This window comes from Ornithodoros turicata, chromosome 3 (assembly GCF_037126465.1).
Source record: "Ornithodoros turicata isolate Travis chromosome 3, ASM3712646v1, whole genome shotgun sequence".
NCBI classification, from domain to species: Eukaryota; Metazoa; Arthropoda; class Arachnida; order Ixodida; family Argasidae; genus Ornithodoros; species Ornithodoros turicata.
Window position 1 is genome coordinate 13967605 of NC_088203.1, and position 127016 is coordinate 14094620.

General features: G+C 45.8%; 1 long non-coding RNA gene across 1 annotated transcript; it reads right to left on the bottom strand.

The window, feature by feature from the left end:
- Window positions 1-30750: 30750 nt before the first annotated feature.
- Window positions 30751-88385, bottom strand: LOC135389934 (uncharacterized). The gene is made up of 5 exons (XR_010421622.1): window positions 88296-88385; window positions 50540-50653; window positions 50101-50377; window positions 32570-32752; window positions 30751-31957 (listed from the first exon to the last, which is right to left on the bottom strand). It is a non-coding gene; the product is annotated as an uncharacterized LOC135389934 (long non-coding RNA).
- Window positions 88386-127016: the final 38631 nt, after the last annotated feature.

Genomic DNA, 127016 nt, shown 5'->3' on the forward strand with positions numbered 1-127016 from the left:
TTTTGGAAGGAACCCAGATGCCGAGCTGTGGGATAATCACAGTGTTATATAGCGTTCCTCACTAGTTTTCTCTTCCGGACACCAAGATATTGGTAGAGGTGGAAGCGACTTCCCTTCCTCAAGAAACTTAGAACTCTGAACCCGCTGACATTCTTTCTCCAACGACCACGGTCCTGCTGCTGGCAGTGGGGGGGGGGGGGGGGGGGGGTGGGGGGTCCCTCCGCTGGCATCGGCGACGCCATCAGCTGCATGCCCCCGCACTTCCACCAGCACGGAGACCTGGGTTCGCCTGCGCGAATGTCGAAGTTCCTCAGTACCGGCATCATGAGCCTTGGCAGTGCTCTGCGCGGAAGGAACGTTGAGGACTGTTCCCGACGCACTGTCGAAGCTACTGAGGTCACCACTAAGGAATCTCATCTACGTTCGCGTAAGCGGGCCATGTAGTACATGCAGCAGCTGCCGATGGGGTGGTTAGTTACACTAGTAGCCGCTAGGAGCGCTAGTTCGGATTACTGTGGGGAGCAGAAATGGCATGTACATTATCATCATCATTGCTACTTTTGTCGGTCTGCCGTTTTCAACAAATCAGAGCAGATAACGATATCATTCGAGATGATGGTTGGCTAGGAGTGTGTTATGCGGTGCAGTTCATTTTTAAGAGTGTGGACTCCGATGCTGGGAGCTTTGCGTGGCCCCGCTCGTGTTAAGTTTTTCCAACGATGCCTGATGCCGTGCCACTGACGCCATCCAAAGCGAAATTAAACCGCTCTATTCCACTAATGAAGATGCCTCCGCTCATCCCTCCCGTCCTCATTACCCGCGTCCGTGCGTTGCGTGCCTGGTCAAAAGGAAGCCCTTGTCAGGCAGAGCACTTGTTTGGCCATCGGTATGATCACGCGAGTATGAAAGGGAGATAGCGTTTTTGTTGCTGGTTGCTTTCGCCTTTTATGCGCTGCAGGTACTTGTTGACGGCGGTCGACATGGCAGCGCGATGCTGGGAAGATGATAAGGGCTCTCGCGCGCATGCATGTTCCTCTTCGGTTGCGCTTGTTGCCAGACGGGACTAAACTGGAACAGACGGCAGCCGTTATTATGAGCGACAACGGCACTGAAATTATTGGAGAGCAGTTTACATCTAATAGAGCTGGATTTCTAATTTCTAATTACGCGCCATTTGACGTGACTGCTATCAGTTCTTGCAGCATTTGGTATTATCAATTACGCGTTTATTTGGCAATGCTGTCGATAGTACACCATCTACACAACAACAACAACAACTTTATTAGACGGATGTCGGCACAGTTCCCCCTCAACTCGGCCCAGTGCGCATACTAACCCCCATGTCCTCCACTCCTTCCTGCTGTCCTCTCTCCATCTGTCCGCGTCTGTGCGGCGCTCATAGCCACAGTTGCTTCGCGGCGCTAACACAGAATTAAACGCGACAACTTTATTTTATGATGATGAATGGGGATACAGTGAATCCTCGTTAATATGACCCCCGATAATCCGACATATGCGCTTTACGACCATACTCCCTGGGAACAATGCAGTGAAACCTCTGCAAATCCCCCCCCCCCGTTAATATGACAATTCCGCATTATGACCAAATTTTTCGGGAACGACCATGGTCATAATAACGAGGGTTCACTGTATACTATCTATGGTTTTCTGTGCCACCAGTTTTGCTCTCGCTGATACTACTGATACTTTTCTGGGCTACAGGCCTGCCGTCAGTACGGACCTAAAATCCACCACTTGCCAGTTTTCTAATAAATAAAGACTTAACTTTTATTTATTAGAAATTTTATTTCTTGGCCGCGCACTTATGGATTTGGGGGTCCATACTCAATAGAATACCGTTGCCGAGACAACAAAATCAGACAGAAAAATAGAGACAGCGTAGAAAAGCACGAATATAGTAAGACCATCGACAGCATTGCCAAATAAACACAAATTGAAAGTACCTTTCGCTGAAGAAACTGACAGCTATATCGTGGATTGTTGTGCGAGGTAAAACTCTTACAAACAGGCCACCAACTGAACTAGTGATTTTTTTCTCTCTCCCTTTTTTTCACTTATTTTATGCTCGTAGCAACAACGACCAGCTGAAACACACACACATATATATATATATAAGGGATGTTGCTCAATTTGCCCGTGTCAGAGCAACCAATATCTCTCGCATCAAGATGAATAGTATTTCACTTTTCGCTTCAGCGAAGCCCGCGCAGTGTTTCCGTGCGTAAACAACACGGGTCTATAGATTGTTTCGGAAAGCTGCGCCTGATACCCTCACAGCAACTATGTCTTGCGTCAATGCAGCGTTTAATTCTGCCTCTCTCTGGAATCGCCTAACAAAGCGACGCGGGCGAATTAGCCGGTGTAGATTTTTAAAAAAAGTGTTTGCCGCGTGATTGTCGATTAGCCCTGAGTTCATGGGGAAGAAACAAGAAAGAACATCCTTATTATCTCCTCGTTCCATCAGTCCCACTAAAGAAGTTCATTCGGTAAACGTGGTATCGCGCACCGTTGGAGAAGCAATTAATTTTAGACGGTATAATTAACCCGTATCGCCGTCTATAGAAGAACGTCTCAAGACGGCTTATATCGATTACATTACAGCAAACGGCACTTCTCATTTATTCTTTGCGTGATGAGCTCGGAGGTGGAACTACGAGGGGTGTTCAAGTCAAACCGGGACTTTTCATTTTTCGCGAAAGTAAAATGAACTTACAGGCGAGAAATTAGTTTTATTCTTCAACGTAATCCCCAGCTGCACGAATGCACTTGTCCCAGCGTTTCACGAGGGCTTGGATGCCAGCAGCGTAGAAATCCTTACCGGCGCGCAGCAGCCATGATCGGACCGCATTCTTGACCTCGTCGTCGCAGCTGAAGTTGTGGCCCCCAAGGAACGCCTTCAGTGGCCCGAAGAGATGGAAATCGCTGGGGGCGAGGTCTGGAGTGTAAGGGGGATGTGGCAGCAACTCCCAGCCAAGTTCCTGTAAGGTGCGTGTCGTGAGATGCGCGGTATGCCCTCGTGCATTGTCCTGTAGGAGGAGGACTCCCTTGGTGATGAGGCCCGGCAGCTTTTGCTTCAGCGCCTTATGCACATCCCTGAGAACCTGGCAGTAATATGCACCATTGATGGTGGTACCACTGGGCAGAAAATCAACACGAACAACGCCAGCCTTGTCCTAGAAAACCGTGGCCATGACCTTACCCGCAGACGGGGCGCTTCGGAACTTCTTGGGAGCTGGCGAGCCCGGATGCTTCCACTGTTTTGATGCGCGTTTAGACTCAGGCGTAAAATGCTATGCCACTCAAACGCTTTGCTGCGGCTAAGTGTATCGTGGCCATACTGAGCCTGAAGTCATCTGTGAATTTCAGATGACTTTACGCCTTCATTCACGAGAAACTTCATGACGATTCGCTGTTCGATGTGCGCGCTCACCTCGTTGTCGGCCATCTTGTCCAGCATGTGTCTTCTGTTTTGCACAAACTCTGGACCACCACGTGGTGAATGCGGAGGTCTGTCGCGTGTGAAAATGACGAAAAAGAAGTATAGCCCGAGCCATTTGTACACTCAGGAGACAGAAAGTCCCGGTTTGACTTGAACGCCCCTCGTAGTATATTGGATTATAGCCTGGTGACTTGAGTGTGCTGTCGACTGTGGGTTGGGGAAAGGAGTGCTTCCATTCCTTAAGTGACTCCAGTCTGCGGTGGTTTAGTGACTTATTGGACTATACGCGGGACTGGATGCCCACGTGAAGTATACCCGAGGGCTGAGCGCAGAGCTTCGCGTCAACGTCCCCTGTGCAAACTTTTTAATTTTACTTCGCAAAAAAAAAACAAAAAAAAAACACTAACAGGGGTTTCTGCGCTCCTAGGGAAATATGAAAAGCAATACATAATATAGCCACTAAAGGTACCAAATCGCGACAAAATAATGTTGCATGCATATTCGACAGTGTTGCCTGCTGCACGGGGGTTGTTTGACACCAGACGTCGCACTGCTACACCACGCCGAGTTTTTCGCAAAATATTTACAGCGCGTTGTCGGTCGCACGATTCCGCATATACGGTGTCTATAAGCAACGAAGTCTCAAGTCACGCCGCCAGCATATCTTGCTTGTCTACTGCTTTAAAGTGACAGCTTTTTAGGCCTAATTGTCGTGTTGGTCCGTCAAATTGTACAGCGGAGACAGTCGTGTGACTCACTCACTCACTCATCATCACTTTCTCATTCCTTCCACAAGCGCAATGGGGCAGTGTACCGCCATAATGGCGGGGAATGACCCACCACATCATCATCCCATTTGTGTGTGTGTGACTGGAGCAATAAGAGAAGGGACGTTGGCAAAGTGTCCCGAGCTTGGAGGAAGAACAAAAGACAAAAACGAACAGCGCAAGACAAGGCTCAAACCATACCTTGTCTTGCGCTGTTCGTTTGTGTCTTTTGTCATTCCCCTAAGCTCAGGGCACGGCCCCTCGATTGCTCTCCCCGGAGCAGAGAGGAGCGATCGAGGGGCCGTGCTCAGGGACACCTTGCCAACTTCAAGCATACACCAGCTCACTTGCATTATACTTCTACGTCCATGAGAAGGGACCTTGTAGCGCACTACGTACTATATAGGATCGCGTATATACTACAAGATCTCGGGATCCCCGAGCCCGGAGCGATTGTTTGGCACAACGCCAAAAGATGCTGCCATCGTTTGTTCGTGATTCTCCGTAATAACACCGAATGTTCCTGCAACGAAGCAACACCATCTGAACTCATGTTTCATATGGTTTCCCTGACACATTGTGAGGCTTCCTCGCCAGCAATCGATCCCTTTACTTGCAAAGGCTTTGACGATTGTTAAATACTTGGCCGGTAACATAGCTGCCTCCGCGACGCGTCCTATGTGTATTGATCACGTTGGGGGGAAACGCTAATATATAACAACAGACATCACCGTGGTGACCCTTTCCAGGAAACAGCCCAGGCCGTCGATAAGAAAGGGTCGTGAAATACGAGCCGGAGGACAGGCTGGATCACTTTCCCTCGGAGTTACGATCACATTAGTCATTGGTTATGTGATACCCGCTGATGAAGAGCAGGGAAGGGCCGGTAAAAGACTCAACCGGCCTTCTGTCTCCGATGTCCTGTGCGCTGGCTGGAGGAGGAGGATATGTCAGTCCCTATTCTGCGTAGGGGAGTGCGTCTTCCTGTTTGATATGTAGGTATGGATTGGGGTGCACGTGGGAATCATCATGCACGACCGAGTATTGAGGTCGCTGCCCATGCTGGGAGGATTGCGGTCCGTGTGAAAGGAGCTTCAATGCAGCATAGGGGTTCCAGCCGGGTTCTCTCACCTCTCTCTCTCTTTTTTTTTTTTTTTTGTTCAATGTGCAGCTCAGTTCGGCTTTGAGTGTCATGCGGGCAGTTCGACGAGCAATGTGAAAAGTATTTTGGCGTGAGCATCCATGAAGACAGTTATTATTATTATTTTTCGTTCTTCTTTTCTCTCTTCTTTTTTTTTTTTGTTTTGTTATTTAGACAGCGCGAGATTCTCAAGTGGACATAACTTTTGGGTACTGCTTTGGGTACATTTGAGTACCGCTTTTCACGACAGAATGCCCCATCGGATAACCCCTGCACGTGACGTCGCAGTTACAGTAAACTAGAAGAGCGCAATGGAAGATCGAAGTGGAGCTCACAGAGAATGACTTGAGGCTGTGCTTGATAAGCTTGATTCCCGACCTTTCAGCTTCTGCAAATTATACGGTTACTGGCGCTGCAAACAGCGACAAGTGAAAGTAATGAAAGCCTTCTGCGCATCTTAAAAAAACAGCGGTATCATCAACTGTTATCAAGCCGTTCTCACGCTGATGTGAAAATGAGAGAATGAAGGAAGCAGTGACGCTCATGTCAGAGCGTCGCAAGTTCAAGACACATCTTCACACTTACGCTGAAGCTTAAAAGAAATGGAGCTGCAGGTGCCCACCAGGGGGACTACACAGCTCCAGAAACCTTCCAGTTATACGAAGAAGAAGTGGAAGACCGAGCTCTCCGCTTGACTAAAGCTTGACTGTCGCTTCGTCGACAGTCACTGGCGGCGTTGCAATCGACGGCTAATGGAGACACCACAGAGTTAGTAAATGCAATTATTATTGCAATTACTATTGATTACAATTGTAATTAATTGTTCTCAACATAACAGAAGAGAACGAGAATCTGAGTTCGTAAAATTGTTCAGACGCAGACGACCCGCTTTGCAAAGCATGCCCGCACACTGTAACGATAACAGCGCCGCCACAATATTTTCGCCACTTGCTCTGACAGCCGTCCCAAGGCCAGAACCCTCCGTTCGTTCCACTGCTCTCTTCTAGTCCACTGTATCACAGTAGTGATCTATCCAGACCCCTTCTACAACCCCCAATGCCACCATAAATACCCCACACTCTTAGAAATGAACTTCACCGCATACCACACTCCTAGCCAATTATCATCTCGAATGATATATACCCCCTCCGCCTTCCTACCTGTGCATGTCTTCCATGCTCTCTCCCCCCCCCCCCCCCCCTGTGACAGGTACATATACAAGAAAGAAATAGAAGAAACAAATGAGCAATGACACATAAAAATGTTACGACTTGGATCGTAATTTCAACAATGAGACCCTTCGACTCCCCCGCCCGGCAGTCTTTTGCAACACTCCAACCCAGCCCTGCGCTTGGATAAACATTCGCATGACGGGTGTGCAGCACGTGTGCTGTGTTCCCAGGTGGCAGAAAACGCTAAATCCATTTTGAAATTTTAATCAGTCTCTCTGCTTATATAGAATTAGCACTTAGCTGTGCGCCTGAAGACTCAGCTTTCGTGAGTACTCAAATGATTTTTTGCTTTTTAACCTTCTTGTCGAATGACCGTTACAGCAGCACTGTGGTGAGCCCCAGTAATTCTTTTATATTTTGTTGCGGCAGTTCTGCAACGAATAAAATGAGCTCCTGCAAAAGAACGAGCCTAGCTTACGTGCAGAGCGCGCGAGAGGCCTCAACAGTTCAACAGTTCAAAAGTTTATTGAAAACATCAAAAACGTACATATAAGCAAATAAAGGACCGAGAGGGCAGGCCCTGTAAATCGGTCCTTATAAATAATGAGTGATGCATAAAATGAACGTGTGGGGAAACATTATTACACGTAAAAATTACATTCATCGCCTCTGTTCCGCGCATCACTTTTCAAAAGTCGTCCACTCTTTGAATGAGCGTGAAAGAGAACGACGGAAGGAGGAGGGTATGTTGTGACGTAACGTATCCCCCTGACAGGGCCCATCACGAATGGTCGTGACGTAAAGCGGCGCAGCTCGAGCTGGTATAAGCAGCGCGTGAGCGGAGAAGAGACAAAGACGGCAGGGGGCCTGCCGACGTCACGCAAAGATGGTGTCGGCCGTCCGCGACCACTTTCTCCTACTTTTTTTTGATTGCGCAGTGACACTACATCGCACAGGGAAATTATTTTGCACGGTGACTCCAGAACGGACAGCTTGATGAATGGAACAAAGTTTCGAGCCACGTTAAATGTCACCTCACTGCTCCTTTAAAACTTCAAGGAAGGCGTGCAAAGGATAGGGAGATAGGGCACGCCGTAGCTAGTTTTCAGTGGGACTTGTCCATGTGTGGAAGTTTCACTAGCGTACCTTGAGCCCGTGGAATACACCCAACGGCCCCAAATTCCGTACGTACGTACATGGGGCAATGACGGCACCGCCGTGACGAAGCAAAAGTTCAGAGACGGTTAGAAAGTCAACATAGCGTCTGATAAAGGGTGTAAAACGGTGGTAAAAGCAATTCTTATACTATACATGACATTCTCGGGTAAACATAAACAAGCCCCCACCACAACTTCCGGTGCCACGAGGACTCCCGGTCCCTCCGCGACTAAGAACGGCCGGAACCAGCCGCCATGCAGTATTATATCTTTCATTTCCCTGACTTGTTGAAAACGGGAGGTGTACGCCTTTTTGTGACATTCTGAATTGCCACAAAAAGGCGTATACGACCCTCTCTCTCCCCTCAAATCAGAAGCGATAACTGTATCAACCGACACAGTGGTCGGCGCAGAGCGTGTTAGCTGTGAAACCGGATGTCGTCTTGGCACCAAACCGGAAGCGGTAAAAGCGGCATGTATATCCAAATTTCTACAAAATGACGTACGCCCCCCACCCCCCCCCCCCCCCCCCCCCGTCGCTCGCCGACTCAGAAGCGGTTACCCTATATTATTCGCGGCAGAGAGTGACGTAGCAGGTAGGACTTTGCAACCTTTTAAGCACAGCATATGCGACAACTATTACCTCCTAAAAGGTCTAACTGCTCCACCCTTTTTTGCTAAGAGTGTAGCAGAGGACCGAACCTGTCGGGATCAATCTCTATATGCACGTGAATAACTACGTTGCAGCGGCAGTAACAGATACATCACAAATAGATGATAAGCCTTCGTCATATCCACTGCACCGCTTATAACGAAGGATTTTCCCACAACGAAGCACAAACGCCCGCACCCCATTTCCAAAGCAAAAGTGTACAAACACCTGACAGAACACCAAACACCTGAAAGCAAACACCTGACAGAAAGGACAAGAAAATCCCGAAAAGTCAAAGTACACCCACCACCCCCAGAGACCAAAAAACCTCTGCCTCTAACTATATGTTGGTTACAAGTTTTTGGATATCTCAGAAAAAATCCGAATAACATGCGCCGGTAAAATTTGAAGTATACTACGGATTTATTCGAAAAAATCAGTTTATTTAGTTATTTATTATTATTTTTAGTTCCAGCAGCCGAGAGCTTAGCAAGAGAAGCCATGGCCTCACCACTGCACTCTTAAAATGAACTTCACCGCATAGCACGCTCCTAGCCAATCATAATCCCGAATGATATCGTTATCTGCCCTGATTTGTTGAAAACGGTAGGCGTACGCCTTCTTTGTGACAATTATGAACAGCATAAGTGTCACAAAAAAGGCGTACGCCTCCCGTTTTCAACAAATCAGGGCAGATAACGATACCATTCGAGATTATGGTTGGCTAGGAGCGTGCTATGCGGTGAAGTTCATTTCTAAGAGTGTACTCGATCCATCTCTGCAGCCTCCTATCGTCACGTGTCCTACACTCTTAAAAATGATGGTGGTGGTGGTCTTAAAAATGAACTTCACCGCATAGCACGCTCCTAGCCAACCACCATCTCGAATGATATCCTTATCTGCCCTGATTTGTTGAAAACGGGAGGCGTACGCCTTTTTTATGACAATTATGAACAGCATAAGTGTCAAAAAAAAAAAAAAAAAAAAGGCGCGCGCCTCCCGTTTTCAACAAATCAGGGCAGATAACGATATCATTCGAGATGACTGTTGGCTATGGGCGTGCTATGCGGTGAAGTTCATTTTTAAGAGTGTATACCAACGTTTCTCTCGCGTTTTCAGACACTTGAAGAGGTTGTCAAACTCCTGTTCTGCAAAAAAGGTAGCCAAACTCAGTGAAACCGGAAAGACACTTTTATGGAGCGACAGGGGGATCGATGCCCGAGCCCTCAACCGAGTGTCGTGGGGAGAACCCGAGTCAAGGAGGAAATGGGGTCGTTTCAAATAGCTGGCCTATAGCTCGACCGTTCCATCTCCAGGGCTCTCGAGAAGGAGAGAACCAAGAACGATTACGACATCGGCAATGATGATGATGATGATGATGATGATGATGATATTTCTAACATTACACGAATATCTGGGCGTACATTTATATCGCACGTTCCTGACGAGATGAAAGGTATAAAGAAAGAACACCGAGTGCCTCTATTATCCTCAATCTTTTTGCTGAATATCGACTGCCGAATATTTGTGACGTTGAAAAAATTGGAACCCGAGAAAAGGACAGAGGAGGGACGACACGACATGTTCTCGAAAACGTGTCGAGAACGTGAGAACGAGAGACGACGAGTCGAGAACGAGAAGACGTTCGAGAACGTGTCGTGTCGTCCCTCCTCTGTCCCTTTCTCGGGTTCCAATTTTTTCACCATGTACCAGCTGGCCTGCACCCTTGCCTTTTGTGACGTTGTGCGTTTCCTAAGCGTGCTGGAGTAGTAAGCCCAATGCAGGGTTGGGCTAACACCTCCCTGATTTTGCTTTTTTTCTTTTTTAACCAAACCCCAGCCATATTAGTTTTGTACTGTAGTATGTTCCTGTGAAACACTGCGGAGTCCCCAGGGTGTGCGACCAAGTATAAGAAGGGACTTTTCGCACTGCGTACACGATCGCTTTGCGTACTTGCGCTACACTTGCGCATTGCGTGTGCACAGCATGAACACTCTATTTCCTTGCGTACACGAGGCCATCGCGTACGCTACAACTGGAACTCTCTACTGTTGCGTATACAATATTTTTTCTTTTTTTGTCCATCGCAAAGGGGGTGCCTGAATATATTAAAGACGAGTGTTCGCAACCATCACCGCAATGCAACGTTCGGCTGAATCAGTGACAAACAGAGTCAATGTTCTTTCATCGATGCGCTCGCAAGGCGCACGTCTTGGCTCGCAACCGCAACTTGTGACGTCATGTGACGTCATGGAAACGCAAGTCTTTTGTTTTCGTAACGCTCCAGCGTCTGCGCTTCTACTGCCGTCATCAAGACCGTGTCTTCACTTGATGCAACATTATGATAGACAAAGTAAGACCAGACTGTTGCCGACTCTGCATTTCTCCAGCAAATATGGACCACTTCTTGGCGTCAACGAGGAAAATTTAGAGCCGAGACCTAACGCAAATATTGAAACAAAATACGGGACGAGAGAACGATCCGAGAATATCGCGGAACGTGCTGTAAAAACCGCGTGATGGAAGCCCCGGTGATTTTTAATATACAAAATGTAGCATTTCGATGAGCTCCGCGATGAACGTTTGAGGTTTATCATTTTATGGCTGCGAGCGCCTTTTAATTAATGGAACATCCTGTATACACGTCTTTTCACTTAGCCCACTCGACACGGCTGGTTATCCTTCACGCATTAACGACGCGTTGCCGACCCACCTTTGAGAGCGAATAAAACGTGTTCGAACAGTGGCGTTATAAATGCGAATGAATGTGCATGCTTTTCTCCGTGCGTTGCATCGTATAGGTACGGTTCCGCGTTTTCCGTTTTAATCGAAAAACATACGCCGGGTAAATTTGCCCTCATTCGGTTTTAATCGAAAAACACCGAATACAGAGGGACATTCCAGGACACGACAGAGATAAATTGCTGCACGTGCCCAGCAAGTTGTTGATGCAGATCAGAAAACCATATATACGATGGTTTGCGAAAAATGTAAATTTGTAAATCTACCCCCAATTTGAATTTTTTTTGTGTGTGAAAAATGTTAGTTTACTTTTTCATTATCCCCCTATCCCCCACTCCTTCCTGCTGTCCTCTCTCCATCTGTCCATGTCTGTACGTCGCTCATAGTCATAGTTGCTTCGCGGCGCTAACACGCAAAAAGATAAAAATAAATAAAGATAAATTACTTTTTCGTTAGCCATAAAACGCCGCCGCGGCGAACGGCATGTCGAATGAGCGTCGTGCGGAAATTACATCGTGATTTCTACTCGCCGATATAGCTGTCGGGTAAATCATGTACACGCCAGGAAAAACCGAAAAACGCCGATTTCGTGAAAATCAATAAAGCCCGACGTATAGGTCATGTAGCGCGACATTACTGGGTTTTTTAGTGCATCGTACGCTATCGCCTTTGCGTACGTATGGGACAGCGTGGTCGTTCTGCGCACTGCGCGAAGCTCTGTTTATGGTTTGCCCGTGCGCTGAAGCATCAACGGTATCCATTGCGTACGCAAAGGCGATAGCGTACGGAATACACTATAAAACTCTCTATTCTCTACACTTGAAAAGAGCGACCGATCACGATACAATGATAGGTTTAGTTTAGGTGATTTGTAACACGTCGTGCTGCTTGTTTTCTGTGGGCGTATAAAAGCTAAACGACCCGGGTCTCATCCGCTTCCGACATCAGGGCAGGCCTTGCCCTCCGATGAGACGACCGCGGGAGAGGTCACGTGCATTAAAGAACCAATAGGAATGACCGAGGCTCTGGGTTCTCTTACGTCAGAGATTAAACGTGGAAGTCTGTTTGAAGTTTTGTATTTCGCCAAGTAAGACACGTAGAGGAATAATTCTATTTTCTTTCAATACTCCGGTGTGTACAAGTACAGTGTCTGCATGATGCAATAAGCCACGTCTATCACAATGTCGCAACCCCTTTAATGTTTCTGGTTAACTATTTCCAAAACACGAGGTACAGAAAAGGATAAAAAAAAAGTGTCACGCGGTACTGGTGGCGGCTGAGTATGAAGTCAGAGAGACGCAGCTTATTTCCGATATCAAACATTTTGTGAATTTGTGCTGACGAGTTGGTCACGCGCTGGCTAAACGCGGAGAAGGAAAAAAAGAAACACTTTGGTGTTCATTAACGGTACTCTCAGGAAGCGTTGTCCTCAATCACGTTCATTCGGTCCTGTCTGCAGGAGTGCTGCAGCGCATACGAATTTCCTCGCTCTCCTTTTTATTTATTCACTTTCGTTTTCTTTCCTTCTTCTTCTTTTTTCTGCGACGTGCCGTCGTCCATTTCTACGCCGGTGACGGAATTGGGAGGCGAGAAACGTTTTGGTCTCGACTGTCTGTGTATTGGCATCGAAGCGGAAGACCAACCGCACGACTGGTTGCCTCGAACAAGGCCGACGTGTGTGTATTGTCATCAAGCAAGAGAACCTACCGACAAGGCCGACATCCAATGTGTACAAAATTTAAGAAAAAGTTTTCACACACACACAAATAAGCTATCAGTCGATTTTCAACTCTATTGCCAACATTCAGCTTCACTGCGGTGTCGTTGTGTCACGTGCTGCTGGTGATATAGAGGTCGCTTAGAGTGACGTGGCGGATAGTCGTTCGGACGTGAATAGGAAAACGTTCTCGCCCCTGATTTGCTGAAAACGGGAGGAGGAGCCTATTTTGTGTTCATTATGCACGGCACAAAATAGGCTCCTCCTCCCGTTTTCAACAAATCTAAGGCGAGAACGTTGTCATTCGGGGTGATGGTTGGCTAGGAGCGTGCTATGTGGTGAAGTTCATTTTTAAGAGTGCACTACTACTTGGACTGCTCCTTGGGAGACGACGAGCACGTGCAATACTTCTTGATCTGGTGTGTGTTCCGAACGATGAAAACTATACCAGACACGGAAGTCACGAAAAATATTACGAAAAAATACTACTTTCTCGCCTATACTTCGCCGCGAGCAAAAAAAAAAGAAAAAAGAAAAGACATATAAAAATAACATATAAAAAAAGTCGATACTTTATTATTGTTGCCAACGTAAAAAAAAAAAAAAAATCTGGGATTTCGGGACTTAGGAAAATACTATACACCTACTGTTGATGCAGTCGCGACGTAGAGCATGTGGGACAACAACAACCAGTTGTTTAATTTCTAGCACTCGTTTTGAATGACTATTCTTTGTCCTTAGTATACCTCCGAACGACCTAATACCGTGCTCATATTTCCTTCCTGGCGTGGTGTCGGTGAACGGACTTCGGTTGTGAACGCCTGTGACAATTATGGGCTGCGTATGGTCTGCGCTGTCTCGGGTTTATATCAATGCCGGAATCCCATCCCGGGATTCGCCAGGAAAAATCCCTAAATAAACATGGGCCGGGGTTCCCAAAGCATGACGTGAAACAGCAGATGGCTTGTTGGCGGTAATAGCGACAGGCTGTCCTTATAAAATCTTCAGTACAGTTTACACATTAAGAATATTATTGCTTATTATCATTATTTACTCATTAAAAAATATTTATCTTTAAGAATCTGTGAAATAAGCAGGAGCAAATAAAGTGTAAAGAAAACGGAAGGAATTGAACTCGTCACCTGACGAATCCTGGTACTCCCATAAAGAACACCTAAACAGATGGACCCCACAGAAAGAAAAAAAGAAAGATGAAAAGATAAAAAGATAAAAACATCACCCCTCCAGGTCACCGAACTGTATGTGCAGATGCGCAGCTGCATCTATAGCAGGAACGAGGAACTGGACGACACATGCCTATAACGCGGTCCTATAAAACAGATTCCATATCACTGCTCACTATGAAGTTGACAAGTGGATTATGGGTACTACATTGCTTGATAGCAGAGGGGAAAAAAGTTACGCAAGGAGCGCGTGACTGTGAAAACGCTGGGACGGGTGTCTCAAGTCTTAATACGAACTCCAACCTACAACTGCACAACACAAAGAGGTTCCAACGGGGCCCGGTGACGGAGGGAAAAAAGATCCAAACAAGAAAGAAGATACATCCACCAGTGGATCTTTTCTTTTCTTTTTTTTTTTTGTTACCCTGAAATAAACCTATTTATTGAGCCCATAGCCTGGTCTCTCTTGGTCACGACGAGGCTTTTGACAGAACGCGCCATGAACATACATGTACCAGGCCCGTGCTGATACATATACACGCTGAGGCTTCGACTTCTATCGCAGTCAATAGAGGTACGCACGTCCGGCAAATTGTTAATCAAAGCTGGACAAGACTGCCTCTTATCTCCTGCACCGTACGGCGCCATGGTTATAGTGTTGGATTTCCTTCGAACTTCACTTCGAACGCTGTTCCACGTACCTTTCGCGAAACGTGGATAACCTGCCCTTGATCCTCAAGGATAAGGGCTCGATGAGCAATGCCCTGGCTGTTGTTCATAACCATGGATGGAACAGTGTAAAAAGCTTTCCTTCTTGGGTTGAGAGTAGTCAGCCATAGTGTCAAGGCTTCTTAGATAGCAGTATATATCACGATAGTCAGTCTGTAAGGCGCAGCTTTGGACTGTTCCTCATTTTTTGCAAATACTTGCTACTAATACTACTACCACTACTTGGACTGCTCCTTGGGAGACGACGAGCACGTGCAATACTTCTCGATCTGGTGTGTGTTGCGAACGATGAAAACTATACCAGACACGGAAGTCACGAAAAATGTTACTAGAAAATACTACTTTCTCGCCTATACTTCGCCGCGAGCAAAAAAAAAAAAAAAAAAAAGAATATAATAACATATAAAAAAGGTCGCGACTTTATTATTGTTGCCAAAGTCACGGAAAACTCGAGTGCAGAATCTATAAATGAGGTTACCGAGACAAAACGGTGGTTTGCAAGTTACTGACAGGAAATATATATCATATAAATACCCATACAATTTACGAGGAATATATGCATTGTATCAGAAGGACATTGTGAAACAGATAGCAATACTCTTGACTACACATGAAACATTTGATAACACTCACGTGCTAATCCATCTTCCCCATTATTTCGTAATACTCAAATCAAATCAATTATGACTAAGAAACCATTAACGCAAGACGCCCACAGCTGTTTTCCGCCCAATGATGTTTTTATGCAGTTGAAGAGATCGGCCAAACACGAACATCATCGTGGAAACGTGACCACAAAAAATATTACAGAGAACAAAGGACAAATAGAAAAACAAACAAACAAGAATATCCGCGTACGCTGACACCGGAAAGCAGACGTGTTTTCGTTCTTTTCCTTTTCGTAGAAAGCGGGAGCAAATCACTGGCATGGGAAATAGTGCACCGAGTGAAGGAAAATAATAAAAATGCATAATACCAGTGAAGCGAAGGAAAACTGTTATCAGGTGAGGTTGTGTGCGTTGACTATAAACGATGAAATTTGCTATCTTCCGGGAAACAGCACTCTGTGGTCCTGCTTTACGAAACGTTTGGAGATGCAGTACGGATTACACGTGGGAGTACTAAAAACGGAACAGAGAATTCTACTTCCCAGAGGAAACGATACTCGATGGAGACGACTCTCGAGGAAAAGGAAGGGCGAAATGGTGGTGGTGGTAGTGGTGGTGGTGATGACAATGACAGTAGGAGAGAGAGAGAAAAAAAATGGAGATGTGAGCCAGCTCGCAGAGGGACAAGCTACTCCACAAATGGTGGTGATGTTGTTCGACATGCTGTTTGAATGTGTGTGTGTGTGAGGAAGTGGGGGAGGGTGATATGCGGTCGACTTTACGAGGCGTTGTGTCGATAGTTGTCCAGACCGAGCCGTTGTCGCTACCCGAATTCCAAATCGGCAATCCGTCGAAAGATGAAGATGGATGTTTCGGTTTTCCTGCGTACTTCCAGCAGTATAGACCACGCAGCAACTTCACTTATAGTAGTAAAATAATGTAATGTAAAAAAAAAAAAAAAAAAGAAAGAAAGAACGAGAGAGATTGTGATTGATTCTCCAACAGTAGAGTTATTCACCTCCAAGTTATCTCGTCTCACATATAGCCGAAATGTACCTGGGTATACTTTTTGTTTTATTTGTTTGTTTGTTTTTTAAATCTTATTTTCTTGTCGCCCTCTGTTTCGCGCTCCTTACTTGGGTCGGCAAAGGTGCCCAAATAAGGAAAAAAAAAATAAAAATTTGAAAGACGGAGAAAATTTTGAAGCTAACCAAGGCCTACATTGCATCTTTGAGGTGGAGTTTTCGGGCATCGATGCGTAGAGTGTGGCATGTAAGTGTAAAATTAACGGGGCACGGTCTCAGAACTGCTCTCAGTTGTTGACTTTTGCCGGAGAAATACAAATAAAAGAAATAAAATCGGGATTTGGTCTATGAGTGGTCATATATAAGTAGAGCCTGAAGTTTTAGGGTTTTACCCGATTCTTCCCCAAATTTGCACCCCGAATTGAAGGTTCACTGTTTAGGGTGAAACCCGATTTTTACCCGGCAAATTCCCCTCACTGAGATGTCTGTAGGAATGCACTAACTTACTTGTTTGGCAGCAAATGGAGTTACATCACTGTTTGTACCAAACCACTATAGTTAGTTTGAGTAACTGAGCCCGATTTCTCCCCGAATTTAGCATACTGGAAGTTGTTTCACCTGGATTCGCATGAATTTAGTGCACATGTTTATTTACCCCGATTTTTACCCCCCGAATTTAGAAAAAAACATTTCTCGAAAACTTCAGGCTCTCTATATAAGCATGCAATGAAGATATACCAGCCTGCTACATGGTGTCTCACCAAGCGATGTCAGAAAATGTTGTTTGGAAATCCACGTCAAGACTTATCATATAATACTTCTGCTCAAGTGTTATCCGCGTAAATTATTTTACCCGAGCGCTATATTTCCGGGAGACTGGAATGCAGACACTGGCTGGTTGTTTACCATCTCCATAAATCATACAAAAAAAAAAAAAAAACACTCATAATAGGGGGGATACGAGCCATCACTGTTGGACCAAAGACTTTTCTTTGAATACATCGACTATATGGTACCCTATGCTATTGCACGCAAATTCATTCGCAATGTGAACCTCTTGCATAACAGCGCTCCTATGTTTAGAAGTCAAAGAGCCCGCGTTCCGAAGAAACAACATGCAGCTAAATACTAGTTGCACTTCATGGCACAGATTATGTAATATGTTATGTTCAACTGCAAAGCATGCGTACGCTTGTTTCACGTCGCTTGGCAACGCTGCCTTACGTCAGTGACAGACGACGCTCAAATGACTCACCTGATTCGTGTATCGTCTGCTTCGGAAAACACACAGTTGTGGACTTCCAGAAGACGACGCTGGCTCACCACTACAAATTCACCAAAGTGTCAAAGACGACTGGCGCGGACGGCAAAACCAACACAATCCGTGCAGACAAAACGCAAGGAAATCCCTGTTGCCTGCGTGCAGTTGCTTCTCCGTGTCTCCAAAGAGAGCGCTGCCCTTCCCTTTTTCCTCCTCGTCTGTAAACACGACGTCGACTTCCGATGCGTCAATTCGCCCGACGTCACTTTCGTGCAAGAGCTGTTGGACGTGACGACGGCAGACACACCTCGACTCGTCCGCTTGGATGTGTGTTGAAAATATTTAAAAGCCCGCCGCACGCACTGCCGTTTTTATTAGCCGGTAACCGCTTTGCAAACAGGGGGCTCAAAGCTCCGTCTGGTACAGCTCGGAATGAGAGAAGGAAGGGACTCTCTCTCTCATCGGGGACCGATGGGCGAGTCTATGTTGCTTGTGTGGGGGAGTACGCAACAGTATCAATTCTCCCGATGGAGGCACGAAGGGTCAGAATGTCCAAAGTTTTTACTGTATCTGTTCTGCCGTTCGTTGCAAATAGTGGAGATCCAGAAAGACATTTCGTGTTCGAAAATGAAACTCCAATCCGCCCCAAAGATGAGGGGGAAAATTATTTTGAAGTACACGGATGCAAGCGCAAAACGAAACACACATGGTGGTTTCCATCTCCAAGAGATTCCCACCCCTTTCTGAATGGGCATTTCCAGCACCGCTGTTGATCAAAAAGCGAGGGCAGCACAATGGAATATAGTTTATCGCTCTTTCGTGAGGAAATTCACGACATGTGATTGTGTAGCAATGGTGCATCATCTTCAAAGTTAACAATACAAAGGCGACAAGTGAAGGTAGGAAAGCATCAAGCGGTGCCTCGAGTTTAAATGTCACACACACAACAGTAGGGCCAAGCATTCGTTAAACAATTTCAGTTTCATTTCAATTTCAGTTTCAATTTCAGTTGCTTTTGGCTTCAAAATGAGTGGAAAAGAAGTGACCCGGAAGTCGTCATCTGCTAAGCTCCAGATATTTTTGTCATCTGCTTTCATGTGATGCGTCGTCTGCTCGCGTTGTCCAAACACCCGTTTGCTTTAGAAGCCGCTGGCTCGCTCGAAGCTCGCATGTAGGTCGTTGGGTTCGTTGGCCTCGGCGGCAGCGGTCACTTTCATTGGAAAAGTTAGGTGGACACGGGAAGCACGGTGGTTTACACTGGTGCATCTACGACAAAATGTGTCATCGGTCCGCTGACTCTCTCACCAAGCAAACAGACGACAGACGCATCCGTCACATGTTGCCAGCTGTATGTGACGAGAGTAAGATCTTTGATGATGCAATAAAGAGGGCTTGCAATAACGCCGCTTTGAGCGCGCATTATCGTTCAAGAAGAAAGACTCCGCAAATGCAGTTACGCTGCAGTGCAAGTGCAGTGCATGTTCAGGTTGCTGTGGCTTTTTGTTCTGCAGCAAACCAATTTGCTTTCTCAACGCAGGAATAATTTCCAAAACGAAATACGAGCATATGGTAACAAATCCTTCACCATGAACTGCAGAGGTCGATTTTCGAGGAAAACGTGTGCGTCCTCATGCGACCATGTCATCATCACTTCTTCATTTATTGTTGTTGTTGTTGTCATGCGACCATGAGGAGAAAAACTATTGAATGGGCTTATAAACGCTGAAGACGTCGTGCAAGGGCCGAGTAACACCTGGTTGGCCTTATCTACTCTTCCAGACTTCTTCGGTTTTGTATCAGCCCAATCAATCATTGTCATATTTTCTATCATATTTAGAGCTAATCCAGTATCATCTCTCGTGCAATGCTCTGCAGGCAAATTTCCCGAAATTTGCAAAATTCCTGTCGTGCAACGATTCAACACTTGCACAAATAAAAAGAAAAGAAAGAAGAAGAACAGTAAAACAATTCACCGTCAGCTCCAAAGCAACTATTCAGAAAGGAAGCTTGGAAGGTTAGAGACCAGAGAAGAAGGATTAGTTTAATCTCCCGCTTTCGATTTAGACACACACAACTCCATGAAATAGGAAAAGGTTTATTTTATAAAAGCAACAAATTCCTGGCGCGCAAGTGCGACAAACATTGCAAACGCGGGGCAGATTTAGTGGAAGCCGAGAGTTGCCGCGATTGCGTAACGTATTCATTTCATTTGCTGAGCCGCGTCGACTGGAAACAGCAAATCGCAGTGCCCTTCCGCCGCCATCGTTATATAAGGAGAAAACGCCTTCGCACATTCCTTTTATTGCGATCGTCGGTTTTATTTTTACCCCCCTTTCGACCGATGTCGAATGGCCAACACAGCAAGGGCACTTTTATTTGGGGAAGATTCCAATGGTGAGAGTTATTTCGTGATATACCAGCATCCCATGGTTCGTTGCTGAGCGATGTTGCGCATTCATTGAAAATACGTATTTTCATATCTCACTCAATGACTCTTTCTCTGTATGGGAGAAGCATATATGTTTTAGGTATACATGGTTTTGTTGGCTTTTGGCTTTGTTGGCTGTACTTGACTCGCTGGCTAACGGCTTTGTTGGAAAAATGTTGCGTTGCTTTTGAGCTTCTAGATTATACCTAATATATAGCTTTATATAGTATCTTAAATTAGCTATATATCTTATATAGCTTTGACCTATACGAGCTTTAACCATCCACTATATTGGCAAGACAATATACGATGAGTGATTGTTTTATTTCATTATTGTTTGATTTTGGGTTAGCACCGCGAAACGACTGTTGCTACATATGAGCGGCGCGGCGTACGGACGTGGTCAGTTCGAGAAAGGTCAACACGGTGAAGTCGCTGACATGGGGGTAGTCTGCGTATTGGGCTGACTTCACGAGCACCTGCGATGACATTTGTCCAGAGCGTCCGGCGGAATTTGAACCCACCACCACCACCACCTTCGAAACGGTCGTCGATTATCCTTTTCTGTGCTGTTCCCGGGAAGATTTTTCCTGAAACCTTTGAAGGTACACAACGCTCAGAACGTACTACTCTCCTTTTGTGCTGTAACTGCGTTGATTGCTGCGTAATTCAGTAACTTGACTACGGTAACTTAAATGTTGCGGCCGATGTTTACAGTTTAATACATGAGAGAAGAAAATGTTAAAAAAAAAAACAAAGAAAAAACATGTTTGCATTGTGCAGCGCGCTTCGAAAGGTTGTAGCAGAAATTAAAACAATTAAGTGTTATGTCTCTAACATTTTAGTAATTACAATAATTGCATTTCAACGCATTGAACATTACACATGCATCGCCATAAAGGGAAAGCGATAGTGCAATACGTATGTTAACAGGAGGAAGGAAAAGCCCATATCACTACAATATATATATATATATACACATAGACATTTATAAATATTTATAATGAGATGACCAATGGCCTAAATTCATCCATTAAGAATTATTGTCTAACTCAGTGTTTCTCAAACTGTGGGCCATGACCCCCAAATGGATCGTGAGCCTTTTTCTGGAGGGTCTCATGGAGGGTCCAAGCAGACATGCGATATGCCTTGAGCCACACAGATCAACGTATTGATTTGCCTTGTATCAAGAAAGTACATCCTTCTCATTAAAATACATGATTAAATGAATGATTGTTAAAAGCATTAATATACATTTTTGGTAGCTCTCTCTCTGGTTAATGTCTTTTAAATAAATTACGATGTAAATGTACCTGCGTCATTGAAAAAAGTAAATTTTCAGAAGGCTTATAAAGGTGTGGCATCATGATAGGTTTGGTACTACTCAAAGTGGTCACGTACTGGCAATGTTTGAGAAACACTGGTCTAACTGAAGCGTTAAATCCGAAAGCTGTACATTTCCGGGACATTTTGTAGTTCCTTTAGTAAGCAGTATAATTATGGTACCCGGAGTTTGGCATTATATCGTTCCTTCCTATCGCAATCGCTATGAAACTGTGTTGAAAACAGTGACCAATAAGCGGCACCCTAAAAAAATTAAAGTATACAGTTTCTCGAAAAACGTAACTGACCCCAACTTTTTATTTTTGCTACATGTTTATATATATATCTGTGTGTCTGTGTATTTGTAGTGTGTTTTACTCATTGTATATCGTTACAAAGCTCAGGATGTTGTCAGGCAACTATTGTTTGCCTCTCTGCCTCAGCTTCGTCAGCTGCTCTTGTCTCAGCGTAACAAATACGTGAATACAAATATAAAATCAAATCAGCCACACATAACGCAAGCTACATATACGATGATAGAAATGCAACAAAAAGATTTAAAAGAAATGGATAATCGTAGACAATTAATTGTCTACTCGTGGCACGAGCAGTGAAATAAGTTTAAATTATCCGCTTTGTCTCGACTGCTGGTCAACTGGTCTATAGACACAAAACACGATTATGCTTCAGCAGCTTATGGAAAATTAGGATCCCATTCCAATTATTTAGCTCGCCACGTTTCAAGTGCTGCGCGTTTCTCGGAAACATTATAGCTGCTTTATGGTGTCTTCTTTGTGCATAGCTACGTTATTGTTGTAGCTATACAATTGTTCTACGTCCTTAACACATATGTCGCTATTGTGTGCAAACGGTGTGGAATTTCGAAACGAGCTTTTTCTCTGCAAGAACTTCAAGCGCACTGGGTACTCGTCTCACAGGGCTGTATTTACTAACTTTATAGGAAGAAAGAGTGGTCAGCCAAGCGTATTATTAGCCTGCTACGCTGTACTGCAGTGGTTTATCCACGTAGCAGCCGCTAATGGACCCGTGCGGCTAATGGACCCACTGGCTCGTGCCACGCCACTTTTCCTTCGCTTTAGCCATATCGGTTGATTATACCATTTGAACACTGGGCTGACTACATTCTTTCTTCTGCTTCCACAAACTGGTTATCCGAACGTGGTTCGATTACGTTACCCTCACGGGGGAGGGGGGACCCTTATTGCTGTTACGTTGTTCCATCTCTATGTATCGTGGCCGACGTATGTGTGTCTAATGCTGAATTAGCAAAGGACTCCCCCTGTAGGGGTTGCACAGGAAAGAAAGAGGTGTGTGGGGTGTAGGTGGATATGGATAATAAGTCACTGCTGTACTACGTGAACTCCTCCATGGCGAACATTTGTGACTGTCTCAAATCGCCTAGCTGCAGCATGACTTCATTTCTTTATTTTTATTTTTTACTCGAAGAGTTGTATTTCTTTTTACTTCGCATTGTGAAACAACGACACTCAAACATTCAATACGCAAAACATAAATGTTATCAGTGAGCGTTGTATGATGATAGATTTCTCGGGTGCAAACAAAGGTAACAAAGGCAAATAAAGTCGGCCTCCGCAAGTTTCGGGTTCGCGAACATATGTAGGTGACGTCATCGCCCACACTGAGCGTTCAACACAATTTTTGTATTGTTTCCGCGTCACGTACAGGCAGAACATCTTTCGGGAAATCAATGCAGAAAATGCAGATTTAAATTAGGTGGGTGACTGGGTTTGCGTGTAGATGTACTTAAAAAAAAAGTGCGATTTTTGACAGATCTTCAACCATCGTCAAAGAAAATCCAAAAATTCAGGGCGCCATCAGTTCATCATTGTAGCATTTTTTTCTTTCTTTCCTCACTTCACTTTCGTTATTTGTTTGGACTTGTGCACAAAACCACGAAAGCGACGGAAGTACACGTCTAGCGTCATCTATCGTGAATAAAGCAAAGGTGCGAGGCGGCTCAGTTATCTTTTTAGATATTAGATGGCGTTGAGCGCAGGGCGGTTGATGGGTCCTGCCGTCTATCGGTAGAATATTCAAATATAGCGCATCTGCTTATTCTGCATTGGATACATAGACAGGCCCAGGCTTCGACTTTTTGTGAGGCCAACAACGGCGAGCCCTTTCACCAGCACCACCATCACCGCTTTGACTTTTTTTGACAAATGCAGGTGATCTGGTGACGTTGCCCACCCATGTGAGGCCGAAAATGGCCTCCACCACCACGGCGATCTGGTGGAGGAGCTTCACACTGAAAAATACTGATTCTGGGCGCAGGGAACGACAGTGTCCTGTTGTCATTTTTCCTTGTGCCCAGGTCCACGTTTTTGCAGTGTAGGCTTTTCGTTTTGTGTTCTAGCTGCTCTGAATCCGTCAGGATAACAGTCGTATGCCATGCATAAGAACCATTCAGAGACCTGTGAAACAACAATTATTTGTCAGATTAACCTAACATCAACTGTCATACCTATGCTAAAGCTACAAGGCATCATTTCATTGGTTCGGACACACTGCTCTGCTTTGTTTCTTTGCTTTTTTTAGTTTTTTTTTTCTTTTTTTTTTTTTTTTTTTGCCCGGTTCTCACATTTGGGCAGTGATACAACCGGGGTACTTCCCTGCCTTGAGCGAAACTTTTTCCTGCACACCTACGTTCGAAATCAGATAGAGGGAAAACATCTCTTGTGTTGGGGCTTTTCCGTGTATGGTACCTGATGTTACCGAATCGCCGTGCTTTCCTTCTGTTCGCTTCCTGTTCGTAGCGTGCTGCTTCAGCGTCGGTCACGTCAGGGATTTTTACTCGCACAAGGTGTCATAAAGAGAAACGGCTCTTCTCTACAACTCCTTCGGAAGTCTCAAAACTATATACACGTATGTTGTCATGTGAACTGCTCCAAGGGGGTAAGTGGAAAGAGGGAGGCTGTGAAAACGTTCCCTCTCCTTCGAGATGCTTGTAGGCGCTGCGCTACGAGCGATCGCATGATTCGCATCGCTCGGTCTTCAGGGTGATCCACCTTCCCCTGAGGGGGACACAGGTGCGTGACTCATAAGAGAACCTGCCGTCGCGAAATTGTTATGGATGGGAAAATACCTCCCCTTGAACTGCAGCGGCGTCTTCTCGGAAACATTGCATTTCAATGCCCGAAGTTCCTCCGGCGAACCCTTGCTTCCTTCGTCCACATCGTACGGCAACAGTTGCCGCTGAGATCTCTCTCGAACATGGATTGAAAAAAAAAGAAAAAAGATACAAAAAAAAAGAAAGAAAAAACGTCTGTTAGATATTTTGAGACGTAAAGTTGTTCCCCCAAAGAAACAAGGTCATGTTGTCCGATTCGCGTTTCTATCAAGGCCTGTTCGCAAAGCTAATGTTGTTACCGTGGTACGAGCATTATCAACAACACTGAAGAGAACAATGGAGTCGGCTGCCTGACCGCACGTGCGTATCGTATATTTGCATGAGCCGACAGTCTTTCTCGTTTGCTAAATTTGCACACAATGCCCAAAAATATCCTTCCTTCCCAGGCACACGTAATTTCGTTTGTAGCGCGCAGAACAACAGCGCCACCTGCACTGAGTTCTATGATAATTTTCACGCCATAAGCATAAGCTAGCCTGCCCTGAAGTACTTACTTTGCTACCCTATATAGGGACAACTGCGGAAGAAGTTGTTGTTGATATGTTATCAGGAAAGGTAGTTCAATGAATAGTTGAAGCCCTGCAGCAAACGGAAAATATTAAAAATAACAAAAATAACACACCGTGGGAAAGAAAAAGAATTTCCTTTCGCTTCGTAACAGACGACAATCCTGCGCAGGCGCAAGCGGACATTCGCATTTGATTGCAGACGACACATTTGTGATGGAGCCCGTGGGCATTTGGCAGACGTGACTACGGAACGTTGACCGACGCGACCAAAGTGAAAAAAAGAAAAGAAAAAAAGAAAAGTAAACGAAAAAGAAAATTGTTGAAGAAAGAACGAAACCGCTTAAAAAGTTACAGAAGTGTGTCGCTGAGCTACAAGAATGATGTTTGTTATGGTATTCGGTTGCCGTGGCAACGAACGTCCTCCGCTCTCCAGTGTCAGGATGTGATGGGATGTGATACCCCTCCGTCGTGTCACCCGAGAAGGGATAACCGTGGTAAACACATCTGCCACGGCACAGGGCTCCTCGCTGTCAACGATGCACTTGATGAAATTGGTTGGTTGGTTGGTAAAATAACAGTGGTAACAAGCAACAATAACAATAACAAATAACGATTCTTCCACGTTGTTGTTTCGACTTTGTACCCTGCGCGTTGTGAATGGATCGAAAGGAAGCTACGTATGGCCATGGTTGCCAACCCTTCCCTTCTCGTGTTCTTTTTGGCCTCCGCTTTTATTTCTTCATTCAATTTGAGGAAACACAGAGAACGTGCGGAGCTCTGCCAACAGTATCTATGTGCGCTTGCACAACGATCTCATATTTCTGAATGTTTCCATTCTTCGCCTCCACTACGACGTCAATCATCGTCGTCATCTGCGCAGCATCGCAATTTCGAATTTTCATTAATTTAACTTTACATAGATTTCCTACCACCAATTCAAGCAGGTTTTTACCATCTTGACCTGTTTTTCAACGTCGCTGTTTCGCGTCGGGTGTTTCGACGCCAACATGAGCTCCTTGACCGTTGACCATTCAGCTTGTCCAAAGTACTTGCTTACGGAGCTCTCCTGCGCATCAGTGCCGGGCTCTTCGCTCCCTTTTTGCTTTCATGCGAGCCACTGGACTCCTCGAAGGGCTCTAAACAGAACACCGACCTGTCGTCGCTTCGTGTTCATCATAATTCATCCTCTCATATTAACTGCTGTGAAGTGGGGTAGGGTACTGTGGCTATACCACGGGGAAACATCCCATGTTATCATCACTTCTCCTTCATTTATATTGTTTTTGTTTTTGTTGTTGGTACAGAAGGGTGTTTTGACACATGTTTGGCACACAGCATGTTTCGAAGGACATATCACAACACCATTTCAGGAAGGTGCATTCCACTTAAAACAGATAGGTGCTTTGCAAACGCATTTTTCAACGACTTTCGCATTTTTTACACCTTCCAGTTGGGCCCGAGGAATAAAAAAAAAGGAGTGTTTATTTTCAAAGACATCCCCTTTTACACGCGGAAAGATGTAAGCAGCTTATAGGAAGAGAGATTGAAGTGCAAGGTCTTCAGGGGCCCTTGCCCTATCACTACTATTTTTATTCAGCTTCACAATATCGCGACCATCTCGATATTGCGTCATTTGTTGCCAGGCAACCACAAAGAGGCCCATGACACCCGACGGGATCTTTCAATATTTGAGTCGGCCGCTTACTTATCTTTAGTGCAGGTCAACGAAAGGAAGTCCATCGGCCACTGTGGCAAACAGTATTGATTCGCTGCCGTCGAGGGCGTTGACATTCTCTCATGTTTTGATTGCGGCAGCTGCCATGACAGCTCAGGTCGCCGCAACAGGTGACAGCCTCTTCAAAGCTTCGCGACAGAAGGATCAGAATAGACTTCACCCACACTCAAGCGCACAGCTCGCATCTCACTTCACATATATTGGGGACACGCTTCGTAATGAGCCCCGCGTTGGTTGTCACATCCACTGATTTTTATTTTGTTCGTTTCGATGTAGGCTAAGACGTAATTGACATCGGGATTTAATGGAGTTTATTTATATATTTAGTTGAATAACCTTAATAAGGCATTATAGCAGCGGAATGGGACATCCGAAAAGCTCACAAATATCACAGCGTAGCACAGCAGACACATCAACACATCAAACAACAACAACAGCAAATCAAAATAATTATTAAATAAAAATCAGTAAATAAAGTAAAATAAATATAGTATAATATAATAATAAACTAACAATACAAATAACTAATAAATATATAAATTTAAAATAAATAACAAAATATAATATAATAATAAAATAAAATAAAAATTAAATAAATAAATATTAATCACCTTCCGTCAAAGTCCTGAGCCTGGATAACAAAAACAAAACAAAACAAAAACAGTGGAGCCCGGTGCATTTACAACGGTAGATTGTAGTGTGTTCCAACTTTGCATAGTGTAACAAAAGAAAGACTGCTTGATGACATCACCGCTGTGTTTATTACGGCCTTATTATTATTATTATTATTATTATTATTATTATTATTATTATTATTATTATTATTATTATTATTATTATTATTATTATTATTATTATTATTATTATTATTATTATTATTATTATTATTATTATTATTATTATTATTATTATTATTATTATTATTATTATTTTCCTTCTTTAGGAGGGTAAATATCCCAGTGTGCAACCTCTGGTTGCATTTTCGCGCAACTCGGCGATGGTTTTTCTGTGACCCGCGGGAGAATATCAGTCTGCGAACGAAGGCTGATCTCATGCGTATGCTGCCGCACGTCTGATGCGCCTTAACTTCTCCAAATTTCGTGTTAGCGCCGCGAAGCAACTGTGACTATGAACTAAGTACAGACGTGGACAGATGGAGAGAGAACAGCCGCAAGAAGCAGTGGGGTACAGGGGGATAGTATGCGTACGTCCTGGGCCGGCTTCAGAGGGAACTGCACCGACAGCACTTTAGCTGAACATTGTCGTTGAACTATGCTCGTTACCCTTTAAAAACGCGTACAGCTTCTGTGGCTTCGTGTACTTTGAATGTAAAATACAACCTCCTTGTTCAACACGGCGAATGTGCTTTCGTGTTTGTAGGTGAGTTAGGCACGATAGGAGTGCAGAAAAAAAATATGCATTTTGCTTAAAATGCGATCTTCAGTGGTGGTCAAGCACAAGGTGCAACGAAAAAGGAGAACCGCCTTCTTTCTTCACGTGACACGTATATTACACCTCAGTAGGCGAACTGGGACTGTATGACACATACATTAGGCGAACTCGGGCCCCGTGCGGTTCCGAGGGAGTGAACATGGCGAGGGGCTAGGGGATAATCGGATAAGAAGCATTAGGCGAAATGGGAATAGGCGAAGTGGAAAGACACGCTACCGGTGTCGAAGTAGTTTGCCCGTTGTTGGCTGCACTCAAGTTGGCATCGTCACGACCGACGATACAAAAAAGAACCCCTCCCCCCCTCCCCGCCCCAACATCATCCCCTCATCCGTTCCCAATGGGCGATAGGACAGTGTGCCTCCACCACAGTGGCGACGAATCCCTCACCTCATCGTCATCCAATGTATGTGTGTATGTGTTGCTGAGTTCTAGTCAAACATTGTGTTAATGATTGTATTGACCGAAACATGTAGTATAACGTTTAGTATTCATGTGCTAAACAGATAAAATCTGTATTTAAAATAATACTACGCTACGAGTTATTTTCAAAGGTTTCGCTAATGAAATGTTATACTATAGAATGAAAGTTATACTAGAAACGAAAAATTCGTGTTTTTGTTTAATTTCAATTTTTCTTTAAGGAAACGCGAAGAAAATGTTCTCTCTCTCTCTTTCTTTCTTTTTTTTTTCTCAGTTCGAAAATTTCCTGCATTCCTATGATCGGCAGGAGCAGACTTGTACGTATCTTGAGTATACCGTACCGTACTGAACATACCGTATTTTAAAGACTCTCAGTCTTACTCAGTATTCTTCGCAAAGTCGATTTATACTCTATTTCAAATACTTTTTTCGGTATTTTCTACTCAATTACTTTTTGTTTGTCCGTTTGTCCTTTTGTTTTTGTATCACGTTCACTTTCACATTTTTTTCGTGCGTCCTTTCCATCCACTTTACCTTCCTCATGGAAACCCTCTTCCGGTTTGCTGCGTTGCGTGGCCTCAAACTTGAACTTCCTTCCCGGGAGTTTTGTTCTTTGATCAACAACTCAGCGGTCCAGTGTAAGCTCTGTTTGCTCAGGCAGAGAAGGAGGTTGATTGGCAGGCATGGTGAAATGCAACTCCAGCTACTCGCAATAATGCTTGCGCAAAGAAAGAAAGAAGGAAACCAGGAACATCTTTTGATGACCCAGTACTCAAGTATCTTAAATGTATCTCAAACACTTTTTTGGAATATTTACTATTCTACTCCAATTATACTTTCTTTTCCAAGTATTCCTACCTTACCCTTAACACATCTTAGCCTCAGTAGTTACTATCGCAGTTAAAACACATTTTTATTGTGCCTTGCACAGTAATCGTAACAGTATGGTAAGTTGTACAGTTTTTTTTATATTCCGTGTTAACGCCGCGAAGCAACTGTTGCTATGAGCGGCGTGCAGACGTGAACGGATGGAGGGAGGACAGCAGGAAGGAGTGGGACACAGGGGAGTTACTATGCGTCCTGGGCCGACTTCGCGGGGAACTGCGCCGACATTCGCCGGGAAAGTCTTCGCAAAACCCAGTTGTATAGTATTAGTAATCGTATGATGGGCGTGGACGCGTCTCTCTTGCAAACACCTTTTGAGCTCCTCATATAGAATTTCTTATCTGAAGGACCAGACATCCTGGAGAACTTATTTGGACATATCGAACAATGGGCCAGATAAGGAGTGACTTTCTTACTTTGCGACTGAGTTTGCAGTGCTGTACATACAGTGGGAACTTATCTCAGTCGCACACGTTGATTCACGCCTCGTCTATTGTTCTTATTCTCTGTCTGGCTCATGACCCCGACAAAATATCGTTTCGAAAATTAGTACACGAAGGAAAGTTTCCATAGCGGAATGTAATTCCTCAAAACGACAGACATATATGCTACGGACAGACACATATGCTAGAGTCCTAGAAATAGAGTCCTGGCGCAAAATATCGTACGTGTCCCTATGTGCGGCGGAAGTGTATTAAAATTCATCTCCAGTTTTGTGGTATGACGTCACAGTGTGACGTCACAAAGTGTGCGAGCTGCTGTCCGTCTGGCAACATTGCTCATCGAAGGTCGCTTTCCGTCTCCTTACTACAGGTGCAGGAATGCTTCCAACGTGAGGAGGAGCGCGGAGACGGGGAAGAAAAGGTGCGTGGGATGTTGGTAGGAGACGGATGCCAGAGAACACAATCTCAAAGAAATCACTGTCTGCTTCTGACAATCTTCCTGCGCCGTATATCCGTCAATATGCGGGTACACAAATTTTGCTATACTACATTTCGAGTGTAAATGTCCTGTCCTATGGTGCAGACCTTTGCAGGTCTAAGTTTCACATCACACAGAAGGAAGTTTTCTGAAATACCCTTATAAGCTGTGTATTCCACAAAAAGCGCAATATTAAACGGCACATTCTACAACAAACACCATTTCAGGGATGGTGGATTCCATTGGAAACACAGTTGGAGATCAGTGCTTTGCAGAAAACTATTTACAACATTCTTGTTTCTCCTTTCTGTGTAGCTACAAAATAGAAACGGTCGTTCTTTTTTTTTCCCCCACGAAAACACCCGTTGCCGCGCTGAAATGTAAAAAAAAAAAAGCCCGGCGCAGTAACATGCGACAACTGAACACGTCCTTTTCCTTCGCATTAATGTGTGTCCTGCAAATGGGATATTTCATGAATAAATAAATAAGCAAATAAATAAATAAATTGTGTACACTTTGTTCAAAAGGAGTTGAGATATCTTGATAGATACCGCACCATGTGCGCATTATACTACACGCAAGAGAATACAGAGGAAAAATAATTATTTCTGATTCCTGTCGTAGTTAGAGACACATATACATGAACACGCCTTCGCGTCGACCTCTGACGTCACAGGTGCGAGAGGCTCGGCTCTTCTAAGGACGAGCATACTTGGCATAAGCCTACTGGTTCTCCGAAGCACGTGACATTCCGAGCGGTCGCCTGATTGGCAGGGATGCTCGCCATGTCGTCACAGCCGAATGAGTTTCTGCATTCTCTGTGCCTCCCTTACCCCCACTGTTGTAAAACTTCTCGTGTAACGGTTCACGCAGATTCATGTCAAACTCTTGCACATTCATCCGATATAACTTAGGGCAAGTAGTATCGCAATTATTTTGATCTAAAAAAGAAAAAGAAAAAGAACAGCAGTAAGGGGACGATATCTGAAAGCTAGAAATTTGCTATGTACCAAGACTTATTGGAAGTTTAAATGTCTACCACGTTGAAGTGCATGTATAGTAAGCATGAGTATTGCAGTGCACCAACTGGAGAATCCTTGTTGTAGTGTACTACCTACTGTAACGAGGTCACATTTCTCTGCCATGTGTGTGCACTTTTACTTTTTTTTTCTCTCGGGACAAAAGCGTTTTCCGGGTAGCGAGGAGGGGTTGACCCACATTCTCGGTCCACGTTCTACCGACCAGAGACCGTTGCAGAGACCGCGGACGTGCGCACAGCAGGTCAAGGTTTATGACGGACGGGATGGGCTTCCGCACGCGACCACTTCCGCCACAAAAGAAAAGGGTTGAATCGCGCTTGGTCCTATTTGTCGTTGATAAAAATACAGGTGATACACCGCGACCTTCCACGTGGGAAGTGTAGGGGCGCCAGTCGTTCGCGTGGTAACCAGGTTTAGGCTTCTTGTTGAAGATATCTTTCTCGCTGCTTGCGCCATCCTGCGGGGAAAGACGATCGCCGCTGTAGTCGTTTAGAGGTGCAACAAACAAATAAAAGAGACAAAGAACGAACAGTGCTAAGATATTGATTTACTGACGCAACCAGAGCTCATCGTGTCTGGAACCATATCTCGTGTGCACTAACGGTGCTTTCACACGAAGACATTCCCCAGAATACTCTTGTGGAAGAAGCGCGAAGCGAAACGTCTTTGCTTTCTGCTGCTACGTGAGCGTGAACGTTCAACGTCACGTCTTTTCTCGTTTTTTTAACCCTGGGGAATATCCTGCCAGCTCAGCGACACAAGATATTCCGTAGCAGACGAGACCCTGTCGTCTGCTATATGCGCAGTACGTCACTCCCATGTTCCGGCGCGATGATCGTTGCTCAATGCAAGTCGTTGCAGAACTTCTGCTTCGTGGGCTGTTTTTCCTTTCTTCCACTAGAATATCCCATGGGATGTCGCACGTGTGAATACACAATAGGAGCACTGCACATCATGTACATCTTACAATTGGGCCACATCCTTTAACTCCTGCGCCCAAGGTATACCCAAGGGTAAGCTAAATAATGTATACAGGAGGTAAAGACAAAGCTACCACGTGATACTTCACCTAAATGAAGAATGTTGAGAACTCTCTCGAATAGCAGATCTCGTGACGGGCTCTGCGATCCAAGATTGGATGCAGCCAACGTGATCTCTGTTGACTTTTCCTGGCGGTTCTCGGAATCCACTTGCTGCAGCACGCTCATTAGGGTCAGCGCGAATGGAACGAGGACTCCACCCGTCTCTTTGCCTGGAAGACAATTAGGCGGCTTTCATGCGCGGTGTCTGCATAGCTCAGGTATATATATATATATATATATATATATATATATATATATATATTTCCCCTGTAACGAAATACATGAAGGAATTTCGTCTCCTCTTGTCTTGCCCTCTAGTCTCAGGTGGCGCGAAAGAATAGGTTTGATGTCGTAGTTAAGTGGGTCGGCTTAGGGTTAAGGTAAAGTAAGTTAAAGTTAAGGGGTTAAAATGGGGAGCTACGGCCGTGAGGTGAAAACTGTCCAGAAGCGGATGGAAAGAAATGTGGTTGCAAGAGTGTAGAAGACACGCAGTCTTGAAACGGAGATGGTGGGCGCCATCATCGTAGCCACTACGAACCGTGGTGGGGGTGACAAAAACCGACTTGCCGTTGTTGGCCTCACTTATGTGAGCAACGTCATGACTGTAGCCAGGATGAGATGATGTGGTAACAGTTGAAGGAACGATGACGGCCAAAAGTTAAGATCTAGGGCAGTCTCTGCCAGAAATTGGAGAGAAGTCGGAGCAGTACTCATGTAATAGTCTTTTTGCGAGGCCAGACTCCTGGAGAAAGCAGACGAGGCTGCGAATTTTGGAGATTCTTTGCGTGAAAGAGCCTCTGGGGATGTAGGACATCGTCGCAGCGTTACGCGCTCCTAACCAATCATCATCGCGAATGACTCCGTCTCTCCCCTGATTTGATGAAAACGGGAGGCGTGCGGCTTTTTGTGACACTGACGGAGTTACGTTAATTGTTACAAAAATGCGTACTTCCCACGCTTTTCCACAAGTGTGGCCACGATATAATTCATTGCAATGCTTGGCCACAAGACATATTGGTGGCGCTGCAGTATACTTCGCCGGCAGAGGGCGGAGTAACATTGTTCGGTTTGAGGAACTATACACTTCGTACCTCGCTTGGGTTGAATATTGTCGTTAGGATCCGAAGAATACATATCAACAAGAAAAAAAATACCTGCGTCTTTGGACCTGGTGCAAAACGCGTTTGGGAAACCGCTGGCGTAAATGTTGGTTCATTGTTCCCCTAAATCCACGGAAGGACCTGTTGTCGCAAAAACACTTTTTTGGCGCCTGCGTTCTCGTCAACAAGAGCTCTCTTTCCTGCAATCGACGGAACCGTCGAAAAACATGTTTCATAAGCGGAGGAAGCCAACTAAAAATAGGAAGGTAAAGCCGGAAAGATTCCACTGCGCGCCTCTCAATTGGACTGAAAGTAGTATTTAAATATTTTTCCTCTTCCGAACGTCACTATATCGATCGGTCCCTTCCGTTTCCAACGTTATCCTCTTTTGCAAGGTGACGTCGTCGTTGTGCGCCTCGAGTGGCGAACGGAGTGTTTTCTATTCCCCTAGGGATGAAGGCTAAAAATAGCGACGCATCCTTTCGTCGAAGGTCAAATCAATGAACGCGTCGTTCGTCCGCATCACTGATGGGAACTCCGGGCCGCATCTGTGGAGGGTGCGGTATCTTAGAAAAGTTGGCATTTTTAATGACACGTGCCTAGATATATTGTCTTATTATTCTGATTTATACAACGTAAAAATATGAATTAGCCGATGCAGGCTACATTTACTCTGATGGTTCGAGCAGGACGCTTGGTAGGTTTAAGGGTTTAAGGCACAAATGATTCAATTCAATTTCATTTTTTTTCGGTGCCAAATGAACAACAATAACAAAAAAGAAAAGAAAAGAAGAATTAAGAAGAATATACACTAGGCTGTATATGCGACAGATACGATTGTGAATGTAGTATAGCTTTGCTAGCGTCATGAACACGCAGCGCGCATTTTCTTTGTATATTTTTAACACCACTCTGTGTTTTTATCTGTTTTTGTGCATGCATTACACAACGCTTATCGGCCTGCAGGAGTGGCCGACTGGACAGCTGGATAGCCGTGTATTTACAAAGGCAGTGTTGCCTATTGGGATCGGATGTCTTATCACATATCAGACACACAGTTGTCTTCCCCTGTTCTTGTCCTTGGTCTATAGGCGTGCATGTTCGAGCTTTTTGAATACCGAATAGCGAATAATTCTATATTGGATTCGATTTTCGAACTGAATACGGAATTACTTATTCGAAATCTGAATGAAATCGATGTTTTTTTCCATACCCAATTTATTCGAATAATTCTGGAGCTGCACGCGTAGACCGAAAACGGCGCTACTTGATATTCTGATCTATCCGAATATATCGCATGTACATGCTGTACAGACGTTTCGTGTACGCGGTACATATGCTGCGTATCCGGTCCGGTTATGCAGCTATTCAATTATTCGATTCAATTATATAACTGTTCGATTCGTTCTAAATTAATTATTCGCACGTGCCTGTACTTTCGTCCCATTCAGTCACCGGTTCCTTTCTGATCCTTTATAATTTTTTAAAGGCTGCTTAGCTGCTCACAGCAGGAAAGCAACCTGAAACTGAACCCCACCTTCGTTTTTTTTCTTTTTTCACTAAGCGAGCGGTCTTTTTCTGGCCGACTTTTCCTGCCAAGTAAATAGATTACCCATCCCACCGCGCGCGCTATTGTTCAACAACCTTATTTTATTTATTTTAATTATTCATAACCACGTGGTATGTGCGTAGTACCGTACTGTTGTGCGTGCAACTTTGTTCTTTTCGCCACAGTGCACATCGATAAGATCACTCGTGGCAAGTGCCAGCACCAGTACGATGTCCCTGCACGTAAGGCGAGATGCCGACTGGGGGCTGTCAGTAAAGCTGTTATGCTGTTATGATCACTCAAGGACTCCTCGATGGATGAGACACGGTTCCTCAAGAAAGAGGGAGGGATGTAGGAGGAGGAGGAAACATGGCGTCCCGCTGTCTGGCAACCAAGACGACTCACGTGACGCCGTGACGTCATGTGCCGAGCTTTCTGGTTCATTTTCGCTGAGCAGCAAAAAATGAACCAGAAGGTGGTCCCTCATTAGGGATGCGTGACCATGCTCTTGATTATTCTGGTTCTGGGTGCTCCATCAAAGCACATGCGCTCGCTCTGCAATCACGAATGTCAGGGCTGCGTTCTTTCGGAGTGGCTCAGATTACCGGGGTGTTTCCAGGGCGGCCATGTTTAGCAGAGGCTTTCGGACTTGAGTGGCACAGCGTATTTCAGGATATTGTCGGCGTAGGCGTCAGATACGTGAGAGATTTAAATGGAAATGAAGTAAACCCTCATTACATCGAAGCGAACAAGACCGGGGCACGAAAGTTCAATATAAGCGGAAGTGACACAAAAACTGTACCTTGGAAGCGCGAATAAACACCACGACAGCCTTAAATACAGTATTAATGAAAGGGAGGAAAAACTTTGCTGGCGAGCACTTTGGTTGCCTTTTTTATTTACATTGACAAAGAGAGACAGAGAGAAAAAGGCTTGAGGAAGTGAGGGATGAAGACTTAAGCTGGCCCTCGCTTGCTCGCCCTTCGCTCTAAGCGGGGTCGGCTATGACAGGACGCTTCGAATCGTCAGATTCGAAATACCAGCATTTTTGTCAGGACAGTGTGACTTAACGAAGCAACAATTCGAAAAAAAAGAGATATCGTTATAACGGGGGTCTCCTGAGTGTGATAGCCTTCAACAACTTCACAACACAACGTGTCCTAGCGCAGTCTAGACGCGGGGTCAATATCTTTGTTGGTCTGGTCCCGGTCTGGTCCTCGATCGTGTGTCGTTTATGACACTTTTTTATGTATTTAAATTAGCATAGAACGCCGTAAAGGGAGTCTTCTCAACCAAATGGATTTCAAGCTTGTGGCATTCCCACACCCATTTACAGTGAACCCTCGTTATTATGGCCATGGTCGTTCCCGAAAATTTTGGTCATAATGCGGAATTGTCATATTAACGGTGGGATTCGCAGAGGTTTCACTGCATTGTTTCTCAGGAGTATGGTCGTAAAGCGCGTATGTCAGATTATCGGGGGTCATATTAACGAGGGCTCACTGTACACGAACAGACCACTGTTGTGAAGTATATCTAAGTCAAAAACGAAGGGGGAATCATAAAAACGACTTTTGTAATTTGAAAAAGTCTGGCTTCGACCACCGAGCGTCGATGGAAGTACACTTCTTTCTTCCTGTGGTCGGCCAACGCCACCGCGCATTATATATAATAATTAGGAGTAGATTAACACGTAAGGTGAGCCAGTCTATTTGTGTGGCGACATGTTGCACTTTCTGCAGGGTAGGATTGCGGATAATTAGAACCACCTGGGGATTCTTTTGACGTGCGCCGTAAATCTCCGACACACGGTGCTGGTTAAGCAAGGTTTATTTCCCCCACATTGCTACCGACCTCGACCGGGATCGAACCAGCAGAGCTCAGCGGGCCGACACGAGTTCTTTCTTTCCATGAGTGTCTGAGTATTCTGATCCCAAGTCCTCGCGCATTGTTTTCTTTCGGGAATGTAACACAGCGCCTGCGACCCGCGTAGTACGTATACTACTTGTCCTCTAGAATCAGTGACTCTAGTCCGCTGCATGCAGAGTGACGTCAACGCTGTAGCCTTGGGAGGGAAAAAAAATTCTGCGCCCGCTTCACCACGTGCCTGTTTCGGTTTGATTGCTTTCTAATTTGAGGCAGAATTCGTCACACCAGGAAGAAACAAAGTTGATGGCAGGTATACACAGTGGATGTTGTGCACCAACTATACGATGTGCAGCAATTTTTTCTCCGATCGTTCCGAAGTCTCCCTTTAAGTCAAGCTCATTAAAAGAGATTATATAGGAGTAGCAGGTCTGGGACTGTGAAGACAATTCCCTTTCTCTCCATCTTTTTTTTTTTGTTTGTTTGTTGAAGGACTCTTCTATACGATGGCGTTGTTGCGATACTTCTAAGCATCTGATAAGCAACAAGCGACATCAACGGTCAACACGCCCTTCAAACAGTGACTTCATCTTCTTGTACCATAAAAAACACTAGCGGGGTACTAAAAGTCTCGCAGACGGAAGGAATCCATTCCAGGAAGTCAACCGACGGAAAGCGAAATATCAGCAGAGAGCATCGAACACATAACGTTATCGTGGTTATACGCGCAGAACCAGAAACGGATCAAGTCCACCGTTCGAGGTCTTCCTCGCGGTCTGGGCTCCTCCTTCAACTTCAACGGCCTTTATTCGAGTGGATTCGATAACTGACAAGGAGCGGCTGTCTTTCAACTGCTGTGGGAGCACTTAGGTGTTGATAGGCAGACCTCTCACTTTTCCTCAACGATACTCCACTCCACTTAGGTGTCGCCTAGCTGAGTACATATTCATACCGCAGCTCCTCCACAACGACTCAAGTTGTTGTGTTCCTGGCATGTAGCTTACATCGCTTTTTCCATGGCCACGTCTGTCACTATATGCAAGTGCCAATGCGGAAGTTGTCTGCAAAGAAATCTCTACGTTTTGAACGTTCACGTAAGAGGGGGCTCGGCGCTGATACAAAGGCCTTGTGCATGACCGAGATGCGCGTTCTTAAAACAGAGCTCCGACGCATAACACAATATCTCTTTCATTGACAGGTCTGGAAAAATGACATACATGCATATTTGCACATGCACGCTGGGGCCACACTATGGATGTGTCCCACGCAAAATCCGCCTCTTATTAGACGGTGGCCATCACTTGCTGTATCGTCGGGCTGTACCATACCCGGTGGTCTTACGACGGCGATTCGTCCTTACGGAGTCGTTAAGCTACTTGGGAGACGACGAGTAATTGGCCTGGCTTCACTATTGAGAGAAATACGTGGGAACGTTCGTCGATTGCTACGTCCCAGCTAGATTAAGCGACAGACTTATCTTTCTCCTGTAATTGCTCTCGCAAATGGGACAGTGACGACGTCCCGGTCACGTAGCTCTGTTGCAGAGGGCAGTTGTGAAACTGGACATGCGTCATCCGTATACTAAATGAGACGCTGCTCGAATGATTTCTCTGCGTCGCTCTTATGCTTGTAATATGTAGAAATAGAGAAAAAGTAGTAGTAGAGAAAAATTGTACAAATACTGCGGAAAACACCGAAAAGGTAACAGAAAGAAAATACGTATAGAATACTTTAGGTTGAGCAGTGGAATGCAGGGGCCGTACGCAGAAGGGAAATCTTTTGTTTTCTGTCCTTTGTTGGGACCGCCAGAGGGGGGGGGGGGGGGGGGGCATCAGGCAGAAACAAAACTATAACCTGGACTATATATAGGGGAACCCCTTTCCCTCTCCCTGTACCTGCCGCTGGCACCGCCAGCAATATTTAACCTTTGCCAAGCCACGAGCTTAGCGGAGACATCGATGTAAGCTTCGTTTAAATTTGCTGCTGAACGTATAAATAAGCTGCCCCGTTGAAACATTCTTACAAAAACGAAAACAAGCTACCGAAAAGACAAGCGATATTCCACGTGTTTCCCGCCGAACATCTTCCGCCCTATAGTGCTTCCTCTCCCACAACGACTCTCCAGGGTTTGCCGTTATCGAGTGCGCCGTTCCCAAACACCACACACAAATCGGACGTGTCTGCATTCCCGCAAAAGGTGTATATGCCTTCCTTATCAAGCCGCTATCGAAGTGCACACGCACCCTGGAACTGCGCGACATGTGCTAGAGAGCGTTCTCTGACGCCACGCAGTCTGGTGGAGCAGTCTGTGCACTGCAAGCGTGTCCTCGCTCCAAAACGGCTGCGCTTAATGGCTGTGTCATGCGTGCCAGCCGGACTACGATTAATAGTGCCTGTCAGAGGGGAACGATGTTGAACAAGATAACGCCGGAATGGCGCGAGTATACGGCATTGATATTTTTGTCGGTGATTATTTTCGGCACCTACTCGATTTAACTCGGTATTTCATGCGTCTAAGCTCGCCACAAAACAGATATGTGATGTGCCAGTTTTGCATAATTCCCATGGGGTATGTGACACCCCTGGCGATGAAGTTCCCCATTCATCATCTTGAAATAAAGTTATTGTTGTTGCAGGACGTAGTTGATACATCTGGGCCAGCGTAGAATTCAAGGTATGCATGTAGGGGCATAGCAGCCACTGCAAAGGTGTGCCTTGACATTTTAACGATGTCTTGGGCACCCAAGCAGCATTGCACTTTGGCCCAATATTGGCTGAATATTGGCAATACTTGGTCGATATTGGTCCGATATTGCCGATATCCAGCCAATAATGGGCTAATATATTGTGCTTCTTGGGCAGTGCGTATGAAAGACGAGATCGTGACTCCAGGTAGTACCAAGACCGAATTTTCGGGTGATTGACATCTGGAACCGTTACCTGGTAGTGCGGACCTTAAGGGGCACGCACTAAAGAGCAAAATTCCTGCTCACGGAACGAAAGATGATCCGTTACTCTGATACTAAGATAAAAGGAACGCGATTCATTCACCGAAATTTTTTCGCTTCAGTGCCCATTTAACGTTTTCGTCCCCTCACTCGGACCGATCTATTTCCCCAATAAAAGTGAGCAGCTGCCTCACTGACTCTCCATATGAATGTGACACTGTATATCATGTCCGCACATTCCGCTATAAAAAAGAAAGTCGGATATTCTATATACAGTCATACGCCCGGAAACACGGTCAGTGAAGTTATGACTTGCTGTCTGATGATTCATTTCCAATGTGCGACGTACTCTGTGAACTTTTCGTCTTTTATTGGAACAACACCGACATACGAATACTCATATCCGAGTATGTGTACAGCGATAGACCTTTTTCTGACACCAAAGTCATCCCACATTATCTGGCCACAGTGTGTAAGTGTGTACATAAGCCCAGCACGTGTAAGGTGCGTAAGCCGATACGACATCGAGGTCAGACTCGACCGTTTCAAAAGCACAAAGGACAGGCACGTCGTAAGCTGATACTGCACAGCATTGAAGTAGAAGAGACAGCCTCGGACACGCTGCCCTCACTCACACAAGCCACATAGTAGAGGTCTGATAGAACGGTTTGTTTTTAATCTGAGTAAGAGACAGCGGGGAGAGAGAGAGAGAGAGAGGAAGGAGCCCGTCAGGAGGTCATATTGCTAGGGTTGGTCTCGAGATGTCGCGATTAGGCCAATTAGGATTCGTTTCGTTTAGGATATCTTCGTCACGTGATCCTTGTACGAACAATGGGGTAGAGAGGTTGTATAGACAGAGCCGTTTTTGACTGCGGGACTCAAAGGGATGACGGATGCGTGATGGGTGGAGAGAAGGGATGGGAGAGAGCAAAGACTCAGGGTGTACACGTGGAAGGCTTAGGTGCAACAGAGAAATAGAAAGATCGGGCTAAACACAACCTGAGGGCGGAATGTGACAAAAACAGGACTCCACTTGATGGCAATTGATGTTCTGAAGCTGGAACACATAGAAAGGACAAATACACACAAAGCCTCAAGTCATTCTTTCATCAGTCAGTCTTTCATCATTAAGGACGCCACTTCTTGCGAGACACACACCTTTGTTCATTGCCTCTAAGTAATTTCCAATTGATGACAATTTTAACAACGTTTTGGCGCATTGTAGCCTCCGTCGCTGCTGCGCCATAAAAACACTAAAAACCATCATCATCATCTAAATAAGTGAACCACGTGTACGCTACGACAGTTTGTCTCTGCGCAGGGGAGAGGGGGAGAGATCACGTGACAAAGTCTGTCCAGTCACAAGGCAGCAATAAGGGGGTATTCGTCCGGCGTGGGTCCACGAAAAGGAACTATGCGCGCGCCTCACCTTGCAGTGTTGTCCCCTTATTTGGGGGACAACACTAATGAGGTCGCTGCACGGGGGCAATAGAGGAAAGAGGGAAACTTAGGGACCGCGCAGACAGCTGACCTACTTGCATAGCGTATTTGTCTGAAGAGAATTTGTCCTCCTCTCTCGTTCTTTTTTGTACCTCCTTTTTTTTAGATTGCATTGAATTTGGATTTTTTAAAATGGAATTTGACTGCGCTTTCCTCTGCATCATCGGATACCCAGGCACATGTTTCAGTGTCACATGTGTTGTAGAGGTCTCTACTGTCATCCGTTTTATTATCTTGCCATTTCTGTGCCTTACAATATTGTGTTTTCTTCTGGCCCTCGATCGGTGCTCCGTTTTGCACCGCGTTGCAACCTGCGGGTAGCACTTCACCGCATAACCTGTTAGGCGGTGAAGCCCCGTTTGAAGAGTGCACCTCACTCGTAACTCTATATCACTCATCCAACCTCTCACACGCTCACTCTCATCCAACAGCACTCCAGCGGTGAAACACTCCATAATGTCACCTTCATTATATGTATTTGTCGCTGTTCTTCTTGTTGCATGGAGTGGGAGAAGCTTGTGTGAAGGGATTCTTGTGGCTTCCTCCGGTTTCGTCCTTTGACTGAGATCCATCCCACTCACTTTTTTCCCCGGGCTTCCTTTCCATCCCATGGGTATATTATATTTTGTTACAGAATTCGTGAAACTGTGTTCGTTTCTTTCGACCATTCAGCGCAGACAGGCCTAGATAGCGTTTCTTTGACGCGAAGCCCGTATATACAAGAGAACTGAAACTTCATCGACTCTTTTATGTCCTATAACTAAAGAGACGGTCAACAACGCATTTGGGCGTCACGTCCGACAATTCCTGGAACGGGTCGATATGTGGGACAACGCCCATGCAACGAACTTCTTCATTCACTGGAAGCTCTATACCGAACGGCGTGACTATATAGCACGGGACGCGAAGCCGTTCGTTTGAGGGTTCGAGTTAACAGGAAAACAATTTTGAGTGCGAATCATCAAGGGCTTCGCGATGCGTGGTCTTGAACAGGGCGTTGAGTGGGCGTAGCTTTTCTTCTAGGGTGGTTCTTTTTTTATAAAACAAGTACGCGAGAGGTGAATGGCAGCCGCACTTTACGCACAGAGCAACTGCGATTGCCATTTTCAACTTGGTTTTTCAACACTTTGTCGCGTGTCCCTTAGATGGAGACTTAGGTCACCCTCACTCTTGAATGCAGAAGTCACACATCCTTGTGTAACGTACTGTATTGCATGGGGTAACTTCGCCAATAATGGTTACCGTGGTACAGTTGGTACCACGGCAGGGATTCCACATTGTCCGCGAGGAAGCACGGTATGGTCTTGTGGAGTGCTCTGGCCGTTGGCTGACGTCTACTCATCTTTTCCGTCTCGTTCAGGGTGAGTGGCAAATCATGTTCTAGCCAGTGCCCTCCGCAGCGACCTACCGTGTTTGGATCGTTCGCTTGGTATGGGCCAGCACGAAAAGCAAACTCTCCTAGAGCCATGTTGTTATCTAGCTTGTAGGATTCTAACGTAAAGTTAGTGTCTGTCCAAAGGGGACTACCTCCATAGGTATAGCTATTCTGCTGGATGACAATACACACAGGTGGTACTGTAGTGTTATCTGGCATGTAAGATAGGCTGTACCTCCATGGTGGTCCGTGGTACACAGAGCATCCCAATGAAGACTACTCAGGGATGCTCGCATGTTTTCTGCGGTGGGTATGGCTCTCTTGGACTACCCAAATCGCAGAGCAAGAGGGTTAGCACACACCTCCTCTCCTGCCCCAATATCATCTCTCCCCTCCCCTCCCTCTTTCACCCTCCCCTCTTCCTCCCCTGGGTGCACCGAGTTGTCACTTCGGAGCAGGCTGACCGCAATTCCCCCCTACATCACGCCCCCATAGTGCAAAACACACGGATGATTCTTCACCAGGCCTTTGTCTTGGTATTGTAATCTGTAAAACATAACGTAGTAATGTAACAACGCAGTATTGTAAAGAACCAGTGGTATGGCTGAGTGGATACAAGCATCCACTCTTTGGTGGGTGTGCTATGGTCGATCGTACTGAGAACGTGAGGTGGTGTGTTCGAATCCTTCCGCCTGCTGTGCTGTTTGAGGTTTCCCTGGATTTTCCGGCATACTTTCCAGACGGATATCGGCACAGTTTCCCCTGAAGTCGGCCCAGGACGCATACTAGTTTTCCTGCCCTCCCACTCCCTCCTGCTGCCCTCTCTTCGCCTGTCCACGTCTCAACGACGCTCGCCGCCACAGTTGCACCGCGGCGCTGCCACGCGGAATAGGAAAAAAGAGTGTTTTATAACGACAACCGGCGAGAGCAATAACATTTTTGAAAAGCGATGCCGTCAAGCATGACTCTTTGTCCCATCCATCACACCAGTGATTTATACAGACCGCCACCCCCAAACACCCCGTCCCCAAATGCTTGGGCGACACCCCCCTAACCTTTGTTACTGCGTAACCCCTACAAAAAAAAAAAAAAACGTGGGGTGTTCTGTTGTATAAGGTGACACGTGTCGACAATGACACATTATGTTCTTACGACATAGCTAATGAAATCCGCATGATTCTCAACACCCACTTGCGATTCTGGATAAACCACTGCAGCGGACTTCTATCAAAGACAGTGCATACTAGAAGTATTGTGTACATTTGTAGTTCCTCAGGTACTACACGAAAGCATATAGCGTGGGAACCTCTGGGAAGGAACGAGAGGAAATCCGTCGACATTTCGAGAACGTTCTCGTAACTCGAACCCTTCACACGGAGCGTGCGTCGGGTTTCGAGAGCAGAGGGATGACGTTCCCTTGTCCCGTTACAACGATGTCTCAAGTGCTCGATGTCGCACACGGCGGAAAAGAAGTTTACTTTGCGTTGAATTTGCTTCAATAACACGGAGGAGAAAAAAGTAGGTTGGAGATGTGTATAGAGAGGAATAGTGTGACGCGAGCATTCTCAACGGCCGATCAGCATTTGTGCAAACTCCATCAGTTGCTCGCTGAGAAAAGAAGAAAACAAAAATACGGAAACAATATACGATCGTACAGGGTCGTTTGTTGCAGAAGAGGAAAATGTGCGTGTACTTTGACGGGTCGCCAACGAAGCTGTCAACGGAGCCGGTTGTGCCAGGGCCCGCCACTTGCCTGTTAAAATTCAAACAGCAATGTCAATTGTTGTGCAGGTGACTGGTGTTCCCAAAGGCAGAGAACGAAGCGTCCAAATTCATTGATTGATTTGATTGATTTAATTTATATCCATCATAATTGATGGGGGATGTCGAGGTCAAAAAGCAGAAACTGAAGGAAGGTCTCGGATCTATACCCTGGGGCCGGAGTACTTCTTCAGTGTACCGCCACGCCCTTACGTTCTTATAGAATATACACCTACACTATAATGGGGGACCTTCATCGATTCGAAGCTCGCTTCAGATGCATTATGGCCCCGACAGACTTTCTCCAACTATCTCTAGCAAACGCTCTAGGGTTTAAGACATCGCGACAAAATCATATTCCGAGCCATTGCCAGCAATAATTGACACCCGTACACCGCTTCTGGAGAGTTCGGATATATATTCTCCCAGCGAAAGCGGTTCGTGGGCCTTTGCAGTTGAGCTCGCTATATTTGAGTCTTTGTGCTTCTACCGCAGCCAGTATGTGTCCGTGACAGAAAATGTAGAGATGTGCTTTTTCTTTGCAAAATATAGGACTTGCACTTCGATAGGACTTCGGAAAGGTCTTTGATTTTTATTGTGAAGGGGCTCATTATTTCATTCCCTACATCACTGCCGCACATACCAGTGGCATGGCCGAGTGGGCTAAGGCGTCCGCTTGTTGGTGGTAACCGAGGTCGTGCTGAAGACTGGGAGGTGGGAGGGTTCGAATCCTACCTGTCTGAGGTTTTCCCTAGGTTTTCCGAAGACTTTCCAGACGAATGTCGGCACAGTTCCCCCAAGAAGTCGGCCACCGACGCATACTAATCCCCCACTCCTTCCTGCTGTCCTCTCTCCGTCTGTCCACATCTGTATTCTGTACGCCGCTTATAGCCGCAATTGCTTCGCGGCGCTAACACCCAATCAAAAAAATAACAAAGTCACCGGCGCACCAGCAATGGGGTAGAGAAACTCCACATTCGTCGTATCACAATAAAGTTGTTGTTGTTCGCAAGATAATGAAAAGAAAAACGTCTTTGTGTGTGTGTGTGTGTCATCTTTATCTGTTTGTAGGGGGCATTTTTTCTTGAAGTAACAGTGAAAAAATATATAAATATTTGCATCATTTGTACACCTAGAGAATGTTTGCAATATGCATCCTAGTATAAACAAGCAGTGTCGGTGTGGGTTCTGAAGTATACGGAGTACAACAAGAACAACAATATAAAGATGAAAAAGTGATGATGACATGGGATGTTTCCGCGGTGTACGGCGTTGGCAGTACTCGTCACAAAGCACGTGAATAGCCAAGCTGTATGTAAATACATGACATGCGCAGTTCTGCGCAGTGCACGCCCTCCTTCCAGTGTATCTGATAAGGTTTAATCAGTCCGTTACGCTACAAACACAATGCGGCGCCCACAAAGGAGAACGCTCCGTTGATTTCGAATCTGCGGCCTATCTAATAGACACAACCCTGCCAAATGGAGACAAGGTACGAGAGAGATAAACCCGGCTTTAAATCAGTTGCCAACGGGTATAAAAGCTTATCTTCAAACATCCTGAGTGCATAGGAATATGCCGATGGAATAAACCAAAGCTCTTTCTAACTAAAGGAGTCGATCGCCAAAGCGGTACCTTCTGCCCAGATATATTGATTCATGTCAGGATTTCTCATTTTGTGCGTTAAGTCAATATCCACCGCGTTCGATATAGCTTCGTAAAGTGCCGGTGAGTTTGTCTCTATATCGTAGTAAGCATGCAGCAGCTGAAAAGAGTATATATCCACGTTAATGTAGTTGATATTTTCACGTTATCCTTCTTTACCAATGCCAACTTATAACTTCCACACACGGAGGATGGTGAAAATATGGCAGAATAGGCCGACTTGGCAGGGCCTCAGGTTTCCTGTATTTTGACGGCAACGACGTGCATGCATTTGTAAAATAGGAAAATAACAATATAAAAAATAAAAAGTTGCAAATATCTACAATATCATGTTGTTGAAATAATGCATCTCGTCAACCTTTTGCGCTGCCAAACCGCTTTTAATAATAATAATAATAATCCTTTATTGACCGCGTGCCTGGAAGCAGAAGACAGGCTTCAGTAGCACTGCACAAGCAGTGCTTTTGAACTCTGTCGTCTCCAATTCGAACCCACTAACCCAAAGGAGAGAGAGAGACAAAACTTGCTAAGGATTCAGTAACCGACAGAGGCACCGAAGCGACGTGAACTTGCTTGTGGTTGTCAGTTGTGTTCTCTTCAAAAGCTCCACTTTTTCGGCCGCCCCCACGTTGAGATTCCCAGCTCCAAATAGATATACTCTCGCACGCCGCGAGTCCTCTTTTTCTAATAAAAAGATGCGACGAGAATAACTTTCGCGACGCAGTGCACGCACTAGTAGCACTCTCTTTTTCATTCTTGTCTAAAATTACTATGCTTGAAGAAAGAGTCCTTGCGAACCTCGAACCTCCGGACCGCTCATTCTATTTAATTTCCCGATATGTTTCGGTTATGTCCGTCTACGTCATCCCCACGATGTGAAACTCTCACCAGACGTCCATCCAACTGCCTATCACCGAGCGTGTTTTCTTGCTCTGAGGTTCGGGCTTCTAGAGTATCAGTGGGTGGACCATTCTGAAGGCAGTCCATCAAAAAAAGAGGGGACCGTGATGGACACACACGGCGATTCGTCCACGTAACCACCTTACTCAGTGCGCCGTGTTTTTTTGGCAGCGATGGCCGCATTCTGTAGCGCACACTTCAGTATTCGCCCCGAGACCGAACGGTGTCGGCGCGCTGCGGAGAAACAATGAACTACCGTAGTGTGAGTAGCTTCCTCGTGTCGTCTCCTTTTCCACGTTTTCACGTACCACCGCGGCACAAGTGATCTTCGGTTGAATAAACGCAAGAATTACGGAAAAGAGCCATCATCTCCGAACATCGACCGGATTGTTAGCCACACTCTAAAGGTGACGGTGTCGCCCCCTATAGGTCGATCTCGCAGAGACTTTATACAGAAAAATACACAAACACACACACACGCACAAAAAAAAAATCACATCTGGTGTTCGCCAAGAGTAAACTGAAACACACACATATTACTGCACAAGAATGAATGCAAAAGAAAAGGCTTTGGCCGCGCATTATGCAGAACCTGTTTGGGCTCAGTGACTTTAATAGCCATTGTTGGCGGTAAATTTCTGGCGAAATTGTTTTTTGAAATGGCATTAAATTTTTATTGAAAGCACTTTAATGTATTGTTCAAGGAAGTGTTCAATTGTTCTCGCATTGCTACTGCGGTGGCCACACAATTTCGGCATACCGCAAACACAGCCTGGACAGTACGTATTGATGGCATGCGACAGGTCACGTGTTCCTATAGCCAAGAGAGACACGGTGCCTCAACCAGGCTATTAAGCTATGGCTTTAAAACTGAAAAGTTGACGCATGCCCCAAGAAGCTTGACATGCTAATCAGTCAATCAAGCAATCCAATTTTGGCTAATTATTACGTCAACATGCGTTCTGTTGCGGTGCATCCTTTCAGGACCAAGATCGTGTGAACACAGCTACGTTGACCAGCGTACACACGACCACGTAACTGTGTACGCTTGCTCCTGGAGCGATACCAGCAGACTTTGACCAATGGAAAGTTTCCGTCTCGACCGAAGACGGCGAGAAACTCGACACCGCACGTCGGGACGCAGCAGATAGCGCGCTTCCTCTTTTCTGCTTCTGCTTGCACAGAAGGAAGATTTTATAAACGAGACTGTTCCCCGACCAAACGTCTCCTGCTATGATGCGTGCTTGTCTGTGGTACACTGTTAAAAATGAACTTCACCGCATAGTACGCTCATAGCCAACCATCATCTCGAATGATATCGTTCTTGTTGAAAATAAGAGACGTACGCCTTTTTTGTGACAATTATGAGCAACAAAAGTGTCACAACACCACCAACAACAATAAATGAAGGAGAAGTGATGATGGCGTGGGGTGTATCTTCGTGGTATAGCCACAGGACCCTACCCCGCTTCACAGCGGTGAATATGAGAGGATGAATTACGGATTTATCGATGAACGCGAAGCGACGACAGGTCGGAGTGTCACAAAAAGGTGTACGTCTCCAGTTCGAGACGATATGGTACACTCTTAAAAATGAACTTCACCACATAGCACGCTCCTAGCCAACCATCATCCCGAATGACAACGTTCTCGCCCTAGATTTGTTGAAAACGGGAGAAGGAGCCTATTTTGTGCCATTATGCACGGCACAGAATAGGCTCCGCCTCCCGTTTTCAACAAATCAGGGGCGAGAACGTTGCCATTCGGGATAATGGTTGGCTAGGAGCGTGCTATGTGGTGAAGTTCATTTTTAAGAGTGTAGGGTACCGCACCACCGCGGTGAAACACCCCATCCCATCGTCATCATTTATTGTTGTTGTTGTTGTTGCCGAGATGATGGTTGGCTAGGAGCATGCTATGCGGCGAAGTTCATTTTTAAGAAGTCGGCCCAGCACGCACATTCCCCCCAGGGCGTCAGTCGTGACGTTGCCCATATCTGTGAGGCCGACAACAGCGAGCCCTTTCACTATCACCACACCATTCACCACCACCATTTTTAAGAGTGGTACGCTATCACCCTTGCGCACGCAAAGGGATACTGTTGGTGGTTCTGCGCGCGCGCAAAAGATAAAGAGAGCTTTGCGCATTGCGCAGAGCCACCACGCTATCGCTTATGCACGTAAAGCGTTCGATACTACAGCGTACGATATACTAAAGTGCATCGCACGCTATCGCCTTTGCGAACGTAAGAGCGTTGGTGGTTCGCGCAAGATATAAACAGAGCTTTGCGAATTGCGCAGAACCACCACCCTATCCCTTACGTATATGCAAAGGCGACAGCGTACGATATACTAAAACTCACTGTTATCTCCTACACAACCGTTTACCGTTATTAGACTCCCTTCGTGGTGAAAACACCGGGAGACGCGCGTGAAATGTTCTTTCCCTCAAAATTCTTTTGTCCGTCCGCGTAAACTTGGAGAGACGGAGGGAGTAAAAAGCTAGACAATTTTGTACAGCTTCAAAACAAACAAACAAACAAACAAACAAACAAACAAACAAACAAACAAACAAACAAACAAACAAACAAACAAACAAACAAACAAAAAGGAATTGGGAGAACCTCTACAGCGCCACTTTCTCGCGATAAGCCGCAAAACGTGCTGGGGATAATATCCGAGCCGTCGACCCTTCTGTTTTGTTTGTTCCATCCAGGTGGGACAAACTTTGGTGCCAGATCAACCCCGCCGGACCGTCGTCTGGGGAGACTTAATGACCAGGCGAGGAGACACTTTCCCGTTCTGTTTATTTTGTCCCAAGTTGCTGTCCCTTCCATCAGATTAACCGTTCTCACCTGCGACTGTTGTTCTTGACGTCTGGGACACAGCCCGTTATTGGTGAGCGACCGAGGTCTTTGACGTCGTCGCTGTGCTGCGGCCATCCTCCTCTGTCTCCGGGGAGACATTCTTTCCGTCGTCGCGACATTCCTCCCGCAGGGCAAGGCCAACGGCGCTGCCTTGAGACCTTTCCAGTCTGTTTTGCTGAGATACGCTCCAGGCAGGCGTCTTGTTATTCTTGGATGCCTCTGAGGCCAGCTGTTCACATGAGCAGGCTGCTGCAAGGATGGTCGACTGCATGCAGGAAGCAACACCATGACTGGGTTGCGTATTTACACGGTTATTACGCTGCTACACCGATTTTCTGCGATGTGGTTTTGTGTTGCTTTTTTTTTGCTTTCCCTTGTCTCATGATGGTGATGGTGATGTGATAAAGAAAAAAAAGTATTCCCTTACCATTGAAGTTGCTAATTTTCTGATAAAGGGGGATGACGCTCAATAGCTAAAAAAAAAAAAAAAAAAAAAGAATAGTGACGTCTGCGTGCTCAGTCAAGGTGGCAAATTCCACTCCTGAAACAAAGAAAAAAAGAAAAACAAGTTAAGACATTCCTACGGACGAAACGATATGGAGAAGACTGCCCAACTGACCACTTTCTTTTTTCGTAATCTGTAACCGTTGCTTGCTTATAGCATATGCACTCAAAGGAGAAGAAGCAGAAGAATAAGAATAAGTAGTAGTCAGTTGGGGAGCAGTTACAGCTTCTAGTCCTGTAGATTGCAATTACTCCCCCTTTTTGTCCCCTGGCTCCGAAATTTACTCCCAAACGCTGCAAATAGTCCCTAAACGACCACATAGGCAAACGAGCCGAGGCGGGCCCTCTTGCTTTCTGGCTGACTCTTCCTGCCAAAATAAATAGATCCCCCCCTCCCTCACGAGACGAGCTTCATCTAAGGACAAACACAACCAGATAGAGTCTCCAAGGGCCTATAGAGCACATGAGGACACTCAACACATGGAGCCTCCAAGAGGTAGCGTTGTATTTGTTGGCCTAAACATCCCACTAACTCCCGTGCTTTAGTCCCGAATTGGTGTGAAGGGACTAGTTTTTGCACAGCGTCTAGTTTCTAAGGATTAGAACTACTCTTATTTTACCTTAGAATATACTGTGTCGGACATAAAAGTACAAACTACACTCTTAAAAAATGAACTTCACCGCATAGCACGCTGCTAGCCAACCATAATCTCGAATGATATCGTTATCTGCCCTGATTTGTTGAAAACGGTAGGCGTACGCCTTTTTTGTGACAATTATGAACAGCATAAGTGTCACAAAAAAGACGTACGCCTCCCGTTTTCAACAAATCAGGGCAGATAACGATATCATTCGAGATTATGGTTGGCTAGGAGCGTGCTATGCGGTGAAGTTCATTTTTAAGAGTGTATGATGCAAGCAACCTGGAGCAGATTGAAATAAAGTAACAGTTCCTTGAGGGGTCAGTGAAAAGACAACACAAGACAAACCATGGAGTGCACAAGACAAGGCTTATACATCTCGTGTATATATACTAGCTCCTGTGTGTACTCTGTCTTGTGTTCTTTGGGTCTCACGGAAATGTTACCTTATTCGAGTTTACATCTATGGTGCATGACTTCTTTCTGGTGCTGCTCATTACACGTAATCCCGTAACTTCCACCCCTTCAGAATGTTCCGACTACTTTTCGTACTTTTCAGTTAAATCCCGGGGGGGTGTCGAGGTAGGTAGCTTGCCGTTGTTGGCCGCACTCAAGTGGGCATCGTCACGACTATAGCCAAAAAAAGGAAAAGAAGGTGGGAGAAAGGGGAGTTGAGGACTTCAAAGTGATGTAGAAGCAGGATGACCGGTACTGATGGGACGGAAGCACACTGTAGGTGAGAGGTGCACTAGAGTGGTCTCTCCGCTAGGCCCGTTGCTTGGAGAAAGCGCACGAGGCCGCGAGTTTTTGAAAGTCGTTCCGCACAAGAACCTTCGGGGAAGAGGACGTCCGTCAGTATACCAGGCCTGGCGTGGGGAAGATGGGTTTCCCGCATGGCATGGTATGCACGGCATTCTGTCAGGATATGCGCAATTGTCTCCGGATGATTACAGTGTCCGCAACTGGAGTCCTCCCTGGAGCCGATCTTGCACAGTTGCGAGTTCGTGGACGCAGATCCTGTGCGTAATCGATGGAGCATTGTCTGCATACCACGGGGAAGATCTTTCGTGGGAAGAGAGGGTCGGTGATTCTGCATGATGTCCTGTATGCCAGGGTGACGCACCTCAACTAGCTGTTTGACGACCATGAGCCTGTCAGTGTCGGCCGGGACTGCTAAGGATGGGCTGCAGCTGTTGTGTGCTGAGGAAGCTAGCTGGTCCGCTCGTTCGTTGCCTCTGATGCCGACATGAGATGGGATCCATTGGAGCGTAAGCTCACCTCCGGTTAGCCTATGCTGGGCACACGATCTCCTTATACATCGGGCCAGAATGCTACCACACATGGGGTTTATCACGTTGTTGATGGCACTTCTGGAGTCCGTAAGCATGACGGCCTTAGGTATTCCGGTGACTTGAACCGCAGCAGCTGCGTGTAGCAAGGCCAGGAGTTCGGCCGTCGTAGATGAGATTGGGTAGCGAACTGATTTCCCTTGCCAGGCCTTGTTTATTGACGGGATGTAGTACGCACTGGTAGCACTTTGGGAACGGTGGTCAATGGAGCCATCCGTGAACACCAGAGTATGTGTGTGATAAACGTCGCTGATCAGGTTCTCAGCCGCCATCCTGGCCACTAGGGGGCTGGACTCGCCCTTCTTCCGTAGACCCGGGATGTGAAGCGTTGTTGCGGGCACGAACTCCCGCCACGGCGGCGTAGGTGGGCTAGCTGGGAGCCGAGGAAGAGCGCCCCTGTTGGCTAGAGAGCTGGTGGCACTAGCCCGGGGCTAAATCCCGGGGCTAAATAATTCGTGAACGGGTGCACCAATCGCAGAACTTTCTTTTTTACAAGTATCTGTCCCGTACCACCTACAAGCTGCGCACCGTGCGAATGACTAGGAGGCGCTCATTATTTAAATACAAATTCAAGTAGGTTTTGTAAACACATAACTTCTAAAGCAGGGCGTCGTAGGCATTAAAATTGGTACTACCCCTTTTGGGACCTTTAATGGCACCTTTTAGGGAAAGATCTACCACCGAAGCGAGTCATTTGTTAGAAATAGATAAACCGAAACCAATTAATTACTGCAACAAATGAGGTGACAGATTTTTCTCTAAAAGGTCGCAGTATCTCTCACAGTGTCTTTTCGTCGTCCCTGATCTCTGGGTTTTACCACCATGCATTTTACTCACCAGCTCGCTTCCGACAGTTACTTTGCGACGAAAGAATTGCCGAATAGCCTGCTATTTAGCAATTCTTTCGTCGCAAACTAACTGTTTCTGAGGCTGCTACTCAGAACAGATGGACACAACAGCACTCGACCGACAAACGAGAGGTGCATGGTGCGAGTCCTGCAGCTGTCTGGCTTTTTTCGACGACTTCAATACATCAGTGTCTTGCTTTGACACGCACCCCGAGAGTTCTGGCCGGAGAGCAGCTGGCAGCACCGATGTTGGTCTCTTAAATTTTTTCCCCGTTTCATTTCTCTCTCTCTCTCTCTCTAAGGTATCTCTCTTCGAATTTTTTAACGGTGAGAATATGCTATAAAATATCTATTTTAAATTACCGGACAACCGTGCATTACAATACCTCGATAAATTTTATAAATTTACGATAAATAATGTCGCTTTGACCCAATTCGAGAATAGCGAGTCGGCCGACACAGACAACCTTTTTGGCATGGGTTCAGATAACTTTTTCACATTTCAGGCCGCGTTTTTGTGCCCAGTCCAAGGCGCGAAAAAATAAATAAATTTAAAAAAACGAAAGAAAAGGGGCTTATCTCAAAGTTGTATGACCTGTTCCCTGTTGTGCCGTTACCGGTCTGCACGTCCAGCTATGCGGATAACCATCCCACGAACGTGCAGCGCTTTTGCGGGTTGCTCTTGTGGTCAGCATCCTGAAACCTTTCCAATCGTGGAAGGTCGACCGCGCAGTCCAACGGTCTAAGTATGTGCTGATAGCTTTCGTTCACTCTAAGACAGAAACAGAACCGCATACAGGGTAGCCCAGAAAACGTGTCATTGAATTATAATAAAAAAACTACGCCACCTAGAATCATGCAGTCAACGGCATTTGTTCTTATTAGGTTTTTGCCATCTCCTGATGTGAATGTCATGTACCCCAAGTTTAATTATGTAAATATTTGCGAACTGAACTAGGAAATTTGCCAAGTAAAGGTCACTTTTTTACCCCACCAATATGAAGAGCGTGCCGAATTCACTCAAATTCACGATAATTGACAGTGATATTCACGAGCTATCCCATCGGAAAAAATAGCCGAATATCGTGCTTTTCGGAGCACCGGACCATAACGCGCGATGACTTTTTGAGCGCAATCGCTCTCCGTCCGACGAAAAGAGGTTCCAAAGCCAGCCCACAGAGTGATAGTAGAAAAAGCAACGGTTCCTAAAATTGGGAGAGGAAAAGCGTTATCCCAGCGAAAGTTGGACGTGATAAGCCGTGCCTGTGTTATCTCTTTCTGCGATGCCGGGGTGGGCTGGGTTTCCAACCTCCTTTCGTCGGACTGACAAAGACTGCGCTGAAAAATTCATCGTGCGCTATTCTGTTTGAGCTCCGTAGAGCATGATGTTCGGCTATTTTTTCCGATGGGATAGCTCCTGAATATCCCCGTCAATTATCATTAATTTGAGTAAATTAGACACGCTCTTCACATTGGTGGGGTAAAAAAGTGACCTTTACTAGGCAAATTTCCGACTTAAGCTAGCAAAAATTTGCATAATTAAACTTACGTTACATGACATTCACATCCGGAGGTCGCAAAAACCCAGTAAGAACAAATGCCATTGACCGCATGACTCTAGGTGGTGTAGTTTTTTTTATTATAATTCAATGACACGTTTTCTGGGACACCCTGTATAGCACGCTGTGCATCAAGCATTGCCACGAATGAGAGAGGGGGTGTATGCCTTTTCGTGTCGATTATCATTGACACAAAGCTGACACAAAAAGGCGTACACCCCTCTCTATTCGAATCAGAAGCTATAATCCTATCATCCGTTGTAATGGTTGGCATCTGCGTACAGTCTAAAAAAAACAGAGCTTCACCGCATAGCACGCTTCTATAGCCAACCATCATCCCGAATGACAACGTTCTTTCCCGGAGGTACCCGGGTTCGAATATCGGTGCTGGCTGTTGTGTCTGCGTTTTTTCCTGGATTTTGCTCTGACGCTGTCAGACCTATGTCGGCACAATTCCCTTAGAAGTCGGCCCAGGACGCGCATTCCCCCAGAGCGTTAGTCGTGACGTTGCCCACCTCTGTGAGGCCGACAAGGGCGAGCTCTTTCATTAGCACCACCACTACCTGTTTTTAGAGTGTGGTAGTATATAATTACGAAAATATACCCTGAACCGTTTTCTAATGTGAAGAGTACACACATAGTGGTCCTCGTTAAATCGTATTTGATGAGCATTTTCGTTTAGTTTAAGATGCCATCAACAACAGAGCATCTCTCCTTTTTTTTTTGTCTCCTCCACTTATGAGGCAGTCGCAATTATATCGAAGAGCATACCAGGTTCACGTTGTCTGGTCGTGCATCTTTATAAAAAATGAAATTAATCTTTATTAAAAAATGAAATGCTTTCCTAAAGTAAACGAACAGAAGCGTTGAATAGAAGAGGTTGAATTGACTAAAAATGAGCTGACGTATAATTGGTTGTTATTAAAGCCGAGCACTGCGTGGAAAAGTACTCCGAAATGTCAAAGAATATAGGATTAAAAGGTTTCGCTTTCCATGGACTTCTTGGTGCTTCTTCTATTTTCTTCCTATACTTATACCTTGATCCAGGATATCAGGACACTTACGGCTTCTCGAATGTATAGGTGTTCCCTTCAGTCGTGTGTTTACGTGAAGCGCGCACTTGCGAGTCATGAGTCTTAGGGCTATTAATAATGCAGCGGAGCCCCGAAGGGCATATCGAATATGGCTGTAATGCGAGAGACGCCCTCTTCCCTCATCGATAAGAGGGTTTATCGTTCGATACCCGATGACGCCGATATTCCCTCTCGGATTTTTTTATTCCAACGGCGCAGAAGATGATTGTGGTATACCCATGATGGCAGTTGAAGAATGCTAGTGAAAGGTGTATTTTATATATCTTCCTTTTTTTACTTTTATATTGCTCTCACTCAATGTTTACCATTTTTCATTCGCTCTCATTACCCCTTGTAACAATAACTTAATAGTTATGAGAAAAACACGCAGCGTTTCTTGTTTAACGTCACAGAAGATTCTGATTGTATGTTGTGGCTACGTAGCCTGAAAAAAGGGATTTCCTACACTCTAAAAACAGAACTTCACCGCACAGCACGCTGCGCGCCAACCGTTGTCACCAATGATAGTGTTATCGCTGGTGACTGGAAGACACAGGGGGGGCGTACGCCTTTTTGTGGCAATTTTCATATATCCAGATTGCCACAAAAAGGCGTACACCCCCCCTCCTCCTCCTCTATATCAGAATCAGAAGCGATAACCCTATCATACGTGGCAATGGTCGGCGCACAGCGTGCTATGCGGTGAAGTTCTGTTTTTAGAGTGTAGAGAGTGACTGACAGCGTGTCTTTGTCATTCACTCTTCTTATTGTTGTTAGCCATTTTTGTTTTTTTAAGCGATCTGGAGTAGCCGGCTCTCGTAATGAGTGACTATTTCTCCATTTTCTTCTTATCAACCCAACTCAACTCAGATTTCCTTGACGCGATATACGCGCAGAAAACCAGAAATGTACAGCAATATACACACTCTTAAAAATGAACTTCACCACATAGTAGTACGCCCCTGATCAACCACCCGCCAACCACTGAACCAACGAATGATATCGCTATCTTCCCTGATTTGTTGAAAACTGGAGGCGTACGCCGTTATTCTGACACTTATGCTGTTCATAATTGTCACAAAAAAGGCGTACGCCTCCCGTTTTCATCAAACCAGAGCAGATAACGATATCATTCAAGATGATGGCTGGCTATAGGAGCGTGCTATGCGGTGAAGTTCATTTTTAAGAGTGAGGGGCGTATAGTCAGTTTTAAAGGAAACTGTACATAAGTATGAAACAGATATTCCGTATCGTGGCACCCATACACATGGCAAAAAGGATATAGGATCACAAATGTACGATTATTTTCAATTAATCGTTTGAATAGTCTGTGTCACTTAACGAGCGTTTGTCAATCCAACGATTGTGCTCAGAACATCAGTGTTGTTTGACTTCCTTCAAGGTGCATGATTTGACGATTCTGAAAGCATTACGAACAACCAAGGAGATATTCTTCCAACTTTCACTTTTAAGTGAACCCTTTGACGTTGTCATCGTTCCGGGGCTTTCAGTTATATCATGCTGCCCTGTTCGCTGTTTGGAAACACATCCGGGTGTTACGCTCCAGTTACCAATGAGGAATAAGCAACGCGATAAATAAACAACTGCAAGCTCCTTTTCTTTCTCTCTCTCTCTTCTTTTTTATAAAGGACAATTTAATGATAGGTTACAAAAGACGCGTGAGGAAAAGTCGGAAATTCGCGAAGTACCAGAAACGGAAACACCTCGTGTTATTTTTAGACGCTCCATTTCAGCTGAGGTACTGTCTTCTTTGACGTCATTAACACGTCAACGGGGTGCATGGTGGATGCTTCTGTGCACGTACAGAGAATATAAAAACGCAACTTCATCATGAACGTGACCAGATGCACTGTGGTCATCCGCAACCGAAGTCTCCAAGTGTGAAATGGGATAGGAGGAGTTTTTCTTTCTCTCTTTTTTTTTTTTTCAGGGTGACGAAGGAAATGGTGTGCTCTCCTCTCACGAAGCGAGACTTATGGCCAATCTTTTATCTTCCAATTTAGTTTTCATGGGCAGAGCGCACCCTGCAGAGATTCGTTATCCTGATTCAAGCGGCGGATTTTGTTTGTTTGTTTGTTTGTTTTTCTCTCAAGATTGTCGGTTCTGGTAGCCATACCCGCACTGGACTGATTTTCGGACTGATTTCGACTGAGTCGCAAGCGGGGATCGGAAGCGAAACTGAACCCGGTATTTTTCGCTGAACCGAAACTGAAGCCAACCAAAATACATTACGTGCAGCCAAAGAGCTTCGGCTTTTCTTTCTTCGTTTTTTTTTACATTCCGCGTTAGCGACGCTAAGAAACTGTTGCTGTGAGACAGACAGTTGAACAGATGTGGACGGATGGAGCGAGGACAGCAGGAAGGAGTGAGGAACAGCGGGGGGGGGGGGGGGTTAGTATGCGTCTTGGGCCCACTTCCGTTGGAAACTGTGCCGACATTCGTCTGGAAAGTCTTCGGAAAAACCAAGGGAAACCTCAGACAGCACAGCCGCGGTTATGGTACCGTGGTAGGATTCGAACCCACCGCCTCCCAGTCTTCAGCACGCCCTTATTGGCTGCAGACAAACGAGCGGGACGCCTTAACCGGCTCGGCCATGCCGCTTCTTCTTCTTCTTCTTTTTTATTTTTAATTTTTTATTAACGTGCAGATTCTGTTTGTATTGCAGTTGGCAGGCCTTCCTTGCGTCATTCTCAAACTAAAAAGAGCAAAAAAAAATCATTTTTGTGCTTCTCCAAACAGGAACAACGACGGCAGAACGGGGCGACTAAGCGGAGGATCGCTCGGCCCAAAAGTGGGTGCCATGTGGGCTGGTGCCAGCGGAACGTGCTTTCCTCCCCGATCCCGAGGAGCTCAGACGGGACCGTATGGGCAATGGGCTGTCTTATTTGGAGAACACGGCTAAGTTCTATATACAAATAATCACGCCGAGAAAAACCACATTGAAGCGATAGTCAGTTCCATGCTGACAGTGTCTATAGCTTGCTGCTTCTTTCTTGATTGATTGCTAAGAAAAGAAAAACATGTTAGTCTCAAGCCACTCGGGACTGGCTACTCTGGACGCGTTATACAGAGTAGGTTCACACGAGAGACGCATTCCCGGGAGAAGTTTCGCGGATGGTGTAAACGTCACAGCCTCCGTCATCAAAATGTGCGTCAAAATGGGCGGACCGGCATCCCGCCACTGACCATTCGGCTGCGACCCACAAACAGTCCTTACATTTTGAAATATAGGATAGATGAGTGCGTCACCATCAAAACTTAGAGACGAAATGGAAGGCGAAAAGGAAGATGCGCTATAGAACTTGACGCCAGAGGCAACAATGCAGGAGAGTTCAAGTGCGCAAACCTCGATGCACAAAAAACGCCCACACTGCAAAGAAAAGGATAAATGGGTGCTGGCCTGGAAGTCAGATCATACCTGCCATGCGAGCCCTTGTGCAATTCCTCGTCTGGACGGACCTCTGTGACTCTTTTTTTTTTCTTGTGTGTGTGTGTGTGTGTTTTTCTTTCTGCTTATTTGTCTTTGCCGTTCGCTCATTCAGGTGATGGTAATGTGATAAAGAAAAAAACAACGGGTTGGGAGTCACGACGAAGTCGAACTGGATGAACCAAGACGCTTACACACAGAAAACACAAATAGATGAACCAGTTAAAGTGATGGAGTTCAACATGTAGTTCAAAACGTTTCGATCAAGTGCGTGTAAAATGTCGGAATCGCTAATGGCGCACACAGCACACATTCAGCAAGTCATAGTCATTCGGGTATATTGTGTTGGTCTTCGTGGAATCTGCGCAAAAGAAATATTTACCTCCGTTTAATGTTTTTATCGTGCGATTCTTACCCAACTGCAGCCATTCTAAAGATGGCTACGTAAGTGAATCATCTCCGCGGCCATTCCGGAGGTAGTGAGTGTTCGAGCACACACACGCACGCGGAGCCTCCTGATTTGGCATGTGAGCCCGCCCGGTTGCTATTTCGGAGCCGGTGGTTGGCTTGCCAAAAGGGAGCCACGCATGTGTGCATCAGCAGAGGTGCTTCAACCAATTCCCTTGCGCAATACATTACAGGTGGCTTTGTGCCAGAATGTCTTTGGCCGGTCACTGGGCATGATGCGCTAAATCAAAGGATCTCGAGTGCAGCGTTTTCTTGAAGCACGCCTATACACAGAGATCCGTGTACAGGAGAACTATCAATATGAGATATAGGATCTCTTCCTGCCTCCAGGAGACCATGGTGGAAACTATACCATTACCCACGTGACATATAGCTGAGTCTGCGTGATCGTGGTGCCGTTTACCTGCCGGATATGGCTGCACGTGTGCTATATATACACTCTTAAAAATGAACTACACCTCATAGCACGCTCTTAGCCAACCATTATCTCGAATGATATCGTTATCTGCCCTAATTTGTTGAAAACGGGAGGCGTACGCCTTTTTTGTGACAATTATGAACAGCATAAGTGTCACAAAAAAGGCGTACGACTCCCATTTTCAAAAAATCAGGGCAGACAGCGATATCATTCGAGACAATGGTTGGCTAGGAGCGTGCTATGCGGTGAAGTTCATTTTTAAGAGTGTAGGCTTGACAAAGGCTCCTCCACCTTTTACATTGTGCAGCCATTATAGGAATAACACACTTGCATTGATGATGATGATGATGATGATAATTGAAAGAAAAAATGGGGATTGTAGCCCTCATCACGAGGGCCGGCTACACTGGCATTCTCTTTATACTACACGGTGTTTGCTCTAACGTGTCCAGAAATTATATTTAAAGCGAGCGATAAAAGAAAGAGCAAGTTGTACTTTTCTGCTACTTGAGTAAGAAGCAGGTACTGCTTCATTAGTGGCACCTGTTTCTTGGTGAAGTAGCTGAAAAGTAGCGCTCGTTTCTCTTTTATGGCTCGCTTTAAATAAAATTTCTGGACACGTTAGAGCAAACAGCCTGTATACAGGGTGTCCCAGAAAACGTGTCATTGAATTATAATAGAAAAACTACACCACCTAGAGTCATGCGGTCAATGGCATTTGTTCTTACTGGGTTTTTGCCACCTCCTCATGTGAATGTCGTGTAACATAAGTTTAACTATGTAAATTTTTGCGAGCTTAAGTTGGAAATTTGCCTATTAAAGGTCATTTTTTTCCCCCTCTAATATGAAGAGCGTGTCCAATTTAGTCAAATTAATGATAATTGACAGGGATATTGAGGAGCTATCCCATCGGAAAAAATAGCCGAACATCATGCTCTAGCAGCTCTACGGAGGTCGCACAGAATAGCGCACGATGAATTTTTCAGCGCAATCTTTGTCAGTCCGACGAAAAGAGGTTGGAAACCCAGCCCTCCCCGACATCGCAGAAAGAGATAAAACAGGCACGGCTTATCACGTCCGACTTTCGCTGGGATAATGCTTTCCCTCTCCCAATTTTAGGAACTATTACTTTTTCTGCTATCACTCTGTGGGCTGGCTTCGGAACCTCCTTTCGTCGCACTGAAAGCGATTGCGCTCAAAAAGTCATCGCGCGTTATGGTGCGGTGCCCCGATAAGCATGATATTCGGCTATTTTTTCCGATGGGATAGCTCGTGAATATCACTGTCAATTATCGTGAATTTGAGTGAATTCGGCACGCTTTTCATATTGGTGGGGTAAAAAAGTGACCTTTACTTGGCAAATTTCCTAGTTCAGTTCGCAAATATTTACATAATTAAACTTGAAGTACATGACATTCACATTAGGAGGTGGCAAAAACCTAATAAGAACAAATGCTGTTGACCGCATGATTCTAGGTGACGTAGGTTTTTTATTATAATTCAATGACACGTTTCCTGGGACACCCTGTATATATACGCAAGTGCTGACAAAGTTTAACCAGGCGCAACAATATACAAAACAATCTAATTAAGATCCAACAACAACAATTACATAGGCAGTGGGAAGTTTGATAGCCATTACATACCGGTTTACCATTACTAGTTTTAGTTTTGTGATCTTCCTTTTCCTTTTCTTTTCTTCTTTCTCTTTTCTTTCCCTTTTTCCTTTTTTTTGTAATAGCAAGCCGACCTCCGTCTGGCTGACCTTTCATTCCTTTTCTTTTTCTTAATGAACATATTCCCCCATTACGTACACACACACAAAAAAAAAATCTTAGCTCTTTCGACAAAGAGAAGACAATAGTAGAAATATTAGCTACACGTCTAAGAAGAAATTTCAAAGTAATTCTACTACTTAGGAGGGTCGATCTGGCTTCCTGGATCTACTTCCAGCAAGGGAATAGCGTCGGTAACGCAGCGGTGCGGTCAGGGACCGCTGGTGTAATTCGCGCCTAGACAGGCAGATAGACAAACACTGAGGTGCAGCTCGCACCAAGGTTAACTGGAACGCCATTCCGGACCCTGGTGGTACTTAGTATAGATATAACGGCGGAGGGTGTTTTGGTCATCTACTTACAGTCTGATGGGCAATCCTCGTTATGGAAGCGTTGTTTTCTGCTATAGGCACTGCCGGGGTGGCTATCTTCCCGCATTGCAAGCTGGAGCGGTGTTCAACTTAACTTTGACGCTAGCAGTACGAGGCAGTTTTAGTAGATTTTAACGTCACATACCGGAAGTAGTCGCAGCGTTTGTGTGACTCAGAATCGTGTCCGTTGATTGGTCGCGGTTTTCACACGGTGCATCAAGGACTACCACACCAACAACAATAGATGCTGACGATGAGATGGGATGCTTCACCGCGGCGGTGGTGCCGTACCTTACCCCATTGCACGTGGAACATTATGAAATGCCGATAAAAAGCTCTGCTTAGGATAAAATCTGCTTAGGGTATTATTAAATTTAAATTGGCAGATTAGTTAAATGAATTTGGAATATACTACCGCCGCAAGACAAGGAGGAGATCTATCGGAATTTTGGGGTGAGTTAACTGTAAAGCACAGGAGTGTTGACGCTCTTCTGAAGCACACGATACAGCGTTACACTCAAGTGCAAAAGCAATGGGGCAGAGTTTTAGAACTGGCCTCAGTCGTTGACTTGATTGGGGAAAATAAAGCAAATCAGTAAATTAAGGATATAGGGAGTGGTAGGCTAAAAGATAAGGAAGATGGGCTCACTAATTTTGTGACTCATCTAATCAGTCAACAATACAACAAAAAAGCTCTGCTTAGGATAAAAAAGCTTAGGCGATACAAAAGCTTAGGAAGATGAGTACACAATCTTCTGTGGCTCATCTCATAGAGTCAACAATACAAAAAAAGCTCTGCTCTTCTTCTTCTGTGGCTCATCTCATAGAGTCAACAATACAAAAAAAAAAAAAAGCTCTGCTCTCCCTTCAAAAGCTCAAAAGATAAAAAAGCTCTGCTCTCCCTTCAAAAGCTCAAAAGATAAAAAAGCTCTGGTCTCTCTTCAAATCCGCGTATTGATCTTTCGCCTTTGGGCCAGGATCTTTCGCGGTGGAGGGAGGCGAAAGGGAGCCGGTCCTTCATATTTGGAGAAGGGCCCCTTGATAACGCGGTCCGCCCCTGGGTGGGCCGTGTCTTTGAACGCGCGGCCGATAACAAGGTCGTCGGGGCAGTACCGCTTGCGGTGCTGTTCCGGGAAGATCTTTTCCTGATCTTTCGATAAAAAAGGTGCTGTGCCTGAGTTTGTGGCCTCGCACTTGAGAGAGTACGTTTTGAACGTCCGTCGCCTACGCGCATCATTCCCGTCGGAGGATTTCTTTGTCTGGTCCGTCAAGCAGTTTTATGCCGCTCTTCTGGAGCTCCTTCCGACGGCGAGCTCGGCTGTGCCTCGCCCGATCGCGTGGCTTCATATTACGGCCGGCTGGTTGGATGCGCGTCGTGCAAGCTTGCAGTGGCGTCTCGCGCACGAGGTTTTACCTCTCAGGGACAGGTTGTCCCGCTTCGGTTTGACCAGGCCTTTTTGCCCTTTCTGCCCTACCTTTGAAACGTCGGAGCACGCTTTTCGCAACTGTCTACTCCCGGATTTTTTGTGGCACAAGGCTGAGGTGCTTTACGGAATTCCTTTCATTCGGTGGGGCACGGTCCAGTTACTGAGCTCGCTCCCAGTTCCGGTCTGCGATAGACGCCAGTTTGTACTCCTGGCGGTAGAAATCAACTACCAGGTCTGGATAGCACGCTGCATAGCTGTGCACGGTGGCCGTGCTCGCACCGCCGTTGAGGTACTGAACAGGGTCAGAGCGGGCATCCGTAGAGTGTTATACAGGGAGAGAGCAGTTCTTGGGGCCGTCCAGCTTGGTAGGCGGTGGCAAACATCAGCGACCCTCTTCGAAGAAAGTAATGGTAGGTATGTCATCCGCTTCTAATATCCTTCGTGCTGCTGTCCCACGAGCAACTCTCCGTGAGTTTTGGTTTGTTGCGAGGTGGCATCTAGCACGTACATCAATCCCAGACCTGCCGTGAGCTCGTCTTCGGGTGTTGGTGTTGCGATGGTTGTAGACTAGTGCGTTTGTTGCGTTAAAGGGAGCCAGCCAATATGGCTGGTCTTCCATGATGATGGCAATACATAATGATGAGAGCCAAGAAGCTCGAAACGGCCGTCCACAGCTCTTCGTTTTTAGGGCGAGGGCAGTACTATTTTTGAACCGTGATGTGGGCACGCTTACGCTTGTCCCATCCTACAGTTGGCAATACGAAAAAAGGTCATTAACAGCAATCCTTAACGTGACGTGATTTCACAAGCAGGAGTTGGCATTGCACTAGTTCTAGTTTTAGTCCTAGCTTGTTGAGATAGTTATATGGGAGCCAGTCCTTGTGACTGGTCTTCCGCCTCGATGCCAATACACACACGATAAAAAAGGTCGACGGGGCAGTACCGCTTGCGGTGCTGTTCCGGGAAAGAATTTTATTCTGATCAGAATATTTTATTGAACATAATTATCTAAGTACACAAGTTACTTCTCAAGTTACACTTTGCTTGTAAGTAACACCACAACAACGAAGATGTTCTGCGTGTGAACTATCGTTACAAGAATGTCACACTGCTAGAAGTATGTACAATCTACCGTTCGTATGTACACATATCAGGCAAAATTCGACTGAAAAATTGGTTGTGATTATTTACACTATTTACATAATCTGAATCCCTTGTTAGAAAACCAGGTTCCTCAGAGCAACGCGCCCATACTTTACGCATATATACCGATTGGACCACTGACGCAGGAATTCCTGCTCCCCTAGCGAAAAGAGGCGGTGCTCAAGGTAATCACGGAGCAAACACATAACAAGGGTAAGTCTCGGATGCATTGCTCGAATACGGCGATTCTGAGCTACAGCCCGACATCGGAACTTCCAGAGTACGAATGACACAATTATTATGATTAGGTGGTCAAAATTACTGCGAGCGCTCACTGCAACGTTACGCCTTACCGCGAAGCGCCGGCGCACTAAAGTCCACAATGTCGACACTACAACACACTCATGTAGAACATGTGTATTTGTTTCATTTGCACCACAATTAGGGCAAGTAGAATTCCTTGTAGTTCCCCACTTGACCAGCCGATCTTTTGTTGGAAGTATACCCCAGCAGGCTTTCCAGTGAAAGTCCGCAATCTCCTGCGGCAGTGCAATCGGGTCCCGTCTACCGCTGTGCGAGAACGTGACAGTGGTAGTCCCTTCTTGAGAGCATAGAGCCTCGCAAATTCGGGATACTTGAACTTTTTCTACATCTGTATCCGGAAGGTGATCTTGTACAAGCTTATATTGCCTGATAGCCCCTTTATAAAACTCTGGTGGATTTTCTGCTGTAGGATACATATTGCCAAGACCCCTGGGTACAAGTGTCCTGCGTCCTGGTCCCAGCCAGTACATGACCAGAGGGCGCGCCGGTGAATCCACTTGGTTTAATATACCTAAAGTGTTCCTCAATGCAAACAGAGAACTGTATGTCTTCACACATGGAAGGCTCCACCCACCCTCTGCTTTTGGCCTCCTCAACACATCGCGCGATAATAGGTGTTTCTGGTTCTTCCAGAAGAAGTTAAAGACTAACGTGTTCACCTTCGCAACGATCTTCGCCGGAGGAGTTATTATCCTTGCAGCATACCACAGTTTACTGCAAAATACGCATTTAATTAGATACGCACGGTCATGATAAGAGAGCTCAAAATTACTAGCAGTTTCCATCTGGCGTTCCAGTGTTTCCACAGCAGTTGTCCAGTTCCCCAGGGCAGCACCTGCCTGAGTGAACTTTATTCCGAGTATATTGACTACGTCTGTGTAGCCAATATCTTGTGGGAGTTGCTCTGAGAAACCGTTCACTGGCAAAGCTTTGGATTTGTTCATATTCAAAGACGCTCCAGAAAGCTCACCATAAGTTTTGAAAGTGTCTAATGCTGCTGCTACACTTTCTGCACCGCGTAAAAAGAGAACAATGTCATCAGCATACGCTGAAACCTTAACATCACCTGGACCAGGAACAGGAAAACCAACAATATTTACATTATGTGCAACTTGCCGGATAAAGGGCTCAAGTGCAATCACAAACAACATTGGGGAAAGAGGACACCCTTGCCTTACCCCCCTTGAAACTGGGAAAGTGCGTGTAATCTCGCCATTGATGCGGAGTTCCGATTCTAAGTTACAATAAAGGCATTTGAACCAATCAACAAATTGTAGCGGAAATCCAAAGCACTCCATGACAAAAAACAGGTAATCATGTTCTATCCTGTCGAATGCTTTGGATTGGTCCAGTGACAAAACTGCCCCCGATAAGCCCCGTGTGCGGGCATACGCCAGCAAATCCTTAAATAACGTTAGGGAGTGGAAGATGCTGCGACCGGGGACAGAGCACGTCTGTAATGGACTGATAATATATGGCAACACATTGCGTAGACGACGAGACAAAACGGTGCTTAATATCTTCCCGTCCGCATTTAAGAGCGTTATCGGTCTCCAGCTACTCGGGTCTGCCTTATCACTAGATTTCTCCTTAGGTAGTAATATGATACGACCTTTTTTAAACGAGGCAGGGGTGCTCTCTGTCATTAGTATTTCATTAAACAACGACACTAGTTCATGGCCAAGCACTGGCCAGAACACCTTGAAAAACTCTACTGGGAGCCCGTCAGGGCCAGGAGCAGAGCCCACCTTCATAGCGTTTATAGCCTCATGGACCTCAACTAACGTTACTCTGCTAGTAAGAGCCTCTTTCAAATCTTCTGGCACTTGCGGAAGGCCAGTACAGAATTTTCTTGCCTCACTCAGAGGCCACTGTCCTCTGCGTTCGGATGTCAACAGGATCTCGTAGAACTTCCGAAACTGCTCTACTACCTCGGCTGGATCGTCAGTTGCAGAGCCATCACTCAATCGAGCCACTTCAATTCGCTGTCCCGGGCTCCTCTGTATATCATTATTTCGTACATATCGCAGTACTTCTGCATCTTGCACAGGACTGTTCTCGTTCCGCACAATACCGGCTGTCTGCGTAAGAAATTTAAGCACTCTGCCATATTGTTGACGAAGATCATTGAGATTATCCTGTGCAAGAAGCGTAGCAGCTCCACCACGTCGTATAATTGCTATGTACTTCTTAATCCTTTGAAGTTGTCTGATGTATTTATCTTTCTTTTCTTGACCCGCTGTGACGCAGGCTTTTGCCCACTTTGTTTTCAGGTCATCCCATTGAGCCACGGTTGGCCCGAGAACACTTATCGATTCCTGTATTGCATGAGATACTGACTCGACTGCTTCAGGTTCTCGCAGCAACGTCACATCTAGGCGCCATAATTTGCTCCGAGTGTTGCCTGTTCGGAATCCCTGTAGTTCAAACACTAGAGGTAGATGGTCCGACACGTGGCCCATATACCGAGGGAAGCTCAGCACCTTGCAGTCGGCGACTTTTCCAACCATCCCTTCGGATACATATGCTCTATCGAGCCTCGAGAAAGAGGAGCCCCGAGACCAGGTATAGCCAAACGAATTGGGGTGTTTAACATCCCATACGTCTACCATGCGAAACTGCCTTACTAGTTTTCGCAATTCCTTAGCATGCCATGCAGGCCGCGGAGCTCCTGGCCCACGTGCGTCTTTGTGGGAGTCAAGCACACAGTTAAAGTCCCCCGCCAGAATAATAGGAGAAGAATCAAGCATAAACACATCTAAGTCACGAAAAAAACTGTTCGCTCCGCCATGCCTAGCTGGCCCATAGATATTAATAACACGGATCTTTTCCCCACCATAAAGAAAATCAAGGCAAATAACACGACCCTCAGTATCGCTACGGAAAGAGCATGTGCCTGATACGGCCTGACTAAGAACAACCGCACCGACACCTTGCGATCGCTTACTCGCTAGAGAAAAAAAACCTTTCACATTATTACGCCTTTCAAAGTCGCGTATATCAGCCGTCTTAGAAAAGTTAGTCTCTTGCAGCAGTACAATGTCACAATTTTCAGAACGCGCCATTTGCAATACCGAGTGCTGCTTCGCCGGGTTTTTAAAACCCTGCACATTCAGTGTTAGGATCCTCAAAGCCATGAAAAGGCAGAAAATGAAACCTGTACTTTTAAGCTGAATGTTCATCACTGCTTGTGGAGGGGCTCACCATTTTTGTCTTTTTACTGGCCGCCGGTCCAGTACTAGTGAAAGATGACTCGCTGTCACTTAATAGAGTTGTTGATAGAAGTCGTTTTATGTCAGTAGTGTCACCACTTCGCTGCACCGCTGGACGTTTCGACGCGGACCGTGCTAATTGCTGCACCATAGGGTGACTCGTCGCGTCTTCATCAGGTCTGGGGGTCTTTGAATTGTCAAGAGCTCTACCCTCTCGTTCGCTCGTCAATGTTGTAGTGTCTTCCTTTTGGGCATCTTCAAGGTGCTCCACTGCATCCGCAGGAGATACAGTACTGACGGCATTACCCTCTGCCTCGAACCGAATGCTCTCGCAACTCAGGTCCGTATATTGGTACTCCGAACCATCCTCAGTCATTGCCTGAGTCTCGGTTAGCTCGGTTTCAATATCAGTCTCATCAGACGGGTTCAATGCCGGAGGATCTTGTTGGCTAGCATGTTCCACGTCTTCAGGAGTGACTACCCTTGTTGCCTCGTTGCCTGCGTCTCCCGTTTTCGGTACGCCATTCTTTTCAAACTCATCACCAATATCAATATCAGTCTCATCAGACGAGTCCAACGCCAGAGGATCTTGCTGGCTAGCATGTTCCACGTTTTTAGGACTGGCTGTGTCTTCGTGACTCTTGGAGGAAGTTCCCCGCATCACGACGGCTTCTGCGAACGTTTTTCGACGAGTGCAGTCCGCCGTAGCGTGATTCTTCTTGCACTTCTTACACCGAGACTCGCACTCAGACGTCTCATGTCCAAATGACGAGCATCTACCACAGAAAGGCTCTTTGCAGTCAGACCGGAAATGCCCTGATTTCTTGCACCTGCTGCATACCCGCTGAACACCAGGGTAGTCGCACATAACGCGATGACCCAGGACCCGCAGGAAATTGGGGACGGGATTCTCTTCTTTCATATGAATTTGTACGATGCGGTTACCGTTTCTCACAGTGGGTCTGTCTACCGTGAATGCACGTTCCAATTTGACAACTTCTCCATACGGAGCAAGGGCGCGCAGCAGGTACTCATCCGGGACGAACCCTGGTAAGTGCATGCAAACTACCCGAACGAGACGGGGACCTAGCGACTCCAGAGGTGACTCTTTGCCGCAAATAACAATGCCACCCCGAGCAAAAAGCTGGCTCAGGGCAGCTGGCTTGAAGACGGTTACCTGGAAGAGGTTTCCGCCTTGATGCTGACACATGTAGATCTCATCTAAGCCGACTACTTCAGCAGCTGCATCGGTGACGTCGATCAGGGACGCTTCTACAGGTGCCCTGACGTTGAACGCCAAACCTTTCGTTGGGCAGAAGTTTGACGCTGCCATAATTGTAGATCCTTGACCAAGGCTCCGGCGGCCTGCCAGAACCCGGGCTTCGAGAGGAATATCACAACAGTACCACAGAATTTTATTCTTCCTCTTCGCGAGCGACTACACCGTTCGGTCCCAATTGCGGTCCCAATGAAGGCTTCTGAGGGATCTTTGGCATTGGCAGTTCCGTGGGACTGCCTGCCTAGCATTAGTTGATCCTGCTCTTCGTTTTTAAGGCGAGAGCAGTGTGTGAAACCGCAGAGCACTGTTTCAGGCGTTGTCGTGTTCCTTTTTTGCCGTGGCGCAGAGTAACCCAGATATTTCAGCTGTCGACTGTCGACTGGGCCATCGTACAGTTCCTGGAACCGTTGCCTGTTCCGCGCGTTCAGTGTAAACAATAGACCATTTTAGAAAAGCAAGCGCCACCTGTGGTACGCAAGGGCTCATGGGAACTTAGAGCGCCTTCAAGCATTACGATACGGCCAGAGGCGGAGGCAGAAGAAGAACAACAACATTCCCGGTATGCGCAGCCACAGCGTCAGCCGATATGAAGCATATCCGACGCAGACGACGGAGCAGTGTCCCTCAAAGTTCCCATGCTGCCTTGCGCCACGCGCTTGATGGCGCGCGCATCTTTTTAAATCGTCCATTGTCTTTATTAATAACCAAGATCAACTTTCAAATTTGGATCCGTCGTTGCCGGCTGGCTTTCGGTGGCCCAGACTTCGGAGACGCAGCTATATTTCAGGCTGTCAGGGCAGGGCTTCGTAGCCACATTGTCCGTGAGCAAGCACTGTACGGTCTTGTGGAGTGCTCTCGCCGCTGGCTGACGTCTACTCGTCTTTTCCGCCACGTTCAAGGTGAGTGGCAAATCATGTTCCAGCCAGCTCGCTGGGACCGTACTGCAATCTGCAGCGGCTCTCTCGTGTTTGAATTGTTCGCTTGGTATGGTCAGTACGAAAAGCAAACTCTCCTAGAGAGTGTTGCTATCTAGCTTGTAGGACTGTAACGTAAAGTTAGTGTCTGTCCAAAGGGTGGCTACCTCTATAGGTAGCACTCCTGCTTGATGACAATACACACATTATGAAAAATCGTTTCTCTTGCTTGATGACAATACACACGAAAATCGCATCGCATCGCATCTACGATGTCCTAGTTTAGTCGGTGTGAAACGTTAGAGGGAGAGGCAGTCTGTGTGGCTGATCTTCGGCTCCGATGCCAATACAGGAGCGCCTGTCCTCTCCTGCACTCTTAAAAATGAACTTCACCGCATAGTACGCTTCTAGCCAATCATAATCTCGAATGATATCGTTGTCTGCCCTGATTTGTTGAAAACGGGAGGCGTACGCCTTTGTTGTGAAACTTAACAATAAGTTATAAACACTTAGTTTAGGAAGATGAGTACACAATTTTCTGTGGCTCATCTCATAAAGTCAACAATACAAAAGAAACAAAAGAAAAAACACACAATCTTGTTATTCCCGGAATCAATTTTTCCAATAAGAAATTGATGACAAATACACACAAACTAGACAACGCGGTCTGCCCCAGGGTGGGCCGTGTCCCTGAACGCGCGCACTGGCGTTGGGGCAAGAGTCACTAAATATGTGTACAGAGTATCGTATTCCTTTTCCGCGCCGGAGCCGCCGTTCGGTGCCCGCCATTGGGCCGCTCGTGTCACGTGGTTTCTCATTCCGAGAACGCGACGTCCATGTTGAGTCCCCTCCATCCAAACCAGTTTCTTCGGTCGCGAGCTGGATCGACCACGCGCTGTCCTCCGGCGGAGAAAGGGAAGATTGGCGTCCCATTGGTAGGCGACGCAGCCTCGCGGGACCCAACATGGCGGGCTCGATTTCAAGATTTTTCCCCTTAAAAAACAAATTAGATCGTACGCGACTCACCACAGTCTTGGTCCGTTGCACGGCGACGACAAGCACAAACTGCAATCCGCGGTGTGATTTCACAGGAAGGAGTTGGTATTGCACTAGTTCTAGTTTTAGTCCCAGTTCGTTAAGACAGTTATATGGGGGGGGGGCAGTCCATGTTACTAGACTTCCGCTTCGATGCCAGCACATAATTAGATACAGTTGAATTACGTGTATAAGGGTCTGCCTTCATATAGACAGGTTCCTTACTTGATGACGATACACACACAAATTAGATAGATTAGAAGATTTTTTTCATAAAAAACAAATTAAAGCGTTTGGAGCAACCTATAGCGGACCACACCTTATCGACGATCTACTAAAACTCTGGAATGTCTCGACAATGGCAGGTGCGTTTGACGATAAGCGCTTCAGTGTACCGTTAGAAACTGAATTACAATTATAACTGCACTCTTACAAGAGTAAATACATTGTAGTTACAATTACAAAATCATAATTGTAACTTAGTTTCAATTACAGTTACTCGAAAAGTAGTTGAGTTGCATAGACTTCGACTCGTTCAACAAATAATTTTGACAGGTTCTACTATTTTTCTTCCCCAAGATCGCGGGTTCGAACCCGGCCGACGAAGGGTGGGAGCTTGGTGGAAGGATACAAGTGACTTTGACACGACGTCTTCCGCGAGGAACATTCAATGTGGGGTGCGGTACGTGTGTCGAGATTTCGGCGCAGGTTAAAGTGCCGCTACGCACTAAATCTCGTGTATTCAGAATCCTACCAAAGTCATGTTACTGAAATCTTCTTGTTTCACTTTACGTTCCGCGAAAATAGTTTAGCTCTACGTGACGCGAAAGCTAGAGTATTATTTTTGAGAACTGTGACGTCATGTTAGCCTCGGACGGAGCGGCCGGCTCTCATCTGGCAAGGTTTTTGCCCTTCGCGTCCTCTAGGGGGCTCACTTTTTGCACTCCGTTAGGCGGAACCCCACGTGATATATCATCCGACCGCTCCGACCTTCGAGAAAACACAAAGGAGGGAGAAGACGTCTCTCGCATTTTCCCCTCTTTCGATCAGCCTCACATGACTTCTCCACGACGTAACCCTCCCCGGACGTCGGCGTTGTTGCTAGGGGACGAGTGGCCTCTCCAGAACATGACATCATTTTAATTCGTGGTGTTATGATTACGTCACCCGCTCCTCGCGTCGTCGAAACTTGTGGAGGCTCAGCAGACCTTCAAAAAATTGACAGAAATGCACAGCGTTCGTCAACAGGATTTAGATTTCGAGTATAGAATCCTTCAGGCACCTTCTTTTCATGGACTAAATAAAACAAACTGTGTTTTCCGAGTCCGGTGTGTCACTTTAGAGAGCTCTAAGGCGCGCAAAATTAGTCCACAGACCCGATCACCGTGGCGTCGCTCATGATCGCAGTTGTCCTGGCGACGTAAAGCCCTGAATTATGACAATTCTTCTTCTACGAGGAATGCAGCACAAATATGGAAATATTTATGAAACTGACAAATGCAATAACTAGTGGAGTACGATTACTGGAAATCTATGTTTAGGAGATGCACAAGAACGAGACTGATTGCCTGATGAACTGCAACTACCTGACGACATTTGATGAATGCGTTCAAAATCCCAGTGAAACGGTGATAGAAGAACAACAATCGAACAGATGAATGAAAGTCACGAACATCGTGGAATGGGTTGGTCAAAATGTGGAAATCGTAAAAATGACTCAGTGTTTAAAATGAAATTGAACACCAAATCGCATGCAAAGTAATTTCAAAAGTAACTCCAACTACAATTACTATACGTAAGTCATCCTGCAAGTAAGTGATTGCTAGAATGTAAGCATCTAGAATTCAAATGGAACTTGGTCACGAGGTCACGAGAAGTTCCATAAACATGTATACGTTCACTTTTCATACCACACCTAAATGTAGCCCCGTTCTTTTTCTTCTTTTTTTTTTTCAAAATAACATGCGCGATAAATACTGGTGTGCATTGTTTAGATAATGTGTATACGTTCCCCCCCCCCCCATTTTCATATCTGTTTTTCCTTCTATCTTTTATTTTCGGTTGCTCTGAATTGCCTCCTGCTGTACGTATGTACTGCTGATTGCTATCTTTTGTTAATTCATGATCGTTGATATGCTATATATGTGTTGATGTATCCCTTCTTTTTCTCCTTATTATTTCCCGCCCCCCATCTAATGTCCGTAAGGACCCTTGGGGTAGTTAGCAATAAATAAATGTAAATATGTAATTGGGTTACTTGTAGTTAGCTACCTTACAGGTACATTCGCGCTCTTAGGCGATCCAGAACGACCCAACAGCAGCGTTCGACTGTCGCTACTCGAGCCAACTCCTCGCCCAAGAAAGGTCACGCGTCTTTTTGCGTTCGTATACATACACGTACACAGCGTCGACGTACAAGTTGACACACACACACACACACCTGTCGGGTCAGGACGGTGGCGTACGTCACGTGGTACGTGAAAGAGGGCTTCCCCAGGCCCCGTTCAAATGTGGCCCAGTTAATACCTCGTTAATTGGTCTGGGAATTGAGCAACACCGTGCGAGCTTTCCGCCCCTGAACTGGTTCGTCTGGCATGCACGGGCTTCATTGCCGGTGGAAGCCACCCGATAACTATACAGGAGACGACATTAGTTTTGTAACGTCGTCTCTATATAACCTCGCTCTTAATGACTGCGTTATGAGCACCTTCACAAACAGGATTAATTAAGTCACATGTCCGATACATGCGCCGATCGGTGTTTCATCCGTCATTGCGTGGCGGCACGACACGTTCCGGTATAGTTGGGATATGTCTCATAGGTATCGATGAAATCTGCCGATTATTTTTCCGAACAATTTGGTTGAGGTGGAAGGTTCTTTTGGGCCCTATTTAATAGACGATTTTAAAAAGATGCGCCCGCCACCAAGCGCGCGGCGCAAAGCAGCATGGGAATTTTGAGGGACAGTGCTCCGTCGTCTGCTTCGGTTATGATTTGACCCAGCTGACGCTGCTGCTTCGCACGCCGGGAAGGTTGTTCTTCTTCTACATCCGCCTCTGGGTGTCTCGTAATGTTGTAAGGCGCTCAAAGTTCCCATGATCACTTGCGTGCCACAGGTGGCGCTTGCTTCACCGTTGTTCAACTTTCTCCACTACCGCCGCAACCACTACCATCATTATCATCCGAAGTGTATCCCGATGCGAAGGCTCTGAATGCCGGATTTTAAAGGGAAAGCTCTGCAGGGTCGCCGGCCGTGTAGGTCAGTCCGTGGCTCTATATAGTCACGTGACACCACGTGCCAGTGCTACGTACGACCACTTGATCGTCCTGTGATTACTGTACACCGAAATTGTGTAACACCACGGTAACACTGAAAGATACAAAAAAATAGAAAGAAAACGCTCTCGCGAAAGATTAAAAGGCATTAGAGTTCTGCCATAAATTTGCAGCCAACGCACCCCATCCCTTCCCCAAAGCATCACAACATGTTGGCCCAGTATTGGCTGGGTAGTGGCAATACTGGCACAATACTGGAGCAATATCCAGCCGATATTTGGCCAGGATGTTCTGTTGACCGGGACCACATTTAAACACGTTTGACACAATGCCGAGAGATGCAGCCTTTTTTTTTTCTAATCTCGTATTCTACTCTCCACTTATCTGCCGCCTCAAGTTGCAAAGTCAAGTTGCAATGAAAAAATGGCTAGGATGCAAGCGAGCTGGTGGATGCGTAATGTTAAAACAAATTTTTTCAACTTTTTCAGCTGTGTTTGAGACTTCGTGTTTGTGTGTGTCCCTTCGTGCTCCCTAGTCTCGGGGTTTTTACATTATGCATCAAGTTGTAAGCCTGCGCATTACCATGTTGCGTAACAGACTCAATTACATTTATCTATTTTGCATTTTTTTATTTATTTCAGGGTACAATGGTTTGGTTAGTTTATATAGAAGGAGGTCCCATAGTCGAGAGTATAGTTCTTAAGCCAATCCAAGTCAATCCGCGCATTATCCTTCACACTGCGTTCCTGACTGAAACTGATTGAAATAAAGTAACGACATCGTTCTCGACAAACAACCCCTTTGCATGGAAGGAAACACGCATCCGCTGCAGCAGCTCAGCTCAGAAGCATCGCCTCCTGCTGAGATAGGCCATCGCGAGCCGGTTTGGCCAGTTTTTGGGACGACATCCGCTCTCCCTCCTCTTTTTTTTTAATTTTTTATTCTGTTGTGCGAGGGTTGTGTTTACACTCCACGTGGGCTGCCACTAGAAAAATGGACGAAGATGGAACGGCGAACAAGAGAGTAGGCGAAAGTCAAATACACTCCTAACCTTCTTCAACGGATTCATCTGACAGCAGGGCCGCGTCAATCACGAAGGCCCTTGCTGCACGCCTACATTCAAGGCCGGATTTAGGCCCTTCTTCGTTCTTCCTCAATAGGGGTTTCCAACAGGAAAGTGCGGGGACTATAAATTTGAATTTTGTTGGGGTAATTCGGGTCTAACCTCGATCGCCTTCTATGCAAGGGACCTTACATTCCTCGTAGAAAAGAAAGGTATTTATTGTGTGGATCGGTCGGGAAGTATTGATTCCTTCCTCCTAATCAAATGGGTCGCCCCGTTCATCAATCCTGGCGCTTTTTCTTCGTAGCCCTATTGGAATATCGGAGTTCGTACGTTTGCAGCTGCGCTATCGAAGGCTTGCACGTCGTGGGCGCAAGTCGATTAACTTAACCTGGTTTATAATATGTCTTCTTATCAGTTTCTTGGAAGGCTTCATTGGCAAGTCTGATCATTTGTGTGTGTATGTCTATTTGATCCCCATCTCACTCACATAATAACCCACATGTAATGGGTTATGTATAGGATACCACAACTTCTGCGACTAAACACATCAATCATGAAAGATTGAAGTCATTGGAAAGGTTAGCCAGCTGTAGGAGTCGAATCCACATCTTCTGGGTCGAACCCACATCAATCATGTCATCATGATGTGTCTGTTGTTGTTGTTGTTGTTCTCAAAAAGTTCAATGTTGGCAATATCGCTGTGAGCAATTTAGCAAAAATAATTATTTAATCGCTAGATGTCTAGTATGCGAGTATTCGCTGAGCGTTCCTTATATCTAATTGCGGTGACCAGTTTAGTAAAAATAACTATGTAATCGCTAGACGTCTAGTATGCGAGCATTTGCTGAGCGCTCATTAGATCTAATTGCGGTGAGCAATTTAGTAAAAATAACTATTTAATCTCTAGATGTCTAGTATGCGAGTATTTGCTAAGCGTTCCTTATATCTAATTGCGGTGACCAATTTAGTAAAAATAACTATGTAATCGCTAGACGTCTAGTATGCGAGTATTTGCTGAGCGTTCCTTATATCTAATTGCGGTGACCAATTTAGTAAAAATAACTATGTAATCGCTAGACGTCTAGCATGCGAGTATTTGCCGAGCGTTCCTTATATTTAATCTAGGCGTCTCCGCTAAGTGCTCTTTATGTCCAATGTTATTCCTTACTTAGTGCTTACATACTATTGTCTGCGTCTAATGTGTGGCTGTTCAGCGTTTTTTTTTTTTAATATATATTTAACGTCAGTCTTTACGAAGCACCCTTTATATATAACGCACGGATTTGATTTGAAAAACAACAACAACAATAAACGAAATAGAAGTAATGATGACACGGGATGTTCGTTTGAATGGGATTTGGTTTGAAGAAAAAGAAAATAACGTCGAAAATCGTATACTGCCCAGTGTGAATGCTCATCATATTTTCTGCGATCTTACCTGCACACCCAATGAAAAAGAGAAATGTAAATACGTGTAAGTCTACACCGCATTATGATTAAAGAGTAGCGCTTAGTCCTTTCGAGAACGAGATATGCGTTACTGCAACCATTTCATGTTCACTGACTTTACATCTGCGCTGCGGAAGCAATTGAAAATTCTGGCATCCGAGGCTCATCCGCACCGTTGGTGATGGGTGTGTTAATGGCTTACAACCTTGTCTGCGAAGCAGGGCACATAGGCTGGTTCTCCAGTGGGTTCCAGCACATTGCGGTATCGAAGGGAATGAACAGGCCGACAGCGCCACAGAAGCAGCTCTCTCGTCTCAGAGACGGACGCGTCTTGCGCTGCTGAGAGGAGATCGTTGTGCCGTACTTCGACGCCTCGTGACTCCCCTGGCTTCGCGCCAATGGACCGCGGACATTCTCCCCCCAGCTATGCTGAGCAGAGCTGATCCCGCTTTCCGCATACCAGCTCCGGTGGCGCAGCGGTAACGCGTGCGCTTGGAGACTGGGAGGTCCGCGGTTCGAATCCGCGGGCCGGCTGTGCCGTCTGGGGTTTTTCCTGGGTTTCCCTCAGATGTGTAATCAATTCCAGGCACAGTTCCCCTGAAGTCGGCTTCACCCTTTCCTCTCCTCCTCTCCACCACCTTTCCCCTCCCGAGAAACATGCCGCCTAATCAGGCAGGCAGACCTCTCGATTCCTCCCAACGACACTCCTCCTCCCTCCTCCTCCTCGCTTTCCGCATGCCTCGCCATACCTCTCGTCAAGATGCCGCATTAGTTCATCGAATGCGCCTCGATGTGGCGCTTTACAGCGCATTGGCGTTACTTCTTAAGACAGTTGACCCTCCCAGGTGCTGTAGAAGATCTAGAGCACATTCTTCTCAGTTGCCCACTGCTTCCCGAACCGTTCTCACAAAATTGCTTGGTCCACATCCAGCCCACCAACGCTCTGCCCCCAAAGCTCTCTTCACCTGGATACCATAGGACTTCGATCCTTATTGTTATGGGGCTCATTATTTCATTCCCCGCGTCACCACCAGCAATGGGGTAGAGTGTCGCCCCCTGGCGATGAAACTCCCCATTCATCATCTCTCTACAATACAATAAAGTTGTTTGTTGTTTTGCAACCATTTGTCGTACCTTTCGTTTGGGAAAGGGTAAACCTCGGAGAAACCACGTGACTCTGTCCACTCACAAGGCAGCAATAAGGGGGTTATTCGTGGACCGGCATGAGCCCACAGAAGAACCACGTGCACCTCAACACTGAAATGCTACCCCCTTATTTAGGAGAGGGGGCCAATGAGGTCGCTCTAACGGCAACAGGGGAGAGTGGGAACTGAGGAGCTACGCAGATATAGCTGACCTGCTTGCGTAGCGTATTTCCAGTGTTGGGGAGTAAATTTCAAGGTCAGACGACTAATCTGGGGAGAAATCACATTGAGTGTGCAAATTATTCCAAATTATTATTTCTGCCACTTTTGAACGAGCCTATACATATCGTTGTTACATTGAACCGTGAAAATAACTGTGGTGAGACGTAAATATATGAACAGACGAAATAATAATAGAACGGTTCGAGCACTATGTGTCTTCTGGTTGTCAAATAATGGAGTAATAATAATAATAATGTTTATTGCCATTATTTGCAACCGTGCAGAGTATACAGCAGGTCTGCCTAAGCCGAGAGCCTTGTGTCACTGGGACTGTGGCAGTCAAACGGCATTCACGAAAAATAGAGTACAGTGCTGTATAAATAAAAGAAACAACTTTATTACAAGATGACGATGATAAATTTATTTATTTATTTACCCCAAAGGCTCTTGCGAGCATGGGGGAGTGGGGTTGTACAGATATTAGGTATAACAATAAATGCACTTGACAAATAACGGTGCGACAAGAAAGGAATCAATTGATTATTAGTGAATGGTTAAATGGTAGATGATATCTTCCTGTGAAACGTGGTGTGATCAGTGAGCTCCGCAATATTCAAGGGAAGATCACTCCAGTTAATAGTAGTCTTACAAAAAAATGATTTAGCAAAGATATCAGTGTGGCAGACGAAACGAGTTACCTTGTACAAATGGTCGAAGCGGGGAAAGATTGTGGAAGAACGAGTGAGAGGGGAAATGCTAGGCGGAATGGTATGAATGAACTTGTGAAACAGAGACAACCTTGCAATGTATCGACGTCTTTCTAGGTTAGGGAGTTGAAGTTGTTGTTTAATTACCGAAATTGAAGAATGACGTGAGTAATCACCAACGATGAAACGGGCTGCTCTATGCTGGATGGCTTCAAGAGCGGAGGATAAGTATTGTTGAGGAGGGCCCCACAAAGCTGAAGCTATAAATAAAGCCAATAAAAGATATAGTACGGCACAATAGAAACAACCAAATCATTTCATGCATGAAAATACACTAGTTGCAATGGAACTACTGACGCAATCGTTTCCTCAGTTTAAACCGTGGTTTGAACTGTCATTGATTGAATCAGTGAGAAATCGAGAGAAAGCTGATTAAAAAGCCGTAGAACATAACACATTGTTCGGCAAGATAATAATAATAATAATAATAAACTTTATTAACGAGCCCAAGAACAGCCAAAGCCTTGGTATTGGCGCACGTAGACGATACAGTACTTACAAATATATACACACATATATACAAACATATACAGATTACGCAAAACATAACATATTTAGGACATATTCACAAACAAGAACATAACAGGAAGATATTCACATTGATACATACAGTACAAACATACAGATATACACTACATGGCACTAAAAGGGAAGGAGAAATAATAATAATTGGGAGTAGATAATGGGAGAAAGATGCACCTTAGGTGCAATTCTTAGGTGCAATTCAGATGCAATTCTTAGGTTGAACACGACTATATAGTTCTTTCGGCGCATTGCTGCGTAAACATCCGTTGCCGTGCGTCGGGCATTTCTTTCGGAGTCACACACGTGCGGAAGCATGCTCTGCGTGATATTCTAGATTCTACAGCTGCAGTGTACAGCTGCTGAGGCATGCTCATACAATTGTGTTGTCAGACACCGCTCACTTCGCGCGCGGTGAAACTGCCCTCGCGAATACGTAGCTCTTCTTTACGATGCAGTAATCTTTCTTGCTGCTGCATTAAGCGTTATACGGTCAAGCACCACGAAGCGTTGACAACATGATTGCTGCAATTCAGCGCTTGCCCCGGACGACGCTCGAAGTTAATTTAGACTCTCCTAGACCTTTCTCTGTTGATATTTGAAGCGAGCGTGCGCGCTGATGTGTGTAACTAGTCGTCATCTTCTGACAGGCGTGATAAGATAGTTCGGCTTCCTCGTGGGGGCGTTGATCAGATAAAGTGTCGTGCCTTGTACGAAAGGGGCTCCCATTTTGCGACTTCACGATTATTGTTTTTGTACTGTATAAATGCGTTTGTCTTTGCTTTTTTGTTTGTGTTGTTATTTTGCAGCACAACGCAGTAAAAACAATTCGCCTATACCTTGTTCCAGGGTACAAGTTCCAGTTTATCACATTTATTACCTTTATTTTGTATCGATTTTTTTCGAAGCACTGCATCCAGTCTCCTCCAACTCTGAAAGTGGTACAGCTTAATTTTGTCGCAATCCGGTAGGGGTATACCTAATTTGTTTTGTCAAAGATCTGGAAGCTTAATCTCAATTGCGGCTCAAATCTAAGTGCGTTACATTTACCTTATCGCAAATTTCGAGGCGTTACCCTTATTTATTTTTTATTTTTTATTTCGAGAAGCTGAAGGTGACGCCTTAATTTTCTCGCACCCTGAAGGCATTACGTCATTTCTATCGCAAATCTCCAGGCGCAATACCTTTACTTTTTCTAAAAAAAATCTGAGATGACACCTCCGTTTTCCACCAAACTACCTAGAAGCCATTGCGTCTATTTTATCGTAAGTTTTGTGAGTTGTGTGTGTGTATCGTTTTGTTTATTTTGGCTACATATCCGAGGGTGACACTTTTAAAATCGCGTAGTTACAGGCAACTTCTAGATACAGACACTCCTTCGTGCTGTCCTCTCTCCATCTGTCCACATCTGTACGCCGCTGATAGCCACAGTTGCTTCGTAGCGCTAACACGGAATCAAAAAAAAAAAAAAAAGCTCCGGTGCGCATATTATAAAGTCCCCCCAACGAACTTGATCTTTCCTTCTCAGCGCAACCCTTGTATACGAATAATATATACTTTCTTCGGGTGAAGGAACCTAAATGTCACCCCGCGCTTTGTCTTTCGAAGCATAGCAGGAGCGTCAATATACGGATGAACTTTGTCCTTTGAAAGTCTTCGAAAGGTCAAGTTTTCGTATATGGTAATATTTCTGACTCGGGAGATTTTCCTGTAGGAAACCTGATTTACCGGAAACGTTCCCCGCTCTCTACAGAAGTGAACGTCTTCATTTTTCTCACTGACCTAGAGTTCATTTCAGTTCAGTCTCTCTTGTCGAACTGCTCGGTACCTTCGCGATGCCACCGTACGATATGTGACCACAGGAATATCGGAAACTTTTATGTTGTCCTCGTCTATTTCACTTTTCCATCGTGCGTAGTTGTTGGTGTGCTCCATTTCAGATTTGTGGCCGCACCCAGCTGTCGCTACGGGAAGCATAAAACACAGCGATTACTAATATGGTGGATGCTTCTTTTTTTCTTTTTGGCCGCGATGAAACATCTTCGGCCTAGACGAGACTACCTTCGGCCGTAATGAGATTTGGCCGTAACGAGACACTTGGGGATTAAAGGATTATCGGTCGTAATGCGATGTTATCGTGCCTTCTCTGAGATCTAAGCCTGAGATCTGAGATTTGAGATCTGAGCCTTCGCGTCGTGTCGTCCTTCTTCGTGTTCCCTCAAGCTCGCTTGTTTGCTATGCTATGAATCATATTTATTGGAGAAAGGTAACCAGCGGTAAAAAAAAAAAGACAGGACAAAAGACGGAGAACAAGACGCACGGACGATGGGATTTCTGTCAGAATTATGTTACGAAAGTCGTATTGAGCAAAACACTGAGGTGGAGTCCTCTTCCAGGAGAATAACTAGCACCGAAGTCTTCCATTTCTTGCGATAGGGGAGTTAGAAAAACAGAAAAAAATTATAGACGCGGCATAGCTGCCACAGGCAACGTTTGAAACGCGCGCCAAGTGGCGGCCATATGTTACGCATATGCCACCATAGTACATACGGCACAGCACATTTGGCGCCAGTCATTTCTCATGCAACCCTTATGATCTTTCCCGATGGATGTGCCCAAATCGAGTGCGAGACCTCGCTGGCCTCTCCGTGTGCGCGTCTCCGCGTATCTCGGAAAGAAAACGGGGTCGCAGGCAGCCATGTCGTAATTCTCTCGCGCTTTTTTTTTTTTTTCGCTTTCGCGCGCGGCTTGCGATGTACATTTAAACGACTGCCAAGCAGGTGATGAGACACGTCTGAAGGCTGCCCGTCGAATCCGATGTTGCTAGACGCGATCGCTTGCTCTTCAGGAACAAAAACAAAAATCTGGATGCGTACACGTTTTGCATTTCTTTCTTTCTTTTTTTTTATGGCGGAGATTTTTGAAGTGACAGTACCCGAAAAAAATACACAACGAAGTTACCTATTGCAGAACAAGATGGAAGCAAGTAAAACGCGTGAACTAAAACCGGGAAAAAGTATCAAAATGGAACGCCAATAAAGCAACCAGCCAAATTATAATAATTTTTTTTTTTGGGGGGGGGGAGGGGTGTGTAAAAATGTTATACGGACAGGTTAGCAAAGAAATAAAACAAAAGCAAACTGAAATTGGACTGCGCATGACATAGGATGGGCGTTGACATAAAGCATGCTCGTATGGTCACAACAACGAAGGCAAGACATGAACCGATTCTCACCCCAGTCACGTGCGTGAAAAAATAAACCCCGATTTGTTCCGATTTCGACTTTAAAAAAAAAGATCACGTATACAGCGTCCTCATCATACGAATCATTCTCCACGTTTCACTACAATCACTCGAGAAAACAAAAATAACGTCAGCGTACACAATACGCAACGTTGTGACTTATAGCGTCTCAAATCACGTTTCATTTTATACAGTTGGCAAAGACAAATATGTTTCACCGCGGAGCCACATTTTTTAGAGCGAAGGAAAGCCCCCGCGTCTGTAACGGGAGTTTCCGTTCGCCGAAGAACATGTGCTCGCCGCAAGGTGAAGTGAAGTAAATACTTTATTTTCAAGTTTTTCAGCCTTCTGGCATTCGGGGAAGATATAGTATACATTCTGACGCAGTGGCTTGAATGTATACAGCTCTTGGTAGTTCTCTCTCTCTCTCTCTCTATTGTATGTAAAGAGCTGCGTGATGACCTTGAAACCGATGCTTCCTGCACTCTGACCGCGCGTTGCGTCAGCACGGAGGGATTGCTGAATCGCGCTATAAACCACACCCGCCAGGCAGCAACCGGATATTTCTCTCTGTTTTGTTCCTTCTTCCTCTTCTTCGTTTTCTTTTTCGTTTTTTTTCTTATTTTTTTTTGTCGTTTGTTTATTTATCAACAGTTGCGCAAGGTGACAACCGGTTCTATTATTCGAGTAGGTCCTTAAAGATGTCGTTGATTGCGACTGGGATATCCCGTAAAAAAGGAGGAAGGGAGGGGGGTTTTCGTGGCACAAATGTTACGAAAGTCACAATGGGCGGAGTTTCATTCAAGAGGAATCGTCGGGTGTTCGACTAAAGGCTTTAGCTATACGTTGAAGGGAAGCTTGCGATGGAGGATGGAATATTGTATAATATACCACTAAATTATGATGTCACAACAACTTCAGTTGGCAACTCAAGGAAAGCTTACCTTATTCACACGTAATTGGCACGAAATAGCTGAAATAACGAAATGAGTAATTGCAAAGTTCCTTGTTTTACGGATCGCGACTTACGATACAAGTGCAGGAATTTAAAATATCACAGCTCTTTGTGTGCGATATTTAACGGTACAACTCTCTCTCCCCCTCTTCCTCCTCCTCTTATACTAGATCGCACAGGTGTACGGAGCTTGAGCTACGCTTCCGTTGAGCAAAATATGGAAGGAACGGATAGATGGGCGAACATGAAGATTGCGTCATTTTTTTTTCTTTTAAAAACCAAATCAATCAATCAATCAAGGTTGCGCCAGACATTCCTGTCGATCGCCTTGAACTCTGCTGAATGCTTTGGGAATGCGGAGCAGTAGAACAGAGCCCACATATTCGTGACTGCGTCTGTTCCGCGTTGCGTCATAGTCTCCGTGCTCATCTTTTAGTGTTATTGCATTTCCGCGGGCGGATCTATCTGTCTTCGTTGGGTAATTCGAGGGTCAACTCGCGAAGCAGCTGTACGTGGTTCTGAGCGACACCTTTTCGTTCTGCTCTCAGACGCTTTTTTTTTTTCTTTCTTTTTTCGGGAAATAGGAACCAATTACATTAAAACACATAGGAACCCACTTTGGCAGACGCTAGATTGGACTTGTCAGGCTAACGTGTGGCTTTTGGGGAAAGTAACGTTTTAACTATTAAAAATTACGAGTTCGTGAACGAGGAAAAGAACGAAAACTGTCTTGAGGACACAATGTTGATAATCCTGGTAACTTGTAAACGTTCTATATCGGAGGGAACCAGCTTTGACGTTTGAGCTTATCGTGAGCTCAACCTCAAGATATCCTACAATCACCCAACGTCGCGCGCTTTTAATACGACAGGATTAATTCATCTCATACAGTAACTATACTTGCACGATGCAGAACTACGCGTACGTTGCCCATGAAACAGCCGTATTTTCAGGGTCTCCCGTGCCTTGCTATTCTTTGTGCGTTTTCTGCAATGCTTACGTTGCTTCCTGTAGCAGGTGCGTTTTCTGCTAGCGCGTGCAGTGTTAGCATCGCATAGAACTTAACTTTCTGATACCTCTGCAAGGATAACATGATTTGTGATCTAGAGCTATTAGCTACAGCTATTACTCTGAAAAATGACCAGCCATGGCATTGTGATGATTTCGTCGAACTCGAGCAAACGCACATTCAATCCACCTGCTTTCTCTTTCAGCAGTTTCCAAAGCAGACGACAGAAATGCCACATGTTCTGCCGCTGTCGTCTGCAACAAATCGTTCTTCCCCGAAGCGAACAAATATCACTCGCACTTCGATATTCGGGTTAATCATTTTTTTAGGGTTCACAAAGCACGATAAAAATGTATTTACAATTGTTTGCGAACATGCTATGCTACAATTCCACTCAAAAACACTCCTGCAACTCTCGTTCCCAGAAAGAAGATGAGAAAAAACACCCCAGTCGACGTTACAGCCCCGAAACTTGCTTGACACAACATCCTCCTCCACTACGCTGACCTTGATGCTGCATCACCTTCTCTCCCGTGGAGGAAGGCAACAAGCCCTCGATCACGTGACCCACCCGCTGCCACGCAGTCTGACACGAGCATAGCGAAAGAACAAAAAATTCCGACACCGGCGATTGAACACCCCACATGCGCTGCATGGACTGCATGGCGACGGCGAAAAGAAGTCACGTGACGTACATATATATACGCGTCCTTCCACTCAATTGGCTGGATCCTTGAGCAGTTGTTCCTCTGCCTCCTCCTGATCCTGTCGTGCGTGATATATTTCGTCCCCAAACGAGGTTGCCATTTCAAAAGAAAGAAAGAAAGCGTCAACAAGTTTTCACTTTCATCGCCGTCTCGATTCGAGTATTTTTCCGCCACCCGCTCTTGACGGCGCTAAAAGCGACATGTTTGTTTTGACAAGGGCCCAGGCAATGTTGCTCCTTCGCCTGATATCCTTATTATTTTCCGCTTGTAATCCGAGGAGAACGGTCGTCGAAAAGATATATAGCAGAAATGTTCTTTAAAAAAAAATAAGGAAGGAGCCTGGACAGCCCTCTTTAGACTCTAGAGATTCTTGAAGGTCAAGACCGCAGATGTTTTCTCCGACTGTCTTACTAAATCACTCCTCACTGCTTCACCGCAGAGCGTATGTTCTGAGCCAACCATCATCCCGAATGACGAAGTTCTCTCCCGTGATTTGGTGAAAGGGGGAGGGGGGGGGGCGCCATTTTTGTGGCAATTGCGAACTGCATAATGCCACAATAAATGGCGTACGCCCCCTGTTTGCAGCAAATCAGAGGAAAGAACGATGTCATTCGGGATGATGGTTCGCTAGGGGCGTGCTATGTGGTGAAATTTATTTTAAAGGTTTTGGCAGGTGGGACCTTCTAGCCTTCTTTCCACTATCCAGTACACAAAAGCAATTTTTTTTTCTCTCTCTCTCTGTCTTTTATTGTTATTAGTTTGCTTTCTCGATCGCCTGTCCACCGAAGAAACATAGCTGGTTGATTTTTTTTTTTAATTTCTTGGTCGACCAAGCGCGCGATAGTGGAGTATATGAATGAGTGCTAAATGTGTGCTAAAACCTAAAGCACGTTGTGGAATAGCTATCCGACGTCCCGTTTGGCTGACCCTTCCCCCGTTCTTTTTTTTTTCCTTTCGTCTAATAAATATATCCCCCCCCCCCCAAAAAAAAAAAAACATGAATCAGTGCTACTTCACAGCATAGCACGCTGCGAGAAAACCATTGCCCCGAATGATAGGGTTATCGCCTCTGATTCAAGGAGAGACGGGGTCGTACGCCCTTTTTTTCTTTGTGTGTGTGTGTGTGTCTGTGGCGTCGAGAAATTTGTGCGTCTGTCGCGTCGAGTTCGGCCCGGGTTCGAATCCCGGCGCCTTAGAAGTCGGCCCAGGACGCACATTCCCCAAGGCGTCGGTCGTGACGTTGCCCGCATCTGTGAGGCCGACAGTTAACGGCGAGCCCTTTCACCATCACCACCACCACCACTACCACCACCACCTTTTGTTTTGTGGCACTTCTCATATATCCAAATTACCACAAAAAGGCGTACGCCCCTTTTCTCTTGGAGTCAGAAGCGATAACTCATTTGTGGCAATGGTTGGCGCGGCGAAGCTTTGTTTTTAGAGTGCAATCACCCAAAACAGAGAGAAAGAGAGAAGAAGTTGCACCTATTCTGAAGGAAGTTGTACCACAGCGGTTATCGATCATTTCGCTCTCTGTCCCTCTCTTCCCCCCCCCCCCCCCTTCGTTTCTCTTGATGTGCGCCTTCCTCCATCCATCTGTCGTCGTCGTATGTACTGTCGATGAGAACTTAATAAGGTGGAACGTCAGACGAAGCAGACGACGCCGTCAACAGAAGCAGAAACGGAGGCCACCGCTAAGTGTCTGAAACGGCAATGGCCTTAAACGTGGGACGGAGGTAAACGACTCCTCTCGTCAAAAAGAAAAGAGAAAAGTTCTGCAGGGTATGCAAATTTCGGGCTTTATTTATAGAAATGTCACAAAGTTTAGGTTAAAATCGCGAAGAGTATAACGTCTGGTAAGGTGGCGAGGATATATCACAGTGAAGCACGCTAGAATATGTCGAGCATCTTTTAGTGGTTATTTTCTTAACACGTTAGGTGGCCAATGTATACGGTCTTACAAGAAAAAAGGAAAACGAGAATCGGCAGAACGGAAGCGGTTCAGATGGGAATTTATTCATTCTGATCCTTACCTTCGTTGCGCTTCCCAGTCGGGTGCATTTATTTCAAGATGGAGTTGTTTGACTCTGCAGAAGCTCGTGATAAACACTTTCAAGGGCGGCTTCCGGTAGAGGCGACTTCCTGTTGTCGCGATAATTCTTCGAGTGACTCTTTTATTATTCCACAAGGTTATCTCTTTCTCGTTCGCATCACAAAGAGACTATATACGGGTTGTATCTCGACTTGTATCTCCGTCTTGTCAACGTTTGACTCTATGTACTCTTCAAAAGTCTGGTGGTGGTGGTGGTATTGCTGGTGAAAGAGCTCGCCGTTAATTGTCGGCCTCACAGAGGCGGACAACGTCACGACTGACGCCCTGGGGGGAATGTACGTCCTGGGCCGACTTCTAAGGGAACTGTGCCGACATATGTCTGAAAGCGTCTGAGGAAAACTCAGGGAAAACCCCAGACAGCACAGCCGGCACCGGAATTCGAACCCGAGTACCCGGGTACTTGTCCTCTGTCTTCACCACGTACCACGCTCTTAGCCAATCCCCGAATGTGTTATTTTTGGTGGATGATTTTCTTCATTTTAGTGCCCCTTTAAGAGTGTTGAGGATACAGCTCGGGGATTTCCTCAACGTTGGTACATACGAGCCTACATTCTTAAAATGAACTTCACCGCATAACACGCTCCTAGCCAATCATCAACTCGAATGATATTGTTATCTGCCCTGATTTATTGAAAACGGGAGGCGTACGCCTTTTTTGTGACAATTATGAACAGCATAGTGTCACATAAAGGCGTATGCCTCCCGTTTTCAACAAATCAGGGCATTTAGCGGTATCATTCCAGATGATGGTTGGCTAGGAGCGTGCTATGCGGTGAAGTTCATTTTTAAGCCACCACCACCATCATTTTTAAGTGGTGGCCCTTTCACTATCGCCACCACTCATTTTTAAGAGTGTAGATAAACTGCTTCATATTTGGCATTTTGGATTATGGCTTCTCATTCGAAGACAGAAGGGGGCGTACGCCTTTTTGTGGCAATTTTCGTATATCCAAACTGCCACAAAAAGGCGTACGCCCACCTCTCTCTTCGAATCAGAAGCGATAATTTTATCATTCTTCGCAGTGGTTGGCGCACAGCGTGCTATGCGGTGAAGTTCCGTTTTTAAGAGTGTGTACAGGCTGCACACCGTGTGAATGAGTGGGAGGCGTCATTATTTAAATAAAAATTCAAACAAGTTACGCGAAAAACCTTATTTCTAAAGCAGGGCGCCGTCGGCATTAAAATGGGGAATACCCCTTTTGGAACTTTCATTGGAGACCTTTTAGAGAAGCGGGTCATTTGTTGCAGTAAAATTAATCGGTTTCAGTTTACATTCTTTTTTTTCTTTTCCATTTTTTTTTCTTTTTGTCGCGGCTTGTTGAGGTGAAGCGCAAGGGGACACTATTCCACTCCCTTATCCACCAATGAATTACGCGTTCTTTAGCTTACTGCGCCACGAGGAAATAGTGGTACCGTGATGTTACACGTATGGTTTGTCTGTCCAGTATGGCGACATGTTACACGTACCGCAGGGTATAGGACTGCGGATAATTTCGACCACCTGGGGTTCTTTTGACGTGCGCTGGAAATCTCCCACACGGTGACACATAAGTGTGACACACAAGGTGTGATATGACTGTGTTTCGTGCGTGCGATCATAACAGAGAAAGAGCGCATATCAGACAGATAAGCCGGGCGGGGGGGGAGGGGGGGACTGACGAAGCCGACTTACTTTTTTCTTCAGCGCTCGTAGTTGCGCAGTTAGCTCAAGAACACGTGATTCATTCGTGGATAACGGACTGGAAGAGCGTGGTTTTGCGCGTCACCGCGAGCAGCCGCGATGAAGATATGGAAACTGAAACCAATTAATTACTGCAAGAAATGACACACTTCGGTGCCAGATTTTTCTCTAAAATGTGTCCATCGAAGGTCCCAAAGGGGGTATTACCCATTTTATTGCCGACGGCGCCCTGCTTTAGAAGTGATGTTTTTCACGAAATTCCTTCGAATTTTGATATAAATAATGGGCGCGTTCCACTCATTCACACGGTGCGCAGCTTGTAGGCGGTACCGGACAGATACTTACAAAAAAGAAAGTTCTTCGACTGGTGCTCCCGTTCGCGAATTATTTAGCAAGGGGATACAACTGAAACAAGTGCTAAACGAACTGGTATATGGGAGACAACTTGATGAGTTCCCCATCCAACTTGAACTACAATCCTGCATAAACCTTCCGGAATTCGACCCTTTTGTTTCCCCTGTCGCTCGCACCACTGGCAATTGCGCTGATTGGCCTTATGCGGGCAACATGTGTCTAAACTAGATACCGACTGTATATTAGGCGCCATTAATTGGTGCGATTGCGAATGTAACGACCTACATTAACTCTTTCATCCCCTCCGATGCATTTCCTCCGCAATTGGCATGTTTATTAAGGGCGTGGTATAATGATAATAACTACTGTGTACCTCCGTCTACGGCCTTGTTCGCGAGGGTACTGGTTGGGGCATCAGATTAAGAGCTGGAGAAACCGCTTGTTAAGAAAACGATTTCGCCCCCCCCCCCTCCCCACCACCACGACCACCACTACACACACATAAGTAGCAACCGGGGATCGAACGTCTTAGCTATTTAATTTGGATGCAATTGGACAGCGAGAACATATAATTGCACATATGTAGAGAATTGCGCAATATATTATGCAACTGCAGCTGTACAACTCTAGCGTTGATGGTGACTGGTGAGCATGATGATAGCAGAGAAATATATACGTATACTGATATTAACCATACCTTACCATCTTCATCCCCCACCCCACCCCCCTGTACGTTCCACAGAAATGTATATACGTGAGAGTGTTGCATTCCTAATCATACTTTGAAGTATTTTTTTAACTATACGCTCGAAAAAAAAAAAGAGTCTGAGTCATTTCAGTCCTTTTGGGGGCTAAATCCATTGCACCTCTGTTAATCCCTTTCGCCGTGACTAAATGCACGGGAGTTTATGTGAAGTATCTAGTATACGCCTTTTTGTGGCAATTCAGAATACTGCAAAAAGGCGTACGTTTTCAACATCAGGAAAGCGAAAGATATAATATTGCATGGCGGCTGGTTCCGACCGTCCTTACTCGCCGAAGGACCGGAAGTCTTCGTGGCACCGGAAGTTGTGGCGGGGGCTTGTTTATGTTTATTCGAGAATGTCACGTATACTCCAAGACACTTAAAGGGTCGGTCTCATCCAGAATCCCATCTATGAAACCGATACTACTATGATCGGCATCGGCCAACAATCTACTTAGCCTTCTTTTTTTTTCTTTTTGTGCTCAGATATTAAATGAACAAATTTTGAAGATCAGCTCTGCTTCCTGGGCTGTAGAGGCTTCGGCGGCGTGGCGTCACTTCCTACGCGGAGGAGTGAGAGAGCGACGCTCAGAGGAGGGAAGACGCAGTCCAGACCACAGTACCAGACCCCGTAGACGAAAGGGTGCTGGGCGGACGCAGTGCATTCGGGGCAGGTCATGGGCAAACGTCACAGCACACGTGACCTTAAGGATGGCCGCGCCCGTGCTCCGCGGCCAAACCGTTTGTAAACAACGCGTTTGTTCAATCTGTGCGCCGTTTTGGACGTTTTTCGATCCCGGTAATTAGTTTTATTCGAGAATCTCGCAGTTCAACGCGCAGTTTTGTACTTGAGGGCTCGTATTGTCGACCATTTCCAAGGATGTAATGACGACCCGGCGTTAAGAAGAAGCACCGCATAGTTTACGCCGGCAAAATACGTTCATCTCTTGCCTAGACTCAGGCTTTTACATTATGGAGTTCATTCACGAGCTGGCCTACCCCGTCTTGTTCATCTCTTGTCTTTGTGTCAACGGGAATATGTCGGCAAGCGCTGAAACGACATGCAAGCAAAGTCACATGACCTCGAAATGACGTTGCCTATGACCGTTGCTTCTGTGTTCCACTCTCAGAACATCAATTTGCCTATGACGTGTCACCACGACAAGATGGCGATTTTGCGAAAAGCAGATTTGTGTCACCCCTGGCGGTCCAGACGCCCCGTAAGTCTGTGAGACGCCCGCACGGCGCCTTTTCTAGGACGCGCCCTCATTGGTTCTTAGGGAGTGACGTTTTCTCGTTTTTCCAGAGAGGGAGCTCCGGAGTACTCTCAACATCCGGCGTCTGCTCCTGTCATATCATGTATTCCATGGAATAACAGTCAAAGTATGCCGCTATTTCGCTTGGGATTCTTGATACCTTGGTCACTTGCCCAGGAGGAGGAGGAGTTTCGAAATCGAGTGGAACAGACGCGACCGTCCCTTCAAACAGAAGAGAAAGTAGTAGAAAAACGCAAAAAGCAAAAGAAAAGGGCAAAACAAATGCAACCGAAGACGGCCAAGAGACGCAAGAAAAGCAAACGGGGGCCATCTAATGAGTGAGTCTGGTTAACGAGACCGTAGTTCAAAAACGGGCTGTATTTATACTATAACGCCAGTTCAATAAGTTTTTCCACGCGAAAAGAACGAGCGCGTCTCATCGCACAAGGCACGTGTGGCTTCCTTCGAGCGTCTCGGTGGTTTGGACGCGTGAGAATCTTCTGCGCGTGAGATCATATAATCACGGTCAAGCAATATTCGGAGAAGTCCGTTATTGTAGCGGAGGGCTCGTTCGAGGAGGGGTTGCGTCATTTCTAGGAATAACGGGCTTCCGAGCATCGATGTGTGTATTTATATTGTGGCCCGCTTTCTCGGAAGACTCAAATTGCACGCAATAGTTCCTTTAGAATGGTCGTGATGTCCGCGAGGCGGGATGATGACGCCCAAAATGGCTGCCCCCATCCAATGTCCCAGAACGGTTGTTTGGCTGTATGGCCTGAAGGGAAGATTTTGACGGGTATAAAATACGCGCGCGCGCACACACACGCGTAAAGAGGAGACGATGATTAGATTGGGCTCATAAAATACAACAGCCCACTACAGATAGAGAATTTGCAAGTTACTGTGTATAGACCTACCCCTGTTTGTAAACAAATGACGTCATAGTGTTCGATAGCGCCACCAATTTGGTAGAGTTGAACTACGCTCGCAGCTTAGGGCGGACAAGATCAGCCCGAAAGCCACATCCTTGAGGGGACCTTCGGTCCTACTTTTGTTTCAACAGGAGGCAGCGAACAAGTTCCCATTCGTGGATCCCAGCCCTCCCCCTCCGATTTGTTTCGGTTTCAATCTGTCTATCAACGTCATGATGACGTTCCTCGGGTATAGAGAAACGTCATTCACACGAACGACATCCCCACGGAATATTCTAGTCGAAGAAAAACTGCTTACAGGACGGGAAGTTCCGTCATTACTTACGTTGAACATTTTCACGAATCCGGAGTGTTGGAAGCGGCGTCCTGTGCGCATAGCAGACGACACCATCGGCCCTGTCGGCTGGAACCGTATTCCATAGCAGACGACGCCATCAGCCCTGTCGGCTGCTACGGAATATCTTCTGGTCGATCACGAACATGCCGCATAAGCACATCTTCCGTATTCTGGGGAATGTCGCTCGGTGTGCATACGCGGTTATAATAACAAATGTTGCAGTACGAACTGAAGGCGTTGGTGCATACTGCATGGTGATGGCCATCCAGTGCGATGTCTCGTTGTGGGGGGGCTCCACAGAGCAGTGCCCGCCTCTGTGCCCTACTGCCTTGTTCATTCTTTATGCTGTCGGGGGTGGTGATGGTAAAAGGGCTCGCCGTTGTCGGTCTCACAGGTGTGGGCAACGTCACGACTTTATGCTGTCATCACATCATCATCAACTACACCAACCACCGCTGCTCGTAGTCTGTACTTTGCTATAGTAGTCACTAGTGAGCTAAACTAGCCAGCTCCACACTTGTTGAGCCACAATCTCCACATTATTTTTAACCAATCCAATTCAATCCAATCCTCTTTCTGACCCCTGCAAAACGAAACCTCGGTGAAAATGAAAATAACAGCGGATATATACGCAATACAACTGCAAATGAACAGCTCAGTTGGCAACCATGACAACACCTCTGACTGAGACATCGCAAAAATAAAACTGACATCATATCACTTTCCGATCTTGTGCAGATAAATACATATTTTTAACCTTTTTTATGTTCCGCTAAGTCTCTCCAAGGTTTCTTGCGCGTCCACCTTCGATGTATCTTTCCATCCCAGTTTGAGCAGAAACCATTAAGAGTTCAATCACGTTCTTTGCGAAGTCGCGATCGTTGCTCGACATACAAAGCGATGCCTGTCGTCGCAAGTGGAAACTTTCCACGGCTCTCGTTACACAGAACGTTACGGAACGGAAAAATGACACATGTGACATCGGCAGCACGCAAACACTACTGAACCATGTGGTGTCCTCATGAACAAGACAGTGTAAACACAGTATAGTAGCTTGCGCAATACGTTTTGATATGGGAGGCAAGATCACTGTCGTCATCACGCGGTTACGGATTATGAGTAGAGTTGCCATAGCTAGACAGTACTCCGAAATGTGTATGAGAAGTCGTGAAATACAAGCAAACTTAATGCGTTAAACGGAATGGCAGTAACTTCTGCGTCCTGGCGTTTCTGTTCTTCCTCTCTTTTTTATGTCTTATATTCAATTTTCGGTTGCAGATTTCGTCGCGTGCTGAATTCAATTCCTCCATATTTTTTTAAAACGTTACTTATCAACTTATCACCTCCTAACCAACCATAATCTCGAATGACATCGTTCTCTCCCCTGATTTGTTAAAACCAGGATTCGTACGCTTTTTTTTTTTCTTTTTTCGGCAGTTATGCAGGCCATAATTGTAACAGAAAAGGCGTACGCCTCCTGTTTTCAACAAATCAGGGGAGAGAAAGATGCCATTCGAGATAATGGTTGGTTAGGAGGTGGAGTATGGTAAGATATCACTCTAAACACTGATGGTGGTGGTGGGTGGTGATAGGGCTTGCCGTTGTCGGCCTCACGTATGTGGGCAACGTCACGACTGACGCCCTGGGGGAATGTGCGTCCTGGGCCGACTTCTAAGGGAACTGTGCCGACATATGTCTGAAAGCGTCTAAACACTGAACTTCACCGCATAGCACGCTCTGCGCCAACCATTGCTACGAATGATAGGGTTATCGCTTTTGTTTCGCGGAGAGATAGAAGCGTACGCCTTTTTGTGTCGATGTGGATTCATGATAATTAACACAAAAAGGCGCACGCCCCCCTCTCTCCTCGAATCAGAAGCGATAACCCTATAATTCGTGACAATGGTTGGCGCAGAGCGTGCTATGCGGTGAAGTTCAGTTTTTCGAAAACCATAAATAAAAACAGTGGTTACTTGGACTGTGTGCCTTTTTTTTTTTCTTTTGCGTTCATCTTTTATGTCCTTGAACTTATCTTTTTAAAACCACCCACTTCTTGTCGGGTGAGATACAGCTGCATAGGTTTGTAACATTTCTCCAACAACAAGAACAACAACAAAGTTGTTGTTGTTCAAAATGATGAATGGGAACATTTCTCCATCGAGTCGCATTCAATGAATTAATGCAGCATCTTAACGGGAGGTGTTTCGTGGCATGCGGAAAGAGAGCGTTGAATCAACAGTTGTTGTTGTTGTTGATGATGATAGGAGAAAAAAAAACTAAGATGTGAACCCGCTCACCATGGGACAAGCTACTCCAGGTCTAGTATACTCTTAAAAATGAACTTCACCACATAGCATGCTCCTAGCCAACCATCATCCCGTGTGACATCGTTCTCTCCCCTGATTTGTTGAAAACGGGAGGCGTACGCCTTTTTGTGACAATTAACCCGGGAGGTACCCGGGTTCGAATCCCGGTGCCGGCTGTGCTGTCTGGGGTTTTTCCTGGGTTTTCCTCAGACGCTTTCAGACATATGTCGGCACAGTTCCCCTAGAAGTCGGCCCAGGACGCACATTTCCCCAGGGCGTCAGTCGTGACGTTGCCCACATACGTGAGGCCGACAACGGCAAGCCCTTTCACCATCACCACCACCACCACCATCATTTTTAAGAGTGTAGAGAAAAAATCAGCAGTTGTTGCTGTTGTTTCTCGCAGGATGTCACGCAACCCGTATTTCATTTATACGGTTTACGAATTTTATTCGTCTAATGTCCTCGTATCCGCACCTAACACCTTCACTCGATACTGGCAAACCGCCCAGCGTCTTGAACCGAAACCCAAGTCTTCCAGGTACATATGACCCCGTTAGGGAGAAATCGAAAGATTTGTGACTCGCACACATGTAGATCTCTTCCCCCTTTCTTTCCCTCCATTTCTCTTTCTTTATTTGGGAGCCGTTACGTGCACGTGACTTTTAAAGATGGCGACACCAGTTGCGACGAAAGTTCAACACGTGTCTTGGCTCCCACTCAAAGACGTAGTGTAGTTATCCCGTAAGAAAGGGATTGTTTACAAGTATAATTCGCATTAGCGAGAAACCGCCAGCTGTAAGGCACCGCTACGGTTGAGCGTTGTTGGCACATCACTATGACAAGTTAGCCGTCCCGTTCGAGAAGGTGTCAGTCGCTTTCCGAATGCGAGAACGAAGTTGGCACAGATGTACCTTGGAAAAGACGTTCTTCAATGTTGACAGCCGGCCGTATACCTGGGAAGCCCTATAGCCGTCATGGCATCACATGAGCTCTGCTTTGAGGCAAGTTAACGCAAATCTAAAGAGCTCCGTGATTGGCTGAGGCGGGCGCGTCACGCCTCCGAGCCACAACGTAGTGCGCCTGCGTGCTTCACACTCTAAAAACTGAACGTCACCGCATAGCAGGCTCTGCTCCAACCCTTGCCACGAATGATAGAGCTATCGCTTCTGATTCGAGGAGAGAGAGAGGCGTACGCCTTCTTGTGTAAATTATCATTTAGCTTTTACACTGTTACAATAGAACTTCACCACATAGCACGCTCCTAGCCAGCCACCATACCTAATGATATCATTCTGTGTCATGATTTGTTCAAAACTGGGCGAGCAGCCTATCTGGGACAAGCATAATGTGTCACAGATAGGCACCTCACCCCATTTTCAGCAAATAAGTACACAGAATGATATCATTCGGAATGACGGTTGGTTAGGAGCATGCTATGTGGGGAAGTTCTGTTTTAACAGTGTTAAAGCTTGAGTGCGGCCAACAACGGCAATCTACCTCGATCCCCGCCCTCCCCCGTTTTAACCGTGTAGAATGCAGTGCTTCAGCGAACTGCATTCTACGCAAGCGGAGATATACCTATAGCGATGACTCTCTTAGTTTGCACAGAGATTCTTATTTCCCGTGGATTGAAACCATGAACGACGCGAGAGATCACGCGAATTTGATTGGATTGAATTGGAAAATCAAAATATTCCTGGCATCGCTATAAGCAGCTTAGCCGTGAATAAGCGCGAGCGCTTCGTCCGATATACATGAACGATAACGATAAATGCAATCACATATGAGGCAATAAATATTCCGACATTCGAGCTCTCCAAAGATTAGTTCTTTGGGCGCTTACGTGGAACGGAGTTCACGTGTACACTTTATATTAGATCACGTTCGTCACGCATGTATCTGTGCGACACATGTGTTGCGTCAGGTCACTTATGAGTACACTTTTAAAAATGAACTTCACCACATAGCACGCTCCTAGCCAACCATCATTCCGAATGACAACGTTCTCGCCCCTGATTTGTTGAAAACGGGAGGAGGAGCCTATTTTGTGACCATTATGCACGGCACAAAATAGGCTCCTCCTCCCGTTTTCAACAAATCTAGGGCGAGAACGTTGTCATCCGGGATGATGGTTGGCTAGGAGCGTGCTATGTGGTGAAGTTCATTTTTAAGAGTGTAGGAGCGTGCCATGCGGTGAAGTTCATTTTTAAGAGTGTAGGGTTCCGCCTTTTCAGTTTTAATCGAAATACACCGAAAAACATACGCAGAGTAAATTTTGCCTCATTCGGTTTTAATCGAAAAACATCGAATACAGAGCGACATTCCAGGACATGACAGAGCAAAATTGCTGCACGTGCCCAGCTAGTTGTTGATGCAGATCACAAAACCATGCAGAAATACGATGGTTGTGAAACATGTCCGTATACAGTTCGGTGACCGGGAGGGGTGATGTCTTTCTATTTTTACCTTTTCACCTTTTCAGTTTTCTTTCTCCTTTCATTCATTTCATTTCCTTTGGGGAAGTAGCAGAATTCGTCAGTGACGAATTCAATATCTTCAGTTTTTTTTTTTTTTTTTTTTTCTATAATCAAACTCAAACTCATGTCCGTCTACTATTTCGTTCGCCGTAAAACGCCACCCTTGCGAATAATGCCATGTTGATTGACCGTCGTGCGGAAACTACATGTGATTTCCATTCGCCGATAACTGTCGGGTAAACCGTGTACACGCCAGGAAAAACATCCGAAGACGCCGATTTCGTGGAAATCAATAAATATAAAAAAACATACACCGATCCGCCCAAAAATAAAAACCGGAAACGCGGAACCCTACATATGAGTTGTAATTATTTTAGCGGTGTGGGTTCGAAGTCGTCCTCGGACTTCATTTTCCTCGGACTACCTCAAAACCAGATGTCTGTTCTGTCGAAGTACACGAAAAACATGTTGACATCTGCTTACGGCTGCCAGGAAAAAAACAGTGCAAGATAGACTATTAAGTCTGTGAGTTGTATCAAGTTAAAAGCCTCGCTGTGCCGATGCCCTGTCATAATATAACTGCATAAGTCGACAACACACATCAATCTACTGGAAAGTAAGAGTGAAAACACAGGAAGGTTGGAAGTCATTTCTGCAAACAAAGGATTCCAGCTGTTTTCTTCTCTCTCTTATATTTTTTTCTCGACCCTTTATATATTTCCCCCTTTGAGCGCCGTGGCATTTCCTTCTGTTACGCAACAGTTGTTTCAGCGTTTCTTGAATCTCGCAGTGTATTCAACTGTTTTGCCTGTCTAAAAATTAGTTTCTTGTTACCTCCTGTGTTTTGACGCTCTCCAAGCTTTGATGAGTCATCGAGCACATGTGCGAGTCTGTCTGTGTGTGTGCGCGTGCATTGCAATACACAATGCGTTGCTCCCTATGATTTCCCCGATGCCCGTAATGTCGGCTTATAATATGAAACGGCCACACTACAAATTACAGGTATAGTGCAGCACACAAAATATGCATGTATAGCAGCGTCGAAATATGCAGTATAATCGGTTAAAATATGACACAACGCACAGGCTTGATGACAGCGAAATCAGCTTATATCGAGACTTTTACGGTCTTTCCCACCGTTACTCGCACGAAGAAAATTTCATGGTCCGTTTCGGCGTTGGGGTTTCGTGTATACGGTTAGGTTAATTAGGTACGGGTAGTTAGATGAATGTAGTTAATCGAATTTAATTTCCTAGTTATATCATATAAAATAGCTAATGGAATTGGAAAAATTAAAAGGTCACCAATGTAAATTCAAAGCCCAAAACGTCGCCTATACGATGAAAGATGAAAGTCACTGAAAAGGTTAGCCAGCTGTAGGACTCGAACCCACACTTTCTGGTTGTCCCTTCTATGTGTGTTTGTCCCTTCTATGTTGTTCCAGCCTCAGAACATCAGTTCTTTCGTGTCGCCTATACGTCTGCAACGGTGATGTCCTCCCGTACCCCCCCCCCCCTCTCTCTCTCTCTCTCTTCCTCTGTGAAGTTTCGTAATATCGATGACACCATCATGAAGAGAGCCGCGGCAAATTGTGGTCGCCAGGTGAGCGTTCCCTTAGCAACCGCAGACTCCCTGCATATGGCCCTTGACCTTGCTTTCTAAACGACCATATTTACCGTATCAACGGAGTTGGTTATAGACGAGAAACTCCGAGTTTCTCCCCAACAACGGGCCTGTTTTAGCCTGTGTTTGCCCTGCGAGATTGTGAGATTTTTTAAGACCCCTTTTAACGACTCGCACATTCCGCATCATGAAAATACGCGACGCGCCTGGACGCCTAGCAACAAGTGGCAATTAAACGCTGCCGTGTGTGTACGTAACCCTTTGCTCTTTTCCTGTTCTCACTCCCCCGTCAGGGCATAAACGTACCTTTTATGATGCCTATATCTCCCCTTCCATAATAAAACTGCGTACCGTAGCGTTTACGGTGTTCCTGTCGTTCATCGTAGTTTTTATGAGCAATGCGCAAATATGCGATGGTTTTACTACCAACACTGCGGCACAAACACAGTTGTTAATCGAGATTGTGCCCTTAATGGCCCACGCGGTTACGCGAAGTTTTTGTGTTGAGCTCCTTGGATATGAAGAGAATTGTTGATGATATTATACGTAGCAGTTGGAAGTTTCGTAAATTATTTTCATCAGTCGGTTGTTGGTAATGATGCTGTCTTGCTTTCCTTGGTGGAACCCGCTCACGTTGGTGTCAGTGCTATAGGTCCCTCACCCAATTTAATGCCGCACCATCACTCATTACTTTCTTTCTTGGAATTGCTGTGGGACACTATGATCTTCAACGCACTCTTTTGTAGAACTGAACTCATATCGTGACAGAAATGAACTTCACCGCATAGCACGCTCCTAGCCAGCCATCATCACGAACGTACGCCTTTTCTGTGACAGTTATGCTGTTCATAATTGTCACAAAAAATGCGTAGGCCTCCCATTGTCAACAAATCGGGGCAGATAACGAAATCATTCGAGATGATGATTGGCTAGGAGCGTGCTATACGGTGAAGTTAATTTCTGTCACGATATAAGTTCAGTTCTATACAAAGGAGTGCGGTGAAGATCATCCCCCCCCCCCATTTCTAAGAGTGTGGAGTTCTTTTGACGTGCGCTGGGAGTCTCCGACAGACGGCCCTGGAAGCAATGTGTGTGTGGGGGGGGGGGGGGGGGGGTCGAAGTAGCTTGCCGTAGTTGACTGCACTCAAGTGGGCATCGTCACGACTATTGCCAAAAAAAAAGGGGGGGGGGGGAAGTGAGTTAACTATTTGAAAGTGAGGCGTAGGCAGGATGAACGATACTGATGGGACGGAGGTGCACTGTATATGAGAGGTACACTAAAGCAATGTGGATACTTCGCCACATTCCAAGGCCAACCATTCCACAGAATGCTATCGCTATCACTCCTGATTTCTGGAAAGGGCGGGACGTCCACTTTTTTGTGACAATTAACATAACCGCATAAGAGTCACAAAAGGAGCGTACACCTCCTGTTTTCAGCAAATGAGGTACGAGAACGTTGTCATTCGGGATGATGGTTGGCTAGGGTCGTGCTATGTAAGGCCCGATAGATTTTCGAATACAACACGAAGAGAATGATGTCGTCGATTGCACGTATTGTACCTTTTGTTATCCCCGTATATACTTTCCGGTGTATTACGCGGGCGTTATACAGTAAAAAAGTGCTCTGAAGAGGTCCCGCGCGTTATCTAACGGTGCGCGTTATACACGGAAACATGTTCCTGCTGAGTTCCCTTTCAGGTCGGTGACGCACAAATTCTAGCCTCTTCGAGAGTGTGCTGTGGCTTTCCCCCATACCTCTTAGGGTCAGTTGACAAAACCGGCGAAAGGGCACTGAACAATAATCTTGAATTCATTTCGGAAGAATGGCGTGATTGAGAAGGGACGCGGAACGGAAAGCAGAGAGGAGACTGAAGTATACTATGACAACAACAACAACTAAATCATGACTATGACCTGGGGTGATTCACCGCTTGAGAGCAGTACCCTACCCCATTACACGAGAAGCATGAGATGTGAAATATGAAAATGAAGTACTATGACAGCGATGCTGTTGCATCGGAGTTTCACGGATTTGACTAAATGTGCATGTATGAGTATGATTTCAAATATAGCATATGCATGTATGAGTATGATACACCGCTTTGGTTTATTGTGTATACTGGTGGTAGTACAGAAGCCTGTAGCACCATTGCGGTGCGCGTTATACACCGAACATTTTTCAAATTCGGCCATTTTTAGGGGTGCGCGTGATACAGCGGAAAATACGGTAGTCGATTTTTTTTATCCTGTATGACGCATGTAACTCGGAGCTAAGTTGATTAAAGTAGGTTTTCCCTCTTTGTTTTGGAAGAGGCTTATCGGAACAATTAGGAAATATGAGACATTGGAAGACACGAGGAAAGATAAGCGCAGGTTTCCAGTTTAATGACGCAGGATATATGACCAGACTCAAATGTTATCAGTCTTCCAACTTCATAACAAGGTCACGATGCCGCCTACTGCTCCTGTACCATGTCCAGTTAGACCACGGTTCATTGTCCAATGCGTCTATCTCAGCCTGATTAGGAAAGCAATTCTTGGATCTGCCTTTGTCTTTCTGCGCAAACAGATGTGCGTGACCTAGACGGTACGCATTAAAGGGGCACTAAACCAAAAAAGGAACTTGTTCTCAAACGAAAGTCTGTGTTTCAATTAGTATACGCGTAAATGGGGGAATGTGCGTCCTGGGCCGACTTCTAAGGGAACTGTGCCGGCAAGGATCTTTGGCGGCAACGAATAGGATCCTCGGGAAGCAAAGATTGACGGCATCCAATCAGACAGCAGGAGAAGCGCGAGCATGCCTACCATGTGCCTGTGGATTTGGAACGGGTCCTGTCGCAGCATTGCGTGCATGCGCGCACCGCATCATGCATAAAGCGCGTTGTTGCAGTTTTGAATACCAATTTACTGTATTGTTGCCCACAACAGTAATCACAAATGTTCTAGTGACAGTAATTATCTTCACATCCGCCGGAGAGTGATGCCAGCACGCCTCGCAAGTCACACTATGTTTTTCGCTGGAACTGCTTTATGGCGTGGCACGCGCAAAGCACCTGCTGTATACCCGATGTATACACGATGTATAACCGATGCACGGGCTGTAGCGACGTTCACTGCGTAGTGCCGAGGCACGAACGAGTTCTTTATAATTCTCCCTGTAGCGTCGTCGAATCAAAGTTTTGAATCATATTCATATGACAACAAGTGTGAAATTATCATAGCGGGTAATGTAATTTGAAGTGAACTTGTGGCGGCATTTTAGTGCCCCTTTAAATATGTATCAAATAATGGAGCGGTTATTATTTTCCTGAATGAATGAATTGGTGATAGTGAATGAGGTCCTTAAAGGCGCTCATGAGTGAATTTGTCGACTTGTGATTTCAATCAAAGAAAAGCACACTTGATGACAGGGCACCAGGAATAAAATTCGAACCCGCACCTTCTGTTTGCCCCTGAGATATGGTACCGTCACATTATGCAGGCAACCCTCTCTCATCAGCCACATCAAGCCACGCTCACATGTCTAAGGACCATCGATTACCCTCAACACGTTCTCTCTCACATCCTTTTCCCAGTTACACTCGCATTCGCAGACGAACACAATCAAGACAGGTCGTTACAAACTAACGAGTGGCGGGAAATTCAAAAAGGTGGGCACGTGACACATTGCGCGTGACGTGTACCACGGCCTTCACGTATCCCGTGAAGAGCCCCGTGCACGTGTTTTATCACGTGGCCACCTTTTTTAAATTTCCCGCCCGCCTTTTTGAATTTCCCGCCACTCGTTAGCTTGTAACGACCGTAACGACGATGAAACGATTAAGCCCCAGGATAGCCCACCGTTGAGGTTCAGCAAGCTCAGGACAACCGTTGGAGTCCAAGGTGGCAGAATGAAATGCCATGGGTTCATTCAGCATATGTTGCGTATTACAGTCGATTAAACAAAGAAAAAGAAGAAGAAAAAAACAACAGTAGGGCTGTCTGTCTTGATTGTGTTCGTCTGCGAATGCGAGTGTAACTGGGAAAAGGATGTGAGAGAGAACGTGTTGAGGGTAATCGATGGTCCTTGGACATGTGAGCGTGGCTTGATGTGGCTGAAGAGAGAGGGTTGCCTGCATAATGTGACGGTACCATATCTCAGGGGCAAACAGAAGGTGCGGGTTCGAATTTTATTCCTGGTGCCCTGTCATCAAGTGTGCTTTTCTTTGATTGAAATGACAAGTCGACAAATTCACTCATGAGCGCCTTTAAGGACCTCATTCACTATCACAAATTCATTCATTCAGGAACTTTAGAATCATGTGATGTTGAATGAATGACTACGATATGATGTGCTGTTGGAGTTGATTAAAAATGAAGTTATGATACCATGTGATGTTGAAGTTGACGTTGAATGATGAAGGGTTTTAATATGAAGTCGAATGATAGGTGATGATGTTGATGGGTTGTGATGTTAACGTTGAATGATAGGTTATGGTGTTAATGTGATGTGATGGGCTGTGCGAGTAAGGCTCACCTGATGTGATGTTGAATGAATTTTACAAAAAGTATTATTGTAATATGCAACTTAGCGCTGTGAGTCTTCAGTGTTGATAAATGTTCCTCCTTCTGTGTTCCATTGTTGCTTACTGCTACGTTGCGAGTGGGGATAAGCCTCGTGCAAATATATCATGGTGCAACAATATCCCATCAAAAGGGACTTCGACACACTCAGATTTAGAGAAGATAAAAAGATATAGATAAATCACGAAGGAAAAAAAATACTTCATATAAACTGAACGCAGAAAGATAGGAATAGGATAGGGCCTAGCAGGCGGCGCGACATCTGGGTGTCTTGTGCAGATGGCTTCCTGCCATCCTGCGCTCATGAATGCAGTTCCCACTCTGCAGTTCTTCTCGCCCTCTACGAAAGCGTCAGCGGCTAATGCCTGGAGGCTTCTCGTCTGCAAACCAATGCATGTTGAAAGTTCCAGCCTCAGAACATCAATTTCCATCGTATGCAAGTTGCCTCATTGCGCATGCGCTCCGTTGTCGTCTGCTATGAAGGAACCGGCGAGTCCTGACGGAAAAGTACACCTTTTTCAAACATGAGATGGTTGCAGTGCGCGCGGTAATTAAGAGATAATAGTGCGTTTTAGCATATAGTAGTACGCTATCGCCTGTGCGTACGTAAGGGATTGCGTTGGTGGTTCTGTGCACGCTCCGGTATTTAAGAGTGTGTGTATAGAAGAATAAAGTTAGTCCTGTCTCGTGTGTGCCTTTTATCTGTGTTTGTGACTGCGGCATTTTGAACTTGTAATGTACCGACTTCCCCAACTTGGGACTCTCTGCGCCCGCGCAGGACATAAAGAGAGGTTTGCGCATTGCGCAGAAGCACCACACTATCCCTTAAGTACGCAAAGGCGACAGCGTTCGATATACTAAAGCTCACTAATGTGCATCTTTTAACCAACGCATGGGGGCGCCAGCGAATCCAGCGTCCAATCAATGGTTCAATCCATCAAAAAGCAGCGATCCATATGTCATGACGCCGCGCTAACTGAGAGGAGGCTCATTCTGAGTAGAGGACATGGAATTTCTGCGAAGCGAAAGTCAGGACTCCTATGAACCAAGGAGCAAAAAAAAAAAATCGATGCTGCGTTCATAGTAGGCGTCATGGAGCAGGAGAGAGCAGTAGGGATAGGATGGCGTGACCTTGACCTACATTAAAGAGGGTGAGGGTGAGCTCCTTTTCCCTTCCTCACTTTTCTCGTCTTTGTGAGGGTGAGGCAGGACGAAAGGAAAAAGGATTGCGCAAGAAGGTTCATCACACTAACGTTGGGACCGGCGTTTCTGCGTTCACGGGTTATTAGCTGCCGGCAAATGGAGCCAGGACCAGGCATGATGCAATTATCCGGGAAGAGTTCGCCGTGTATTGTCACTGGAGAGGTCATGCGGAAAACGTGCGTATAGTGACATGAAAGGGTAAAAAAATGCTGAAACTCGGGCATGTTTCATTGATTGGAATTTGATTCTCAGTAGGGATGGAAAAGTGACCTAGTGTTTCGTTTTTTTCTTTCTTCTTCTTCTGATCGACAGACTTCGCTGAAATCAGTACAGTATTCAGCATTTCCACCTTTCGAAGAAATCAGGGCTAAAGAAAGACTTTAAACTAAGAAAAAGAAGAAGGGAATAATGAAAGGAGCACAACCGCAAAAGGAAAAGCACTTCATGTACTACTCGCACAGAGTATCGGAACAAAGAAATCACAGTTTTCTTGGCTTCACAAATATAGTCAACATTTAGCTATAGTATAAGGTTGCTGACCAGGTCTCCTATTTTCCCTGTAAGGACGCAACGCACGTTTAAACTGACACTCACAATATTGATGGATGGTGTAATGAAAGAACTCTATATAATAAATAAGTTATCTTATCTGATACACCCGGAAACTGAGTTGAGCGATAGCAAGGAGCTACTAAGTTTAAGACGGGAAAAATTGGGTCAAGATCAGCGCAGTCTAATCTTGAGTTTGAGTGCACATCTTATGAAGAGCACATATAACGTCCCCTTCTCGGACTAGAGACGAGAGCTTATCTTTAGAGTTCTCCAGCACTGATTAACCTTTATGTAACAGACAGCCCGTATATTGGATTCCGCGATTCCAATCAAACACGTCCTCCACAAGTCAGAAGGGCATCCGCTGACCGCATCGAGTGTGCGCAATCCTGTTTGAAGACCGGTATCGTATGTTTGCTAGTTTAAGCGAATTCGCGAGGTGAGGAAATGATGACGTCGAACTGAGCTCGATAATGTCGAGTAAAAGCTAAAAGCGAATACCCTTTCTCATAAGCATATAAGACAAGAAGATGGCGTGATGTCTCGAAAAGCACGCAGTATACACACAATGTTGAGTGCGGTACTTCAAATACGCGCACGATTGGATTGAGTCTACGGATACCAGAATATATCTAGATTTGGCGCAGACTGTAGAGCAACGTATACGACATCATCCCACATCATCATCATCATCCATTCGTCCATGTTGTTGTTATTGTTGAGATAATTAACCGTAGGGTGGGTTCAACAAACCTCTTTAATAGAAGACTGAACAGGAAATGGACATGGCTTCAACAGCCCAAGAACTCCAAGAATAACTGGCACACGCCAGAGTAGAATATGGTGCTCTCGCGCAACTTCTTCTTGGTAGTCGCGCCACCACAATTGTATACGGCATAATCATAATATGGTCATATATGCAGGGTGCTAAAACGTATCAAGAAAAGTGCTCTTGATGGCTAAAGTAACTTTGACTCGTTCGAAGTAGATACAGAACTAAAGTATGGGATGTTATGATTGAAAATCCCTGACGCTTTCTGATTAAACGTCGCCGATGGGTACTGTTAGGCGGAGCGCAGCCATTGTGTATCTGTGGACACTATAGTCGTGTTCAACTAAAGAATGGAAAGAAATCTAGTCCGTCAGCTCTCAAAATATTACACACACAACGGGTCACAACGGCATATATCGTTCACTGGCGTAGCTAGAAAAATATTTCGGGGGGAGGGGGTGTCTACGGGGACTTTACGGGGGTGGGGGGGGGGGGTGAAGGGTTTCGCCTCGTTTCCCTCTCCCAAGGGTACGATTAGGGGGCGTTTAACCACCTCCCCCTCTGGCTTCGCCACTACACTCCAAAAACAGAACTTCACCGCATAGCACTCTGTGCTCGAACCACTGCATGCCACGAATGATAGGATCATCGCTTCTGATTCGAAGAGAGGGGGGGGGGGGGGGCGTACGCCCCTTTTTTGTGTGTCAATTATCATATATCCACTCTCTTAAGAATGATGGTGGTTGTGGTGGTGAAAGGAATGAACTTCACCGCGTAGCACGCTCCAAGCCAACCATCATCCCGAGTGAAATCGTGCTTCCCCCTAATTTGCTCAAAACGGAGGGCGTACGCCATTTTCGTGGCATTATGCAGTCCATAATTGCCACAAAAATGGCGTACGCCCCCCCCCCCCCACCGTTTTCATCAAATCAAGAGAGAGAGCGTTGTCATTCGGGATGATGGTTGGCTAGCAGCGTGCTACGCGGTGAAGCTCTGGTTTTAGAGTGCCACAAAAGGACGTACGCCCCCCCCCCTCCCCTCTCTCTTTCTTCGAATCAGAAGCGATGACCCTACACTCTAAAAACAGAACTTCACCGCATAGCACGATGTGTGCCAACCATTGCCATGAATAATAGGATTATCGCTTCTGATTTGATGAGAGAGAGAGAGAGGTGTAAGCCTTTTTGTGGCAATTTGGATGTACACTCTTAAAAATGAACTTCACCGCACAACACGCTCCTAGCCAACCATCATCTCGAATGATATCGTTATCTGCCCTGATTTGTTCAAAACGGGAGGCGTACGCCTTTTTTGTGACACTTTTGCTGTTCATAATTGTCACAGAAAAGGCGTACGCCTCCCGTTTTCAACAAATCAGGGCAGATAACGATATCATTTGAGATGATGGTTGGCTAGGAACGTGCTGTGCGGTGAAGTTCGTTTTTAAGAGTGTACGGTAATTGCCACAAAAAGGTGTACGCCCCTCTCTCTCATCGAACCCTTTCGTGGCAATGGTTGGCGCACAGCGTGCGATGCGGTGACGTTCTGTTTTTGGAGTATGTGTAGTATCGGTTCCTTGGGACGGTTAACCTACATGGTGTCCTGCGGTGAAGTTTCTCGTGCCTTCATTTTCAAGACTCTACAGCGAAGCCCCATTTATGGAGCACGCACTTGGGAAAATATTTTCGTGCCGTTCTCGCTGGGTTTCCTGCTCTTGAAACGCGCTTGAAACGGCCTTGGCCTTGTATCTTGCTTTTCCCTCCGCTTGCTACTTCTTCTTGTTCTTTTGCAGTGCTAACGTAGAACATAAATATAATATATATGTGAGCGGCTGTGACGTAACTGGCTGCCACCAGCAACCGATAAAGAAAGCCTCCTTTCTTTTGCAATCGAGGCTGCGCTCCAACTGGTCTCGCTTCAGAAAAGAGAGAGAGAAAAAAGAAAAAGGCACTGCCAAGTTGGCCAACCCTTTCCTCGATCTTGCTTCATACGCTGGTTCTTCTGGTACAGACTTTCTACTTGTCTTGAGTACTGTACTAAAAACTAATGCTCTATTTGAAATACTGCCGTTAGTATTATGCTATTTTATTCCGTACTTTTTCTGGAAAGGTATTTGTACTTCAAATATTTTTTTGTTTTTTTCTACTCTCTATTTTATTTTCGTTTGTCTCTTTGTCTTTATACCATGTTGGGTTTCACAACACGGTACCCATGCTTTTTTTTTTCTTTCTTCTTCTTCTTTTCAATACGTTGTGGAAAGTACAACTGCTGACCAACCGGATTATTTTTCAAAGAAAGAGAGGAAGGTCGGCTGAATGAACACTGTGAAGCGCGGTCAATAGAAAAATCGATAATCAGTTTCGTGACAACTACTGTCTTAAATGTATCTTGAGTGCTTTTGAAATATTTGCGGCTCTACTCTACTTACTTCCTTTTACCAAGCAGCGTTGATCGACTGATTAAAAAATAAAAAAATGGGAGACCAGCGATTTATGCCTACTCCCTTCCACCCCCTAACGCTCCCACAAAAAATCTGGAGGCAACCTTCCCCCTAAAATATTGCGAAATTGCGCAATTGTTTTCAATTATTTCAAAAGCATGTGCAAATACACCCCCTTGCGGAGCCCAAAACCCCTCCAAGCACGAAAGTCTATGGTCAGCTATGGAGTCACTGGATAGGGGTAGAGTAGCGCATTCGTTTTCTGCGCCGGAGCCGCCGTTCGGTGAACGCGATTGGGCAGAATCGAGTCACGTGGTCACTCTAGGGTAAACCACTGAAGGAGGCAAAATATCTTTATTGTATCTCAAGTACGTTCTCGCTTCTGGCCTTAGTATCCCATTTGAAATATAAATATTTTGCGTATTGTGCATGTCTGCTTCAGTGTCCTCTCTCTCTAGCGTATGGAAGAAACGAACGGGGAACAAATAATGTCTTCCAAAACTTGGCGAGCTATGCTGCCTGTAGGAAGGAGAAAATATTATTGCAGTCTTTATTCTCTATGGAACGCGTGCGTATCATATTCTAAATATGTGCGCCTCGATAATTCGTGACTAGCGGCCGATTGGGTACCCTTCACGCTTGGGAAAATGACCTGGCTGTCGAATCTCACCGGCGTCTTTGCCGTCTCAGGTTTTCCCCGGAATTTGCTCGCAGGCATTCCGCGCGAATGCCTCCCGTAAGCCAAGCGCGGTTTGGAAGACCTCTAAAACTTCCATTCATTCGTTCTGTCCACATTTCTACAGCTCTCTCGAATGGCCCCAGTTGTTCCGCGGCGCGCGCGTGATGAAGCAAAGACACGATCAGATGGAAAGTGACCCCATCTCTGGGCATTGTGACCAAACGCGTTTAGATGAGGTAGCCCCGTATAGGATCGCCGTTGACAGTGGGGGAAGGGTAAATTTATGGTCACGTGGTCACTGTCACGTGGTCCTCTATAGCTACGGACGGACCTACACGGCGGCTTCTCATAAAAAAAAAAGACTTGAAAAATAGAAGTCCCGGTACAGAAGTTAACCTATATTGACAGCTGAGAGGAAACGGGATAACATTATGCATGAATATGTACATGAACGTGTAACATTTCACTACATCAGTCTCGTAGACGTCTTACTGCAATGCCTGTCTTCATAATATAACATTGAACATAACGACCTTTCGCCCAGTACATAAGTGTAAGCCCCCATCCGTCGATGAATAATTTGTTCTGAGTACTCTTTCAGCTAAAGCTGTCCATGCGGCGCATTTCTTTTTTTCTTCCTCTTTTTTTTTTTTTAACTGATACCCCCTTCGCTAGCATACGAATGTTGGCTATTTTAAAAAGTACACTACAATGGACAGATGTGTGTGCACATGAATCGTCGAGCCCGAGGAACCAACTCACTGTCATTGGCAGATTTACTGTAGATTTAAAACGCGATACCAATAGGAAGCGCGGCGGGTAGACCTCGCGGTGTTGCACGAGAAAAAAAGTTTTCTTTGTGTCTGAATTCCATTCAAGGTAAACGTAGCACCACTGAATGACGTGCAGTTGCAAACTCGGCAATCGGAGCCTTGTCAAGCTCGTGTGAGCAGTGTTGTACGTAACTGTCTCTGTTCCGTAAGCCGTCAGGTGATGACGCAGTGAAGTGGTTACGTTACCGGAAAGTGTAACGTCCGATACTCTTTGTAGTAGGTAAAATTACACTAAACGAAGTGGTTCTAGGAGAATGGTGTCTTTGTTGCTTTCTGTGACATAGAAACCATGTTTGGTCACTGGCTGTGGAGAGTGTGAACAGCAGCCCGACCTCGAAGCTCAAGCTGGGTGTTCTAATGTGCTGTGCTAGCCGTAGCTGTTTGCATCATGTGCACAGATCGACATTAACTGTTGTAATAATAATTACATTAAACATTATAATCGTAATATACATCATAATTTGAGCTTTTATTTATTATTTCTTGTGAACTATAAATACAAATACATTCACTCCGCACGTCTTGCTCTCATCCGTGTGTTCATGTAGTGTAACAACATCGTATGCGAGGTAAGACAACGTGAAAAAAAATCACTTAATATCCTCCTATAACATTCTCTCCTAGCTGAGGACAGTGCCGTTGAATAGTGGTGTTTATTCTGCAATGTCTAGCGCTGGTATGAGTACGTGTACCATGGTGCCGCTGCTGGTGATGGTGATGATATAGTTCTTCCGCTGGCATTTGCAATTGTAACCCTCGGCAGCACCCTGTTCACATCGCAGAAACCTGTTCACATCAGCGACATTCGCGGGAATATTCCAAATGCTCCATTGCAGAAGATGTCACGCTAGTGCTCAACGTCAGGTTCCTTTTGTGCTCTTCTAAACATGGGAAACACCCTGCGGCTCAGCTTCAAGATATTCCGAAGCAGACGACACGACGTCGTCTGCTACATCTGCGTGTCGTCTGCGAGGTATACCAGTGCCACTACCGATTTTCCTTTGTTTTCTTCTCTTTCTTTTACTTCTTTTCCGTTTTCTTTCTTCTTTTCCTCTTTTCTGTTTCTTTTCTCTTTCATTTTTTTTTTGAATAGCAAGCCGGCTATACCCCCCCCCCCCCCCCGCCCCGACGCAAGAGGAGGCCCCCGAATAGAATAACAGAATATTCCGTTAGGATGTCTCTCTGGGAATACAGGCTAACATTGCATTTCCCCCTTGCTCTCTTTTTTTCCCGTTCACAGTGACGAGTCCAGAGCCGTGATTGGACAAATGCTATCCATTCAGTTCCCTCGTTGTCCGACACTCATCGTTCGCACGAGCGAGTAAAGTCATATCACGCATGTAAACGTACGAAGTCCGGTGGACTCGCTGTCGCACAATGGTCTTCAGGAAAGTCCGCTCCGAAGTAGCTTCGGACCGAGGCGAACGAGTGGTAAAGGTCCGCCTCGGACAGAGCAATTTGCATGGCGTGCATGGAACCGGATCGAACCGGACTCCCCTTCCAAGCAGGAAACACTGGCCGACCACTTATGTGCGTCGCAGCGCTCAGTGCATCGAGGTCGTTTGACTATGCAGTCATTATGCTATTGGTCAGTACTGTAACACGTGTCACGGCGTGCTGCATTGTACGAAATTTCCTTCTTCCAAGCGCTGATTTGAATTGATTTGAATTTAAAAAGTGTTTGTTTGTGATGCAGCCCTAAGGGCCCAGTAGACCTGTGTGTCATTTGGGGCGATGCTCACTCGGGAAGATTTTTCCCTAAAAATTAGACCTTCTCTTCCGTTCTGCAACGTGGTAGCAGGATGAAGCGTGTGACATGGATGGATTTTTTTTTCTTCTTATTCCTTTCTTATATGTGTTGCAATGAACGGCGCTAAGACGTGGACAAGCAAACTGCGTCTTTGACACGGTTTCGGTTTTGGTTCTAACTAACCCAGAAATTTGTGCGTGGACACGCAAACTGAGTCTCTGACACGGCTTCGGTTTTGGTTCTAACTAACCAAAAAATTTGTGTGCGGACAAGCAAACTGCGCCTTTGACACGGTTTCGGTTTGATTATAACTAACCCAGAAATTTGTGCGTGGACACGCAAACTGAGTCTTTGACACGGCTTCGGTTTGGTTCTAACTAACCCAGAAATTTGTGCGTGGACAAGCAAACCTGAATCTCTGACACGGCTTCGGTTTTGGTTCTAACTAACCCAAAAATTTGTGTGCGGACAAGCAAACTGCGCCTTTGACACGGTTTCGGTTTGATTATAACTAACCCAGAAATTTGTGCGTGGACACGCAAACTGAGTCTTTGACACGGCTTCGGTTTGGTTCTAACTAACCCAGAAATTTGTGCGTGGACAAGCAAACCTGAATCTCTGACACGGCTTCGGTTTTGGTTCTAACTAACCCAAAAATTTGTGTGCGGACAAGCAAACTGCGCCTTTGACACGGTTTCGGTTTGATTATAACTAACCAAGAAATTTGTGCGTGGACAAGCACACCCGAGTCTCTGACACGGCTTCGGTTTTGGTTCTAACTAACCCAAAAATTTGTGTGCGGACAAGCAAACTGCGCCTTTGACACGGTTTCTGTTTGATTATAACTAACCCAGAAATTTGTGCGTGGACACGCAAACTGAGTCTTTGACACGGCTTCGGTTTGGTTCTAACTAACCCAGAAATTTGTGCGTGGACAAGCAAACCTGAATCCCTGACACGGCTTCGGTTTTGGTTCTAACTAACCCAAAAAATTGTGTGCGGACAAGCAAACTGCCCCTTTGACACGGTTTCGGTTTGTTTATAACTAACCCAGAAATTTGTGCGTGGACAAGCAAACCTTAGTCTCTGACACGGCTTCGGTTTTGGTTCTAACTAACCCAAAAATTTGTGTGCGGACAAGCAAACTGCGCCTTTGACACGGTTTCGGTTTGATTATAACTAACCCAGAAATTTGTGCGTGGACACGCAAACTGAGTCTTTGACACGGCTTCGGTTTGGTTCTAACTAACCCAGAAATTTGTGCGTGGACAAGCAAACCTGAATCTCTGACACGGCTTCGGTTTTGGTTCTAACTAACCCAAAAATTTGTGTGCGGACAAGCAAACTGCGCCTTTGACACGGTTTCGGTTTGATTATAACTAACCCAGAAATTTGTGCGTGGGCACGCAAACTGAGTCTTTGACACGGCTTCGGTTTGGTTCTAACTAACCCAGAAATTTGTGCGTGGACAAGCAAACCTGAATCTCTGACACGGCTTCGGTTTTGGTTCTAACTAACCCAGAAATTTGTGTGCGGACAAGCAAACTGCGTCTTTTACACGGTTTCGGTTTGGTTCTAACTAACCCAGATATTTGTGTGTGGACAAGCAAACTGCGTCTTTTACACGGTTTCGGTTTTGGTTCTAGCTAACCCAGAAATGTGTGTGTGGACAAGCAAACTGCGTCTTTCACACGGTTTCGGTTTGGTTCTAACTAACCCAGAAATTTGTGCGTGGGCACGCAAACTGCGTCTTTCACACGGTTTCGGTTTTGTTTCTAGCTAACCCAGAAATTTGTGCTTGGACAAACAAGCTTCGTCTTTGACACGGTTTCGGTTTCGGTTCTGGTTTTAACTAACCCAGAAATTTGTGCTCCTGTGAAATCTGTGATATATTGGTGTAGTTTCTTCGCTGTGATTGCGCCGGCAACGCCGCATCGAAGTAGGATTTCTCGTTTTTTATCTTCAATTTAATTTAACAACGAATAGTTTGTTTCCTTTATACATATAGATTGTGCCAAGCTTCGGTTACAAAGAGTAAAAAAGAAAGAGATACGTGAATTAATTTCATCACAACACTAGAACATGAAACGTGGTTGAGTTGAGTAACCATCAATTCCTCGGTTTTGTAACGGCCAACACGCACTAAAGAGGGAGAGAAAGAGAGGCGAGGGATAACTCGCGCTATATATGACGTTGCGCATCTCTGAGAAGAGGTCTCTCACTGAAACGTAAAATAGTGATGCCATCCTTTACATGGTGGTGAGTTTTTTAAATATCGTACACTGATGTAGTTTCTTAGAGGCTGAATGGCAGATGTTAATATATCCTTATATGAAAATGATGTGATAGGCGCATGAAAAGTATATACAAGTTGTGATAAGTTGATAAGGCGAAAAAAGACACGGAGACGACATGCACTTGAGTGGCGTGGAAAAAACGGTCTGGTATAGCGGTTTTTGATATCACATTGTTCTGTATCAGCATCAAAGTGGTAGTCCCATCATACAGACTGCAATTGATAAATTGATAAACATAATCGATTGCATTTTCTTGAAGGATTCCCTGTGAGGTCGTCCCAGGACCCACGATACCTTGAGATTAACATGCCACCATATCGACAGGCAGCATGCTCGACCAGGGTTGCCATATTTGGTTACTTTGCGCCCAATTGGCTGCTTTCTGACTGTCGTGGCGCCGAAATCACGGCCGAAATTTGGGCAATGGCGACTTGGCTATTTTCTGGCTACTCTTGTGGATACTCTCTCTCTCTCTCCATCTCTCTCTTTGTAACACTCAAACTCAAATCTTTTTCATTTGTGTTCAGCGTGGCGTGGCGTGAGGTTTACGAAAAAAAAAAAAAATGTCGGTCCGGTAATGTTGACCTTCCTTCGAGGCATACGAGTTACACCACTGCGCAAAGCTGCGGTGTGCCTACCGGAAAGGGCGGCAGTCATCACTTAAAAAGAAGAAGGGCGGCAAGTTGCTCAATCGTTCAGCGAGAAGGTAGAATATGCACGTAAACGCCTTGGCACACCATCGGAACTAGGTGGTTAACGGACAATCAGCCTGCTACGTATGAGATTTGCGTTGTTGTGTTGATGGTATAAACCTTAGTTCGCGGACGACATCTCTTGGAATGCGCGGCCCGTAAAACGGTCGTCGGGGCAGCATCGCTTGCGGTGTTGTTTCCTGGAAGATTTTTTCTAAACATCTCTGTGATCGTTTGTCGCGAGTATTCCCTAGGGACCGTTTTCAAGGCGTTTGAGGATTACACAGCCGTTTCAGGGGCAGAGTTTTCAGGAAAAAAAAAGTGCAGCACTGTTTCTGAAGCTCCAGCCTTCCTGTGGGGCTCCTTTCTGTGTTCCAGTGAGGCCAGAAGTCAAAATTCTTGGCGTGACTTTTGATTGCACTGGCATATCTACCGTAAATTGGCCACGAGTGTTTAATCGTTGCAGAGCTGTCCTGCGGCAGCTTAAGTTTGCTGATTTGCCCATCATTTTGCGTGCCCATCTGCTAGTGGCCTGGTACTACAGTCGCTTGTGGTTTCTAGGAGTCGTTGCCACGCCGCCACCACTAATTCGTACTGCCATCACTAGGCACGCGTTCCGTTTCCTCTGGAGCGGTTCGGTGGAGTGGGTCGCGAGGTCCTGCTTGCACCGTAGACGTGACCGGGCTTAGCCTTGACCGGCTTAGCCTTGCCGGTAGTGCTCGACAAGTGCCTTGCACTTCAGTCTCGCGTTTATTTCGAGGTATTGCACACTCCCGAACACCCAGCGTGCGCATTAGTGCAGTACTGTCTGGGATGTGCTACCAGGTGGTTCGTTGAGAGCCCTAGGTTTCGGCCTAGGTCAGAAGTCCTGCCTCATCAATACAGTGCCTGTGCTGATGTTGTACGGCGTTTGCGACTTCATCTTCCGGACGCTGACATCCAGTTATGGGCTGTCAGCGATTTTTATACAGCTATCCGGGAGTTGGAGTCTGGTCCCCCAAAGGGGGACTGTCCAAAGGAAACTACCTCCATAGGTAGCTCTCCTGCTTGATGACAATACACACACGCACACCTCTTTCATGGTGCCAATACATATTAGCTCTTTTGCCAGGAAGATTTTTTTCAAAAGATTAGTTGTTTTATACAACTTTCAGGGAGTTGGAGTCCGATCCCCTAGCCCCTTCGGTGCTGACGAAGCTGTGTTGGCGTCGAATCACTGCGGGCTGGCTAGATGCCCGACGCTCCAGTCTTCAGTTGAAGTTGGCCCACGATGTTCTTCCTCTTCGTGAGCGATTACAGTGTTTTCACATCTCTCGCTCTGACGGTTGCCCGTTTTGCGGGATGTGTGAAACCGCAGAGCACTGTTTCAGGCGTTGTCGTGTTCCTCTTTTGCTGTGGCGCAAGGATATTTCAGCTGTCGACTGTCCCCTGGGCCACCGTGCAGTTCTTGGAACCGTTGCCTGTTCCGCGCGTTCAGCGTAAACAATTGGCTTTATTAATTACCGAGATCAACTTTCAAATTTGGATCCGTCGTTGCCGGCTGGCTTTCGGTGGCCCAGACTTCGGAGACGCAGCTATATTTCAGGCTGTCAGGGCAGGGCCTCGTAGCCACATTGTCCGTGAGCAAGCACTGTACCGTCTTGTCGAGTGCTCTCACCGCTGACTGACGTCTACTCGTCTTTTGAGCCACGTTCAGGGTGAGTCGCAAATCATGTGCTAGCCAGCTCGCTAGGACCGTACTGCACTCCGCAGCGGCTCTCCCGTGTTTGGATTGTTCGCTTGGTATGGTCAGTACGAAAATCAAACACTCCTAGAGAGTGTTGTTATCTAGCTTGTAGGACTGTAACGTAAAGTTAGTGTCTGTCCAAAGGGGACTGCCTCCATAGGTAGCTCTCCTGCTTGGTGACAATACACACATTCATAGTTCTTCCGCTGGTCTTCCGCCTCGATGCCTATACACACATTCATAGTTGACGACAATACACACGCATAGGTGTGTGCAAAAAGCAATCTCTCTTTGGAGCGTTGTTATCGGGTATGTAAGAGGTTGTGTAAAAGAGGCTACCTCCATATAGGTACCTCCACCGTTGCGATCCCGATGAAGGCTTCTGATGGATGTTTGGCATTAGTAGTTCCGTGGGACTCCTGCCTAGCACTAATTCATCCTGATCTTCGTTTTTAGGGTGAGAACAGTACTATTTTTGAAATGCGATGTGGGCAAGTTTTCGCTTGTCCCATCCTACTGTTGGCAGTACGACCTCCATAGGTAGCTCTCTTGCTTGGTGACAATACACACTCATAGCTGTGTGTGCGGGTGTGTTGATAGCTCTCCCGCTTGATGACAATACAAGTGAATTGTGAATTTTTCCATTGTGATGTGGGCAAGCTTTCGTTTGTCCCATCCTAGAGTTGGCAATACGAAGTTTCGTCGGGCCACAGGCAGCTGTCCTACTTGATTGCCAATGCAATCGCTTGCGGTGCTCTCCCCGGGTTAGAGATGTCCTTGAACGCGCGGCAAATAACACGGTCTTCGGGGCAGCATCCTTTGCGGTGCTGTTCCCGGGAAGATTTTTTTCTATAATCTTAGGGGATTTTTCCTAAAATCTTTTGACGGGTCTACCTCCATAGGAAGCTCTCCTGCTCGATGACAGTACACACCTTGGAGGGAGCTCCTGCTTCTGCTTGATGACAATACAAGGAGCCAAAGGGGACTACCTCCATAGGTGGTTCTCCTGCTTAACGACAATACACACTTGAGGAGTACGTTGCAGCTTGGGGCCCTCACTAATAGGCCTCTACCCGAGAAACGTCATCATGACGTTGGCAGACAGACTTTGAAGCCGAAAAATCGAAAGGGAAGGGCTGGGTTCCACGAATGGGCACGTGTTTTCGCTGCCTCTAGGACCGAAGGTCGCATCCCTAGGGACCATCGTATTCCCCTCAAGATCCTGGCTTTCGGGCGCTACCTTGTTCGCCCCCCGAGCGTATAGTTCAACTCTACCAAATTGGTGAGGCTGTGGAACACTATGACGTCATTTGTTTACACACAGGAAAGGGGTCTATTACGCACCGACGTTTCTAGCCGCAGATGTTTTCGCTGTCCGAAAGTCACTCATTTTCTTCACACAGCATTGAAATGTTTCTGCGCCACAGATTCCCATGTGGTGACGCAACACCCCTTATTAGGTTACCGTATACGTATGTTTTCCACGTGAGCACGTGCTTCCTTTAATCTCTCTAGGTTGATCGTTGTATACTTCTGTAATGTGCGGACTCGGGCCCGGCCCCTGCCCATAATATGAAGCCCGGCTCAGGACCGCAAAGAGAAAGCATTACCCTGCCCAGCACACGGGCCGGGCTCGGGCTTTCGAGTAAGCCCGAGCCCGTGAAGTGCTCTAGTAAGCACACTAGAGGACTGGATTTTTCTCCGCATAGCGACACTTCCGGAGCACCAGGTTTGTTCACATGGTATGGCACGTATGGCATGAAAGACAAAGTTTCCGTCGGTGTAAAGAGGACTACCTCCACAGGTAGTTCTAACACACTTTTTCATTGAATACGCGCAAAGGGGGCTATACTTCCATTCGTAGTTACCCTACGACACTTACAATTAGTGACTAATTATACTAATGATGAATAATGCTTGATGACAACACGCAAATGACATCTAAGCGAGCCTCTTAAATAATTGTAGCTATAGGAATATGCTGTATGTGTTATCGGTGTCCAAACTATTCCTTATTAAGTTCTCTCGCATATAGGACTACTTGATGACAGTATACAAGATTCTCCATATAAGTAGTTCTCTTACTCGATGACAACACACACGTCAGAATCTTACTCCTTCCTATCAAATCTTTCGCACATTGCTAGGAACACATTTGGCACAGCCCTGACATTCCAGATGTCTATATATCGTCCAGTGTCTGCCTCAAAAGGGCCGGTTAACAGAAAGATGGCGCTCGCACCTCTCATCCGTGCTGACACTCAGTCACAAATCTGATGAGAGGAGACAGACATAGAGGAGGAGGAGGACGAATATACGCAGATGTTGCTACCCGTTCATGTATAGAGCGTGTAATGTGTAAATAAAGTTTCCTGAAAAGGGGCTAGACTTCTACATGCAACTTGTCCCCTGGCCATATTTCAGCCTAAAACTCCAATGGGCAGCGCCTTCGGGTTGCTGCCATCGGAGACACCGCCTGCGGAGACGGTGGGAATGACGGTGACTTGCTGATCGCAAGGGTACTCAGCTCCTGGTGTTAGCTAGAAATGACAGCGCCGTGATTGGACTTCCACCTTGATAGCTGCGCATAAACACTGAAACATCCTTTAATATATGCAATTATGGGATTTTGTCTAATTTTCCTTGCAAATTTGGAACGTAGTCAGTATTCTTTCCCGGACACCGGGTTCTTATCCCACTTGAATATACTAATACACGCCGCATATGCGATAAACATGCTGGCAGTGGTGCGCCGTATATACCTTCATGGCCAACGACAACAACAACAATAGATGATGAAGGACTGGCTTCCATTGCACGTGGAACATTATATGAAGATGATGAAGGAAAGATGAAGATACGCCACTAGGTCACCAGGCTACAGAAGCTAATCCGAAATGGTGGTGATGGTTGGCTCCGTTCTGATTGGCTGAAAGTGTATGACGTAATCGCATTAGCTATAAGTGTTCCGACTTTTCGGTGTTTTCATTCGGCAAGAATCGAGAAGCGCAAACTGGAGCCCCCAATTTCTGAAAAGCTTTTCGGATGTTGTCCCTGGGATGGTATCTCCGAAAGAGTCAAAATTTCCCAGAGATTGCAATCTCCGTCGTTCATCATTTGTAACCGTCTAGATTTGCTATTCCCCACATCACGTCATCTTACTGAAAAGACGCATCGCGAGGGTTTGCCTTTCGCTGTTGCACTTTTCTTAGACAAATACAAACACTTCAATTCCAAGCTCCACGAGCACGACGTATCCTGCGACGATAATATATATATATCTCTCGGGCATACTCGCGGAAACAATCCCGTGGCGTCGTCCTTTCTTTGCTCGATAAGGCTTCTCTAATTATTGCAGCCGTACTTCCGCCTGACGTCACCCACGGCGCAATTGCTTTGGAGCGAAGAATCACGGCTGAGAGATTGCCGCTCGGTCCCGCGCGAAGAACTATTATGAGTGCATGGACCGAAATTATGAAAAAAAAAGAAAGAAAGAAAAATGAAGCATTTTGGAAAAAGCGTAGGTTCTACGACCTTTGTGGGAAGTACATATGCCACCTTCATGATATATCAAGAGAGTTCTCTGGAGCTTGTCACAGTCTTATTATACTGGTTGAACCTATATCAGTACAGACGATGTTGATGATGATAATGGCGGAAGAAAAAAATATGGAGATGTGATCCCACTCATCGCGGGACAAGCTACTCCAGGTAGAAGGAACAAAGAATAAAGGAAGAAAACAAAACGTCTAAAAAGACGAAAGCTCTGCTATATGCTCTTAAAGAGGACAGACGAGTAAGCTCCTTATTCGGTACTTTCTGCTTTAATAGCGCAAATTTTGAAATCAAAGTTCAGTAAAGCCTGGTTTCTCATGAAATGTGTGGAGGAACACCACCTACATAGATTCATTGCACACATGGATTCATGTTCATACACGTTAAGCAACATTGTTCCTATTTGCCCCGTTCTTGATATGCGGGTCTGCCAGCTGGTCATTCTCCTGCTGGATGACAATACGTGCTGGTCGCAACAATATATAATATTGCCTGCTGGCATGTTGACCTTGACTGTCGACCAAATAAAAAACGATGCCGTTTAACCGGATGAGACTCCGGTTTGTGACCAACGTCAATTTAAATTCGAATACTATCAAAACTGTGAAGCAGAACGATGAGTGTACTCATGAGCGTCTTAGATACCAACGCAGACGAACAAGAAGCAGACGACACAGGACGTCACTTTGTGTCGTCTGCTCTTTGTTCGTCTGTGCAATTTCCACTCACTGCTTTTTCCCTTCCATAACGCTTTGCATACCTGAGCTGAGAAGAATATATATGTAAATCACAATGTCACTCATACTGTGCTCTCAGCAGCCACTGAGTCAACGATGCAGACGAACATCTGTGCGTGGGAAGCGGAAGGCCAGTGAAGGTGACGTCACACGCGTAGTAGCTTGTTTGTATCTGTCTTCTGCAAGCGTGATTGTAAGACAGCACTGATCCGAGAGTATACGGATTTCCCCTCGGCCGGTACCTGCCGGTTTATGGATTACTCATGGCAGTCAGTGAAAACACTCTCTCGTGAGTGCTGCCTAATGCAAGACAAAGGGGATTCCAACATTGCTTGCTTCTTTGTCAAGAGGGGAGAATTGTCTTGTACACGTCCGAAGTTGACTAAACCGGAACGTGGCTGCTTACGATTCAATGGCTCCCGCTGCATTAAAAAAGAGGGAAAAGAAAAACACAGTTCAGGAGCCTGTAGACATGAATCACCCCAGCAGTTAACCGTGGTGGTATAGGGAGCATAGTATATCCCAGTGGAGTCTACTGAGGGACGCTCGCGTGTTTTCTGCCGTGAGTAGTTCTTCGGGGCTACCCGAATCCCACATAGCACGAGGGTCTTCACACTCTCCCTCTCCAGTACCACCATCATTTTTCTCCTTCCTCTTTCCTCCTCCCCTCGGTGGACCAAGCCGCCAATACAGAGCGGGCTCACTGCACTTTCCCCAAACATCACTCCCCTCGCCCTGTACAACATGCAGATAGCCCAAAGAGCTCCACAATGTCCACAGATTCTTTTTATTCCGTGTTAGCGCTGCGAAGCAACTGGGGCCACTGTCCACATATGAGAGCGGAGGGCTTCAGAACTAACAGTGCCACTTCGGGCTGAATCTCGTGTCTTTCGAATCGTGCCGAATCCGTACGTGATTGCATTCTTCGTGTCTCGCACTGCATATATATTCTCCCAGAATATTGTTTGTCTGTGGCGATGCAGATCGAAGTGTCATAAAATTAGTTTCTAGTTTTGAAAAGTATAATGTCATGGCGTCTGCAATCTGCCACGTGTTTGGCAACATTGTACTGCGAAGGTCGATTTTCGTCTCTCCACCCCACCACAGCTGGTGGCAGTGTTGCAACGTGGGGCGGAGAGCGGATACGCGCGTTGATGCTAGGAGGCAGACAGACACACGAGCTTCCGGTAACGAGAGAATAGAGAGGTAGCAAGCGAGCGGGTGGTATAGATCCATAACTTAAAAACCCGAGACTAGGGAACAAAAAAACGACAAGACCTTTGAGACCGTGTCTGTGTTTGTCGCTTTTTTTTTTGTCCCCTAGTCTCGGTTTTTTAAGTTATGGAGCTTCCGGTGACGTCATCTGTACGCACTTGAGAATCCGAATTACGAATTTTCTCGTCTTTTTTCTGTTTCCCTCTCTCTCACTCCTTCCGTTTTTAATATTTTTCGTACTGATTATTTGAGCGAGGTTGATTTCTACGAAATTACATCGAAATGAATATATTTTTTTCCATCCCAGTGGCACTTTGAATTGAAAGGTGATAAGTCACTGGCAGCAATATTGACATTATTTATACTGACCAGCTGCAAACTTCTTAAGATATGCTCCTGCAGCAACGAACTGTGGGTATTACATCACTCTATCGCCTGAAGGAATATGACAAAAGAACTCACATATACACCACAAGCACAAAAAGCAAAAGGTGTTGGTCGACATGGGCATGCCTTCGCTGCTGCCCCAAGTTCGGAATGGCTCATTTCCTTCCCGAGAGTGATGGACTGAACGCAGCCATGTTGAAAATAATATCGGAAACCAACGCGAAGGCCGCCCTGAGCTTCTCTTTCGCTGGGCTTCGGCCAAGGGCTGTTCCCGAAGCGACGTGCGAGTATATTTCTCGTCTGTCTCTGCTTCGTAGGAAAACGAAAATAAACGCGAAAAATAGCGGAAAAGTTAGGAGTGGAAGATTTTTTTCTCCAAGTGTTGCAGACGGTGTCGAAAAATGTGGTGGTTGTCGCCGTTGGCACAGAAAGCTTTTCGTCGATGTTTTTAGTGGAACCAGACCTCGTGACCGATAAGAGTTGTTTTGTCGTTTGCGGCGCTGACGGTGAGAAGCAGACTGTGCGATACCATCATAACAAGCAGACGCACTTTGAGAAAAAATAAAAAGTGAACTTGAGGGAATAGATGGATTCCTACACTCTTTCAGGACTAAGTGCACTCAGGCTTGTGCGATTGTTTAGAGTGTGTTTGCTTTGCTGGGGAGTAAACTTAGGAGTCAGGGGACTAAAATGGGGCGTCATTGCAATTTAGGGGATTACAGCGGCTCCAGGAGAAATACTGCAGCGCTACCATGCGCCATCAGTAACGGGGAGCTCACTTTTTGCCGCAGCGTAGTGTCATGTGGTCAGTCCTATCAGCCAATACGGAAGCAGGGTGAGTACGATGGATTCCATTATCGCGCGCAGGAGGGAGCGTGACCTCTCTGTGTCCAGCCATACTATCTGCGGCGCAGTAATATTTTGAGAGCCGACGGACTAGAGGTCTTATCCTTCTCAAATTGCACACGACTATAGAAAGTGTAATTGCTCTCGCATCTCCTGTTTTTTTTGTGTGTGTTTTTTTCTCTCTCTCTCTCTCCGTGTATAGTTCACTTTATTTTAGCAGTTATCACCAAAACTTCGATACAGGTTAACTCCTAGAGGTCAACACCGCCCACAAATCTAAAGACGCCTTCTGATTGGCTTAGACGTGCGCATAACGCCTCCGAATCACAACGTAGCGCGCCCTCATATTTCACACTGCACACCAGTGACGCCGCGAAAACACTCGCCAGAGACGACATATTTAGAGCACACTTGCACGCTTTCAAAGCAAACACGTAAAATATTCGCGTCAGCAAAACACATAATAAATTGGCTTCCTTGTCTGCCTGGCTTCCGCCATCTTTACCCCTATATGCCCCACTCTCAATGTGCGCGCTACATCATCTACTGGCGGGAATAAATCTCTGTCATTGTAGTTCTTATGTTGGCTCGGAGTACACACAGCGGTACAAAAAAGTAGCGCAAAAATTTGTCCCCCCCCCCAAAAAAAAAAGACTACAAACACCCATGTTTTCCCCACACTCTTAAAACAAAGCTTCACCACATAGCACGCTGAAGGCCAAACTTTGTACAGTGGCACTTTGAATTGAAAGGTGATAAGTCACTGGCAGCAATCCTCCATCACTCCATCACTCTTGATTTGTGAAAATCGTGGGGCGTACGCCTTTTTGAGCCAATCGACATTTCTACATAAGTGTCAGAAAAGAAAAGAAAAAAGGCGTACGCCTCCCGTTTTCAACAAATCAGGGCAGACAACGATATCATTCCAGATGATGGTTGGCTAGCAGCGTCCTATGTGGTGAAGTTCACTTTTAAGAGTGTAGAGTGCTCAGCTCACTTTTCCTTTTTTTTTTTTTTTCAGTACTCGTCACCAATCTGTGTTACTGTGTACAAAATTCATGATCGTACGATGCTATCACCTGAAACACAACGGATGTGCCGACCTCTTGCACGTGGAGGAAAGCCACCAAAGAACCAGTTTTATCTTTTTTTTTCGGTAGCGAGAGACGATCTGCGCGGTCGACCTTGGCGAAAGAGCCTCTTACGTCACTGCCAGCACTTTCGAAAATGACCTCTATGCCGATTCCAAACGATTTGCTCGTCTGTCGTCAAGCGGGCGTTGGACAGTGAGCAGACGAACAAGGACGGAAACCACGTAGGAGCTGCCAGATTTGTTTCGTTGGCTTCCTGTGCCGTGAGGCCTGACGCTACAGAGCCAGGTGAACTTGTAGAGAACGGTCGATATCGGTGCTTCCGCCTGGCTGAGAGATAAGTCTACAGTGGAACGGTGTAGGGGCCGTAGCCATCTGTCCGTGAATCAGGACGGGATTTATTATCATCCCGTCCGATGGAAAGGGCAGAGAAGGGGATGAATCAACGGATAAAGGAACCTATGATGGCTCCGAATTCGTTTAGTAAAACACTCACTGAAGAAAGCGGAAGGGGAAGCGCTGACTCAAACCCGGTATGACGTCACGAGGCCAGTTAGATTCATTGCAGACGATCGTCTGTTTACAAATGTGTTTTTGTTTCCCAGCGTCACCTGAATGTCCAAAGCAATGATGGTTACAGAAACGTCGCTTCCAGATAATGCCGACATAGATACTTTTTCTGCGCTTTGACCCCAGTACTCTAAGAGGAAAGGGAGCAATTTTGGGAACTATGTAGCCCTATCCGCAGTGCAATCCTTTTTGCCCATACAACAGCGAGAGAAAAACACAGAGAGAGAGAGAGAGAGAGACAGAGGGGGGATAAGGTCACGGCTTTCCCGAGAAAGACCACAGATTTACCACCGCTGTTTTGCTACACCTAAATTACACCAAGCCTAACCTCTAACGACGCACTGTGGTAATGTACCTCGCTCCTAAGAACCAACGCAGAAAGCTGCTGATGTAACTGTATTGGACTCGATAGGAAACGCCATTGTCGGAACCATCGTCAAGTGTGTAACCATGCATCCATCTGTGATCTTTTCCGTGCCGCAGGCCGAAAGAGTGCAGCCAAAAATAGGAGCAGCCACTAATTACCGATGGCGTGCCCTACTGACCCACCTCGCACGATTTAATGGCAAAAGTGAAACGACGACGCCCTCATGTCTTTCTGACAACTCACCACCCAAGGAAAAAGTCACGGAGTACACTCTAATACTCCTTTTTGCTTGACTTAATTATGGCACGAGTTATTTTTTTTTTATGTGCACTTTGTTGTTTTGCTTGCCTCATAGCATCGGGGTGTCGTCTGCTTTAGCCAATCGATGCAGACGATATTAAACATAGTCTACAAGTAGCTGTCGATGCGGCTAATATGGCTTAAGAATATCTGGGAGTAGATTTACGTGTTAATAATAGTAATTGGAGCAGATTAACGTGTTGCTTGACGGTGTCTTCGAAGCCTACTGTTTTAGACGGAGTTCTCGAGGTTTCTGTCGGAGTTCATACTTTAACAACTATCTTAGCTGAACAGGATATTCTCTATGCATGAAATGCTGTCGTTGCCAATTTTACGACGCGAAATCCAG